The 122251-nt window shown below is 36.9% G+C and overlaps 1 protein-coding gene and 1 long non-coding RNA gene across 2 annotated transcripts; both read left to right on the top strand.

Moving 5' to 3' along the window:
- Positions 1 to 693: 693 nt before the first annotated feature.
- On the top strand, positions 694 to 60157 carry brinp2 (bone morphogenetic protein/retinoic acid inducible neural-specific 2). The gene is made up of 5 exons (XM_028473550.1): positions 694 to 811; positions 12608 to 12844; positions 49996 to 50218; positions 57178 to 57484; positions 58475 to 60157. The coding sequence occupies exons 2-5, from the start codon at positions 12778 to 12780 to the stop codon at positions 59294 to 59296; spliced, it is 1419 nt and encodes a 472-aa protein (XP_028329351.1). The 5' UTR covers positions 694 to 811; positions 12608 to 12777; the 3' UTR covers positions 59297 to 60157.
- A 31883-nt stretch (positions 60158 to 92040) lies between these two features.
- LOC114478776 (uncharacterized) lies at positions 92041 to 105444 on the top strand. Its single transcript, XR_003675911.1, has 3 exons — positions 92041 to 92051; positions 105142 to 105145; positions 105297 to 105444. It is a non-coding gene; the product is annotated as an uncharacterized LOC114478776 (long non-coding RNA).
- The last annotated feature ends 16807 nt before the right edge of the window (positions 105445 to 122251 follow it).

The raw sequence follows: 122251 nt of genomic DNA, 5'->3' as shown, positions 1-122251 counted from the left end.
TCTAAGCTCAGAAAAAAAAATAGTCCAAAAAAGTGAAAAAATAAGTAAATTTAAAAAATAAGTAAATTTAAAAAATTACCCCATTTTTTTTTTTGTTTTAGTAGGAAATGTTTTTCTGAGTTGATGAGAGAAAAATAAGTTTAAAAAAATAATAATAATTGGCCCTGTTTTTCTAGCAAATATTTTTCCTTTTTTTTTCTGAATCTCGTCATTTCAGAAAAAACGAAAAATATTTGCTATAAAAACTTATCTCATCATTTCAGAAAACGGAAAAATACTTGCTTTAAAAACAGGGCAATTTTTATCTATTTACTTATGTTTATCTCATCAATTCAGAAAAACGAAGAAAAAAAAATTCTGTGAATGCAATAAGTTTCAATAAAAAATAGTCTGAAAAACAAACCAAAAAAATAAATTATTCAGAAAAAAACAGATTTTTTTTTTTTCCCACGTGAATACAATACGCTTCCATACTTCCTTCTCATGATATGAGACAGGCCACACAGCTGTGGCTCCAGCTGGAAGATGGTGATGGTTTCCACTGCTGTCAGAGGCCTGAGCCACATCACACCTCTGGCCCTGCCTTCACACACTCCACCTGAGTCGTCTGCCAGAAACACGAGCGCACAAATACCACACTGATTGTTAATGGGGCATTACAAGCTTTAAGTATAAGTGAATAGATGTCTTTCCTCTGTTTCCTAGGTAACCGAAACAAGGACCGGCCCTCTCGGCTGCAGTAACTATGACAGCTTGGATTCAGTGAGCTCGGTATTGGTCCACAGCCCGGAGAATAGGATCCATTTACAGGGTAAGTCTGAGTAAAGAGAACACACACACACACACACACACACACACACACACACACACTCTCCATCATTTTTTCTACACACAGACAAAACAATTGGAAGTACATACAGTCACAGGCAAACACTACCTCCACCTTCATCTGCCACCCTGCCAAGCTTCTCACCTCCTGCGTGTAGTTGTTAGCTGGTATGACCCTTTACGCTGTAGCAGTTTATATATATATTTATATATATATGTGTGTGTGTGTGTGGCTTTCTGCTTCACTGGCTCTCAGTCTCATGGGGAATTCGTTATCTTACCTGCTGTAGGTAGACCGTGACGGGCCTCAATGACCTCACTCCAAACTGTCCGTCCACACTTGGTGTACGCACTTCAACAAGTTGAGCTGAAGTGACAACACGTACTGGACTGTTGAATATACCTAGTAGTAACCAGAGGTGAAAGTAATGGATTACAAGTACTCACGTTACTGTAACTGAGTTGCTTTTATCGGTACTTGTACTTTTTTGACTATGTTTCTAAATCAGTAACTGTACTTGTACTTACGCATGTACACTTCTACACTGTAAAAAGTCCTTCAGTGATGTAGTGAAGCAGATCTGTACCAATAAATCGATTTATCTTTTTTTTTGTTGTTTGTTAAAGTTCCAGATAAGTAATAAATGTGAATATTTAAGTAACTTATCATTGTAGTTCCTAAAAGTGATTTTACCGAACTTCTCATGAAATTGATTTCAATTTTTGAGCACTTAGCAAAACAAAAACTTTCTGACACGCTCATATGAACTTTTAAAATCAGCTCCCTACGGAAGAGTATTAGAGCCACAGAAAAAATAAATACATTTGGAGGAAAAAACCTCATGCGCTTTAGAAAAAAAAATGTTTTTTTCCACGGAGAAAAAAAAAGTCGAAAATCAATGTCGAGATTTTTTTTAGGGTCACAGAAGTAAAAAGTATTGGAGGGAATAAAAAAAAAAAAAAAATTGTCAAGGTTGAAATTCATGTCGCCATTTTTTTTTCCACAGAGAAAGCAGAGCAATGGGGAGCTGCACACTGTTCATGACGTTATGCAAATGAATGCTGAATTGATATGTGTTTCCAATCGGAATTGTTATTATTATATTATACTGAAGCTAATTATAAAGTATAGTTTAACCAGTTCCACCCATTTTGTACAAGTAGTCAGCATAATAAAAAAAAATTGATATCCATTTTTGACTTTTTCCTTGAAGTGCATAATTTTTTTTTTCTTCAGTGGCCCTAAAATATCTCGACATTGATTTTCGATTTTTGTTTTTTTTTCATTATTACATCCGGAAAAAAATCTAAATTGTATCTAAACAGTTAACTTTGAAGCTGCAAAAAATGCTTTTGTTGAATAAAACAAATACCTCTTTCTTAAAAGTAACAGATTTTATTAGGTTTTTCTTACTAATTTTATTAAGTAGTTTAGACTTTCAAAACATGCAAAATATTTTTTTTTTAATTTAAAACCAATAAAATTGATTGCATAAATTCGTTTTTTTTTTTTTTTTAAATTAGTCAAACTCAGTTTTTTTTGCTTTTTCTTCAAGGCGGTCCTAGAAAATTGAATACAGAAAATAATTTTTCTTTTGAGTTTTCCAAAATAAAAAAAAACCCAAGAAGTTCACTAAATTACTAAAAAGTGGTTAAGTTCATACACGAGATGTTTACTAACCGTGGCACGATTTATTACCAAAAATATACGTAGGGGGTTAAAGTAAAGTTTCCTTTGAGTACTATTTAATTCAGCTACTTTTTACTTGTACGTGAGTATTTTACGTATGACTTAATTGTACGTGTACTTGTATTACTTTTACTTGAGTAGGATTTATCAGTAGACTTTACACATCTGCTTGTAACTAACAAAAATATTGTAGATATTGCTAAAATATTCTTGTTGTAATACATGCTAATAGATTCAGCAAACTTAGCTATTTTAGTTCAACTACACATCTCGTATTAACGCTTTTTCTTTCACTAACACAAATAAAACCCCCTCAATCATAGTCACTGCCTCACTTGTGCTAACCTACTGAGACCAGTTTCTGCTACTGGCTTAGACTGTGGCACCTCATCCATAACGCTTTAATTTACATTGGGTTCTAATAAATCAATGTACGCATTTAGCAATTACAATTAGAGTTAATGCTTGGTATTTTTCCAGGGTTCTGTTAAGTTCACTTATAGGTCAAGGTTTTTTAAGGTAATTAAATTTCCTAAGTGCTGTAATCTCATTGATTATGTTCGGGATAAAGTATGTCACGAAAGGAAATTTTAATTTACTTCGCTCGTGGCGTGATGCACACACAAACACACGGACACAATGTGTTTCTCTTCTTATAATCCAACATCAAATTTGGCAGCAAACTTAGCAAACTGCCAGTCAGCGTTACGCTCTCTGATATTTCCTCACTGTCTATAAAGTCCAGCCTAAATATGATTTGGGCAACACAGTTCTCCTTTGTTTTGTACTGTCTGCAATAACTTCAAACCCAAGAATTTGTCAAATAAAATAATTTTCGGGATTGAATAAGAGGCAAAATATATAGAAATCAGTGCATCAGTTGTTTCATGTAATCTGCATAATTCCCACTAAAAGAAAACAATGTTAAACACATTGCTACGGTGGCTGTAAAAGCTCACAACACAACACAAAATGAAGAACCCCACAACACAGCACAAAATCCCCTGAGAGCTCACAACAAAACACAGAAGGATGAACGATACAACACAACACAACGCAATGCAACGCAACACAACACAACACAACACAACACAACACAACACAACACAACACGAAACCCCACAACACAAAATCCCCTTAGAGCTCACAACAAAACACAGAAGGATGAACGATACAACACAACACAACACAACGCAATGCAACACAACACAACACAACACAACACAACGCAACGCAACGCAACACAACACAACGCAACACAAAATCCCCTGAGAGCTCACAACAAAACACAGAAGGATGAACGATACAACACAACACAACACAACGCAATGCAACACAACACAACACAACTCTCATTTGAAAATCACTTTGGGTTTCACTTTTCTTTGTGGATTTTTTCCAGGCTGCTTTTGTGTTGTGTTGTGAGCTTTCGTGTTGTGAGCTTTTGTGTTGTGGGGTTTTGTGTTGTGTTTTGGGGTTTTGTGTTGTGTTTTGGGGTTTTGTATTGTGAGCTTTCGTATTTTGGGGTTTTGTGTTGTGAGCTTTTGTGTTGTGGGGTTTCGTGTTGTAGGGTTTTGTGTTGTGAGCTCTCATGTTGTGAGCTTTTGTGTTGTGGGGTTTCATGTTGTAGGGTTTTGTGTTGTAGGGTTTTGTGTTGTGAGCTTTTGTGTTGTGGGGTTTCATGTTGTAGGGTTTTGTGTTGTGGGGTTTTGTATTGTGAGCTTTCGTATTTTGGGGTTTTGTGTTGTGAGCTTTTGTGTTGTGGGGTTTTGTATTGTTTTGTGGGGTTTTGTGTTGTGAGCTTTCATATTTTGGGGTTTCGTGTTGTGCTGTAAGCTTTCGTGTTGTGTTGTAGGGTTTCGTGTTGTGAGCTTTCGTGTTGTGTTTTGGGGTTTCGGGTTTCGTGTTTTGGGGTTTAGTGTTGTGTTGTGAGCTTTCGTGTTGTGTTGTAGAGTTTTGTGGTGTGAGCTTTCGTGTTGTGTTGTGAGCTTTCGTGTTGTGTTGTAGAGTTTTGTGGTGTGAGCTTTCGTGTTGTGTTGTGAGCTTTCGTGTCATGTTGTGTTGTGGGGTTTTGTGTTGTGTTGTGGGTTTTTTCATTTGGTATTGTGTTGTGTTGTGGGGTTTGTATTTGTATGCGCTTTCATTTTTTGTTGCATTCATCATTCTCTGTGTTGTTTTGAGGTTTTCGAGCCAGTGTACACTGCTCACTAAAACCCAGTGAAAATAAATAGTATGTTGCTGAAATTTCCCCTTTAGCCAAGGACAGGACCAGAATTGAAACTTGGGTTTACAGAGAACACATTCCCATGCATGTGATTAATTCTTGAGGCAGATGAGCAGTTTGGCTACTCTTGAGAAAAAGTTGATCTTGGAAATGCTGTGAAGCCTTTTTTTTCTCTCAGTGCTAAGGAATAAAAACAAGTAGCTGCCGAAGTCCCCAAGGTCATTGTTCAAGGAGGATGAGTCCACTTCACACTAAGCTCACTGTACTGGTTTGACGAAAAATAGTGTATTCCTGTTGTCATTTCCAACAGATTCACACCCACGCTCTGTTGCTTCACCAATGACGTGTGTTTACCACTGGCCATCCAGAAATAACTGTCCAAGGTCTGCAGCATAAATATATTCTCCTGAGAGGATAATGACTTAACTTTTCATATATCAGCCATTTCTGTGCATTCTGATACAGACATCACAATGATCAGAGAACATGTTCACCACAGTATTTATCCCATCATCACACCATGCAGTCAAAAGTCAGAGTTTTTCACCTTTTGACTCACATTTGGTCAAAGGTGTAAAGAGTACTGATATATCCTACAAGTACAAGGACAAGTCAGTCATACACAACATACTCAAGTACAAGTAAGAAGTAGCTCAATTAAATAGCACTCAAAGTAAAAGTTACTAGTTACTTTCACCCCTCATTTTCCCTTGCATACAGTAAATATCTCGTTTATAAACTTATAAAAGAAGAGAAACAAATCTTGCACAAACGGAATTTCATTTATTTTCCAAAAAGCATCTGTATGAAATAAAAGATTTATGAAAATGTACAAATTCAAATTTATGTAGAGACCATGAAATGGAAATATAAAAATAATCATAAAAAAAACAAATACATTTCTTAGTAACAGTTGGGTTCAGAAATTTAACCAATTACTTATTTTAAAAAGTACTTAAAGGGCCCATGTTAGGCTAAATCAACTTTTCTGTGCTTTAAACATGATAAAAGTGCTATTCGGGCTCCATACACATGCCCAAAGTGTTTTTTTTCATTGATGCCCTCATTGAGCTGAAGAAGCCGCGCCTCCAGGAAGCTCTTTGCCGTGATTGACATGTAAACAGACACGCCTACGAAGGTGAGCATTTCAGCATCCTTTGCGCAGTGCTATGTGTGTATTTTATACAGTCTATGTATGTACCGGCAAACGCCCGCCCCCACGCTCTGTCTCGTGTAGCATGAGCTCGGCTACGGAGTGGGTGGGAGGAGGGTGGGCCGTCCTCTAGCTCTATGTCACCGTGTGGGGAGGAGGAAGTCAGTGTCCCGTCTATAGACACGCCCACTCATGAATATGAATAAGTAGGCCGCAAATCAGCCTGTTTGTGTAGAGTTGCTCAGAAAGTGACTTTTCAGAGGCTAAAACTCTGAAAAACAAATGAGTTTCGGAAAATAAACTTCAAATACTATGTTTTTGGGGTTCTTAGAACAAATGGAGATTGGTGAAAAATAGCATGACATGGGACCTTTAAGTACAAGTAAAATTACTGATTTAGAAATATACTCAAAAAAGTATAAGCACCCATAAATAATAATAATCCATTACTTTCACCTCTGCATTTTGTGGTTCAAAAAAGTCAGTACTGCATTTTTGATATATGCTTTTTAATGCCTGCAACTTCTTAAGTCACATATTTAAAGAAAATTGTAAAATTAAATTTTATTATTATTATTATTATTATTATTATTATTATTATTATTATTATTATTATTATTACAGCAGGTCCAAAATTGTATCTGCTGGAAACCAGAAATCTGCTTTTGTTTGAAAAAATCTGAATCTGAATGGAGTCAAGCTATAGAGATGAATGATGAAAAAATCCAACTCATGTCAGACAAAGAGTGGAGCTATTTATATCTTCTTTTAAAGACAAGGTAAATCTACCACCCACCTTCCCAAGAGTCTCTTCAATATTCATTGATATAGTACAAACTTCCATTTTCAGGCACTAGTGTTTGACATCACATATAGATCATTAGATTCAGAAACATCTATATACAGTAGGAGTAGTTCCTGAGGATCCTGAAGGCATCAATACTATTCACACCTTGGTACTAAAGAACAGAACCTCATTATGCCCCAGAAAGCAACTGTCCCCCTCTGTAGTGTTACAATTGACACTTAAGTCCTATTCTGGGATGTAGACAAAGTCTTTATGGTACTCAAACACATGAGAACTGAACAACATAATAAAGGTGGTCTATTCACAAAAAATACTTCCCTCTTAAGGTTTTTCAAAATAGCATTTTGATAAAAAAAAAATAAAAAAAAAACAATTTACAGATGGAGTGGATAGTATACACCCGGTCCCTTTGCTATATATCCTTCAATTGCCATTCCTACAAAGGTCACTGACGATGCAGAAAACCTCAAGTCTGGCCAAAGCCTCAAGAGTCCTCTTCCAGTTCATCCAGTGCCTACTTGGTGAAGAAAGTCCTTCATGAAACCAGTTCTTTTCAGGACAACATGCAGGGAGAAAAAGCTCAAAAATGTTTTATTTTATCTTACTATGCATCACTGCTGACTTTCTTGGTTACTTGGCTTCAGAGAATAAGTTAAGGTAAAATCTGGAGGTTCTAGGTCAGCACCACTCTTGCATCTTAAGATCTCTGCTGGAATTCTCTTGATGCTATGAAAGTTTGGCCAAGGGGATGCATAGCTTTTATGTTCCTGCATAGGGTGAGAGGTCAGTCTAGTGCTTCCGTCCAGCCGGGGCCAAGTCTGGGCAGTCACTGAAGCGAATCATCGCCACACCAGCTGTCAGCATATAACCCAGCGTTAGAAATCATTTGCCAACTTTCTCATTGGTGCCCACTCTTGGCATCACTGCTTTGAATAACACTCTCAAATGTAAAGCCCTGTTTAAAGCGAGGAAAAGATCGCAGGAGATAAAGAGAGAGAGTGAGGTGAAACTTATTTCTATTGAAAGAGTCTTTTTGTCCTTTGAACTGAAATGCCTGTGGGATTGATCTCATTCAAAACCTCATCCAAGGTCTTATCTAATCCATCCCAGAGTTATTATCCTGCATTTTGCATTTGTCTGGCTCTTTTTAAAAAGGGTACAGAGTATTTTTGTTGAACAGAAAATATTCAACCTTTTTGGAGTTTTTTGTTATTTGCAAAGACGAAAGATTCACATGGTGAGAACAAGGATCCTTTCAGGCTCAAATTGCCCAGAATGGACAAAAAGTTCTCTCTCCAGGAGATTGAGGCACAGAAAGGGAAGGGACACAGGCGTGCTATTTCTGGTCGGCAACTGTGTTTTTAAATATGGAGTTGGATAGACTAATTACCTTAGAATATCATCCAAAGAAGGTGCCACGGTACAATGACGACAAGGGAACCAGTGGAATGGAAGAGATCACACTGACAGGAAATATTTTAATTCTGTCAAAATGTATCTATTAAGGTCAAGTCAGCATGAGATGAATGTGTATTCATGATATCCAGGAAATAATCCCTGAAGGCAAAATGTCATTAGTTACATAATACCACTCAGTGTATAGAAGTACGGATGAATTATGAACCACGTAAACGTGTGTCCACGAAACAGTAGTTAATTGTTGTTGGCACTTAGATGAGTTTTAATTAATCTAATGTGATTTAGAGATAAAAGATGCAGGACTTATACAGTAGAAACATCATTTAAATCCAAAGGTGATAAATTGATACATGTCAAACTCAAGGCCCGAGGGCCAATTCCGGCCCTTCAGAATATCCTAATTAGTCCGCAGGAGAAAGTAAAAATGAGAGAAATCATTAATCATTGTGTAAATTACCAAATAATCGAGATGTAGAATTTCAGTCCCTTTAAATGTACAAATTCATTGAAACTCCAAAATTGGCGAAACAACACTGCAGTCTTTTAAAATTCTGCAATTTCTTACATGCAATCCCACACAATTACAAAGAAATTGGTCATTAAATTAAAAAACTTTGAATAAAAGATCCAGAAATGATTTATTGCTTGAATTTTGTCCGTGCCTTACATGTGATATATATCAGTTACAAATGAAAGTGCAAATTATGGTATGAAAATGGTAAAATTGCTGTTTTTTCACCCTAAAATCTGCACTCCCTGAACCAAAATGAGTTTGACACCCCTGGTTTACAGAAGTACTTGTTTATTATTCAAACTGAAGTGGATAATGAAAATAGCATTGTATTCCTAGGAGTAGTATTATTTTTGACTGTCAGGCAAGTACATGAAAGGACTCCTCCTGACGCTTTGCTTCTTCTCATCTTTAACATGGTTCCTTTCATTTCCATATAACATCAGCATCCGGAAAAAGCTTGTCATCTGATGTAGTAAAAAACATTTACATCTGTCACATACTATTTTTCAAGGTCAGATATTAGCATATGTCTGCAATTAGGCTGGATTTAGCATTTTTTGGAAGTGGTTCATTTTTAATAAGTGCAGCATTTAGTGTGACATTATCAGAATTTCCAGGGAAGGATTAGCTTTAAATAACTCATTGTGTGTTTAAAAGAATGCTGAAATTACTGCCTTTTCAGTGCCTGTCAATAAAGTCTTCACTGAGTGAACTATCTCTACATAACCCATTAAATAAGTCATTTTTGAAATACCTTCTTTATGCCTTCAGGATAGCATTTCAGCGAAGGACGCTGAAATGCTCACCTTTATGGGTGTGTCATTTTACATGTCAATCACAGCAGAGAGCTTCCTGGAGGCGCGGCTTCTCCAGCTCAGTGTCGCGTCAAATTCTTCATCAAAGTGGGAACGTGTCATCAAATTGGAGCGAGGCATTTGGGCTCACCCTGCAGTAAGAAAGGAGCAAATCACCCTCTAACTAACAATTGAGGGAATCAATAAAAAAACACTTTGAGCATGTGTATGAAGCCCTAATAGCACTTTATCATGTTTAAAGCACAGAAAGGTTGATTTAGCTTAACATGGGCCCTTTAAAGTTTCATGATTTACCAATAAAACATGGAATATCGTGACAGATATGTTCATGTAATGATAGTAAGACTTTAGCCCGTTGGTTTGAGAAATGGTTCATTTGAAAACCACCTACTGGCTAGGTGTGTAATTACAGGCAAATGTATCTTAACCATATAATGTGTAATTAATTGAATTTTGTATGTATGTATGTCATTTAGTATCCTTAGATTTGATAAACGTATGATTTTATTACAATTTAAAACATTATGGAGTACAAATGTAGAGAAATATGGAAAATCATGTACACATTGTAGACATTTTACACCAATTTTTGCTGCGTTACAACAATATTTTTTTTATGACAGATAAAACAAAAACCTTCAAATAATTCTGGCCAAAATAAATGAACAAAAAGCATTTGTTTACTAAAGAGGAACCTTCAGATATGCAAAAACACTGTAGGGCATGCAATTAGGCTGGACATCTATTATTACAGGGTTAATTTTCACTTCAAATAGAAACTGTTGTCTCAGAGTGGAAAGAAAAAAAGTAACTCATGATCTGATAATGGTTTAATGATCCTCATTACACAGCAGGGAGAAAGGATCAAATTAGCAGGAAAGAAATGAGCCTGATGGGCCAGAACAGCAGGTTGTTTGTAGTGACGGCACTGTTTTGGGACAATTTCCTCTTTAACCAGGTTTTTCAACACTGTGTCTTAGGTTTGGATGTGTAATATCACCATTTTATAAGATACACTTTGCTTGTACCACACTCAGAATTGTCTATATTGCAAAATATTCAACAAAATACTAGAAACTTTATTTTCAGAAAATGTTTACTACATAAAGAAAATCATGGAGAGATTAGTTACATATCAACATTCAAAAGATGTCTTCTTTGGGCTTGTTGACAAAGGGATATATTTTTGATTAACTGGTAATAAAGCTTTCATTTCTCATTGTTAGTTTTGTACTTTTTTTGTAAATGAAATCAACAAGCCTTTTGAAAGTTGTAGTTTTTAAGCCAGCGATCGGCCATTTTGTGTGTGTGACCTCACAGGTTAAAGAGAAATGGATCTGTGTCTGTAAACAGCCATAATAACACACACTTATCAACATGTGCAAATTAAAACTGGTCTTTAATGATTTAATGAGCTATTTTCAGTTTCACCTTACCGACCTTGCGTACTTAGCTTGATCTTTATGACAAATGAACCAGCTGCTATAGCTTAGCTTAGCCTATTATTTACTATTATTACTTAGCCGTTATTTAATTTATTATCATTCAAGCTGAAACTGTGTTGCTTGTGTGTTTAAAGCTCAGTATTTGAAAGGGGATGTTAGTTTAAAATATCTGTATTATACAGTATATTTAAAGAAATGTATTGTTTTTTTTAATTTTTATTGTTTAGCAAGTATGCCACGGTCAGCATATCACAATTGTTGATTTTTGTTTGCGCTAATACAGGAATTTGTAAAGGGTTTAAAAAAATGTTGAGGATTTTAACTAAATGCTGCAACAGACGTAATGTCTGGCAGACCATTTAACGTTTAAAAATTTGTGTGGAGCCTTAATTGCGTTCTTAGCTCTAAGGATCGACTGATATGGTACAAGTCTCAATTTTAAAAAATGAACATTTATTGAAATTAACAAAGGTGAGGTAGAACGACACCAGGTAAAACATATTTGACAAATAATAAAAACGGGATGTAGAGCAAGAATAAGTAAAAAATAGAGTGAGACATCTCATGAAATATTATGAAAGAGAACTGTTTGTCCTTGTCCTGAAAATAGCTTTGACAAAAGTTGGCCTCACTGAAGATATATTTTATTAACAGGATTATTGAGTATAAATAATATAATTATAGTATTAAACACAAAAAGAAACCATGAATAATAGTCCATTCCAACACAATCCCAGAACATAAATTAATAGAGGAAAATAACGTGATGTCAGATGTGCATTAAGCAACAAACTGTTCAAGTTTCTGTTCTAAATTGCATCAACATTTACGGGAATAAATATTCAAACAAGTAGTAAACTGCTTCTCAAAGTTAAAAACTTCTTCTCAGCGCAGCGCTGAGTGAGTAGCAGAGAGAGCGTGAGAAAGAGAAACACACACGCACACGCTAAACCTCCAGCCAGCTGCTTGTTAAGTACAAGTGTTATGACAAACCACGGAACAACGCTAAGTTAAACAGTTAAAAGATGCTTTGAAAGTTTAAAACTTGCTGTTGGGGTTGAAGAGCTTGATTCACGCTCTGCTAGTGGGGGGAGGGGCTCTGCACTCTGCAGCCTCTGTCTCCAGCAACACGGAGCAGCCGCTCTGTTAATAAAGTGGATCGGCGAACGCAGCAGCACGCATCGGCCTATGTCGATACATGTAAAACATCGAACAATTAAATCGGCCGGCCGATGAATCGGTCGATCACTACTTAGCTCATCGCTGGCTGTGTAAAGGGGCTTTATATTCCAAAACCAAATGGTTTTTCCGAAAAATAGTGTTTTTTGAATTTCTAGCTGTGTCATGAAAAAGCTTCACAAAACTGTAATGGCAGCTATGTAATTCCGCCAAAACCATGACAGCAGCTCACTCGTGCCTTTTTGTATGTGCGAGTGTTTGCCCTGGGGTCAAAGATAAGAAGTGAAAACAATGCCCTATATGTAGAAAGTTCTACTTTTTAGAGATGTGCCATAGTTATCTTTCTAATCTATTGTCTTTTAACTCCTTCTTTTATGATCTATTATTCTAATTTTACTTTATGTTTTTAAGTGCAATGCAACATTCTCTAGATTGTCCCTCTTCAGCAAGTGAAATGCACATGTAACTAAAAACTACTGTACATGCTAAAAATTTGTATGACTCCTTTTTTTTTTTTGGCGTATTCTTTCAGGTTTGCAAGATGTCCTGCCAGAGTTCCTGCGCGGGCGTTTTGTGGAGGCCGCCCTCAGCTACGTGGCTTGCAACTCCGAGGGTGAGCTGCTCTGCCAGAACAACGACTGCTGGTGCCAGTGCTCCCCTCGCTTCCCAGAATGCAACTGTCCCTTTGCTGACATCAAGGTTATGGAGGAAAACCTGGAGAAGAGTAAAGATGCATGGAATAACTTCAACCAAGATTTCATGGAGTCAGGTATGAATTAATGGATCTGTGCATGAGAAGTTTTTATAGATGCCACAGAAGTCATTCAAAGGCAAGTAAAGAACAAAGAAGTTGGCTGAACACAGACATGAACATTGAAGAACAGTCATGTGGAGACAGGACCATCTATAAAGGGGAGATATTTTTGGGGTCCATCTATAAAGTCAACGTCAATGGTCCATTGTTCTATGAATCTGTGATAACCACATTTATCTACTTATCTGAATAATATCCACTGTTATCTAGGAAGTTTATCATTATTTGGACCATAGTATATAGTCATCATAAAGATGTAAATCAATGTTTTAATCAGAAATAAAATGAGTTCAAAGTTACCAAAAATTGTGGAAAAGGTGGTGAAATAGGATTTTAAAAACCACGGAAATTGGTTATAAATTTGCAAATTAGAGTAGGCAAAAATAGACAGAAAAAGTGGTAAAAAGGGTTGAAAAGCATTGAAATTTGATAAAGAAGTGGCAGTTATGGGAGTAATGTAGCAAAAAGGCATTAAAAGGAGCAAAAAATATGGCAAGAAAAAGTGATAAAAATAGGTGAAAATATGGCAAATTTGGTGTAGTTGCAGAAAAATGGTAAAAATTAGCAAAAATGTGTTTAAAAACTAAGAAAAATATTCATAGTTTCTTTAAGGCATCTGGCGACCCCTCCCAGTGTTTTGCGACCCCAAGGTTGTGAACCCATGATTTAAACATACTGTAACAGTCATTCACCAACACCCAGTCAATGCATAGATTACAGTAGGAAAATGCATACAAATGGTAACAGTTGTTTATATCCAGAACTTTATTCCAGTTGATACAATATGTGGTTAATAAAAGCTGAGAGTGGCTCAGTGTTTATTCTGCCTGAGGAAGTCATGGGAGAATGTGAGAGATGAATAGCAGACAGCTGGACGTGTTGCACAAGTGTGTTCAGTTCAGATGTTGCAGGTGGGATGGTGATGAGTTATTGCTCCGAGCTGGATGCAGTTTAACATCTATAACGTGCGCGGTGTTTATCTCGCCTGTACCTGAGAAGTGCACACACACACACACACACACACACACACGGATGCACGCATACACACACTCTCTCCTCAGTGCATTTTTCTTTTTCTCCTATGTTTCTATTTCATTTATATATTTCTAAAAGGGCTTAAGTAGAGACTCGAGTATGCAATTTGGTTCTGTGAATGTTCATATGAGAGCCTTGAATCCTCGAGGTGCAGATTTTATCTAAAATTCTAAACTTTTGTAAAAAATGTTTTGTATTTGGATATCATTCTGTACCAGAGATGGGTAACTAAGTTTGTTTATTGTCTTTTTCAGTCATAGTGTGCGTATTTCCTCAATTTTTGTTGTCAAGTTGGACATTTTTGGAGTAATTTTTCTTTATCTTTCTTGTTGTTTAGTGTATTTTTCTCTCATTTTGTGTAATTTGTTAGCATTTTTGGAGTCTATTTGTGTAGATGTTGATGCTTTGTGTTTTTTTGTTGGCATTTTTTTTGTAATTTTGTTGAAATTTTTTGTCTTTGGAGTCATTTTGTGTAATTTTGTGTCTTTGGAGTATGTTTTGTCTGTCCTTGTAGGCATTTTGTGTAAGTTCATTAGCATTTTTTTGTCTATCTTTAGAGTCTATTTGTATGTGTTGATGCTTTGTGTGTCTTTATTGGCATTTTGCATATTTTTCTGTTGTTTTTTGACAAAATAGGTCTGAGGCCCGCATGTGGCCCCCGGGCCACCAGTTGCCTCATATCTGTTTTATACTGTTGGTATTATTGCAAACCTTATCTTGTAGCCTCTGTTGAACAAAAGACAAAACAAAGCCTTTACATATTCTTTTTTATTCATTATTCTTGTGCAGTCTTCTTGTAATCATTCCTCAGGTTTTGCTGAAGTCAGGAAACTATTCTGACATCCCATTAACATTATTTAATTCAAATTTTGATCTACTGCTCCTCTTTCTTGGCTTAAAGCCATACCGCTGTGTGTTGAGCTTCACTAAATTTCAACAAGAATTTGCCAATGCTTCACGTTACCATTCCTTAACCTTCTACCTCTAGAGTTCCTGCAACTCTGCAAATAACTCTTCTTTTATTTGTTAAAAGTGGTGGAAAGGGTTTATAAGTGGGGAAAATGTGCAGAATATGTTTTAAGTGGTAGAAATGCATTAAAAGGAGCAAAGATATAGCAAGAAAAAATGATGAAAATAGGTTAAATTATGGCAAGCTTAAATTGTTCAAAAAATATTCTTAGTTCCTTAAAGGCATCTAGCGACCCCCTCGCAGTGTCTCGTGACCCCAAATGGGGTCCTGACCAAAAGATTGAGAATCCCTGATTTAGAAGATAACAATATAATCGCAAAAGTACATCAATAAATAACAATATACAAAAGTGATTGTAAATTTATAATAATAAAGGTCTTTGTCATTTTTCATTTTAACACAATTAATTATTCATCCTCAATAACTATCCAGACCCATAAACTCCCCCATGCTCACAAACATTTAATCACAACTTTACATTATAATCAAATATTCTAATGTTCAAAGTAGTTAATTCCTCTAATATAAGTTTCTAGATGCGGTATTATCCACACGGGCATGTTTTAATGTTTATAGTACTTATTATTTATTAATGGTAACTAATGACTGCAACTCAAAGTTTGGGAGATTAAATATTCATTCCATGAAAAACTCAGCAGAATTCTGCACTGAAGTGATGGTTAGGCATGCTCAAAGAGTTGCTGTCTCTTTATGATCAGCATCTTTAAAATGCACAGAGCAGTGCTTTTTACTGTCCATCAAATAAACTGCTTTTCTTTTCTTCAGTTTTTATTAAACTGATTTTCCTGGAACTGAAAAGTCCAAATTAGTGAGAAACAGGCATGCAACTTTACAAAGAAGCCAGAATGCATTAGTGTTTTCATTTTTTAGGAATATATTAATGTGGAAATTCAATATTGTCATGAATTATTCAAACATGAATAAGTCGGTGAGCCATTTGTCTTAGATATAATCAGCAGAATTTTGCTGTTGGGGCTAAATGTGAGTCATATTTATATCTTATGTCAAAGTTTTTCCCAGTATAACCAAAGGCACTGAGGCCACATTAGGCGTAAATTGTAAATCCATGGCTAGATAGACAGATTTGTGCCAACCACAATCTGTGTAATGTATGCAATACTGCAAAAATGAGTAGTAACAATTGGTATTGACTACAAAAATTTGCGTTGATGCGTCTTTCAAAAACCTGACCGTCCACCGTCTCGAATACAGGTCAAAATGCATGTTCTCACTTATTCACGCATTTAAGTGACTAAATGCTTCTCAAATACAGCAGCATATCACAGGTATATACCGTTTGAAAGCTTTGCATCTTCCAATTTTAACCATATAAACAATTCTAAGACACAACCACCATGGCAAACACAGTCAATTATTTTGTCAAACTTGGGGAAAAAAATGTCGACATAAAAAAGCCTGCACTGCTCACCTTTAAAGTGATGCCATGTCTTACTGAATCCATATATTGGTCTCAAAATATTCCTAAGACATTCAAAAATCTAATGAACTTCAGCATTAGGCCAAAACACAATAAAGCTGCTGTGAAAAAATAAAATGTAACGTCCTATTTACAAAAAGAAAGCAACTTCGCCCTGCTTTCTTCTTACTTTTTTTTTTTTTTTTTAGCTCTGTGAGGCTAACCGTGTCATTAAAAACCCTCATTTTTAGATTAATGTTGTAAATTCATGATAAAATCAGGCCAGCAGCCACTTTCTGCTTCCTTTTTGCTGCAGTACCATACATGAACTGCTGGAGGCAGTGTCACTTCATCATTTACATTGTGAAGAAGAATTGCAGAACAGAAGAAGAACCAACCTAAAGTCTCAAAAGAGTGGGACCATTTCACTGAAAACATATACTAGTATTTTTTAAAAGAACAACACATGAATTCACATATATATGTATATATATATATATTTTGTACAGTCACTGTGTTTTATGGCACTTTCAATAAGTGACATAAAACTCTGCGTATGAACAAAGCTACCAGGGTCAGCAGAGCTTTATTACATAGAATTTCAATGGAGGACAGTTATTTCTTATCTTGCAAAATACATGGCAATAAAAAAGCTGAAAAAGCATACAAATGGACTTGATGTGTTGGGAGACACAAAAGAGTGGCATGAATGTGGATGAGAATATATTTTGTGTGTATTTGTGTGTTAAGGCGTGTGTAAAAGGCGAAAAACAAAAGGCAAAATGAACTGGTTCATCAGGGGTTTATGACAAAATGGCATAAAAACATAAAATATTTCAACATGTTTTCATGTCTTCATTGTCAAAATTGGTCAAACGCTGAAGGAGTTGAAACGCGGCAAATTTCTGTGATGAAAGAAAAAAACACATAACAGGCATCCTCACTCATTACTGATTTAGAAATATAGTCAAAAAAGTACAAGTACCCATAAAAGCAACTAAATTACATAAACACGAGTACTTGTAAACCATTACTTTCACCTCTGATTGCCAGTAAATCTTTGGAGAGTAAATGTAGTAAATAAGACAGAATTACAACCAGTTCCAATGATATGTCAGGAGCTTTTAATTTTTTTATTATGAAGAAGTTAGACCTTTGATTATTTAGGTTGTGTGCGTGTGTGTGTGTGTGTGTGTGTGTCGAGGAATGCTTTTCAGTATAAAGCCCAGACTCGCCCACATCCTTCCACACGCTCACAGAAATATATGCCCTCAAGGACGGCCAAGCATTTACTGTACAGCCGTAGGCTAAGCTTCAGTTCAGGTTATTATCAGTGTTTTATCAACACACTCACAATCCTCTCTCACCAATTCACACACTTTGAAAAAAAATCTTCACAAAGGGCACATTGGGAGTGAGAAATGAATGTCGAAAGATGTGGAAATTAGTAATCTACGTGGCAAATGTTGTTTGACTTTCGGAGCGTTGTGTTAGCAATCATCATTGTGTTAGCATTCAAACCCCCACCCCCAGTGTTTTGGTACCTTAGGCACGCACTGCACATTGTTGTAGCTTCTAGGGGTGCTTGAGAAGTTTGGCTGCATCTTGTCTGCTGGTATGGGCTGATAAATGTATTGTGGTGAGAGGATAGTTCATGTGTACGCCAGAGAGACAGAGGGAGGACAGGAAAAGAGACTAATCTATTGTACGCAAGTGAGAGGAAGAAAGAAAAAAACATCTCAAAAATGACCTGTAGCTAATTTGATCATTAGCCAAATCCTGCTCTCTCAGCTTCACATTTTTCTCTATGTGTTTTTTGCATAATGCATTGGTTGCAATGGTTATGAAATGCAAAATGTGGGAGAATAACTTTTACGCCTTGAACATCACACATTTGGTTTTGTAATAATTGAAAATACAGCCAAGCTTCAAGGTTTAACAGAAGATTTTTATATCTTTGGGTGTTTAACTCGCATTGAGAAGTAATGCCGTCCAAAGGAAACAAACTTATATATATATATATATGTATATATGAATATTCTACCATCCTTTTAGTTCATGTGTTATTGAATGACTAAAGAGGTAGAAACAAGTCTCTGCTTCTTAAGTCTCAAGTCATACCCCTAATGTCCCAAGACAAGACTAAGTCAAGTCTCGAGTCAACGCAATTCAAGTCCACGTCAAGTCAAAAGTCATAAGTCATGACTACGTAATGTACCACAGCTAGTGCCATTATACAGAACAAGTTTATTCAACTGATATAAACAATGAATTACTTGAACAGAGTACATACTAGTGATATAATCTGACATAATGCTTTCACAAACAAATCAATTCAGCATCTTATTAGATTTTAGAATTTTTCACAGTTCCTCTGTTCACCAAACAAAGAATAATCATACTGGGAAGAAGAACGAGGTATAACTTACACTCTTGGAATCATTTTCTCTGCTAGTGTGCGCAACGTCTCAGCCTAGCTCAATAGAGAGGAAGAGGAATAAAAACAAGACAACACTGACTACAGATGAGAATACACAAGAAAGGACTGTTCAACAACTCAAGAATGTTTGACCAGAGAGACATGTAAACCCATGTAAATTTGCGATGGTAAAACAGGGGACGGGACCCAGATAAGCAAACTGCTTCTCTCGTCTCCCTTTTCGGCATGTACGAAAAATGTAGAAAAAAAAAAAAAAAAAAAAAAAAAAAGTGAATGTAACCATGTCGGAAATAAACTGAATAAATAAATAAATAAAATAAATAAATGTTCTCAACTGCTTCCAGTTTGGCTTTCAGTTTGTTTAAAGGTGGACCTATCAATCAAAGTCCTGTTTGCCTTTTGGATGGCAGAGTGCCGTCCCATAGGGGTTTGAGCAGACTTATTGCTCATGAATAAAAATTGCATTTTATTAAATCTTTTGTTATGAATGGGGAGGAAGTCAAGTTTTCCAGAGTCAATATGCTCAAATACGCGTTAAATCACGAGTCATTTGTTTTCAAGTCTAAGTCGAGTTGCAAGTCCTTTTGTCAAGTCGAGTCTAAAGTGTTCAAATTTGTGACAATTCGAGTCCAAGGCTGTGTTTGAAATCGCATGCTAATGCACTACACACCCAATTAGCATAGTATATACTGTCTACTATATACTATTAGTATGATTAAGATGATGACCGTTCCCACTGAAATATACTTCCAAGTTTCCCAAGATGCGTTTTGAACCTACAACGACAAAAACCTGAAGCACACTGAGGCTAAATATCTTGGTTGATTCGCCACCTTTGAAAGTTCTGAAAGCATTTTAAGAGATAAAGTGACCAAGTACAATATCAACATGTGGTCATTTGATCCATAAAACTTGCAAAAATACATTCCATGCCGACATTTTGGAGATTTTCGGAGACCCGCTATTGTGCTACTGACAAAACTTCAAGAGCCCTATTTATAAAAGTGTTAAAAACCTAATGGAAGACAAGAAGATATGCTTTTGTTTTGAAAATATGTTTTCCTTTTAGCTTGAAGCCAGTCCCAGGACGATTTTACTTTCAACTCATGGGGCGCTGTTGAGTAAGACTAGTGTGCCCACCATGCATACATAAAAAATGTCCCAATATAATATACATCTGGGTATTTCTCGAGTACTCAATCTTTTCATACTATCAAAGCACTACATAATAATTTTGACATCAAACTTTAGTATGCAATTTCGAACACAGCACAAGTCATGTAAGTCAAGTCCACACCTCTGCTCAAGAATGAGTGAGATTGTTCTCAATAATGGAATTTGCTCTTGTATTGAGGAGATCGTCCAAAAAGACGATGTGGAAACACTCTTGGAAGTTTCTGTCAATATATCTAATTTGTGAAGCAAGTACAACTCGTTCCCTCGATGCGCTACTGGTTAGCATATCATGCACATGCAAAGCTAATTTTCTCTGTGCGACTGTCAGTTGAGTTTGTTGCACACGAATGAATAGAGATTCAGCTTTGTCATGCGATGATTTCCATTCTTAGAAGATATTGTTGAGTTTGGTTGAAATGCTGTAGTCTGTCACAAACTGAGTATTTCAAAAACCAAGACGTTGACTTCAAATAGCAAAGAATGTAATGTGAACCACAAGCAATCTACTTTAATAAAAAAAAATTTTTATGTATATTTAATTTAATTTTAGTCTTTTTGTAAAGCTTCAGTCAAACAAATGACCATTTTTTATGTATTCTTAGTTTTGTTTTTGTATGGCCAAAGATCTGTAAAAAATTATTAGCCAACAAAATTTGAAATAAGGTTTGAATAATAATACAACTATTTTTGTAATGTGGTGGCCTTGCATTGTACGTTCTGCAGATTTTGATGTGACTTCACAGCAGCTCAAGTTTAAGGGCCTGCCTTAAGTGACATGACAAGAAATTAGCATATTTGAAAGCATTATCACTAAATCACAGACCCATTAGGCTGGATTTCTACGGTTTGAACTTAGCCAGTGTGAGTTCTGTTCGCTCATGACAGCAGTGCATGACGGTGTGAGCGTGAAAAGGATTTAACCACCAAATTAGGTTCCACGTACAAGAAACATAAGCTGAGTTTTAGTAATGTAGAATCAATTCCCTTCTTGGAGGGGGGTTGAGAGGTCATGTTCACACCCCACAGAGAGGAAGGCAGTGTGAGAGAAGATAAAATGTCAGAAGTGTCTTCGACGGGAATCTTTGTAGGAGGAAATATAGATTATTAAAGTGAGACATTAGGACTATAAATTAAAATCTGTTTACGTATGTTTTAACTAAGTACAGAAAAAAATAACTGTTGTGGCGGTTTGGATGAATGAGATGGAGTCCAACTTTTGGGATGCTGGTCAGATGCGGACACAGGATTTAGGTCAAGGTTTTTTGGGGAGCAGGCCGGTCTGGGATTCGGGGGTAAACAAGCTTTCAGTGTTTCAGTGAATCTGCTGCTATTCAGTGCTCTCAGTGTTATGTATGTTGCTGATAGCGGTAGTCATAACATAGCGGAGACTCCTCAGAGACTTTGGTGAATGCCATCAAGTGTATGGCCACGGTTACATGATGTTTTTAATTCAGAATTAGTTATTCCGAATTAAATCATTTGGAATAAAGTGTTCTGCTTCGTGTTTACATAGAAATAGTAATTCCCAAACTGAGGTTTACATGGACAACAGGTTTATTCGGCTTTATTCTATTCCGCTTAAGGTCTGGGGGTTGGGAAGGCTCTGATTGGAAAGGGGGCGAACGTGACATATCACGTCTATCGGGAAAAACACGCAACAAACCTTTTATTGTCGGCTATAACACAGAAGACCACATGAGAACTGTTTTCACTTTTATTTTGATTGTAGTCGTGAAGCAGCAGCTCAACAATAACACACTTTGGTCCATGGAGCAGGAGGGAGATAGGAACTAATCACCGGTAAAAAGCCCAGTAAACCTCTGGAAAACAATCACCAGGAATAAATAGTTGTTCCCCGATAAAGACAGTAGCTCTAACAACTGGTAAAATGATAAACTGGTGATATTACAGCCTGCGAATGCCGTATGGGGACGCATTTACTCCGCCTCCAGGTCCTAGTGCCAGCCGTCTGGTGAATCCTGTTCCGTTTAACAATAATAAGTCTGTGTGTGTTTGTGTGTCATTATATCCATGTCTTTTATTAAGGCTCTTATTAAATAGTCTTGGCTAGAGTCCGGACAGCTGCCATCTTGGATTATGTCGTCACCAGCGCGTCGTTGCTGCAAGTCGCGCAAGCGCAAAACGACCCAAATTAACTTAAAGCGGAATTTACCAAGTTGTGTTTACAAGAAAGAGGAATTATCTGATTTGGAATTAAAATCAGAATAAACCAGCTACTTAATTTGGATTTAAGTTTAAAAAGTTTTATTCTGCTTTAAAGAGGAATTCAATCTCCCATGTAAACGTGGTCTATGATGGTATCTGGCGTGCTTAGGGCAGTCTGACCAGGAGAGATTTCTATAATTAAATTTTTTTCCATCTTAAGACCAAATAAAAGTTGCAAGCATCCCTGACATGCCAGGATTACAGTTAATTCTGTATAGGTGTATATACAGTACTTTATTGTAACAAGTGAACCTTTTTTGACCTTTATGTCCTTGTAAAAGGCGTGTAAACCTTCAGCTTTTATTTATTTATTTCACAATAACAGCTTTATTCAGACTGAAACTGCAGTTGGCTCATCTCTTTCCAACAACAAGACAAACTCACTATTATCCATATATACCTTGGTCCTGTTTATTCAATCAGGAAATACTTAATGTCAATTATGCGATGAACGATGCGGACGGCAGACAGTAATGGTGTTAAATAATATTTACACTGTTGATTGGATGGGTTGAGCCAATGTAAAATAGATACCAAGATAATGATGTTACATGTGGTCAACAACAGAGCTGCTCGACAGACCATAAAATAAGGTACAACATTGTATGGATTAAATGGAAAAGGACAAACATGTACATGTGTTAGTACCGTACTCACACATGTACAGACGGCTCACACTTACTGCTTCAATGTCTTCACTGACATCTACAAGTGTAAAAAAAAAAGAAAATCTGCAACCTCAGCATGAGCACAAGAGCTTCTTAGTTACAAACGCAGAAGCAAATAAATAATGTTTTTTTTAAATCATTTAAAGCACCTTATACTCACTGTATATTATTTGATTATTGTCAACAACAAAATAAATTATCACAAAGTAGGGGGTGACAAACTCATTTTAGTTCAAGGGCCAAATACGGACCAGTTCGATCACAAGTGGGGGTTTTAGGCAGGAAAACGGGTAATTTTACCATTATTGTGCCCTAGTTTACACTTCTTTGTATACATAAAATACAAAATACGTAAGAAACTGAAAATATACAAGCAATAAGTGACAGATATCAGTCCCGACAGAATCTTTACTTTACATTTCTGAGATTTTGTGACCAATTTCTATTTAATTAAGCAAAATATTACGTAAAATTGAGGTTTTTTTTTTTTTTTATCAGTTCAACATTAAAAATGACTGGAATCATGTGATATAAGCAACGGGAAAACTGTGAGCCCTTGCAAATATTGTTGAGTTTCATTCACACAGTGATTCATGTTTTCTCTGTCATTTTTTGACTTTTCTCCTGTGGGCCAAATCAGATGCTCCAAAGGTCCGGATTTGGTCCCTGGGCCTTGAGTTTGACATGTGTGTAATAAAGCACCTTAATTATACTATTTAATATGAATAAAGAAAAACTGAATGTAACACTGGTAAATCTGGCAAATCATGAGGTGTTTGAGGTTTTTAAAATAAATGCGATCATTTAAAGAACTGATTCTACAGACAAAACTAAGGCAATCAAGGTCAGAAGGTCTTCTAAAAAAAAGTTGATTCAAAGGTTTGTTCTGTACTAAACTACAAGTCACACTGTTCGCAACATTGAAACATACTGACTTCAGCTCTGTTGGCAGTTTTTTTCCACGTATTTGCAGCATAACAACTAAAAGCAGCGTCACCCTCTTTGCGGTGAACTCTGGGCTCCACTATCTGACCTGTGTCCAAATAATAATCAAATAAAAAATCTGGTAATATTCTGTTTTAAGATTTGTTTGAACAACATTAATGATTCATTAAATCCATAATATTTTAGCCAATAAACCAACCGTACTCGGTGTTTGCCAACATTCTCTTTGCTTTGTTTGTATTGGATTTAGGAGCTGTAATTCCTGTTCAGCTGTTATGTCTTGTTAGATCAAAAAGCTTTATGCTGAGTACCTCATAAACCTAAATTTAGATTTTCTTTTACTCGCTCTGAGCTTGTGTTCAGTACAGGTTTCTCTTATTATTCCCGCTCTGCATCATTTCCCTCTAGTTTTTGTATAACAGCACAGCTCTTTATGAGCCAAAACGGTACAACTGCCTTTAGCATTTGCCTATTTCCATAAATACTATAGTAGAGATTCCTGTTGATTTATATGATTTTGCACAACAACCTAACAATGAAGTTTTTTTTTTACTTTTTCAGTTATACTTGGAAAGGAACACGAGCTATTTTGGAGAAAAAAGCACCAATCCAAAACCTTCTTGCATTTTACATAATTAATAAATGAGCTTTCTATCTCTATACAGTCTGTGCTATTGTGAAGCCCATTCACCACAACACAAAAAGTGAGGTTGCTAGTATTAACTGTAGAACTAGGCTTTTCACCTTTGTTTTTGTATTAATGACTTTAGCTTACAGATCATTTTTAGCAAATGAGCTGCGCAAATCAGCTGTTTTTAAAACCACGTTGGACATAGTGAGCAATCGTCTGCAGTTAGTTTTTTTTTTATTACATTTAAAGTGAGCAGGTGAGTTTCAGCATGTCTTTGCGAGGCCCGTCCTTGCACTGTAGATATGTTGTCCGGTGAGGATTGAAAAGAAAATACAATAAAAATAGAAAAGAAAAGGTTTATTGTTGTCAGTTAGTCTCCACAGCCTGTAGAAAAAAAAAAGAAAAAAAAAAGATTGTGCAACAACAGGAAATACTGTTCCATCAATTCACCGCTGGGACTTTCACAGACCAAAAATCTGAGATTTGACATGAACCTTAAAAAGGGATGTTTTTGTGAGCTTCAAGGATGATAGGCAGCTACTGGTCTAATATTGCACCCACGGGCCCTATTCTATCCTTAGGAACAAGTTGATCCAAAGTAAATAATATCAGTATCCTGCCCTTTTTTAAAGCTACAATAGAGAAATTCCCAAGTTGTACCCTAATGTTTGGCTCATTATCTGCATGCAATGTGCTCCAACTCCAACTGTGTGTGCCTGCGTGGAGAAACAGTGAAACTGGTGGAGCACGACGTTAAAAAAAATAATAAAAGCATTTTGTCAACTGAGTGTGAGTTTAAATATTCACAGAAAACTACTTTTTACTTAAAGTGCAATCATATTATAAAGCTGTGCAATTTATTTGTGTTAATGAGCTGAAACATAGATTCATTTAGAGTAGAATTTCCTTCTCTTAAAACTTGTGTAATTTAAGGATTGGGGGCATAACTCTACATCTCCATTTATTGATGTTTAGGTTAATGTTACAGGAATTTTATTACAAATACTAATAACTTTCAATATTCCTAATCCTGCCAAATGAATTTAATCATGGCTAATAAACCTTGCACATACACTGAAAAATGTGTAAAGTATAAGGGTGTAACGATTCGATTCCAATCACGATTTGTGGCTGATATTGGTTCATTCACATATGAGGGTCTTCTGCTTGTTTTCCAATATAAAAATAACACAATATTGATATAAAAAAATGAAGACAGAGTCAGCCTTAACATCTTTACCCCTAAAAGCGATTTTAAAACACATCCATACAAAGTCTGCTGTGCTTAACTTCAATGTGTTATTTCCATGTATCGATAACCTTTTAAAAGAATTTTAGATAGATTTGTGTCATTTGGAAGGCCAACTTGCTGAGCACAGATCAATGTAGTTGTTTCGTAGGAATATAAATCGATTCATTGTACCTTTAAAGGGCCCATGTTTTGCTAAGTTGACTTTTCTGTGCTTTAAACATGACAAAAGTGCTATATGGGCTTCATACACATGCCCAAAGTGTTTTTTTTCATTGATTCTCTCAATCGTTGGAGGGTGATTTGCTCATTTCTTACTACAGGGTGAGCCCAAACACCTCGCTCCAATCTGATGACGCGTTCCCACTTTGATGGTGAATTTGACGCGGCACTGAGCTGGAGAAGCCGCGCCTCCAGGAATCTCTCTGCCGTGATTGACATGTAAACAGACACGCCCACGAAGGTGAGCATGTCAAAATCCTTCACGCAGTGCTTCCACAGTCTATCACCGCTGCACATCGAAGGCTGTTGTTGTTTCTACTTCTGCCGCTCTTGATAAATTGGGTTGGAGGAGGGCGGGCCGTCCTCTGGCCCTACGTCACCGCGTGGGGAGGGGAGATGGCATGTTTTACTGTAAAGTGCATTTTTTTGGCAGAAAACAATCGCAACTGTGTGTGGATAGCAAAAATAAATTTGCTTTGGTGATTACTGATCCCCCTCGTAACAGAGCGAGGCATGCAGGGAAGTCAGTGTCCCGTCTATAGACACACCCACTCATGAATATGCATAATTAAGACGCAAATCAGCCTATTTATAGAGTTGCTCAGAAAGTGACTTTTTCAGAGGCTAAAATTCTGGAAAAAAAATATATATATATATATGTTTTTGGGGTTCTTAGAACAAATGGAAATGGGTGAAAAATAGCATGATGTGGGACCTTTAATAAAGTACGACACCAGTAACAACTTTACCAACCTTTGCTGTTTTCTTCACAATACTTAAGTCTTAAGGTGATTTCTTGAGGTTTCAGCTTACTACCTACAGTATAAAACCTCCACACACACGCTAGTTGGAGTAAAATGTAAATGTAGAAATGCCTGAAGACGAAGCAGAAGAAGAAGAGGAGGAGGATGCGAGTGGGTGGGCCTCTTTCTTTTTGTCATTGCATGAAAAGAATCCAATCCTTGGAGACATGACCGCTGGCATCGATAAACCAGTGCATATGTCTGTGGAGGAGGTCTACTGGGAGCAAATTGGGATTGTTAGATTGAAGGATAACAGAGGAATAGATGGAGGCATGAAAGATACTTTTGAGTGGCAGGTTGACAATGTTAAGTATGTTTGATATTTGTGAACAGAAACAAAAGAGCCGGAGGCTAAACCGAAAGGGGTGTAAAAGCCTCCCATACGTCTACACGCAGTCACACCTATAAATAGCCCATAGCCACGAGCTCCAAATAGACAAACAGGCAAGCATCCAATGTTTATCTCACCGTGTCATTCTGAGTGAAATGAGGATGTTAGGGCTTTGTAGGGCATGAACTGAAACCATCAAACCGTCAACGTGTGGTGAGCATTAAAAGAAAACATGATAGATTAAATTAAAGGAGAGCACTAATTGAAAGAGAAGGGGAAAAAAGGATTCGAAAGGATGGAGGAGAGAACAGACTTAGGGAGGATTTCCATTAAGTTTAAATCACCAAAAAATTGAGTCAGACTGTAAAAGATGGTCAAACCGAAGACAAAAAGAAAAGCAACCCCCAAGTGTGTAACATTTCTCTTGTTTAAGATTTGCGATAAGCCGTACTTATCTCCGATATATCCTGGAGAGTTTTTCACAGCAGGTGTTTAGAAGAGAATCTACACACACACACACACACACAGACGAAACACACTTTCCCTCTTTCATCTCAACTCCTTCCTTCAGTCCTGAGGACAAACTAACCCTTCTGTTAAAGATAGAGATAAGAGGCCAAAGAGTAGGTGCCATGCTTCTCTCCAGGGGGGTAAGGGGGAGTGAAGGAGTTGTGTAATGAACCAATCTTATCACTCCCCCTACCTCACTTTCATGGAGACAACCCCTGTGAAGCATAACTAAGACGGTGCATGGTGCAAAGAGGCTGTGAGGACACATTATTCACCAGGCGACTGCTGCAGCTAGGGATGTAATATAATGAGACTTTGCTGAAATACAGTATCTCTCCAACACCATAACTGAACATGAAACAGTGTAACCAAGCAGCTAGACTAAGACCTCCTCAGCCATGATTAGATATTAAAGGGTAAATATGTACTCGATAGGACAGTGTGTTTTGTCTCAGTTAGCTTTCTATTAGCGTCAACAAGGTAGATGCTAGCACTATTGATTTATTTTCCAGCAAAAGGTGGAAACGACTGTGTTGGAGCATCAACCACAACAGCTCAAAGGATTTAGTTTTAATATAGAACTCTGTGCCTCCGACTTACAGAGAGAAGGAGGACTAGTCGGTAGAAGAGGCTGAAGGCAAAGCTAAAGGTCTTTAGCCACAGGTCTTACATCACATCCACTTTTACTGTGGGTCACTTTGGCTGTCATTAAAGAAGAACTAGAATACGTATCTGCCCTACTACAGCTGTAATAATATGACAATTATTCTACAGGCCTGCTGCAAAAACATATACAATGTTTTTTTCAAAGTAAAAGGACTTACTATTTCACACATTCAGACACCGAAAGTGACAGAATATCATGCAAGGCACAAGTGTACCATTTGTGAGCAACTTGGAGTTCAGTTCTCAGCTGTGTTTGCATTACTGTTTTTTGAAAAAATAAAAGCAATATTTTTAAAATTTTGAAAAAAAAATCGTTGCTCTTTCAACGTGTTTCCATTGAAGGTTGTTTTGAGCAGGAGCCTCGTACATCTCGTGAAATATCGTCCTGCGAGACTTTGCTGCAGGAAGATGGATGTTGAAAACCTAATTAAAACATTCTGCATTCCTTTGTTTTTGTTGTCTAATGTGGCATTAATGATTATAATGCTAAGAAATGTCTCAGTCTCCACTTCTGTCCACACTTACCGTGCCTTGTTTTCTTAGAAAGAAGTCGTCATGTGACCAGGTACGTCACGTCATGGGACCAAGTACCTCATATTCTGTGACTTGTAATTGTGGAAAAAGTCTGAAGACGTCTGAAAAACCTCATGAAAGCGCAAAAACTTTTTAATGATATTATAGTGTTTTTTTTAAATTCATGTGTTTCCATTACCAGTTTTTATTGCACTATTTGGTTTTTAAGTGTTTCCAAGGGTAATGGAAACACAGCTACTGTCAGTGGAGTTTTGTACTCAAAAACACAGGCGTTTTGATCAAAAGACGAACTTTCTCGTGAGCGACGGTCGGCCAAAACTTCTTAATCTAGAGTTCTACGGCCATATTCATTTTTGGCTTTTTCTCTTCAAAACGGTTTGGGTGAATTATAAATAGATTTCTAAATATTAGAAATGCATGGCATTTACATGACACTGTTTTTCCCAGTAAAAATACAACAGTGTGCAGAATTAAACAGTTTGGATTCTGGGTTGCCCTGCGATGGACTGGTTCCCTGCCACGGGTGTAACCCCGCCTAACGCCCAGTGTGAGCCGGGGAAAGGCACCGGCAGACACACGTGACCTAAAATAGGACAAAGAGGGTGTTAAAATGGATGGATGGATGGATTCTGGGTAAACTCAACTATCTCTTCCATTGATATCAAAAAATTATAAACACAGGAAAAGGTTTTTTAATGCTTTCTTTTCCTATCCAGTTTATATTAAGTTGTCTTTCTAAAAATATCATGGTTTGTATTGAGAGAATTGGGCTTCTTATGGTTGCAGTGATGTGTGTTTTGCAGCTGCTGACCTGACTGGCTAAAGTTAGACCCTCCTGACACCAAGTCCCTGTATGTGTCCCTGGAGACTCAATTAGGGATACAGCTTAACAAATGTCATCACCGTGTGTGTGTGTGTGTGTGTGTGTTTTCTCTCCTGTGACTCAAAGCTGCAAACCTGAATGCACAGAGACTTTTATTTAATGAGGTCCTCATTAAAGAACCTTGGATGCTTTATAAAGTTCATCCTCCGTAATGAACTTGTTCGAGGTGAACGGTGAACAGATTTACACACAAATAGTGGACACACAAAAAACAGGAAGTCTGAAAGTAATTTCCTGCACAAACCTTGTGATTTGTAAAATAAAAACTTCAAAATGAAAAAAAAAAAAAAAACCCCTCTATCACCTGAACCACGGTCGCCCTAAGTACCCCTATTCTCTCATTTCTGAATTAAAGTACCCCATTTGTCCAGCTGCATCATTTTGCACAGACTACTATTTAAAAAACAACTAAAGAGCATAATGATGGCATGAATGAGCGTTAACACACATTTTAAATCATCTAACTTTATAAACACAAATCTCCTTATTTTTTATGCTTTTATTTGTTTATTCTCCTCTCTTTTAATCTTATGTAACCCTTGTAGTGCCGTTGCGTATCCCTTGGGGTACACTTACCCCTATTTATACTGCCTAAAAAAAAAGTGGATGTGCAAAACTGCACACTTTCAATCTGTTATTCATTTGTTTCATTATGTTTTAGGGACACAATCACGTGTATTTATTAAAATGTTTAAATTAAAAAAATAAGAAATACATAAAGAAAAAAAATTGCTTTTAGAGAGGGGGCGTGGATCTACTCGCTAACTGCTACCTGAACTATTATGTAATACATCATTATGGAGTGTCTAATGACACCAGAAATGCACAAATCTATGCAAAATCTTATGTTTTATTGACATTATTGGTTTTGTATTTTTATTTATTTATTATCTGTACAGCACTTTGGTCAACGTCTGATGTTTTTAAATGTGCTCTATAAATAAAATTGCCTAGACTTGGCTGTTTTTTTTTTTTTTTTACTGCCATCTGATCTAATGTAGACTAGACAACGTAAATGACTCAACTCAGACAAAGAGTGCCGTTCTTCTTGCCTCTCACTTTATTTATGAACAGTAAATTAATTTAACTCTTAAAAATAAAAATAAAAAACAGTAACTCCGCCCTGGTACTCCATCAGGTTCTGTCAGCAGATTCAAGCCACTCCAATTAGATGATCACCTTTCATTTAATACAAAATTATATGAGATATTAATAGTGTTCATAATTCACCTCTGCACTGACATTTTATTGGTGAGGGATAATTGGGACCAAATTTGCTGCTCATAAATTTGCAGAGGACTCTCTTTTTCAAATTACACCTCCCTGCGCAAAAGGTTGAATGTGGGAGGAGGAACAGAACGTCTCTTAAGGTTTTTCTCCGACTTTTCCTCGTGATTTCTATCTACCTCATTCTCTCAGCAAATCTCTTTTAATCTTTCTGGCCTTCGTTCGACCCTCTGACCTCCCCGGGGAAAGAACAAAAACAAAATAACTAAAACTTAATTCCAATAGTTTCTGTAAAGATAGTTCAGTGCAAACAGCACCTATCTGTACGCTTCCCTGGGGCTGCTAACAACTCTGAAACACTTCTTTACTTCTTCCTACTGAGAAAACGAAGGACAAAAAGCAGCACAGCACAAGCTCCCAGACTGTGGAGCTCCCACCTGTAATTGTTAACACACACACCACGGGACACCATCTGCAGGAAATACATTGGTTTTGATCAATAAGTATAGAAGCTACATTGGGCATTTCACACAGAACAGTTGAAACTCTTTTTTGAAGGTATTTGACAGTGTTCTTCAAGTATCTATCTTGGATTAAAGCAGGTGAAATCTTTTTTTTTTCTTTGCCTCATTGTTAAAGCAGCCATTTTGTCACCTCTTCATCGTCTGTTGTATGAATATTCCTGAAAGCACATCTCACCAATGATCATTCGTTGAACACTCACGAGTATTGAATCCCAAATGTCTGGTTTTCATTTGAATAAGAAAGAAAACGACGCCCTTCAGGTTATGTTTTAATGGTTTGCACTTGAACTGTATTTAAAAAAGCCCATCTGAAAATGAACAGGGGTATGTTAATGCCAAACAGTTTGCTCTTATTTCAGTAGCGCCACCTTCAATCAGTGTGAAGGCTTTGTCCTGATTCTTGAAAACTGTTTTCCAAATATGCTATTTTATACTAGTCTTAATGGTGGAAACCGCCTAATTTTGTTGACTAAAAATGTAGTGATAGTTTTCGTCAAACTATATTTTTTTAAAGTGACAATAACTAGACTATGACTAATTAAAAAACATCACATGTGAACAAATCTATATCAAAATATATTGATCGTTTTTTTTTTAAAATAAAAATCAAAGTGAGGTACGGGTACCCTCAGGGGTAAACAAATTAGCATAGGGGGGCACATGAATAAAAATTGAAAACAGAAGTACAGGTCGATTTCTGTTTCCAAAAACAGAGGTTTGTTTCTCACGAAAAATGCCAGTCGGCTAATTAATTAAATATTATTCTTCAACAGGATAGGTAAAATTCAGAGTTTGGGAACCAGATTTGGTTGACTACAACTGAAATAGTCCTGATACAACATTTTGATAAAAACTAACTTGAATATTAAGTCAAGAGACTAAAAGTAAAGAAAAATGTGCTGTCAAAATCAACACTGCTCAACATTAGCTCTGAACAGCTGGAGCTACACCGACAGCTATTGGTAAAGCTGGGAATCAAACTATCATCACTGAAAATTATTTCATTTCAGAACAGAAAAATAATTCTTCTCTTACTTTAGAATGACTGTTCCCAGAGTAAAATGGCCATCAAAAATGATTTGCTTACTGTTAAAATAGCCTCTTTTTGATTTTTAGCAACTAGCATCTTTCTTTTTTTTTGGATGACGTGTCCTCGGCTAAAGCTGACCCCGAAAATGTCCCAGATTTGAGCGTTTTATGAATGTCATAAAAAGTTATGCACAGACGAGAACAACAGTTATTACAGTAGCAAAGCGAGATACAAGAAGACGACGAAATGCTAGCCACAATGCTATTAGCTTAATTCTTGCTGTTACACTTAATTATTATTGCCTGTTAGCATGTATGCTAGTACTACAACAGTTACTCAAATCCCCCCAAATAGTTCTTAATGAGTGGGCGGCTTAAAATTAGGCATTCTTTAAAGCTGAATGATGACAATTTAAGGCTTGTGTGTTAAAATGTTTTTTTTTTTTTGTTTTTTTTTAATTATTATTTAATTTTGGGCAGTGTTTTTTTATATATATATATATGTAAACCAATCAGGCGCAAATATTACATACTGTATTGCAATGTTTAACATGAACAGACAAGAATACAAACATATTTTACCATAAAAAAAACATGGAAATTAAAATAAAACATCTCAATAACACTAAGAAAAATACATAGGCCTACACACACACAAAAATATATACATTTAGGCAGTTGACTTAATAGCTGTTAAGTTTCATTAATTGTATTATTTTTTAATAAAGATTAGAAGTCTTTGGCAAGGTTTGATTACATACATTTTAGGGATTTAATATAAAGTTGAAATTTGTTTAAGAAGCAGATGAAGATGGGTGGGGTCTTGAGAAATTTAACCGAAGGTTATACTATTGTTGTCTAAAGCAGGAGTTTCAGCGGTTTTCTTTTTTTAACCAATCTGAAAACAAGTTCCAGAATTGCTGCATTTGAGAGCGTGTCATAAAGAGGTGTTCTGTTATTTTTGTCATTTTGTTCAAATTAAAAATATGATGAATAGCATTCCTGATCGACTTTTTGCTGCACACTATCGCACAATGTCCACTATGATATAGCTTTTTACTGCTACCTGCTTCAACCAGTATTTAAGTACCTTACATACTATTATGTTACAAAGAAGTTACAATTAAAAAGTTCAATACTGTAACACACGAGACAGCTCTTGCAGCCCACTACTATACAGCAATGTTGTTAGAAGTAAATTCACTTTTAGCTTCTGATAAGCCATATTCAAAGTAAAGAAAACCAAGGCCCACTTGAAAATACGAGCCCAACTCACCACAAACTGGTTGAATGAAGGTTTAGATAAATGATGAATTCAGTAACCTTGTGTATTAAAATCTAAAAGCACTTTTTGTGCTTATAATGGACAACCACGGTCAATCTGAAGTACCTTTAGGGGCCACTGCCCACACATACAGTATTTATACAGAAAGTTTAGACAACTCTCCGCAACACCTGAAGTTTTATGAGAAAACAGTGTTTAATATTCATGTTTGTAGAAATACAAACTCACAAATGTGTAATACATTTGTATTTGTATTTTCTAAAGAGAAAAGAAGAAAACAAAACCCTGAACATGTGATAAAGCAGAACGAAGTATCTTTTTCACCTTAATAAATCCTTCTCATAGTCCCTGTGAGGGTAATACGAGTGTTTATGAGGTGATTGGGGGGTCTTTCATCTCCCTGCTGTCTCTGGCCAGAAAACCGCACTGGCAACATTCCTGCCTCCGACCCGGTGGCAAGACGTACTGCTTTACGGCAGCCCAATACAAACTAATGCTAGATTATGACCAGCACACGGTTGTCTACAAATTCACTGTTCTCAAACATAAATAATGGCCAAGCCAGCAAAAAAAAGGCAGAGAAGACCTTTGTCTCAAGAACAGAAAAACTCTATGCAGTGATAGCTCAGCAGCAACACACAGCAATCACAAACACTGTTGTCGCAACAACAGGAACGACCTCACTCTCGCAAACCCAGGGCTCCATCAGGCAGCACACACACAAATATCCATCCATCCATTTTCAGAGCTGCTTTGTCAGCACACAAACAAACACATCACACACATTTCCACACTCCATTCCGTATTACTCCCACATCATTCATTTATTTTACTTGTCTCTCTTCCTCATACTGTTCTCATGGTCACATGGGACTATACGTGTGAAAGCACCCTTAGAGTCACTGTTGTATTAGGATTTTTCAATGATCGGTTGCTACCATCTTGGGAGAACAAAGGTGTACATGTAGCTGTGGGGTGGGGCAGGCGGCGGGGGGTGCAGTGTTTACGACAGTGACATAACCAAAAGGGACCTTTAGGGGGAGCGCTAAGCGCAAGTTACTTACTTCTGCTTTAAAGCACATGAACTTCTACCATCTCAATCTCTTGACCTTTATTGCTCACACGTTTGGCTTCATGACCTTCACACCTTAAAGAAAACCTGTGATAATGCTGGAGGTGTAACAGCATAAATACTATCCTGCCATGCTTTAGGGTTACCTGCAGCTCCAGTGGTTAAAACTATTCAGTGTCCAGAAAATTGCAGTACAAGACATTCTTGAGTTATCAAGGTTAAATCCGCCTTATTAGGCACAGCCATTTAAAACCACAATGGCTTCCACTTAACATAAAGGTAGTTATTTCTACCACTGGTGCAGACGACCATCATATATCTGACCTCTATTTTCCCTTATATTAGATTTATTTTTATTTTATTTTATTTATTCAGTTTATTTCCGACATGGTTACATTCACTTTTTTTTTTTTTTTTTTTTACATTTTTTGTACATGCCGAAAAAGGAGACGAGAGAAGCAGTTTGCTTATCCGGGTCCCGTCCCCTGTTTTACCATCGCAGATTTACATGGGTTTACATGTCTCTCTGGTCAAAACATTCTTGATTTCTTCTTTTTTGTGTATTCTCATCTCAGACATAATTTCTTTCATAAAACATCAGGTTGTTTTTGCAATTTAGTCAAAAAAGACATTAATTAAGAGATTAAACAAGCAAAACAAGTCAATTGTAGTTGGTTTCTTCACTGATATGTGGAGATGCTTGTCACATAATTCTTTTAATTTTTTTTTTTTTTTTTGCATTTTGTGAAAAATGAAATTCACATCTTTCACAAAGCTGGGCCTTTATTTCAAGAGTCAAGAAGTTAATTGTATTGTGCAAAACAGTGCAAAGCAATGAACTGTAACAGCAGCAAACATGTTAAACTGAAATAGGATGAAATGAAATGGAATAAAATGGAGATTGTGCAAATATCAGTCAGTTAATCAGAGGTGCAAATTTTTCTTTATGTGCAATAATTGTAGTTTGTGTATAGTAATATGTAGTGACAGTCAGTAATTACATTTCAGAAAATAAGTTATTTGGATTGAAGGTTATGTTGTGTAATTGCCTACAAATTTTAAACATACTACATATTGAAAGACTGTTTATTTTTAGAAATTCAAATTGATTTTTAGTTGCTTAGTAGCAACATTCATATTTTCATAGATAAGTGGAAATGCATTTAAAATATTGTATCTTCTAGTTCTTCTAGCTTTTGAAACATCACCAATGACTTCCAACCAATAATTTCCTGACATTAAAGCTGCAGTATGTAGAATCATGAGACTTATATCAACCACACTCTCCCCCCTCTCCTTGATTTGAATCTACCGGCATCTTTGTGAATGCGCACGACTATGGAGCTGTTTGAAGTGACTTTGTCGCTAAATCTGGAGACTTTCCAACTCCGCTTACAGACATGAACATGCATCAACCTTTTTTCGAGCAGCCAATAGTAAGGACCCAAAAAAATCACGCTCCTGGATGCCTAAAGCTTGAATACAGAGCCAAGTAGCAGAGTCCAGTGTCCTCTCAGAGCACTTTGGATTACAATATGCTCAATGGATTTTTGACCAAATGGTGCAACATAAAATGAAAGAAAAACTTACATACTGCAGCTTTAAGCAGTCACTCTGCAGTATCAGATGATTTACCATCTCTCATTCTGAACCAAAAGGTCATTCTTTTTTATTGGCTACTGTTAAGCGAATTGTCGACTGTATAGAAAACATAACTAGAAGATCTCAGCAGCCGACAATACAAGGTTGCCGTTATCCAAACATCTCTGAAACATGTGAAATATGAAGGAAAGCACTGATGAAATGAGCATATATGTGCTGTCATTCCTCTGTTGATAAATAGATATGAGAAGAAAAAAAAAATAATGATTGAGTATTTTTCCCCCTGAGGGGAGAGAGAGCTTGAAAATAGCTTACTGGTTATAAATGAATAAAACCCCCACTTCTCCCATTCCAATGTTTCCAATGTTGAGTCTATTATCTATTTCTGATCTCTTTGCTGGAATCCTGAAGGTAGTTCTTCAAAAATATGTGCTATAGGCACGGCAGCCTTATTTCATCAGGGAGCTGCTGCTAAATTTGACCTCATAAATAATGGAATACCAAAGATTCTAGTCACTCACACACAAACAGCTTATCATTTCCTTACTGATCAAAAAAATAACAACTGTATCAAAGCGTGAAAATGACCCAACAATGTTTATTCAATAGATAAGTCACACTTGAAATGTCAGTGTTTGTACTACAGATCTCTGCGTATTTCTGCAATGTTGTATTTCTTCTCATTGCTCTCTTATCTCATGATGAGGCGCGCGCTGCTCCTGGCAAAACCAAGGCAAGAGAAAACTGAGGTGTTTACAACATCTCATCAAACTGAATCAATCACAATGTTCCTAGTTTCTACACAGTCACAGAGATTGAATGTGAACATTAGCTGCACACAAAGGCAAAAAAAAAAACCCCTCCATGTTATTGCACATATGCAATACACCTCGCAAACACTAACTTTGATGAATTATTGACTCGTATTTACTTTGCGGAATATTGGATGAATAATTTAACGACTTACTCAATTTGGCTTTAGCGCATTTATAACTTTTGTATTCATACTCTAATCCATTCTCTTGACAGTTTTCTTCACAAGGTGTTAAAAGTAGTTAACAATTGTTGCTTGAGTCAAGTCTGTCCTTTATTATAGTATTAATAATACTAGTTTGGGGCCAGAAATCTATTGTTATCCTGCATTTTCTCTTTTTTTTTTCTTCTTCTTCTTCTTCTTTTGAGGAAATTCTACTTCCAGTGCACAAACAATGCCTGCTTACAACAAAATGTAGCCCCAACACTGAAGAAACTTGTGTACATTTAAACCAATTGCAAATTATTAAGTCTAGCACTGATTTTTGTTTGTTTTAGGTTTTGTTTTATTAAAAACTGTAAAACTTAATGGACCACAAACAATTCACACAGATTTTTGATTCCTTAAAAAAAAAAAAAAAAAAAAAAATGCCTACAGTGCATCAAAAATGTTTGATAAATGGTAATGTAAACATACTTGCATCCATCATGAATTTCCCTGTCATGCAATTTGGTCAAAAATCTGCTGCTGTCTTTGTTTGCCTAAAATGTCCTGGCCCCCGACCATTGCTGTGCAGCCACTATAAATGGTACTGTATCTATTGTATTGTTAGAGAGCATACAAATTCCTTCTTTATCAAATCAGGGTCATTAAAATTTAAAAAGCAAAAGCAAAACACTGCCAGAGTGGGATCAAAGATTATTTGTAGTTGATGATCAAAAGAGGAGATTATATTTTAAACACCAAATAGCTCGTACTACTTCAAGACAAATGTGCTTGTTTGTGGTCGATTTGTACAAATATGCTAATATGCTTTGGAATTTTTTAAATTTTTTTATGCTGTGGAAATTTGACTCGTGGGCGGAGAAATAGTTAAATATATAGACCTACTCGAGATTCGTGCCAACAACATTGTGTGTCACATATACAATAATGCAAAAATGATTAATAACATATATGATAATGTCGACTACAACAATCTGCAACTACGTGTTGCTTTATGTTGTAAATTCATGATAAAATCAGGCTGGAAGCCGCTTTCTGCTTCATTGTCGCTGCAGTACCATACATGAACTGCTGGGTGCAGTGTCACTTCATTATTTACATTGTCAAGAAGAATTAGGCAACAGAAGAACCAACCTAAAGGCTCAAAAGTTTGGGACCATTTCACTGAAAATTTATACTACCTTGGTAGTAGTATATCTGTGTCATGAAACTAAAAGTAATATGTTAGAATCAAAGCAACAGAAAGCTATTTTTATATATATTTTTAAATCTCAATAACATTTCAACATGGTTTCACAGCTTGAAATTAAGACGATGGTTACATGACTTGAGCGCCAAAAAATAACTTGTATTTTTTAAAAGACAACAAATTAAATCATATATTATGTACAGTCACTGTGCTTCATGGCACTCAAAGTATCAAATGTGCGTTGTTTAAGTTAGTCTATTCATACGGTTGCTGTACGGACAACCCCCAGTGCTATTGGTACATTTACCAAAGTACACGTACGTAGCGCGTTAGGGTTAGGTTTATGGTTAGGTTTAGTCTTAGTCATGTGACCTAAACTGGCCAACGACTGACCTATCATGTGACCTAAACTGGCCAACGACTGACCTATCACGTGACCTAATCTGGCCAATGACTGACCTATCATGTGATAGGCCAATGAGGGGCGCTGCGTACGGATAGAATGTCGTTATATTGATACGGCAACCCAACGGATAGACACTGCCTTTAAGTTAAGGGGCAGAAATATAAGAATTTAATTATTTTTACTGCTCCTTTCCACTCGTAAAAATGTATCATTGGAATAGTGACAATGTTTGATGTACATGTGATATCTGTGTTGGATTGAATTTTCATGAATGGAAACATTGAGTAAATAAAGCCAAAAAAGTTATTGCGGTATATATTAAGTGGCATTCCAAGAGTTCTTATGTGCAATCTATCATGTATAATACATTTAAAGCATTTAATTTTTATTCACGACGAACTCGTTTTTTTGCAACTTTTGCTGTTGATATGTGTCCTTGACAACACCTCATTGGTATTTCTAGCAACGTTTGCACATGGCTGAAAGTATGATTTAAACTCACAATGACACCAGCATCAGGCCGGTTCACTCATTTCTCAAAAATATAAAGACTTTTTTGCTTATTCACCAACATTGGAAACCAAGGAAAATGAAGCTTCACTTTATATTCATCTTCTTTATGACCTAATCGAGGCCAAAGGTACAACACTGAGACTTTTTTCCTTGATACAATCACCCACAGGAGTGCAATAAGCTCCCACCCTGATGGCTTTCAGGTCCCTGATGTGCTGTGGCTTCGCACATATTGGTTTCACAAAGAGAAATGATTCCCTTTCCTCACTTAGTCAAAGGGTTCGAGAGGGAACAGCAGTAGGTGTGTTTAATATATTGTTCGGTATAAATCTGTCACGTATGTTTGGACGTGTCAGTGTCATAACATTGCAGGCCTTAGTGGGACATGTATTGCTCTTTTTTTCAGCCACTGCAAAGTCCGGTTCTTTTAAAGAAGCACAAAGTTTCAATTTCTCTAAACTTTCCCTGCAGCCATTCATGTCATGGAGAGAATTAGCCTGTCATTTTGTCCATTTGTATTCAGCAGAAAGCTGCGGCTCCCAGACTTTGAAAAGGAATTTGAATGAAATCTGGTCGTACATGTCAATTTGTACTTAAAGAAGGGTAGTGGTATACCTGGAAAGCAACTAGGTAATACTTTGTATCTCTTTAAATAGTGAAAAACCTATTATTTGAAGTGTTTATCTGTTGATGACTTATGGCTATAATTACATACATCCCATTGTGTATTAGAACAATATGTATCGCCACTATACAGTCGTTTTCAGTCATGTTGTTTTGCTTTGTATTGGTTTATGTTTGAGTTCAAAAGCCTTTATAGTGAAACACATTAACAACATTTAAAATATGTTTTATTTAGATTAGCCAAGAGGGTTTCAACTCCAAAATCAGTGCTTTTCAAAGCTTTTCAACTCGAAAACCAAAATAGAAATCTGACAACTCCCAAGGACTCTGAATATTTATCAACTACCAGTCAAAATCTAATCGGTAATGAGTTTTTGTTAATTACATTTTTTCGTTTACCATCTGAGCCAAAAAAATTTATACTTTCACCTCATCCCAAGATGGAACTTTTGACTCGTGGTTTGTCTTCTGGGGTAAACTACAAACTTTTCCAAGTGGTACCAGTCCATTGAACATTTGGCAAAGGGCCACAAAGAAAAAATAGAAGTTTAGAAAACTACGTTTTTATTTTAATGAATATTCCGGAAATGTTTTTGAAAAATTGCTTCAGCGCTCACAACTCCTTCACTCAATGGCACATGATTAGAGTTTGTGCGTATGCATCGTTGGTCTGGTATGATATTGGTCCACGGTACATAAAAGGTTAAAGGGGTCACTGCTGTACAGCGTGTACCCTGCCCTGCACCAAATGTACATTTCGGATTGGTATCGGCCGAATGCTACAACCTTTAGCAAGCATTCACAGACAATGATTGAATAGAAATCCAATACAATCAATAGTCAACAAGTTTACTTTACCAACTACTGGCAGTAGAGCCCCATATATTCCAACCTGATTTTTTTCTTAATAAATAAATAAAGATATCAGCTGCCTTAACATTACAATAGGGCGACCGTGGCTCAGGTGGTAGTGGGTCGTCTTCTGATCGAGAGGTTGGGGGTTCGATCCCAGTACCTGACTATGTGTCGAAGTGTCCTTGGGCAAGACACTGAAACCTAAGTTGCTCCCAGTGGTCGACTAGCGCCTTGCATGGCAGTCCTGTCCCACTGGTGTGTGAATGTGAGAGTGATTGGGTGAATGAGCTGATATGTAAAGCGCTTTGAGACTGCTTCAGTGTGGTGATAAAGCGCTACATAAAATCAAGTCCATTTACCATTTTTACACCTTTAGGACTTACCACAACTTTAATTCTAAACTATACATATCTACAGCCTTCTATATAAACACTCACACAAACTTGTATGTCTTTCTATTTATCTACCTTGATTAGATTCCACCAAAAGTACAAAGTTAAAGGTCCCATGTCATGCTATTTTTCATCCATCTCCATTTGTTCTAAGAACCCCAAAAACATAGTATTTTAAGGTTTATTTTCCCAAACTCGCCTGTTTTTCAGAGTTTTAGCCTCTGAAAAGTCACTTTCTGAGCAACTCTACACAAACAGGCTGATTTGCGGACCACTTTTGCATATTCATGGGTGGGCGTGTCTATAGACGGGACACTGACTTCCTCCTCCCCGCACGGTGACGTAGGGCCAGAGGACGGCCCGCCCTCCTCCCACCCACTCCGTAGCCGAGCTCATGCTGCTTTATAAACACGAGACAGAGCGTGGGGGCGGGGCATTCACTGATACATACATAGACTGTAGAAAATACATAGCACTGCGCGAAGGACGCTAAAATGCTCACCTTCGTGGGCGTGTCTGTTTACATGTCAATCATGGCAGAAAGCTTCCTGGAGGCGCGGCTTCTCCAGCTCATCATCAAAGTGGGAACACGTCATGAAATTGGAGCGAGGTGTTTGGGCTCACCCTACAGTAAGAAAGGAGCAAATCACCCTCTAACTAACGATTGAGGTAATCAATGAAAAAAACACTTTGGGCATGTGTATGAAGCCCATATAGCACTTTTATCATGTTTAAAGCACAGAAAAGTTGATTTAGTGTAACATGGGCCCTTTAAACTACAAACTTGAACCTTTCTCCGACCACTTTGCTCTATCAGATCCAGCCAGTGACGTGCGGTGAGACACTGAATTTTAGAGTCAGATTTACTAACATAAATGAACCCAAAAGTGTATCTTATTCATCATTTGATTGATAACAGACAACGGATTATGTTTTATATCTTATATCAGCAGTCTTTACACAAACATCCATCCATCCATCCATCCATTTTCTGACCCGCTTGTTCCTGTTTTCAGGGTCGCGGGGTCTTTACACCAACATGTGATGCATATTTCATTTGAGGTCAAAATTAATTATAATTGAGCCTTTTTCAAACTAGTGTTAACTGTAGCTTTTCCTCCGGGGCTATCTTGGAAAAATTGTTTATAATACATACCAGCTGACAAATATCAACATTTATTATATTTTATAATTAACTTTTTTTCATGTTCATGTACCGACCACAGTTATTGGTACATTTTGTTCTAGAACTCTGATTCTCTAACTTAAGTCAAAAGGCTTCTCCGTCTGTGCCTGGAAATTGATACTGTATAGTGGGTCAGTTGATGAGATGATGTTCATGGTTAAGCCCCAACCTTCCTCCACTGCAGTTTTGAAAAATATAATGTAAGCTTATTGTAATTTACTGGAGTTTCTTCATTTAAGAGAGAAAAAGTGTGTCAAGGAGAATTATACAGTCAGAGATATTGACAAAAGACAAAAAGCATGTGTTACTCTTTTTGTTAATTTCTGCAGAGATGAATGAAATTTTAATTATGTTAATAAATAGTGCAGTGTATATAGCTGCTCTTGCATTTATGAGATCAGCGTCAGTAAGTAAAACACAGGAAGCTCAGGTCGTCCTGAGGGATATTCGAGTAATTATGAGTGTTTTCCTGAAAATAAAAAGACTTTGTGGTGTAATGAGCTCAGTCTAAAAACAAAGGGTTTACATTACTATAAAACAAATGTAATTAGAGTGTATCATGATTAAGAGTCAGAGACAGAGAACACTATTTTGAACATGTATTAGTCATCTTTTGTTATTTAAGATAGTGATGGATTTGTTGCTATGGATTTGTCTATACCTGGAGATAAATCTGGAGATTTTCTTGGCCTTAAACCTTTCCCTTCACATTAAACAAGTGTTTTATTTAACGCTTGCCAACACTGAACGCATGTAGGAAATCTAAAAGTGAACTCTCAGCTTTTGTGCTCTTTGTAGTGAAGTGATTTTCTATAAAACTCAGACGGTCTTCCATCACATCCGTCAATTCTGTTAAGCACTGACCAAACTTCGAAATATATATTTGAAGTCTGGTTTTAAGCAGTGGGAAAAAAAGCATTGAAAAAGCCAAACATAAAACGCCTTGCCTGCTGACTGTAGTGCTAGCCGCAGTGCCAGCCCTCATGTGATGGATGGAGGCTTTAATGTGTTACAGACATTTTGAAGTGATTGAGATAGCAGCTTTCTCGACAGCTCTGGACTCTCCGTTTCATGCTCCGTCTCTCCCCAGCTGGCAGCATCTGTGTAAAAAGAGAAGGAACCTGATTACATTTGCCTGAAGACACAGCAGCCTTATCCTCTATCATGTTTGCACTTGAATTAAAGCACTAAAGGAGAATACTATTGCCAGACAATACGCACAGTTTAATAAGAGGCTTCTCATTATGATTTGAGTGTCAGGCCATGGTGTGGCACAGACAAATGGTGCATTAAGAACATAATGCACCTTCTCTACACTTGTGAATCAATGCCACACACACAACACTTAGAAACATTTCAGTTCTAATTCCAGCTATCAGGCAGACACCATGACAGTAAGTATATGCACATTAATTATTTATTAATTAATTATGCTTAATTACAATGTGGAAAGAAAAGGAAAAACCTTAAATGTTTCCAATGCATGATGGACAAATTAAGGTGCTTCAGATATTGCATTATATAACCAGCATATGCAGAGTTTTCATTACAGTTTTCCCAAATTCATTCTAAAAAAAAAATAATAATAATAATATAATGTACATAATAATCAAATATTTTGTTGTTCCTATAAAAATACTAGTACACGTTTTCAGTGAAATGGTCCCAAACTTTTCAGACTTTAGGTTGGTTCTTCTTCTGTTGCACAATTCTTCTTCACAATGTAAATATTGAAGTGACACTGCACCCAGTGGTTCGTGAATGGTACTGCAGCAAAAATGAAGCAGAAAGCTGATTTTATCATTAATTTACAACATTAAATGACGCGTCGACGCACATTTTTGCAATCAATATCAATTATTTAGCTGACTAACTATTTATACTAACCCCATGTATAGTTTAAGACTTCACCAGCCATTCTCAATAGATGTATTTTTAATCTTAAAATTGTTGCATTAAAGAACTGTCGGGTATAATTTGCATGAACTTTCCAGTATGTTATTTCACTTTCTGTTTGTCAGACTATGTCAACGTTAATAAAGATTTTATATAAGAAACCTAAATATCTAGGCAGTGATGCTTGAGAGAAACATGTTCCCTTGTAGGTTATATTAAAAAAGCAGACTTGATGAAAATCTGATTTAAAGTGCTATTTATAATTATGTAGTTTGAGATCACAAATATTGTTGCAGCTTGTAATTGATTTTTTAGATGCCAGTAATTTTGCTTCATCTTATTCAAGAGACAATAATTACCAAGACACTCAAAGACTCAGCCAGAAGGAAGTGGGTTTAAAAAATGTTATTACATCAACAAGTTGGAATGACATTAATGATATCACTGCATATCTGTCTCATGATCTTTATCACTGGAGAACACCAGCAATGAAAGATTTGTGAGTTTTGCTCCGTTTGCAGCTTATTTTTGACACTTGGAAGGAAAAAAAAAACACCAAAACAGAAGGATTGGTATGAAGAAGCATATAGTACAAGTCCAGTCCATGGCATATAGTTTTCTGATACACAAAGCCTTTTCCTCTGCAGAGAAGTCAGAAGATTCCCTTTTTTTAACCATAGAAATTTGATATGGCATTGAACTACACTTTCAATCTGTTGAGGGCAAAGTGTTTGCTGTAGCAATACATCAGCCTTTCAAGCTTGGCCTCTGGAAATGGAAGCTTGATATTTTTAACCTGCTTGAAATTCTGCTTTCATAACTATAATATTAGTGAAAATCTAAAAGTATATGATACCGATGGATATAGGGAGAAGAGAAAACTGGTTTTAAATGAGAGGAATATTAATGGTTTAGGATACTGATACATTAGCAACATGCCAGTTAATACATATAGATTATTATTATTATTATTATTATTATTATTATTATTATTATAGGGGTGTGAGGCTCATTTTAGTTCAAGCGCCACATACGACCCAGTTTGACCTCAAGTGGGCCACAGCAGAAAAATCCATGTTTTTGTGAAGGAAAAAAGCAAGTTAAGCAATTGGTGAAAATTCTTTAACTTTGCAAATCATTTTCTCAAAATTGGCAATGTAATTTGGCAGAATTCTTTAATTTGCCATTTCATTTCACTGTAAATAATGTAGTATTGCAATGCCCATTGTATTTTAGCTAAGAATTAAATGGCAATATATAAAAAGTCATGTTTTTGCAGTAATTTCTACTTTTTGAAAACAATCTTCCTGCGTGCCTTCATGATCTGGCGGGCCAAACGTGGCCCGCGGGCCTTGAGTTTGACATATTAGATATAAACTGTGTATAATTGTAGTAGAAGTAAAAAAAGAAAATATTAATAGGTAATAATTTGCAGGACTCGGGTGCAGTCAATGGTATTTGCCATAATTCTGTTTACAATTTGACAGTTTTATATTTAGATAAAGGGAAAACATTTAAAACAACTGGAAGTGTGGTATAATTATGTTTAATTTGTTAGTGTATAATTGGCAGTACAGTAATTTATTTATTTATTTATTTTTGGACAGTATATATCACATTACAACCAATAAATCAAGCATTTCACAAATTCAAAAGGGAATATTAAGAAGTAGATGCTTATGGAGTTCTTAGCAAACTTACTCTCCTTTTAAAAATAAACACAGTATGTTTCTTTAAAGCAATAGATTAAAATATAAGTTTACTGAATTACTGTTGCTTTAAAATGTTAGATTCATGCATTTCTTCATATTAAAATGTGTAGTGTTACTGCTTTTGATTTGATTTGTTTATTTATTTCATCATGTGAATGACAACTTAAAAACTGTTTAAAATAAAATTCTAATAATAATCTATATTTTCACTTTGTGAATCTAGTTCAAATAAAATGCAGTAAAAAAAAAAAAAAAAGAAAAGAAATCTGATCAAATACTAATTCTAGAAAAAAAAATGTCTGTGGTCACCAGAATTTATTGATATTAAAATGGGGTGACGATCTAAATGAGGTAAGTAACCACTGCACTAAATACTGTTTCTTTCCACTTATTTACAAAATGAGATTCTTTAAAATGTGCGTTCATTCAATCATTATGCTCTATAGTTGTTTTTAAATAGTTTTCTAAGCAAAATGTTGTAGTTGCACAAAGAAGGGTACTTGAAATTAGAACCACTGCTTTATATAACACCTGTTTTATACTCCACCAAGTCAAAAAATGCCATCTTGGATTTAAAAAAACAAGTCATTTGTGTGAACCCCACATTTTCTCTTTTAGTAATAATTACCAATAATTACCAAAAAAAAGAAGAAGCTTGCATTAGAAGTTATAGAAAACGAGGACAACCCATTTATGATATTTGAAAATTTTTGATTGATGGCTTCAATCACACGACTTGCTCGGCTTTCCCTTCCAAACTGTAAATACCGAAGCCGCCTGATGTCACTTATCCACAACCTGGCTCTGGGAGGCTGTCTGAGCTCTTAATAATAATCCACTGCTGACTTTTCACCACCATCTGTCCTTGTAGAAGGAGTTCGATGAACAGGCCGCAGCCAGCCAGCCAGTCACTTAGCTGTCATCTCCGCTATAGATGACATGAATCACTAACTCGGCACAGAGATTGAGATTTTGGGGGTGTGCGGTCAGCCATTATAGAAAATAACCCCCCCTGGCCTCTTTATCTGATGGATTTTGAGTGAGCCAAATTGTCCATAAATTCAAGACATAAAGTCATAAATGTCAAGAAAAGGAAGAAAAACAGACAGACAAATTCAAGCGGCATTAGTGATTACTGCTGAGAATGTGTGGAGAGAATGATGAAGAGATAGAGAGAGAGATGAGGGTAGAGTAATGCTAATGAAGTAGACGAAGAAAGGAAGATGTGTCAGGGTGAATGAGGAGAAAAGGTGAATGTTTATGCTCTAGTATTTGAAAAAAAAAAAAGAAAAAAGATGGGACAGAATAGTTTCTAAATCATTGGGAATTCAGTGAAGACACAAAAAACGCCTTTGAAAATTAGATTTGACATTTTCTCGCACCGCTAGCGATAGAGAATGACAATATGATGGCTTGTGCCATCTGGGTTGCCAAATCTGACGCATTCATACAAATGAAGCAGTAATAAACAGCTTGAGCTACAGTATTTACACAGATTGGATTACATCCCATTTTACAAGCTAAACTAAATCAAATTCTAGTGATATTTTTGTTTTGTTTTTATTTTTGTAATTAGTCACTAGCTGTGTTTCCATTGCAGCAAAATAAAAATGATATTTCTAGTTTTGACAAAGTAAACGTGTTTCCATCGAACATAGTTTTGGGGAGGAGCCTTGTCATAAAAATTTCGCTGTAGGAAGACGGAACCTTATAACACTGCATTCCTGCTGTTTGCTGTCTAATGTGGCAGTAATAATTTTATATTATATTAAGTATAATGCTAATAAACATCTTGGTCGCCTCTTCTGTTCACACGTACCGCGCCATGTTTTCTCAGAGAGAAGTTGTCATGTGACCAAGTACGTCACATTCTGTGACATGTAATTGCGGAAAAAAGTGTTTCCATTTGCGAATTTACGATACATTTCAAATTATGATCTCTTGTTAAATACAGTTTGATTTGCTAATTTAAAGCATTTGTAAATTTTGTCTTTAAGGGAACTGGTTTTAGCAAGTTTCTAAATTATGAAGTTAATGAGGATTATACCAAAAGGGTTTTTGTAATGCAATCCTTCGATTGAACAATAACAAGAATATTGTTCCTTCCAAAAAAGAAAAGAAAAAGAAACGTCTACAAAAAGTGAAGTGAAAGCTTGGTGAAATGACACATTACATGGGATGGGAACGCAACCGAGAAAGAAAATGTCATGGAACGGGGAGACAAATTCAGCTCGCTGGTCCAGAAAAAAAAAAAGAGATGTCACAGCGGGTAAGAAGCAGGATGTACACAAGAAGAAGACGAGGGATGGAGACGGAGCATTGTGTCATCTGGGATCACTGAACGCTGTAATAGGCTTGAATCTCGTCAGCACAGGTCGACTTGGCAACAGATATCAACGCCGTTTCCCTGCCAAGATCAGCACATGGGAATACGAGTTCTCCACCAAGAGCGAAATGATCCGAGAAGCTTGCTTTAGGAGGATAGAGAAGTGATAGGCTCAGATTTCCCACAGGGTTCCTACTGGCTCACTGTTTGCCCAGCGGCTGGTAATGAGATGTAAAATATCTCAACACTGAAACACTCTTGGAAAACAGATCATAGGGTATGAAATGTGTCCTCTGTTGGAGTAAATCACAGTACGATTACGAGCAACCCTGAGTTTTCTATCTTAAAGGAGATGGACACACACACACACACACACATGCACAACGATAACTCATTTTTCAGAACGATTTAAACACCAAACATGGTTTTTTATGTTTTTTTTAAAATGATGGCATACGTTTGAGGCATGTAACAAATGACACTAAAAATGGTGAATGATGTGTTTCACTTTTCCTGTCTGCTACGCTTTTAGCAACACTTTTATAAATGAATATATGTTGGAAAATCATGTGTATTGGGGTGCACGTGTGTGCAAGTATGCTGCATTGATGTTCAGCTGGGCATTAAAGACAGTTTTTTTTTCCAGCTTTTCAACCTCTGGGTTATAGCAGCTGTATTACTTTAAAATAATACAGATGTGCATCACAAACCTTGTATAATCAATGATTCTGTTTTTTTTTCCACTTAGGGCTTGAGATTTATGATACATCGAGATTACTATTTTGGCGATTTTGAGAAAATTACAATATCGCCTATAACACTATATTTATTATTTTATAGCTTATTTTGTATTAAAATACTTGGTTTATCGCCGCTTCTTTCGCTTCTTCTCTGAACAGCATGAAAATCACAATTAGATGAATTTATGAGTGCGTCCTAACCCAGACCTTCTCCTAAACAAGCCACACTATAGAACTCACTCACACGTGCTGTCCCTTATGAGAAAAAGACAAAAGTGGCACATATTGTGCAGCGGTTTGTCAATAAATGGGCCTGTGTGGCTTGCTGCATCAGCAAATTTAACCCAGAATTGTCTTTCTGGTCAGATTTTATTGAGTTAAAAAATAAAGATTGATATTTTATATCGCTATTTTAAGAAAAAATGAGTTTTGGTCCATATCGCCCAGCCCTATTCCCACCTACCTTTTCCTAACTAGTTTGGGCTTATTGGGAGAAATTCTTCCAATTCTTTTTTTTTTTTTTTTTTTTAATAAAGCTATTGTGAATTAAATGGTTTGGTAATAGTAAAAAAAATGATCTTGGCTGGAGACTAAAACACAGGTGTTTACATCGTAATTGTAATTGAATTAAAAAAACTGTGTTTTTGTCTTCAAATGACACGTAAAATCCTCCCTCCAGCCTTTTTAGTCATTATCCTCAGATTATAGCAGAGATTAATCACAGTGTGGTGAATTGGTCTCTGATGCCTAAAGAGGGCATTGTGGTTAATTACCTGTTGAAAGGCCTAATTTTTCTGTTCCGTCTTTCTCCATTCCCTGCAGATGAATTCAAAGCTTTTTTAAAGCGTTTGCCTACTGATCGCTTCCTGAATGTATCCACCATCGCCAAGATCTGGTCCGCTGACCTGACCCTCCAGAAGCGCTACACCCAGTTGGAGTCCAGCACAGCTATGGTTCTCGGAAAGGCCCAGAAGATCATCAGGAAGATGTTCACCCTGAGCAAACGTTGCCCCAAGCAGCCCACCTTCAGTCTGCCTCGAGAGAGGTAATCTGCCAGCAAACACCGGCTCAAAACTCACTCCAGAAATTTCACATCCCATTCACACATGAAGGCGCGTCACACATTATAGAGAGATATAATCACATGACGCTGTCTTCAAAAGCCAACAAAAATATTGGCAGTGATGCAACTTTTGGTATCACTTTACTTAAGGTTTTATACACCAAGGCTGACATTACGCTGTCATTATTATGACATGACACCTGTCATTAAGTGTCGTTCGTTACCCTAACCTGTCGTTACCCTAACCAACCCCACTAGATCCCCCCACTTAACCCTAAAAATGCCAACATAGCTCCAAAGGTGTCAAATTAGCAAATACTTAATGAGAGCCTTCATGACACCCTATTCATGCTAATGTCAGTGTGTACCCAGCTTTTCTTTTTTTTTTTTGGCCAAGTGTTATATTTCAATGCTGGATGTGCTGTAAAGATGTATATATATATGATTTCTTGCTTATTAGGCTAAACCAAATAGAAACAAGATGCAAGGGTTTATTTTGTACAAAGCAAAAACTCAACATTCAAAGTGAAATAAAATTTAATATGTTCCCAAAGGCAAGGCAAATTTATTTGTATAGCGCATTTCATACAAAAGGCAACTCAATGTGCTTTACATGATAAAACATTCAATTGTTTAAAATCAATAAGAACATTTAAAATCATCAGTAAAATCAATTCAAATCATCAACAAACATTACATACTGTGCAGTCACAATGAAGAAAGTGCTCTTACTTTCTATTCTCCATTTTTCACAATAAAATTAAGATGGAGTTACAAGGAATCCATCTTGGATGTTTTTGCAAGGGCCGTGAAAATTCTGGTCATATGACTGTCAAAATATTTATTGAACATGTAGAACCAATGACTTCTCAAATTAATAACCATATTTAATGTAACTCTTTCAACATTTCTGTGGATTGAGATCCTTATTCCAGTTTTGATGCGTACAATGCACAGCAGTACCAGTAACATGCAAGTTGGGTTGCCAGGTTGGGGGCCCTCTAGTGGCCAGGGGGCCCTCAGCAGCCACTTAGTCTGCATATAGGCTGGGCCGGCCATAGATCCCCCATAGCATATTCACTACAGGTGTTGCTACTCGCTACGCTAACTGCTACTGTGCTGCTTACTCTTTTCTGCGATTTTCACAGAAACTCTTTAAATCCATTTGCCTTTTTTTTAGCCATTTTCTACAGTCTTCTAAGCTGACAAGACACAATTTTTGCGGAAAGTCACACTTTAGACGTAGCGTGGGCGTGGCTTGACTTTCCCCTCTCTTCCTCACTGGCGCTCAGCTTTTACATTCAATTTTGCGTGTGCAATGACATTTCCAGTGATTTCAACTAAATAAAAGACACAGCCGTCCAAATATTTTAAAATGTAATCAAAACATCTAAAAGTAAATGAGGAGCTGTGATCCTGGATCCAATCAAATAAGTGCCGGTCAAAATCTGGGAGATGCCGTTTCTGCCCCTAACCATAACCCTACCTAACCCCGCGAGATTTCTCCACCTAACTCAAAAAAATATGAACACTCCAAAGGTGTCATAATTTAGCGAACGACACTTAATGGCAGCCTTTATGACACCTTAATCATGTTAATGATAAATAATGACAGCATAATGTCAGCCATATGTACTGTATAAAACTTCAAGTGTTACCATCTATTCTACACGTACGTACATGTTCAATAAATATTTTGATAGTCATATGACCAGAGTTTTCACGGTCCTTGCAAAAACATCCAAGATGGATTCCTTGTAACTCCATCTTAATTTTATTGTGAAAAATGGAGTATAGAAAGTAAGAGCACTTTCTTCATTGTGACTGCACAGCCAAGCTTGACTTCAAATAGGATGGAAAAGAAAAGACGTAAAAGGTACATACGAACCATCAAAGAAACTTACAAGAAGATGGAAAATGAAAATCGAGGTCCCAAGATGTTTCAGTGTCTGATTGAAACATTTTCATCACAATAGATAGTGGCGTGCACGGATAAAGAGCCGTATCTTGCACAATCACCACCTTTTTGCTGGAAAATTCTGAAAGACGGTGGTTTGCTGAGAAGAAAGGTGACAAACTGCAATACCACTGAGAAACTCTTTTTAGACAAATAAGTAAGATATTCAACATTGTTCTGTGTTAATGGATCATTTAAAAAAGGAAAGAACCAAAACTGAAATTATATATGAACGATGTGGTTGGAAAACTTGGGAATAATATTTCATAGTAAATTAACTAAAGCAAAGACATTAAAAATGAAAAGTACTGTAATGTACAGGGCCATGGTGACATGGAATGCTCTTCCAGAACACATTATTCAAGAAAATAACAAATTTAGATTAAAAAAAACTACTGAAAGAAAATATATTAACAAAACAGCTCTAGGTGTCTATTAATGAAATATAATCAAAGCTAGTGAATACAATTACAGTAACTAGGGTAAGTTTGATTAGTTTTATGTGATCTATAGATGTATATTGATAAATAACTGTAAATGTGTATTAATATATTGTGAATGTATATTATTATATAAGCATTTATCTGATGTTAAAAGCTACATGTTGGAGGAATTCTTAATTGGAACTCGGTCCGACTGTATGAATGTTGTTTTAGTTGTCTGTGTAGCTTTGCTGTGTGACGTGTTATATGTAATTGTACAGTGCACGATTGGGTGTGGACTCCAGGAAGAGTAGCAATGGCTCTAGCTAAAGCTAATCCAAATAAAACTAAAGGTTTCTAAAATAACAAAACTCTTTACCTAAAATCAAAGTAAAGAAATCTCAAGGCTGATTAAAGACCAACTTTTCTTGGTCATTTATGGATATAGTTTTTAGTTCTGGGACCCGATAATACCAATGTATTAAAACTAGAGAAGGAGATGATATTTGCCGTTGTTGTTACCCCGAATGGGCATAATAGATATAGAGTAGGTTTGTTTTTTGCGAATAGCTGCTTTACGCTCATTGTCGGCGTCATTGGGGGGCATTCGCAGGCAGTGCCCCCCCCCCCCCCCCAAGTTGACCTACTGTGCCCCCCACACACACATACACACTCTTCCCACTACAGGGGGAGCATTTTATTAATCAAAGATATTTGATTGTCTATCGTATCTGCGTCCATTCACTGACGGTGGACGGGAGTCTGCTCTACAGATATAATATACTGTGGTGTAATTGTTTTACATTTGTGCTATTGAACGTACCCTAGAGCTGCTGTTAGGATCAGCCAATAGAAGGTGTATATGTCTATGGCCTGCTCTGTTGATTCACGTGACGTCACTCACATTGCTGCATCGCCACAAAGCGAGAGTGAAAAATTCAGACGGAGGGCAGGAAGTGAAGCTTGAGAATCCGCCGTCTGAAATCATCAAAATGTTCGTGTTTGGTGGAGTTTACGGCTGCTCCACTCGTTCTAACCGAGAAAAGGAAAAGAGATTTTATAGAGTACCAAAGATTGTCGTTCACAAAGGTGAGAAATGGCTCACAGAACAACGCCTGTGCACATGAAGCTGAACACCCAAATGCTCTTTAACTACATGCCATAAAGTACTATTCAGTAGTAGTATACAATACTGTATGTGTATGTGACGAACAAACCTCATGTATCCTTGACTGTCAGGCTAACGTCTTCATTAAGATGTTTTGCAAGTATGTTTACATTACAGCCGTTACTGCTGTGGTTGTGGACCCACCCGCTCACAAAAAAGTTATATGCCTACATGCTATATGCTGTTTGGTGTAGTCGGATCATGTTTAAATGTTGAATGGTGTTTTATTTATGTGTTGGTATGCAGATTTTGTTGCAGGGGGGAGGAGGCGGAGGGTTTTTGTGCCCCCTGCAGTTTTCCTAATGCCCCCTATTTGCTCTACTGCAATCCAAAGCCATCAGTGAAACCTCAGTTTATTAAAGTGCAGGTTTTTATTCCCTACTACAGAAATAAATTAAGTGTAGAGCTACAGAAACTTTAAAATCATAAACGAGGTCAACTCAGTCGTCTGCATGAATACATCAGATACCTGCGGAAGGGTTATTTCCATACAAGTAACCTTTCTGAAGTTCAGATGTCTGTTAATGCTTGGCCACGTCTACTCTTTCTATGTCTGTGCCAAAAGAAGAATTGAAGTCAGGCTTGTGGAAAAATGAGTCAGGAAAAAAAATGTACAACCAGACCAGAAAAGAAACGTAGAGGGGAAGAGGGGCAAAAGATGAAGGGTCTAGTTACAGTTTGTGTGGGCTTTGTGGAGTAAAGTGTGCACCGCTGTGGCACGCTGTAATCAAGTTCTCCCCTCAACTGACAGTTTGGCACTTGTTTACAGGGAACTTTAATTTCCCCGACAGCCCATTCTCTCAACCAATCACTCCATCTCTCCTCACTCCAAGCTGCATTCTATCTGTTTTTTTCTTTGCCTTCCGTGCTGTCTTTGTGTGGCCTCTGACCCCCTCCCTATCACACCCGTCACTCAGTGGCTTAACCCACTCAGTGCAGGTGCATCTGGCAAGTCACATTTCGTCATTACACGTTTGTTGTGTATGTTTACAGAAGCCTGCATGGGAAAAAGCCTGGTGGAGGATTCTGGCAATGGTGTGTGGAATTTCTGAATCGTAGCTGGCGGATAAAATCTCTTCAGGGCCAATTTTCAGTCAGAACTTTTTGCTGTTGCGAGGATGGAAATTTAGATTTACTTTTTTTTTTTTCATTCTCAACTGGAGTCGAAGCTCAACACCCACAGCAATGTCAAAAACAAGTTAAAAATAGACTTTCATTGAATGATGATAGATCTTCAGTCGACTCTAAAATACTATAAACAAATAACTTGGATTTTTTTTTTTTAATAATGCAGATAAAATAAAGGACTGCACTGCTGCTAAAGCAGTACTTTTTTAATGCACAATGTCAAAAAAAAAATGGTGTAGAAAGGCAAATAATTAAAATAGTATCCATATTTTAACACAATGTACAATGTGGCATATTTTGCAGTCACTTTGCAACACACAGCCATCTTTGACACCTGGCTACAGTCGTTGCACAAACCTAATTAAGCTAACATACCATTTTTAACTGTGCTAAAAAGCTGTCGGATCCAAAGAAAAAAAATAATATACAAACGTGATTTTGAAGTGTAAAAAGGAAATGGCACTAATCTATGCCATATCCATATTCTCACACACACTCAGTTCTTCTTGTTCATTCTTGGTTATTGGCGTGTTGCAACCAACTTCAATATCTGCATATCTCCAGCTCCTGTACTGTACATGTTTCATTTCATTATTTTAAAGCTCACAGTCAGTTCTGATTGTGTTTGCTTACCTTGAGGTAAGAGTGATTAGCAAAGTCAATAACATAAGCATCAAAGTTTAGATAGTTTGCTGAAAAGTTGTTGCTTCTAGTTTAGTCTAGTCCCAAAACATGTCCTATATTAGACATAGGAGTAAACGTGTGGGGTTGAATTCACCACGAGTGGATTGAATTGGACTGGTTTAATCCCAGGTCGCATAGAAAAGAGATTGAATAGATCTGAATAAAATGGTTCATAGGGAATAAATAATGTAGTTTGAATTGAGACCTTTGAGAGTGACATTTGATTACTCTAGTATTGTAGGGTAAAGGATGCTTAAGTCTTAATACACCTGGAAAAATAACTAAATCTTCAAGTTCAAGGAAAAAGTAGTTGAATTAAATATGACTCAAAATAAAAGTTACTGGTTACTTTAACCCCCCACGTTTGTTGTTGGTAATAAATCTTGCCACGGTTCCCTTGCATACAGTAAATATCTCATGGTTACACCTAAAAAGGAAGAGACCAAATCGGGCGCAGTTGGAACCTAATTTATTTTCCATAAAGGCATCTGTATAAAATTTAAAAAAAATTGTCAAATTGGACAGTTCTTTTTTTAAAAAGAAAAGAACGTCAATGAATTCCATTCATAATAATAAAAAAAAAAATCTCAGGCAAAATAATAGGTAGAAACCCCAACCTGAATCCAAGTAAGTGACTGGGCGTTGATCTGAAATAGTACGAATAAAAACATATTGATTATGTTCAATGTGCCATGAAACGAAAATAAAAAAATACTCACAAAAAATTATAACGGTTGGGCGTAGAAATGTAATGAATTACTTTACTTAATTTAAAACATAAGGAAGTACAGGTACAATTATTGATTTGGAAATATACCTAAAAAAGTACATTTTCCCATAAAAGCAACTCAATTACAGTAACGTGAATAATAATCTGTTACTTTCACCTCTACATATTACTTACAGTTATTGTTTATCTAACTTCAGCTATAGAGTTAGATAATATTTCTTGTATTAGATGTCAAGCAAAGATACACAGTGCACCTATTCTGGTCAGTCTTAAAGATGATATTCGGAGTTTCTGAGAAATCTATGTTTATGTATCATTTTTTTGAAATGTGAAATATTACCTAACTCGTCTTTTATTATGGTCTACTGCCTGTGGTCATTCATATACGTAAATGTATATAAGTCCCTCCTTTGTCCTATAGACCCCTATACAATGAGAAAATTGCGCAGTGATCGCCCAGCCAATAGGCTTCAACTTCCTGTAGTGGAGACTGTCAATCAAAGTGAATGCGCGTGCATAAACTGTGCACGGAAGCAAGGCCGCGCGTCACTACAGCAAACAGGTAAATATGATTTTGGCTCAATACCTCAGAAATGTCCATCGCCAAAAGAATAACGACGACCCACATACTTACTGTATATCAATACGACCTTGTTTTGTTCCGCTATGCGCGTGTACAAAAGTAGAGGCGTGGCTACTGGTAGATTGGCAGAGGCAGGGAAAGGAAGTGAAGCAGTTTAGGGAGGGACATCAAGATGTTCGTTTTTTAATTCTCTCTCTCTCTTTTCAGCCACCCGATATCAGCTTTAATGGATTTTAGTGAAATAATTTTTTGTTCCTCTGCTTTTGCAGGCCTGTTGGGTTCTGGCTGAACAGAGCGCAGTCTTTGCTTTACTGCAATGAGCATGGAATCCTCGGTTCTTTCACTGAAGCGGTGAGGAGTTGCAGCTGCCCCACGGAGCAGCCCACATGCCAAGGTGCCATTCCCTGCATCGTGGGGACGTCTTCCACGTCATGCTCCCTCTGTGCCGCTGACAACGCCACTCGCTGTGGGGCCTGTCACCATGGCAACCTTCTCCATCTTGGTTCCTGTCGACCTAGCATCGCTGCATCACTGGACCATTATCTGAACTTTGACTTGGACATGCCGGATGCTGAGGTTTTCTCTTTTTCCTCTATGATATACTGTACATCTTTGGTTCTCAAACCTTGTAGTACCCTGTAGCAGTGTTGGGGTCAATTACATTATTCAGTTACAATTACATTTTCAATTATTCATGTTCAATTACAATTCAGTTACGATCACAGTGACCAACATTTTTTCCCAAATACAATTACATTACTGTTATTTTTTTATCTCTTGAAAGTCAATTACAATGACGTTATTAATCACTAAAGTTTAACATTGACAATTAATCACAATTACTGAGTCTAAAATAAATGACCCCATAAGACTTCCTCTTTTGTTAGCATCTTTTATGATAACAAGTCAGTTTTGATGCGTGTCTTAAAACAAAATTAAAATACACTAAAAAAAATGTCATCTAACTTGTTTTTCATCCCAAGTTTTGCACTAAATTAAATTATAATTGTCACATTTTTATAGCATTTTCATGCAATTACAATTAGTCAATTATCTAAATTCAATTACAGTTCAATTACAACAGCAACATATTTCTTTAATTACTATCATGCCATAATTGTAATTAATTGTCAATTATGCAATTACAGTTATAACTGACCCCAACCATGTCATGTCGTGTAGTTTACAAATTGAATCATTGGGCATCCTGATACATCTGATCCACTATTTACAGTGGAAACATTAGAGACTTGTGTAGCAAGAAAAACCATGCATTTTCTCGAATTCAACACAATTAATAGTCCAATTAATAATTAGATATTTAGACAAATTTGTTCCTGCATACATTTTCTGTTAGAAAGGTACATTTCTCCTTAATATAACTCTACACTATGTGAACAAAAGTAATCAAAATGTCTTTCCCGAAGCATCCAAAGTCAAAGAGATCAGAGTCTGAAAGTTTTAGAGGAGAGGCTTTGAGAACCACTGAATATCTGATATCCCTGTTAATAATTGAGCCCCCTGTAAAGTTCAATACAGGTTTACAGTTTTCTAATCTTTCCTTAGGTGAAGTACCTCCTTCAGCGCCTGGACAGCCGAATTGAGGTCCATGCCATCTATATCAGCAATGACGTGCGACTGGGAAGTTGGTTCAACCCAGCATGGAGAAAGAGAATGCTGCTCACACTTAAGAGTAACAAAAATAAATCCAACCTCATCCACATGCTTATGGGTATATCCTTCCAGATCTGCTTAACTAAGAATTCAACCTTGGAACCTGTGCCTGCCATTTATGTGAATCCTTTTGGGGGAAGTCATTCGGAGAGCTGGTTCATGCCAGTGAACCAGCCCGACTTCCCCGACTGGCAGAGAACTCGACTGGATGCCGTCACCACAGCAGTGTGTTACAACTGGACTCTGCCTCTGGGCAACAAGTGGAAGTCCTTCTTTGAAACAGTGCACATCTACCTACGAAGTCGGATAGTCACAGACGACCCAACAGTGAATGAGACTCTCTTCTACGAACCTTTAGACTTGGATGACCAGACGTCAAACATGGGTTATATGAAGATCAACACTATGAAAGTCTTTGGATACAGCATGCACTTTGACCCGGAGGGCATCAAGGACCTGATTCTCCAGCTGGACTACCCCTACACACAGGGTACTCAGGATGCTGCCTTTCTGATGCTGCTGGAGATGAGGGATCGCATTAATCGTCTGTCTCCACCCGCGCCACAACCTCTAGACCTGTTTACATGTTTGCTTCGTCATCGCCTCAAGTTATCAGCCGGAGAGGTGGCACGCATCAACGACTCTCTGCAGATCTTCAACTCTAAACTTCCCAATGCATCTCCTGAGCCTGAGCTTGCTCAGCTGTGTAGCTAGCAAGTTTAGCTAGACTGACATCGCTTGAAGAATTTCAATCAGTAAGAAGGACAGCAGGAGACGCAGAAGATTAACAAGCTTCACAAACAAGTCAAAACTTAAGCAGTTGCCATTCTGGCACAACATATTTACATTTGTCAGAAAGCATTATGTCCCGGAGAAAAACAGCTGGCACTTAAACGTTCTTAGAGATGCTGTGCCAACGTAACCAGGAGAGTGTTACTGCCCAACTCTTGACAAACTGAAGGACTGACTGGGTTTGACAGAAGTTTAAATTCCAAGAAACTTTGCTCTAAAGGAAACCCGGGACCTTTGCTTTGCAAAGATGAAGGTAGTTTTGATATGTAAAGAGAAAAACTCTTGAGGTCTTCAAAAACAAGGAGAGAAAAAAAAAAAAAAGTATTTCCCCTTTTTTTACTGTATTTTCTTTGGCTGCAGAATTACCGTGGGGGAGGGATGATATTAATGTGGTGAATGAGTTGTTATGCTTAAGAGTTTAAAATCTGTTAATCTTGTTAAATATTTTTTAAGTATTTTCCAACCGTTCATTCGATCTGGCATTTGAAAACCTGTAAGTATCTCCTCCTAACATCTGACTGAGGTGCTTGTTAGTAATGTTCTGTCTTAGGTGGTGTGTTTGTACCAAAAAAAGGTAAACACAATGGCAAATTAAAAAGCAGATTGTAGTAAATGGTTATTTTTGTTTTCTTTTGGGCAAGAAATTATTGAGAAACCTTCAGACATGTCAATGAAAAGGTTTGCAGATACAGCGCTGTAAATAATGCTCCATCTAACCCCGGGTTGTGGACAAGTGCACATTGCTTTTTAGAGAACTGAGTGCAAAAGACCAAAAAAAAAAAATGTTTATAACAAGACAAACTCATGCCTTATGTGGAGAGTAATTGTTAAGATAAGAAGCACATTTAGTTCTTGCATTTGGTTTCCTGGGAAAAGGTTGTATTGCTTTTCTATTTCACTATTTCTACAAAGACAGAACACCAGACGTTCTTGGTAATGTGGCTTTCCATGTAAATGCAAGTCACACTTTCTGTGGATACTTGTTTTTAGTGTTGTGAAACTTTTGCGTCACTATTGACAGTGCCCACCAGTACTTGCATACTGTCATTGTTCAACTAAACCCTGCTCTTAATAACTAGAGGAACTTTACCCTTTTTTTTTTTTTTTTTTTCTAACTTGTAGATTTGGTTTAGTCTCAGGTTGATTTTTCTGTTTTCGCTTTTTTACCCTTGTACGTGGACCTAGTGTTAGCCTCTGTTACCATGGTGACAGGGGTTTTTGCAAGGCTGTTATAAGCTGCCAACTCATCAAGAGGATGGTTGATTTGATTTTTTATTTGAATTTTTTTTTGCTTCACTAATTTCTCACTGAAAAACTCTGTAAACCATGTATGTCTTTTTGAACGGCTCTCCTGTGCTCCGCTTGCTTAAGTAAATTTAAAGTGTTTATCTATTTGAGAGCCGTTTTCTTGTTTTAAATAAATGCTTTCAAGCTTCTAACTTTACAGATATTTTGTAGTAAGATTGTCTTCCCTGTTTTTTTCCCACTTTGTTTATTTGTACTCTTTTATGGTGTTTTATATCAAACTATCCACTTCTTTAAAAAAAAAAAAAAAAAATGAGATTAAGCGTCTCGGTTTCTCATTTCTACTTAATATTAATCACAAAGTATTGTTACTGAATGAAAAAAATACATTTTATCTATGTGGCCCATCATCTTGCAATAACTCTCGGCGCACCACAAACTTTAAAAATATTGAAAGGAAGTGGTTTTAAAAAATATAGTGTAGAAATGCAATCAATTGACATTTATGTTAAGCCGTTGAAATGTGCCTATTCAGAGATAACATGCAGATATACAGTATAAAGCAGGGTTTCTCAATCTTGGGTCAGGCCCCATTTGGGGTTGCGAGACAATGGAAGGGGGGTCACCACATGCCTTCACGAAACTAATACAATTTTTTTGGAACAATTTGAGCCCAGTTTTTGCTTAATTTTACTCTTTTTCTGCAACTACACCAAGCTTGTCATATTTGAACCTATTTTCACCACTTTTTCTTGCCACATGTTTGCTCCTTTTAATGCATTTTTGCAACATTACTTCCTTTTCTGCAACTTCTCCATCAAATTTTAAAGCCTTTTCTGCACACTTTTTCCACTTTCAAGACATTTTTGACACATATAAAACCTTTCCACCACTTTTCCCCATCTAATGTTGCATATGTTCACACATTAATGTCACTTTTAACCTCTTTTCACCATATTTCATGATTATTTTTGGTGATGTAACCACATTCAAGATTTGTAATGCTCATTATTTGCCAGTTTAAACTAATTCCCTACATTTTTAAATTCCATTACCCACAATTTTCCACATTTTAACCAATTTATGTGGTTTTTAATATTCTATTTTACCACCTTTTTTAGTCACTTTTAACCTATTAAAACAAGGATTTACATCGTTGAGATGACTATACTGTGGAGCAAATAATAAACGTCCTTGATGTTATTCAGATAAATAAATAAATGTGTTTATCACAGATTCATAGAACAATGGACCATCATTTTGCTGACTTTATGAATGGACCCCAAAAATCTCTCCCCTTTATTCCTCCTTATAGATGGCCCTGTCTCCACATGACTGTTCTTCAATGTTCATGTCTGTGTTCAACCACCTTCAGGTACAGTGGGGGTCCCCGGTTTCTGACACCTTTATTTTGGGGGTCACGGGCTGAAAAGATCGAGAACCACTGGTCTGGAGTAAAACTCACTTTTTCCCAATGTGAAGGGGGTACATCTTTTTAACCTTCTCAAAAAGCAATGTTGGATATCTTAAAATAACCACTTAAATATATTTAATTGAGGGGAGCTGAAGACATCTTGAGCAGGAATGCAGGCATAATGACGTTTCAGAAATATCCAATGTTTATTTAGAATTTTCAGATATCTAACAATATTCAGAATAGCTATTGACCGATAAAATGGTTTACCATAGGCAATAACCTAAGTCAAGTTGTCAGGTAGTGTTTTGTAACAAGACACTGAGCCCTAAAAAAAAGCTTTAAAGCTGCCAACAGTCGGTAGGAAATGCTTTTCTTTGTCCACAAACTGCCCATTTGCATGAGACTTGATAGCACGGTTTGTGAAACTGACACACAAAATAACAGGCTGCCCATCACTGAAGCCATAATTCTGGTGAAAGCAACGGAAACTTTTGCTAGATATACCCACTATTACATTCAAAGTGACCTTGGTTGGTGAATGATGAAGACTTTAGAGACTGTGCGTACACTCAGAGAAGCTGCTGACTTTAGAATTAGAGTCAATTGATGTAATTTAGCAAAAAAGCCAGTAGGCACATGATGTAACACGGACGGTTTTTATACCAGCTTTTTGAGTTCAGTAGTATTTAAAAAGCAGTTTTTAGAAATGCAGAGCTGCTTTTTTTTTTTAAGTCATATGCACAATTTCTTTAATGGTGACCATGTATGGGGCGCCGATTGTAAAGTTGTGCATGCTAAAATAAACAGCAACTTTTCACAACATTTAGCAACAAACCACATTTAAAAAACTTGATTTACAGATTTACAGCAATGATTGAAATTTGTGATATTTACTTTTCTCGTAAAAGCACAATATCAATGTTAAATCTAAATCTAAACATTAAATATTACATATAAATCAAAATGTTAAATATTTAATCTAAATCTCTTTGCCTATGTTTCATTTCCCTTTTTGCTAGACACAATTTCAGAATACTAAAACCATTACTGTGTGCTAAACAAAAACAATAAAAAAAATAACTAGGGGCATTGTAGATTGAACTTGGAAATGTTATCAGCAAATGCTTGAAACGTTTGAAAAAAAAAAAAAAAAAAAAAACATGACTTGAAAATGTGTTGTTGGCTGAGTTTGAGTGCGAAATGATGCAAGACAGCAAAAAAATATTCAAATATAAAAATGTAGTGAAATGTTCTAAGCCAGTGGTGTACACTGGGCCATCCCAGTTCCTTTCCTTATGTTTATGATGTTGAGGGCTTCATTTTGTTGTTTAAAAAAGTAATAATAAGGATTGGATTTATATAGTGCTTTTTTCAAGCAGACTCAAAGAGCCTTACAGAAAGATATTATTCATTCACACCAGTCATACTAGAGGTGGTAAGCTATGTTGTAGCTACATACTGCCATTTGGCCCCTTTGACCACCACCAACATTCATTCACAATTCATACCCATTCGTACGAGGCAATGAAGGTAAAGTGCCTTGCCCAAGGACACAACGACAATGACTTGGATAGAGCAGGATTCGAACCCCCAACTCTGCGGTTATTGGATGACCCAGTCTACCACTGATCCACAGTCATCTTAAAGTCTTCATTGAGCTTAATGGAGAAGATATTTTCAAAATAAAAAAAATATTTTTTGAAGAAAAGCCACCTTGCCCTCTAATGGCCTCATAAGTAAATAAAAAATAAAAAATAACAGCTCACATTGTTTGTGAATCGCCAAAATGACATTCAGACAATGACTTTCTCGGTACAATCCACAAAAGTGCGAGCCCTACCAAAAGTCTTCTGATTTGATGCAATGGATGCACAACTTCCAATTACACTCAACGCCTCATAATAAGATAAATGTCCTTTAATATATGGACTGCTGTGTTTTTTGCAAGATGAAAAGTTAATTTCCTGCGATGTCAGGGCGCAAACAAGGACCAAACGCACACTGTCACTTTGCATCAGGCTGCCAGTTTATCTGCTGGAGGAAGCGAGAGAGAGAGAAAGACAGAAGGAGTGACGGCGAGTCCTTACATTGGCCTTCTCAAGCTGTCTGCGATTTTTTCCCCCCCCCCTCAGCAGTCCATAATGAGGTGGGGAAGGAGTCATTCTGCATTGGGTTAATAAACAGTTATTCATCTTCAACATGGCACCCAGGAAACAGGAGTGGGTTTGCCCTTGGGCTAATCTTCAGGCCTGTCGGAGACAGCCAATCCATCAGAGCACCATTTAGACTGAATTATTCAAACTTTCTGGACCTCCCAAAGAAACGAGTTCACAGAGGGAAAATGAAAGGGTGACTGAGGAGGAAATGTGACATAGTAAGAGAGATACAGGCAAGATACGGCTGAAAGAAAGTAGGTGGGAGGGGGAAAGGTGAGAGGGTTGGGCTAATGCTCCCGCTGTGATTTATTACGGTGAGGAAAATCAGACGGTTTGAATTAATGAGGAGGAATTGGTGAAATATTTTAGGCATGTCTGTATGTATATGACATGGTCATCAATAACGTTTCACTTTTCAGGGAAAGAAATTACCCTCAGACTATGTTATTACAAATGTATCCGAATGTATGCGAATATGATTCATGTTTCAAGGTGAGGGAAAGATGGGAAAGCAAACTTGACAGTATTTGACCTTGAGTGAAACCCGTAAAGCTGAACGCTACTGAGTTTAACAGCATCAGCAGCTGTCAGACGCTGAAGTCGTTAGTTTAACACGACTACCACAAAAATATGATTATCATAACTCACACAGCCAACATATTAGACAAGGTTATACATATAATAAATATATATATATATACATATTTGAAACAAATCACAAAAAAGCATTTCACCATGCATGTTTCACCTTTTCTTATTACAAAGTAGTATTAAATGCAAAATTAATGTTAAAAATGACATCCCTATGGCAGAGAGTTGGCTAGTGGCTCTAGAACTTTTCAGCCTGTGAGCCCCACAATAAAGGTGCAAGATACCAGGGACCCCCACTGTAGCTGAAGATGGTTGAACACAGACATGAACATGGAACAGTCATGTGGAGACAGGGCCATCTATAAGGGGGAATAAAGGGGAGAGATTTTTGGGGGTCCATCCATAAAGTCAGCAAAATGATGGTCCATTGTTCTATGAATCTGTGATAACCACATGTATTTGTGTATGTATATTACATAGTCATCCTAAAGATGTAAATCCTTGTTTTAATCAGAAATAAAATGGGTTAAAAGGGACCATAAACGATGGGAAAGGTGCTTAAATGGGATTTTAAAAACCACAGAAATTGGTTAGAGTGGCCAAAAACAGACAGAAAAAGTGGTCATGTAATTTAAAAAGTAGGAATAATTAGTTCAAACCGTGAATGTGGTTACATTTGCAAAAATAAGCATTAATTATAGTGAAAAGAGGTTAAAAATGACAGTGGGTTAACATATGCGACATTAGGTGGGAAAAGTGGTGGAAAGGGTTCATAAGTGCCAAAAATGTCTTGAAAGTGGAAAAAATGTGCAGAAAAGGCATTGAAATTTGATGAAGTGGCAAAAATGGGAGTAATGTAGCAAAAACGCATGAAAAAGAGCAAAAATATGGCAAGAAAAAGTGACAAAAATAGGTTAATATATGGCAAGTTTGGTGTTGCTGCAGAAAAAAGAAAAATAAGCAAAAATGGGCTGAAATTGTTAAAAAAAATATTTTTAGTTTCTTGAACGCATCTGGCAACCCCCTTGCAGTGAGTTGCGACCCCAAAGGTCCTGACCCCAAGGTTGAGAAGCCTTGCCTTGTATAACTTGGACTTTGGTATTTTATCATTTTTGAACAAGAAAGCATTAAAACTGGTTATTTTAAATCACAACCAATAGCAATCCTCAAATATTTTCCTGAAAGAAAAGGTAAAACATTTTTTACTTGTTTTTCCACTTTCGCTTTTCCCAGTTTCTAAAGATTTGGAAAAAGCATTGGTGCATGCAAGTCATTTGAATAGTTTAGCAGCAAGAGCACTGGACTGGAAAATGACTGTCGCTTTAAAACATGCTTTTTAACCAGTTTATTGAGCTATTTTGTTATATATTGCGCATTGTGTTTTTTTTTATGTGTTGAAGTGCCATGCGGTGGTGAAATTATGTTCTTTATTTTAATTAAATAATAATATTGCAGGGAAGGATGGATAGTTGGATGATTGGACGGATGGATGGTCCGCTAACCTGCATCAGTGAACTCAGTAAGTCAGAGCTCCAGTGTTTCTAATGAGTCAGCAGATTCCAGACTGCTGTCTGTTTGTGTCCATTAACTCATTTATTGTACTTAGCAGCAAGCCAGAAAACCCAAGTACATCCAGCTTAATGGTGACATCCGACTTGTTATTACTGTTCCGTTTTGGCTCAGTACGGCACGCACCACTCAATGGCCAAATAAGGAACATTCAGTCTTTGAAGGGACGGGTGGTAACCCTACTAGTAACCCAAATTGCCATATGCCTATCGGTTCAAATCCCACCCTGGGAACTTTGATCATTTGAGTGTTTTTTTTAACCACCTTGCACCTGCTAAGGCCTTCAGTAAAAACAGTTTTAGGAGCGTCGGTGTTTTCATTTGAGTCTTGCCACCCCCCCCCCCGTGACACCCAGAGTTCTTTTCCAACAAAACGATGCAGCACTGAGTGACAGAATGAGCATGTTGGGTAACACAAAACAGCGAGAAAACAGGAGAATAAGACAGTGGCAGTGGGATGATGACAAATTGAGACGAGGGAAGAAGCCGACTGGCTGACATGTAAATATTCCCCAGCGGATAGAGCCGTCCCTGGTGATAGCGATCCTGTCATTTACCGTAAGAGCCTGAACAGAAGAAGATGGCTTACAACGGAGGAGGGTAGTTTATCCCGTTGGGCAAAGCCAAACCAAGGGAGAATGTACAAAATGATAAATTATTTTAGTTTTTATTATACGCATTGGGTGCAGGGAATGATCTCAGGCTTTTTTAAATACCTGATATATTTGTTTGTTCATTAGGATCCCCATTAGCTTAAGAATAAGCTATTCTTCCTGGGGTTCACACATTACACAGTGAAAATAAATAAAATTTATACAATGAAAATAATGACATTACACCAACAAAACAGACATTTCAACAACTACACCTCAAACAACAATTTAGCGAACGACACCTAATGACAGCCTTCATGACACCTTATTCTGCGTATTGTCAGCCTTATGTATAAAACTCAAAGTGTTACCTTAAAATTTCTCCACAAAATAAACACGTTAAAAACTAATTAAAACAAGACAAAACCCACCCCACCCCAAAAAAACAAAAAAAGAACAATTAACATTACATATAAACATAAATGTCTTCCTTGACTGTATACGATGTAACATTGAGTTTATTATGCATCTGAAAAATTAGTGATAAATAACATCAATATCTTTTCAGGCAATTCATTTGTTGTCTTGATAAGCGAGAGAATATTATCATGTGCATTATCATCATTAACATTATTATCAAAGTGCCACACGACACCAGTCTGAGCTGTGGAGGCACTGGTACAGTTTGTTGTATTGGTGTTTTTGTTTGTTTTGTTTCTTGTTTTTCCTTTTTAATTTCGACCACGAGTCTGTAATAAAAGTGACAATGAATATCAATCCATATCCCTAAAGAATCAACATCTTAAAAGTAGCTCAGATTGTGGTTATTGTTATTCATGGGTAAGCAATGCATCCATGACCCTGGACTAACCCTCAGCTCCGTTTCCTTTCCCCAGAACGCTTTGATTTCTGCGACTGTTCCGGTGTCCTGCACATGGATTGAAGTGACTCCCTGTCAGATGTATCAAAGCTGCTTTATATGAAGACTCTCCTATTTTTCACAGTTGATGGAACTTGAAAACTTCATTTTTTCCTACACTTGCCATTGTAAAGGCAAAAGGCTTTAGTTTTGACTGAGCTGTCTAAAACATATTCTCCTAGAGGTACTACAGCTTGTCAGTATGCATCGCACTAAACTCCAGTCCAACTTTTTTTCTTTTTTTTTTAACCGTTTCTTGCTTTCAGCAGTGGATTCCCAAGTTTTTTAGCCATGAAGCCAACTATCACTCAAAAAGTAGGAGATGCTGCTCTGAGACAGATGTGTTTTTGACCTTCAGGCTCAGGTTGTGCATATATTTTTACACCTTGTTTTTGTTCTCAAATATTTCTGCTGTTGTAGTCAATACTGCAGCGCTCACTGTACCATGATATCTCACACCATTAAGACTTTAAAACTTGAGTTTCAGCAATAAACTAGTTTCCTAACAAACAAAAAGTGATTGGAAAATCCATGAATCTGTAGAGCAATGGAAGAGATATAAATAAATACATCCTAGTGCTATGCTACGTTTTCACAAGTGTGTACCTAAAGCTTTCAAATTATCTCTAAATCAAAATGTTTATGCTCTTGACTGATATGTTCTAATGTTCTTAATTATTGATTAAACTGAACTCAATATGTATCCGACGGATTGCACTCAATTAAGAAGTATTAGCACACTCAAACCTTTATGAAATATCCCAAGCAGTAATGAAGTTTGTAAATAGCATACAAAATTTACAGATTTTACTAATTATACTTACACATAAATATAAAGTAATTGATATCTACATTGCAAATGTCAGTACATTGGTAGGTTACCAACAGGACTGGCCTGTGGCAGAGGCAATATTGTTTGTTTGGTTTCTAATGCTTTCATTCTTACATTGAAAGTAGATGGAACCACACATTCATTTAACTTGTTGTGGATTTCCCTGTATCTAAATGCTGATGTGAAGAGGTTGAAGAATTATTTGCTGACATCTTCACGATATAAATGCAACATTTATTGTTACATGAAGAAAAAGTCAGATACAGACACCATGGCTTGTCTGGAGAGTGCGTGGTCGAAAGCAGCTCTAAAGCTCCTCCGAGCAGCAGGTGCCTTTATACTTCAGTGAGACGTCACCCGACATCTGCTTTTCTTCTTTAACATTAGCTCATACATCGGAGAATAAAGGTTCTGCCGTCTATGCAGTAGATTGGAGAAAAACAACCTATCAATAATTCGATAACAGGGGCCCTCTGTGCCTGGTGCCCCTCAGGCTTAAATGTAAACCAGCTTAAATGTAAAACAGATAGTACAGAAGACGTGTTCTAGAAATGTAAGGATATTACTACAGCCATTATTGATAGCACACTGGGCCTCATTCTCTGAAAATTTAATAATACACTTACTCAAAAATGAAGGCCTACATGTGTTGAAACTGTTAACCTTAGTTCAAAAGAGTATAAACCTTTTAATATCAAAATGTTAAGCACATCAATACACTACACTACATTGCAATCCTAACAAATAATATGAAACAATAAACTTCCCTTGTCTCCAACTTTAAATTTTTGGTTGTGACCCGAATGCACCACTAGAAGTCTCCTAAAAAAAATGAAATTGTAATGGTGATTTTGTGCAACCATCCTAATTTGTTGTGGTAAAACTGGTTTCTATAGGGAAGTCCCGTGTGACATCACTCCAACTAGAGCAGCCATTTTGACGGTCTAGAAAATGCTACACTGCCTGTGATACTACAGCTCATCGCGAAACAATCCCTTTCATGGCCGGTTCTCCAGGAAACGGGCGCGGTGGCTCAACCTCGCTAATCTTTCCGACGGGGAAAGAAATGACATGCTGGACATGCCCATAAAGTCAAAATGTCAAGATTAAAGTTGAAATTTCAAAAATAAACTCAAAATACAATATCGTGATAAAAGTCAAAGGTTTGCTATTAAAATCAAATCTACAGAAGCCGACTAGGGTCAATTCACCGTATACGACAACAGCCTCCATCAAAACTGGCCCTAATCTGTTACCATAGCTCCTCAATAGCCACAGGTGGGACTGAATGCTCCACCCCTTCCAAACTTGACTGGTTTTTCCTTCTGAACAGATTCAGTTTTTGACAATGTTTCTTCAAAGTCCTTAAAGAGATTTCAAATCCATATTTATTTGCTGAAAAATGAAAAAAAAAATCTTTATTAAACCCAAATTTCAACTATAGTTTAACACATTCATCGATACACTGCATTTTGTTGACGACCACGTTCAGCTTCCATAAATATGACTTCATTAGCAAACCATTGACTTTTCACAATATTGCATTTGAGTTCATTTCTGAAATTTTGACTTTATTCTTGATTTGCCCAAAATTATTTTGTCCATTAAAATTGCCCCTAATCCGCTTCCTGAACTCTTGTGTAAGATTATCTAAATTGCTTAGGGTGCTAAATTGCCTAGGGCCGACACTGTTACAATTGAGATATGATATAAAAATATTGGTGCAACAAGCCTTTCTATAAACACACCGATGGCCGACAGCAGTTTTTAACCTCGTCGAAAGAGCAAATTTTCATGTCACAGCTTATATCTTAGTACCAATAACACTTCAAGCTAAACAAAAAAACCAGGGGGTGAGAATGACGCAGGAAAATAAAGAGAAATTGGCATGCAACCATTAGGCCTGTGGTTGGGCAAAGATGGAGGAATCAATACACTGATGGAAAGAATATTGATTCTTCATACCAAGCACTGCGGGATATCTATGAGTGGTGAGTGATGAGGTAAAAAAAATAATAAAAGAATGAAAAAGACAAGCCTACAGACAAAACTAATGAGTTGATAATTCAACAAACACAGACTGTGGAAGATAACTCCTTCGCTCAAACATTTATTATAGCCTTTAAGACTAGAGTCACACGCAACTGCCAGGAAACACACATTTGGAAAAACGCAAGTATTGTAGTGTGGATGAGGAGTGCAGAAGCTTTGTCACTTTTAATGGCAGGGTTTCAAAGCAGCAGGACCATCACACACTGTGCTGTCACCAGTATCCACGCCGTTCAGAACATGAACTCAGGTTCTACTCCCACCAACCACGAACTAACAGCTTATAAACACTACAGTCACATCCACTAGTTCAGGGTGGCAAAAACACAATGGAACATCCAACATGGCAACACAGAGCAAACACGCCCGTTAGATCCACCGGCATCCCAGTATTGACAGACAAATTCAAATAATCATTGTTCAGCCAACTCGATACTGTTTATGAAAGCAAAGTCTTCTGTGGGCACTTCCAGATGGATGGTAGATTAAGGAGGGAAAACACATTCTCCAAGTTATCAGCAGCAGGTGCTGCAGTCAGGGACAGGTTGAGGGGCATGAAGAGGAACAGAAAATTAACTCCTGCAGAAGGAACAGATCAGTGGTTTGGAGACAGATAATCAGGACGTGACATTGACGGAACGATTCTTCACCTCGCGGCAACAAACAGGACACCAGAGCAAATATTTCAGTAGGTGGAGGCAAATAGAACGAGCAGACCTACATCAGGCAAAAGATAAAGACAGACATCTTGCGTAGGCATTTTTAAAACAATGAATCACAGTTCATTTTCAATTTCAGTGTTTATCATATTAAACTATACTGGAAACCTGTAAGCCAGGGTTGTTAGTGTTACCTTCTTTCTTGCAGCAAACTGCTTTGCTTCGATTGTGTGCTTTAACAGCTCCCTGAAACACTTTAATAATTTGACTCATCTGTAGCCTACATCGCTAATATACATGATATGTATTAAATACTGTAGATCAGGAGTTCTCAACCTTGGGGTCGCCAGATGCCTTAAGTAAACTAAATCAGATTGGAACAATTGGAGCCCATTTCTGCTCATTATGGCCACATTTAGCTGGCCGCTTTAATTCTTCTTTAATTCAGAATAAAAGTTAAATCCTCATTAAATTGAGTTTGTAAACACTTAAATCCTAATGCATTTTTATTCCGAATTAAACTTATATCTGAATTAGGTGGCTGGTTTACTCCTCTTTTCGGTTGTTTTGCGCATGCGTGACTTGCCGCAATGACGCGCTGGAGACGACATAGTCCAAGACGACCGCTCAGACTAGACCTGAGACTAGTAAGACACTTATTAAGAGACATGGATATAATGAAAAGAGTGGATGGACGTAAGCATAAACATGCAGACATTCACACAAATTTATTAAACACATGGACCTCTGCAAATGGAACAGCTTCATTGAGACATGAAGCACCAGAGCTTTACTAATGATACGTAATTTTTTTATTTAACATCCTGTATAGTGGAGGTAGAACAGTGGTTGCATTAACCGCTGGCTTTGATTGACCAAAGTACGGCGTTGTATCTCCTTTCTTTGCTGCTCTCGCTCCTTCTCCTGCTTCGCCCCCTGTCCAATCAGAAGCCTTCCCAGACCTAAAGCGGAATTGAATAAAGCCGAATAATCCGGTTTTTCATGTAATCCTCAATTCGGAATTACTATTTCCATGTAAACACAAAGCAGAACACTTTAATTCTGAATCATAAAATTTGGAATAACTAATTCCGAATTAAAAAATATCATGTAACCGTGGCCATTGTTACCCTTTTTCTGCAACTACACCAAACTTGCCATATTTTAACCCATTTCTGCCACTTCGTCAAAACATTTTCTGCACTTATAAACCCTTTCCACCACTTTTCCCACCTAATGTTGCATGTGTTGATCCATTGTGACTTTTCACTATATTTTATCCTTGTATTTGCCAACTCATCCAAATTACCAATTTGTCATGCCCATTATTTGCCAGTTTAAACTAATTGTTCATATTACCGTAATTGTTCCAATATTGACACTTTGAACCCTAAATACCAATTTTTCTGTCCATTTTTGGCCATTTTACAACTTGTTTTTTTTTTTTAAATCCCATTTTACCACCTTTTACACCATTTATGGTCACTTTTAACTCATTTTATTTCTGATTAAAACAAAAATGTACATATATATACTATGACATATATTATCCAGATAAATAAATAAAGAAATGTGGTTATCAACAATTCATATAACAATGAACTATCATTTTGCTGACTTTATGGTTGGGCCCGTAAAGTAGCATTGCATGTGATTATTAAAAAAAAAAAACCTGCAAAATGTGGGTCCTCCCATCTAATCAGATGACAATCACTTTCCTTTATTCAGAAGTTTTATATACAGTAACTATGATAGGATTTTTCTTGAGAGAAAACATTGAAACCCGACTCGGTAACAAATTCCCTTTTCCAATTCAAATTTTTCTAATTTTTGTTTTTTTTTCGGTTATTTGTAACTGAAGGAGCTGTGTCTCTATTTAAAGAAGATTCTATTTGGATTTAAGTGTTCCGTTTTCAAAACCAGGCTGCGTTTGTGACCAAACAACAAATACAAGGTTCAGACAAAATTGTGAAGACATATGTGACAGAAGGAAAAGAGACAAATAGATTTGGATGAGCAGCAAGAAAGGTGGAGCTTACACTGAAGATGAACCAGTACAGCTTCAAAAAGGGCTGTACTTAGGGATGTAAAGAGTTCTGAGGAAATATGATTCAAAATGCATAACAGATGATCCAAAGAATTATCTGAAAGTAACTTGAAAATCTGATTTAAAAAGAATTTTTTTTCAAGTGAGGTCACGTAACACTTTTTTTTTTTTTTTTTTTTTACACAAGCAGTTTGTGTTGGAGTACTAAACAAAACCATGAGATGCGTCTTCATTTTAAACTGTTTTAAAAAGCTGTGATAACAATAGAATGCGTTTAGCCTGAGGTGAAAGTAACAGATTACAAGTACTCACGTTACACGGTACTTGTACTTTTTTGAGTATATATTTCTAAATCAGTAATTTTAGTTGTACTTAAGTATGTTTCAGAAGAAGTAAAGTAATCGTTTCATTTCTCCATCCAACCGCTACTGAATACTCAATATATATTGATGTTTTCTCTGTGATGTAATTGGGGTTTCCCTTAACTATCATAGCATAACGTACCTTTGTACCAGTGTAGAGAACAATATAATTTATAAAACAAATTATATGCATTTGTGCACATTTTTATAACAACTTCAGCTGACCAAAGTGCTGTACAGTTTTTTTTTATATTACTATCATTAACTATCAATTATTGATTTATTATTACTGACAATTGTGAATTCATCAGATACTATTATCAGAAGAAGTATTATGATATAACACTTACCACTACTAACACACACACGCGCTGTAATGATGACCTTCTGAGGACTGTCCCTTTAAGGGAGCCATGGTGACGTGAGGTCAGAGTTGAGTCAGACCTGTCTACTTCCTGATCAATACTGAGCACATGGACAGAGTTTGATGTTACTTTTCTGTTACCGTCCTGTCTGAAACGACATAAGCATTGTTTGAGTTTCCCCTGCAAACAATAAACGTACAGTGTGATGGTAACGAGTTGTTTTGAGTCCTGTTTATAACGTTATCGACCCGCGGAGACCTCTGGGTCTCTACAGCGCACACACACACTCACACACAGTGACACCTCTGAAGCCAAACCATTTCCAAATTGAACCCTTATTCTTTTTTAATTTTCTGTTTACTAACTAACTCTTCATTCGACTCTGTCTTAATATTATCGCTGTGGCTGCTGAAGTGAGTGAGTGGAGGTTTGGTAAGTGTGCGTGTGTGCATCCAGTGTCTTCTTGTTCTTCTGCTGCAGCTGCCCGAACGTTAAACCACGAATCGTAAATCTTTTTAGCATTTTCTGCCTCCTTTTTTGTACTTTGTACTTTTCGTTTTACCTCTCTCCGTTTCTGGCAACCAAATTTTAATCTATTTACCGACGTGTTGGCAAGTCACGGTCTGAATCTCAAGCGTTGACTCAAGTCTCTCTTGTGCATGCGGCATGGGCAATACTAACTTAAGGTGGAGGGAGGGGCGTGACGACACATTTTGACACATTTTTGAAAATAACTCGTTATGGGGGAAAAAACGTAAGAGCAACATAAAGGGCCTCTTGTACTGAGTGACAAAAAAATAAATACTAATAAAAGATTGTATTTTTTGGGAGGATTGGGGAGGAGGGCCCCCCGCAGGCCTGGGCCCGGTGCATTCTAATACCGGTGCATACTAATATCAGTATTAAGTTTTTTGACTACAACTTAAAGAAAAAAAATCAACTATCAGGATAATTAACAGCTGTAATGTTTAGTTGAAGTAAAATAAATGACTGAGTTAAATAAAACTAAAGAAACCGTCTTAGTCTGACATATTCCAATAGCCACGGCCACCCACCATGCTGCACTGATTGACAGCAGCCTCCGAAGCTGAGCGCAGAGAGGTTGCCTGGCGCTAACACCTTTAACAAGCTGAAAGGTGTTAGCGGCTGCTTGTGGACAGTCACACCGTCATCATTCTGTCGGTTTCAAACACCGTGCACCATCTGCCATCGTTGTCACGAATTTACTTCATGCTGCTGGAAAAAAATGTGATGCGTGTAGGAACAAAAATGCACCTGTTTATTTACATTTCAATTGAGATAATCCAAAGCAAACTGAGATGCTAAAGCTAGGCTGAGTGAAGAGACAAGTATTACTGATACCGTTACTCATTGAGTGTCTTTTATCGGTTGTGCAAATATGAAACTAGCGTTTGATTCTACTTGTTTTTAAGGATGAGCACTTAGATTTTCGCACTTTAGTGAAATTAATTAAAAAAAAAAAAAAAAATGTGTCACAATGAATAAGAATTCATATTATGGAGAAAATAACCCTAGAGTGTTTGAAAGGTAAAGACTTCACAAACAAAAGGATAAAATGGACAATACATAAGAGAATGGACATTTAGAACCCATTCTGTTAACTTAACCAAGTATCCTGTATCAAGGCGGAGCACAAGATTATTGCCAGGGGGTGGAGGCAAAAGAAAAAAAATAGAATTAAATAGAAAGAACATCTCATGATTCACACCAAACACATTGTGTGTAACATATACAATAATGTAAACATGATATGATGCTAAAGATGAATTGGCAGAAAAAACTGGAGACATGAACAAAGCTACACCGCATGCCAAATTATTCTGCAAGTTGTATTTAGGATTACTATTGCAACAACACATCATCAGTAGCGTAAAACTAACCTGTATTTTACATTTAGACTCATGAATGGTATTGTGTCTCTGAGCTCTTTGGATCACTGAAATCAATCTCAGATACCTGTGATATTACACATTATTAAGCAATATGGGAAAGAAAAAGGATCTCTCTGTTGCTGAAAAGCGTGAAATAGTTGAATGACTTGGACAAGGTATGAAAACCCTGGATATTTACGAAAGGTTAAGGGGTGATCATCGCACTGTTAAAAGATTTGTGGCAAATTCAGATCACACACGGGTTTGTGCAGATAAAGGCACAATGAGGAAAGTTTCTGCCAGACAAATACATCGGATTAAGAGAACAACTGCAAAAGTGCCATTACAAAGCAGCAAACAGGTATTTGAAGCTGCTGGTGCCTCTGGAGTCCCACGAACATCAAGGTGTAGGATCCTCCAGAAGCTTGCAGTTGTCCATAAACCTTCTATTCGGTCACCCCTAAACAACGCTCACAAGCAGAAATGGCTGCAGTGTAGAGAGCTGCCTTTGGACGTAACCGCGCTATGCTAAATGCTATACGTAAGTTCACAGTGCATTAGTGAATTGATATCACGTGACCGCTGCTGCTACGTTCTCTAGCTAGTGTGCGGGATAACGCTACAGTCAGGATGACAGCACTAGAGACGATAAAGAAACTTTTTTTGAGGAAAAACGACAGCTTTTAAAAGATAGAAGACCAACACCTGAGCTACCAGAGCTTCAGCAAAGGTAAGGTCAGAAAATTATTTGTATTTTCTACAGTGAATGGAACAAAAGGAAGGATTGGCTTTGTGGATGAGCCTCACTGAGGCTGTTCTGATTTGTTGTCATTTTCTCTGTGTTTCTATGTTTCCAACACAAACAACAGATGTGCTGTCGTGTCATGAGATATATCTTGTTGGAGAGTATGGAGGCTATATTAAATAATTGTTTATGTTTCTTTAATGGTGTTTATGATGTTGATTTTGTTAGATGGCTAAACACTTGTTCATGTGGATCTTGTTGGTTTGTTTTCTTATTATGATTTTTATATTTTGATAAGCGCATTGAGATGACTGTTGTACATTGCGCTTTACAAATAAAGTTGAATTGAATGTAATTAACACTTGCCAGCAGAAACATATGAAATTGTCATTGGTGTTGACATTGGTGGTCTCGATTTGGAACGCCCTGCCTACCCTACCCTAGTGCTCACAGCACGTCACTGCTATTTAAAAAAATCCAAGAAATTCATCATTTGCACAATAATCTGGAACACAGGGTAAATAAATAAATTACCCACAATGATGCTTCTTGTACATAGTCAAATCTATGGGAGAACCCTGTATCATTTCCTGTAAAAATAAAGAAAAAATAAATAACACTTGCAGGTTGAAAAAAATGAACACTAAATCAAATTCTGCCAGAAGTCACAATAACTTTTAACAAAATCCACTTCACTAAATCTATTCATAACACACAAAAAACAAAAAAACAAAAAAAAACAAAAAATCAACACAAGATAAAAAGGGAATAAACCCAAGATACAGCAATAACGCCCCACAAACAAAATGACAGAGAGCCAACTGAAGGTGTTGACTTTCTGGTGGCATCAACCAAACAGAGCAGGAGCTCAATGCCTTCCTTATATAGCCTCAGTTATGAATTACTACCAGGGGGAGGTGATGAGCCCAGGTGTAGGCAATGGATCCTGGTTACTGAGCATGTCGTGACTATCCCTTGGACAGGGACCACTTTAAAGAAGAACTAAACCCTGTTGCCTTTAAACTCCTACTCAAATATTAAAAACCAAATTATGTGGTAAAAATGGATTATTTTGATTGACATTGTTGCAATTGTATGGAGCAGTGCTTCCCAAATGTTTCACAGTCACTGTTCCCCTTCAGCCTTGTACCCTTATTCCTGCACACTTAAAAACAAACAACCATGATAATAAAATATGTATAATGTCAATACAAGGTAGCCTTACAGTTAAATTTGTCCCTGAATTTGATCTTACCTGATGAGGAATAATATAAGAATAATAATAATATGTAAGCACACAAGAAAACATATTATTCCAAATTATCTACTGGCATTTTCAGTGAGAAACCAATGTCTTTTTTTTATAAAATGAATCTACCAAACATTTGTTGATTTAACATATATTAGTACTACAACACATGTAACACCCTGAAACTGTGAAATACAACTCGCTACAACTTTAGTGCACATAACTCTGTAATGTTTGGCTGAATTTCATATTTTTGCTTTTTTTTAATGAGATTGTTTCTCTGTCTGAGGTGTCTGTGTTGTGAAGTGTGAGCATGGTCCTGGGTGAGGCTTCTTTGTGCCTCTGTTGCCTTCTGACCCTCCATTCGTGTGCTTGACACAGTTGACTGCTCTTTCCACAGTTCTCGAGGTCTCACATTTTACTGTTTCATGTCACACTGCTGCTTGTCAAAACCCTGTATATTGCCACCTTGCTAGGCTGTCTGGCCCTACCTAACCTGCTTCTATTTATAGTTTTTGTTTATGGGTCTTTTGCAAACTCATCTCTCTTGTGTTTATTCCTTTTAAATCAAATATTTCTGATTTATTTGAAAGGAATGCACAACATTCTGTTCTTTTATTTTATTTTTTTCCAACCAAGGAGTTGTCAATACAGAGCTTAAAGCAGGAGTGATGATGATGATGATGATGATGATGATGATGATGATGATGATGATGATGATGATGATGTTTTTTTTATTTGAACACGTAAAATGATAAAAGAACAACGGTTTAGTAAACAAAAAATTATGAATTACAACAGCATAAAAAGAACCATTGATATGATCCATGTGCGAAAATAAGTAAAACTTATTTAATCCTCTTTAATCACTACCTTTTTAAGTACAACTAATAATACAATTATTTATCCATATATCATTCAACAAACAATCTACATATTCACAAATAATCCATAGTTAATCATCAAAACAGAAAAAAAACAACTACAAAAAACACTGGTGATTAGGGATCAGAGTCATTCCTGTTTGAACATTGTTTTAGCTCCAAGCTTATTCTGTTCCATAATTTTATTCCACAAAGTCGTTTGGACACTTAAACCTTTGAATTTAACTTTTATTTTTAACCCCCTCTCTTTCAAAGAATGTTTTGGATGTTTTCTGGCAGTAGATTAATTCTTGGTCTGCATAAAATCTTTGCAGTTTTGAATTCCACAATGTCACCGAATTTCAAATTCAAAGGGATTTGTGTGTTCTCGAAAACCAACATCATGAATTATTCTCATGGCTCTTTTTTGTTGTATTACTAGTGGCTGTGTTGAACTTTTCAAAGTATTTCCCCAAACCTCTGGGTATCAAACTCATTTTAGTTCAGGGGCCAAGCACAGACCAGTTTAATCTCAAGAGGGCCACAGATTTTAGACATTAAAATGAGGAATTTTATCATTTGTGTGCCCTTGTTTGCATTTGTCTTTAAAGTACGTAAGATATTGACAATATCCAAGCAATAAGTGACAGATATCAGTCCCTGTAGGCTAGAATTTCCTGGAATTTGTGACCAATTTTTATTTCATTTGGGGACAGTTTGAGGAACAATTTGAGGAAGATTGTAGGATTTTGGAAAAATTGAGAGTATTTGTAAAAGTTAAAAATGACTGCCATCATGTGATACAATAATGGGAAAATTATGAGCCCTGAAAAAATAATTACATTTTCATTGAAATTGTGTATTTGGAGGTACTTTGATAACTACAACTGGAGTAGTTGGTGATTTACGAGATTTATGAGTCATGTTTTGGCTCATTTTTATCCACTCGTCTTGTGTGATTGTAGTTTTTCAGGCCTCTTCTGAGTTGTTAGCTATCAGAGTCTGTGACTGCCCCTTTATTTCTTGTCCTCAGTTCCTTTAACTCCATTTTCTCACACTTTTTGAGCCCGTGTACCACTGGAGCCCTGCTGTGTCAGGGACCTGGCAGTTGAATGCTTAGCCCTCCCTCGTCCGTCTCCTTTACCATAATATAATTTCCACCACACTCCTGACACAAGAAATGTAAGTGGTAAAAGCCAAACTCAGACATGCAGTTGGGGTAAAGCAGCTGTGAGATAAGGGATAAAGACAGGCTGACTTTAATAGAAGGTGGTTGAACATAGACAGGGCCATCTATAAGGGAGATCTTTTTGGGGTCCATCCATAAAGTCAGCAAAATGATGGTCCATTGTTCTATGAATCTGCGATAACCACATTTATTTATTTATTTATCTGAATAAAATCCACCGTTATCCAGACAGTTTATTATTATTTGTGCCATAGTATATAGTCAATATAAAGATGTAAATCTTTGTTTAAATTAGGAATAAAATGGCGTTAAAGTTACCAAAACTGGTGGAAAAGCTGGTGAAATGCTCTCTAATGTAACTTAAAAAGTAGGAACAAATTTAAACTGGCAAATAACTGGCATGACAAATGGTGAATTTGGTTAATTTGACAAAAATAAGCATGAAATATGTTGAAAAGATGTTAAAAGTGACACTAATGGGTCAACATATGCAACATTAGGTGGGAAAAGTAGTGGAAATGGTTTCTAAATGCAAAAACTGTCTTGAAAGTGAAACAAATGTGCAGAAAAGGTACTGAAATTTGATGGAGAAGTAGTAGAAATGGGAGTAATGTAGCAAAAATGCATTAAAAGGAGCAAAAATATTGCAAGAAAAAGTGATGAAAATAGGTTCAAATATGTTCAAAAAATATTCCTAGTTTCTTGAAAGCCCACCCAGTGTCTCGCAACCCCAAATGGGGTTCTGATTCTGACCCAAAGGTTGAGAACCTCTGGTTTAGAGGACCACAAACAGTAACATCTTTATGGCTAATTTGTCATTTTTGTCACCTTTTCATTCTTGTCCTCCAGTGTACACACATGTTTTGCCCATTTTATATTATGAATATCGTTCAATCTAACTTTATTGATAAGGTACCTTAAATAAGTGCTAACCAATGCTGTGGTGTCCCCAAAGAAATTTGAACAACCTAAAATCAAAGTAAATTTCCTCCATTGCGAGTGTTGTTACTTTACCTAGAAAATCAAAGAGCTGTTTTGTTATTGCCATCAGTGAAGGAAAAACCTTGTGCCAATGCTGGTGAGACCTAAACAATGTTTTCAAAGTAACGCAATGTTTCACATGGCTTTTTGATGAGCCACCTCTGTTTCACCCTCAGCTTAGAATCTTCCTGAGGGTTGTACAGAAAAATGTTAATCATTTTGTTTACTACATGTAGGGTCTTTGATAGTGCGAATGATCGTTTCTGAATCTCAAAACACTGCTAATCTTGACACTGTCACCTTTGTGTCTGACAGTGTGCCGACAAAAACATTGTTTGGAATCTGTCATCATTAAAAACCTTCTTTTTACAGAAAAGAGGATAAGGAAATGTTATGGATCTCAGACAAAAAGGATCCAGAAAGAGAGAAAAAGTGAGTGGGAGTAAAATTGGCACAACTACTTTATACAAACTACGTATTAAAAATGTGTGTGCCTATTTCTAAATAAAATGTAGTTTTAATACTAAAGCTAGAGACAGCTAGAAAACCAAACCAATCTTAACCTAAACAGCACAGAACTGAAATAAAAATAAAAGGACGACTATAAACTTTGGGGGAATGAATGCAGGCATTTGATCGAAACACGTTCTCTGTAGGTCACCAATGTCGTTGGCTGTACTGGAATCTGATGAGTGCCATAAAACACAGTGACTGTACAACATATTTATGAATTAGTTTGTTGTAGATTGTGTGATGTGTTTATTGTAGTACAACTTTTCAGTGAAATGGTCCCAAACATTTGAAACTTTAGGTTGGTTCTTCTTCTGTTGCACAATTCTTCTTCACAATGTAAATGGTGAAGCAACACTGCACTCAGCAGTTCATGTATGGTACTACAGCAAAAATGAAACAGAAAGCGGTCACCGGCCTGGTTTTATCTTTGAAGTTTTATCTCTTCTCTGTCGGCTGTTGCTAAAAAATGTGGCTATGACAAATCCAGAGAGTCCAACCTTCTTGTACTTCTTGTACACTGACCTGTTTATCTGTTTATTGTTGCGTTTATAACACATTCGCGTTCTTGCACGATTATATAAATAAAGTGAGAACTGCTCTGTCTCGTGATGTCACAGTCGTCAAACCGGAGAGCACCGCGGTGCACTCTAAACGCAACCGGTGGGGATTACCAAACGGCGGACAGCGAGGAAAAACCGGATCGGTGCTGTGGCGCAGCGGAGACGTTTTCAGTGGAAACCTCCAGAAAAGCTGTGTTTGAAATCGCATAGTAACGTACGACTCATACTAAGTCTGACGTTAAAATGAGTATGTAGTGCGTTCACATTATGGAATGATTGAGTATGAGAGAAATACCCAGATGTATACTATATCAGCACATTTCTAATGTATGCACGGTGGGCAAGCTACTCATACTCAACCACCCAGTGAAGCGGAATGTAAACTTGTCCTGGAATGAAAATCAAACATCCCCTTTTCAAAACAAAAGCATATCTTCTTGTCTTCAATTACATTTTTTTTTAATCCTTTTGTAAATAAGGATTTTGTTTTGAAGTTTTGTCAATGGCGTGTGTCTGAATATCTCTAAAATGTCGTAATGAAATGTGTTTTCTGCGCGTTTTATGGATCAAATAACCACATGTTGATATTCTACTCGGTCACTTTCTCTCTTAAAATGTTTTCAGAACTTTCAAATGTGGTGAATCAACAGAGATATTTAGCCTCAGTGTGCATCAGGTTTTTGTCATTGTAGGTTCGAAATACATCTTGGAAAACTTGGATGTGTACTTCAGTGGGAGCGGTCATTATCCTAATCATCCTATAGTAGACAGTTGAGTTTGAGGTGTGTAGTACAAAGTGTTCCATTTCGAACACAGCCTAAATGTATCTTAAACCAGTCACTCATGCTCATAACATTGCAACATTGTCATAATCAATATTGTTGTATGTTGAAAATTTGAGCAGCTGTTTTTTGTGTGTATGAAAGAACATATCCACGTTTTTAGATTTCACAAAACATTTCACATTAAAATAGTCACACAATGTAATAAAAAAAAAAAATAAATGACTACAACTTAGACACGTTAGACATTTCCATTTCATGCATATTACTTACTAACATAACCAAGGATGCTGTGCTAAGGCTAAGACTGTATGGCTGATCTTAATTGGGCTGAGATGAATAGAAAACACTCGTTTGGTTAAAAATAGAATAATTGTTACATTCTAATTATCTTTTTTTTTTTAGTACACTGTTCAGATGAGGCTCAATAGCAACCTATTTCTATTCCAATTATGAAATTACGAGAGCCCCAGCTCGGCTGATGGATGTAAATACAAAAGCAGAGGATACAGATACGTAGTTTTTATTCAGTGTTGCCTTAAAAGACTACTGTCTCGCACACCATCCACACCCGCCTGTATTGGAAATGGATGGTAATCCCCCATATTGCAGAGCCTGATATGATTTTCCTATTAATCATGAATTGAGTGAATTTAGTGTGTAACATGAATGGAACCAATCAAAGGCCTTGCTCTTGTACTGATGTGTCTGCTGCTTCTCCTTCAATGACCAAACTGTTTTAAACACAAGCTCATTAAACGTTCCCGTCCTCCATCGATTTGCCAACAGTCGAAGCTGTAAACACCAACTGATGCTAGATTTACGATTTCCTCTGATCTCTTGCTTTATAAAAATATTTGTTTTTTTTTTATTTTTTTTTAAAGGGTATTACCTTAAATCTTGTTTGTCATAGAGTAGTGATATGAAAAAATTAGCTGTCAGTCTTGCTTTAAAAATATATATGATATATAAACAATACAAAGACAAGAAAAATGGGGAGATAACTTGCATTCAACTGCTGAAATTGTGTTGTGGTCTTATTTTATGGCCTTACTGGGCTTGCTTTTAATACTGACTTGTGATTTATTTTGTTATGCTGACCATGGAGAGAAGTTTTACAGCTGTGACTTAAAATAGTGCAAACACTAAAGCCTGTGGCCACGAGTTACCAGCTTCAAGTGTGCCATTAAGTGTAACATAGAAACAAAATGGTTTCTACATCCGGCAGGTCGGTTTTTAAAAACAGCTGCATAACTCCGAAATAATTTTGGCAAAGGATGTAGCTTTTTTTTTTTTCACTATAATTATATGCCAGTATAAATGTCAGGCGTTAATGTGCTACGGAAAAAAAAGGATCTGCACAAAACTGTGAAACATGTTGCTGATGGGTGTGCTTGACATTTTCACGGATGTGTGTGTGTGTTCCTCAAATACGTGTTGGATGCAAGACGTACGTATCTATAAAAGCAAGGAATCTCTGTCTGTGTGTGTGGTGTGTGTGTGTGTGTGTGTGGTGTGTGTGTGTGTGTGTGTGTGTGTGTGTGTGTGTGTTCCTCAAATATCTCTGCGGATCAGGATCAGACTGACCTGAGAGTTTCAACATGGCTGCTGCTTAGTACAAGGGTGTGCAACGTCAGATTTGTTTGGACTGCAATGATACCGTTACGTTACATTATTTCATAAATAAATACTTTGCAAATTCAGTTGGTCTTGCCTCTACAGTGATGAGATAGAGATACTTACGATCAAATAGTGTGATGTACACGTGTTTTTCCTCATTGTAACGCATTTATTGAGTGATGTGACAGAAAATCAGGAGGAAAATGTGTCCAAAAATGTAGCTTAAAATGTGCACATTACAGAGTTTAAAGAAGGTGAAGGGACAATTGCAAAATGTGTATTAATAGAAATAGACGGTTGATATGTGAAAAGATATGTATTGAATAGATAAAAATGAGTTTTAAAAAAAGAAACAAAGAACAAGTGTAGAAACTAAGCAGTTTTAGTTGTCTGGCTTGCTGATGGGGTCTGTTCCCGGGTCATCTTGTGGTGTTCCAGCTGAGAGAAAATACAACTTTCAAGTGGGCGCCATTGAGTCATTTTCCCATTCTCATGTCCAATTCCCCCAAAATAGGGGGTAAAGAAACTCTGAGCTTTAAAACACACGTTGTTTTAGGTAATATATTATTTCGATTGAAATTAACTATGTGCACTCTCACACATTTAAATGCTGGACAATTCCTTTTGCACGTCAAATCTTAACTGGAAATGAAATTATTTGAAAAAAAAAAAAAAAAAATTTTGAAGACAAAATTTTGCTGCCTTATGATTCTAATCATTATGTATCTTTTAGTTATACCACCTCCACCCCAAAAAAATTGTAGCAAAAGTATGTCGCAAACACAATAATCAATAAACCAAACCTAAAATATAGGCAAGGCAAATTTATTTGTATAGCGCATTTCATACTCAAGACAACTCAATGTGCTTTACATGATAAAACATTCAATTGTTTAAAATCAATAATAACATTTAAAATCATCAGTAAAATCAATTAAAATCATCAGTAAAATCAATTAAAATCATCAGTAAAATCATCATGACATCAACAACATGACAAAAAATCTCTCTCTCAATCATATGCAGTAGAGAAAAAAAGTGCTTTTAACTTTGATTTAAAAATGTTCACATTGGATGCTGACTTCAGCTCTGCTGGCAGTTTGTTCCACTTCTTTGCAGCATAACAACTAAAAGCAGCATCACCATGTTTACTGTGAACTCTGGGCTCCACTATCTGACCTGTGTCCATAGATCTGAGAGACCTGCTGGGTTCATATCTGACTAACACCTCACTGATATAGTAGAACAGATTTATAAAATACAAGCAATGGATATGGAGTCATTATGTTATTGCATACCTTGGGGTTGGGACCCCATGTGGGGTTGCCTGGAATTAATATGGGGTCGCCTAAAATGTCTAGTAATTGGTTTCATGAATAAATAATGAAACAAAAAATTTGGATAAAAACAGATTTAGATTTTTTCGGAATTGTTATTTTTCAAATACACATCACACACAATAGATACAAATAACTATAACACACCAATAAACATGATAAAAAACTAAAAAAAAAAACTAAAAATGTCTCTGGGTTATTGTGAAGAAAAAGCTTATATAATAATGCAAGAAGACTATAGTATTGTTTACGGGAACATAACTTTCTGTAGGGGCCCAACAAAATGTGGTGCTATGCCTGTACTGGTGTCATGGAATGAGTTTACCTTGACTTTACCTCCGTACTGAGATTGTCTTACAATCTCAGTTGACTGAGATTGTCACTCACTTAGCATGGTGGAAGTAGCAAAAATTCATTATCCGGGAGTGTGCATGCTCATAATAATCAATCTCAGTACGAGGTAAACTCAGTCCGTGATACTGGCCTTGAGTGCTACAACAGTAGTTGTTAATGACAACCTGTTATGACCATCTTACTGGACTACTAACCTGCCTTAGATCACATCAGATTATTACATTTCAACAGTGTTTGGAATGAATGCGTTTAAAATAACGGCTTTAGGTAACAGCGTTTTTTTTTTTTTTTTTTTTTAGTAACAAGGTAATCTAATCCGTGTATCATTCGTTCGTTCGTTTTTCGTTATGTAACAAAAACACGAAAAACAAAAAATAACACTCATTATTTGATATTTGTTTCTAAAATCAAAATGAAAAAATGAAAAACGCCCTGTTTTTCAAATTCAAGCTCTTTTGCTTCAGTACAGAAAGTGAGGAGGTGGGTTAAGGTGGCGTCATGTTTCATGGTAGCCAATCAGAGCCAGTTTTTTTACACATGTGCCAGCACACGCGCCACACACACAACCACTTCAGATTTGATGAAGCAGCAGAGATGGTGAGCGTTGAGCAGTCCGATGAAATGTTGGCATTTTTAAGGTGGCGATACAAACACTACTTTAAATTAATAGTGGTCAAAGGCAAGAACGTGCATGTGATTATATCATTATATCCAGGAACGAAGACTTTGTCGACATCCTTTGTAAGGAACTCAAATTTAATGAAGCGCCTCACAACAACACGCGTATCTAAAAAATGTGAATTTTTCGACTTATAGCAACTTTTTTTTTTTTTTTTTAACAGTAACGCAAATAGTTACTTTCCTTGGTAATGAGTTACTTTTATTATGGAGTAATTAAATTACTAACTCAGTTACTTTTTGGAACAAGTAGTGAGTAACTACAACTAATTTCTTTTTTAAAGTAACGTTTCCAACACTGCATTTCAAAAGTCCCAAATACTTTTCCTTTCCTTTCCTTTCCTTTCCTTTCCTCGGGGTGTTTACTTAAAAACATCTTTTTCCAGCAGAAATTTAAACAGATGGCATTCAGACCTCATTACACTAATGAATGGTCTCAAAAGTGAACATTTATGCAGATTAAACCCACGATGAACAAACGACACTGCATTACATTGAATTAGACAATGCTGCGCTCTCCATTGTCTCACTATTATTTTACATGTTAAAACCTAGACATTTAAGCACATTCTCATGTACACACTGCCATTATTATTGAGACTTTGGAAAAAGTGGGAAAACAAAGTTAATATCTCTGTCAATTAAACAAGAACAAAGATAGGAGCATTTTTTTGAAGAGATGAAGATAACACAGGTGATAAAATTAACAAGGAGAGGACAAACGGAGCAAAAGCATATGCTTCCCCTCAGGTGCACAACGTGACACTTTTAAAGTCATTAGCATCCAGTGGGTTTGTCCAATTAATTCTGTACCGATAAATACATAGTGAATACTTACACTTGTATTGTAGCATTTCATTTTCCACCCTAATTTATGCTCAGATAATCTTTCCCCATTCGATGTGACATTAATTTGAAAGAACTGAACTTGAATGAAAAAGGACCCATCTGTGGAAATTGTAATGAAAGGCTCATTTCTAAGTGGAGTATTTTATGCCAAAGTAATGTTTTATTTGCTTTTCAGTGAAAATATCATTTATGTGATAACTTACCGTTGAAGGACAAGCCTTGTATTCAATACAAACGAGAACAAAAAGTATCGTTTTAATGAAATGCCTGAAACTGAAGGCTTTCGATGTTTGTTTCATTTAATGTTCAATGTGAAGAAAGAAATAAAGAGAGAACAAAAAAAAAAAGAAAGTAACGGAGAAAGAAAGACATACAGAAACAATCAAAGAAAGGTATTGTCTGTGCATGTATGCACTACAGTCAATAGATATGACAGGTAAACCTGTTTTGCATTTAAATTGCATTCAAACTAGAAAATTATAAATTATCTCCTTAAATTCAGACTTTTTTTTTTTAAATCAAGGTGTTTAGTTAGTAAAGAGAGAGAATCAGTGGATAAAGGAATTTCAGGGAGGGACTCGATCTTGATTAATCAAAGGTGTAGGTCATTGTGATTAATCACAGCTGTTTTTCTATCTTCCATGGAGAGAGTGTAAAGGAAGAATTTCATGCTCCTATATAGGAGCGCAACACAAAAGTTCTGCTAGAAATCTGTCGTTAAAAGTAGAGATGAGTGATGTTGTCGGCCGACATTAGCCATGCAATAGATTATTGGTTTTCATCCATATCAGTTTTTTATTGCAGATATTGAAAAAACTATTTGTGCGGTTGCTTAAGAAAACAAATAAGCCACTTTTTCCATCACTGAACTCTCATTTTGCACAGATGATGTTAATTTGTCGTATACATCCAGGGGGGCATAAACAGAGTTTAAGATTATTGCCACAGGGGGCAAAAAAAAACCCTGACTCCCCCCAAAAACTCTACATATGCAGTGGGGCGTTGCATTAAAACTAGCATTAACCTTTTAAATTAGGTGTGGGGGGGAAGGGTATGTATTAGGGGTTGAACGACTACATCATTTTAAAGGTCTACTCTATGTGCATACTAGTCGAGTCAACGTTGACTGGTCGGTGACGTCACCAAGAGCCGAAGCCGAGCCGAGTGGCAGCCGAGTGCCGGTGTTGTGCCAAAATCTGTGACCCGAAAAAATCTGTGACCGCAAGTGGCGACAGTTCCAACCTCTGCGGCTTCTCGGCAGACATTTACTCCTCTTCTCCAGTCGGCATTTACGTCACCCACCGGAGCGTCATATGTTTAAGGGGGAGTAAATACATCCCTAATAGCTACGAAGAGGTTGAGCACTCTCCTTCTCTATCGTCGAGAAGCCGCAGCGTTCACAGATTTTTTTGGGTCACAGACTGTGTTGCGTCGCCATCTTGGGCAAAAGTCAGGTACTGCGACGAGTGGACAGAGTCCTGAGACAACATTAAAGTCGACTAGTCTGTTCAACCCCGAGTATGTATACATCGTCATCAGTTCATTTCAGAAAGACAATATTGGCAAAAGCTAATACCAAACATCCCTAAATAAATAAAAGCCATTAAAATGAGAAGTTTTTATTCATTTCATTGAGTAAATGATTTGATAAGCATTTAAATCATGTGTCAAACTCCAGACCCGGGGGCCAAATCCCTCCCTTTGGAGCATTCAATTCAAGGAGAAAAGTAAAAACGACAGAGAAAACATTAATTATTGTGTAAATGAAACTAAACAATATTTGCAAGGATCACAGTTTTCCCTGTGCTTTTATTGCATGATTGCAGCCATTTTTTATGTTAAACTGTTGAAAAAACTCAAAATTCTTACAAAATCCTTACATTTTCCTCTAATTATTACACAATATTTCACTTAATTACATTGAAATTGGTCAACAAATTTAGTACATTTAAAGGCACACTGCAGACTTTTTGACCCATATGAGTTATTTTAAAAAATACCTCAGGCCAATATACAGCGCTTGACAGTATCAATGCTCCGAGCAGGGCTGCTCTCTTCAAATAGCGCCCATGTAAGTTTGGAGAAGACGCACCGTCTTTGGCCAGATCATGTGACCTGGAGAATGCCTGGAGAACGTATCACTTTACGGCAGTCACGTGACCACTGACTAGAATATACTCATTGGACTAAAGGCTTTTGCAAGTATTTTTCTGCCTTTTCGACTCCTGGTCATGGCTGAGGCAAACAAAAAGTTTAAAACTGCTTCTGCGGAGAAAGAGACGCCATCGAGACCCGGCTCCCTCTGCCAACCCGCCTTCCGCCTGGTGCCGGACATAGTCCCGCGCACGCCGGGTTGCTCGTTCCCCGTTCGCCCCGACCCCGGCCGACGCGAAGAGGAGAGCGACGGCGATGGCTGTTCCTCCAGCCGTGGCACGAGTCTAGCCCCGCTTCGCACCCCAGCCCGACCGACCCAGCCCTTAGAGCTAATCCGTATCACGAAGTTACAGGTCAACGACTGTCTGCATACACAATCAAAAGACAAGGGAGGCTGGCCCGACTGACTGTTTGTTGATTTTTTTCGACAGTGCTGCAGCGCTTGTGACCACTAGGGGGCGCTTGTTGTAAAAGTCACAGGTCTAGCGCCCCTAGGGGCCAAAAGTTACACAGTGTGCCTTTAAAGTGAAGATCTTGTTGGACTGATCGATCACTTATTGCTTGGATATGGTTGTTTCTTACATATTTTGTCATTTATGTATACGTAGAAGTACAAACTCGGGCACAATAAAATCTGTGGCCCACTTGAGATCAAACTGCTTTGTATTTGGCCTATGAATTAAAACAAGCTTGACACCCCTCACTTAAATCATGTTATAATATTTTTAGGCAGGCACAAAACATTTCATAGACTTTCTGTGTTATAAAAACTCCAATAAAGACACAAACAAAAAGGCAATGACTTTGTATCAAACTGTCTCCATATTGTGAAAAGGAGTGATTAACCACACAAAAACATTAACACAGTTTATCACATGTTGCAAAACCTTCACACAGTCCTCCTTGCCTTCTTTGCCATTCTCTCTGCCACACCCTTTTAATTAGATACCACCCCCTAACCTGGTAGCCATGACAACTTCTTCAACGTAAGCAGAAGTTCTCAATAATGGACTGTAATCAACACTGAGGTTGACTTTCTCTGTGCACGTTTAATTGTATTCATTTATGTGACAAAGAGAGTTTCCAACATTATGTGTAAATCTGAACGTGAGGTCAACGGCTCATGTTTGATTGAGTCAGAACTACCGTACTTTCATTTATTACATGACAACACTACTGTCTACACTATGTTCCTTGATTTCATACAGTAATCATACTTTCCCATCTGTGATTGACACTGCAGGCCACCAGCAATTTGGCAGCTCCCTCGCCAACAGCCTTTTGTGTCATTTGCAAAAGCACAAAAACGCATGCATACAAGCACAATTTGACAGATAACCTTCACCCACTCTATTGTCACAATGCACACAGCAGTGCATTACTTGTGTGAAGTGAGGAAGTCAAGTGTTTACTGTTCAGACTGGGGAGTGAAAGGAAACATATGAGCATTGAAAAATAGAAACGCTGTTGTGCCACTTTTGTACTCTCGCAGTATTTTCTCACTATTTTATGTATGAAATACAATAGAACTGATACTATTAAAAAAAAAAAAAAAGTTACTATATATATTGTAACTTTGAATCTGTACGACATTGTTAAACTCCATATTTACGCCAAGGATGTAATATTTTCACCGGCCTCTATTTATTTTGTCAAAAGTATGAACTTTAACAACATTTTAACCAAAGATAGACCTTACACCAGAGGTGGGCAACTTCTATCACAGCGGGGGCCACAAAAATGTGTTTGTTTGATTGAAGGGCCACATTATCAACATTCATGTCAGCTTATAGAATCATGACCAATCTGAGCATTAAAATGAAAAAAAAGAGTTTTTATAATAATTTTGCGTTATTTTTGTTATTCTGCGTATGTTTGTTGTTGTCTTGCTCTTTGCGAGGCATTTTGTGCATTTCTGTAGACTTTTAGTGTATTTTCCCTGTAAAATGTATGTTTTTTGGAGTCATACTGTGCATTTGTGTTGTCATTTTGCATTTGATGGGATAATTTTTTGCATGTTTGTTAGTAACGAGGGTAAGCAGAGTCTTTTTGTGTTTTTTGTCTTTTTGTGTATTTTGTCTTTTTGTGTATTTTTATTGTCATTTTCCGTGATTTTGTGTATTTTTGTTGTTGTTTTGTGTTATTTGGAGTAATTATGTGTATTACTGTTCATTTTTGTAGTAGTTTTAAATGTTTTTGGAGTATTCTCTGAGTTATTCTTGTCTTTTACTCTATTTTCCTGCAATGTTGTATTTTTTTTAATGTATTTTTGCTTTTGTAATGTGCATTTTTCTGGCATTTTGGACGTTTACTTTGGGGGCCGCAAAAATGAGACTTGAGGGCTGCATGGGGCCCCTGTCATATGCCATGGAAGATTCCATTACATTTTAGAGGGAATCTGGTTCAAAATATTGATTCTGATCAGTTTCAAAAATCTAAAAATACTCACAATATCATTGACACAATTTCTAAAATTCATCTCTCGTTTCATAATGGACCAATCTTTATCAAATTTGACTCATTTATGTCAGGTTAGGTCCTCAATTACCGCACCAAGTTTCATCTGGATCGGATCTGGACTGCGCAGTTCTCTTGTTTTATAAAGTTTCTACCTTTTGGTTCTTTGGTTTTTTTTTATTTTCCTTCTCTTTATTGACACCAATGATAGTTTTATGTGAGATTGTGTTTTTTAATAAACATTTTTCAAAACAAAACAGAATACTCAAGCATGCTGTTTGACATTTCAACTCTATTTTACAATATGGATCCAATGTTTTACTTTGACGTTATTAATAGTATCCATTGCTAGTGGATTGACAGCAACATAAGATGATTTAATAACAATACTTTTAAAAGTTGACTTTGTTCACAAAAAAGAACCTCCTGACAGGAAACATTCTACTTTCTGAAGTTCAAGTTGAATAAACATTAATAATGCCAAAGGTCACAATAAAAAATTGAAATAGGATTTTTTTAAATGTATCCTACAGACAGGGAAACCAGATGCTATCTGACAGCATTCAAACTAATCCAGCTATATGAAAGTATAATAAAGCACAGTTACAAAATGGTCTCTTCTTCTTCTTTTGACCCAGATTCTTGTGTTTTCAACTGCGTTTAAAATGCAAGCTGTCAGTTTGATGTTTTCATCCAATGGTCTTTTTCTTCAATTCCAATTTTCAGTTTTACAACATGTGTCATTTATGGTCGGGTTCAGCATTGCATGTAATACACTGCAGTGTCTCTAATGGCGCAGATAAAAAGCCAAATGAAAGAGTCGTCTGTTGGATTACTGCCATCCCAGAACAGAAAACAGATATTGTTCCACCCCCGCACGCTGCGAACACTATATTGTCATTTTTATGACTTCTCTCCGTGTCTCTCTACAATAAACAAAAGAAATATGAACTTCATTTCCAGAGAATCTGAGTCTCAATTTCCCCTGAAAGAAATTATGTTTTGACGGGAAAAGTGCATGAATATTTCCTGCTGCAGTGCCTTGTTAAACTGACTGTGAAATAGGCTTCTGATCAAGGCAGTGGATTCAGAGTGAGTAGCAAGACCTGACGGTGGCTTATCTAACTCCAGCTACAATCTTAACTCTCACCCTAGAGTCAAGAGTCCTCTGCTTTGTAACAAACCAGTGATCAACTCAGCGGCAGTGATTATTACATATCTGCAGCCTGATAACTGGGATGTTTACTAGGAAGAACCAGTTTGAAGATGGTGTTGCTTTTCTAGTTGCCAAACCATCAGGTAATCAGAATATTGGTTTTGCAGGGTACACACAAAAACAGGCTGGTTTTGTCCTGATTTTCCTCAATTTCCGACCAAGGATGGAAACACCAGATTCTGTTATGTTTTATATGATTATTTAGTAACACTTTACCTGAAGTTTTATATATAAGACTGACATAAGGTTTTCATGAAGGCTGTCATTAAGTGTTGTTTGTTACCCTAACCCTTCGTTACCCTAGCTACTTCTGGTTTGTAGTTATTTCCAGAAATCCCCTTTGTCAAATTAAACAAGTCTTTAAACTCACTCAGTAACTCATCATTTCAAATCCAAACGCTCAGTGCCATTGACGAGACACTCGTCATTTGCATTTTTCACGGGGATTACTAGAAAACACCCTGTCGGAGGTCCCTCATCAATATCTAAGCTGTGGGGTGTTGTAGTGACCAACTGTGTCCTGAATATGGCAGCAGTGCACCTTTAGATGAGAGATTAGCCACTGATGCTACCCAGCAAAGCAGGAAGAAGCAGGAAAAATGGAGATTATGGCGCTACAGAGTGATATTGTGACGTATCCAGCAGCTCACAGCTCCACATATTAACACAGAACGTTTGGACCTGAGTGGATTATTGATAATGTTGTGATCGTGAGATAAAACCATCAACTAACCGGGCTAAACGGGTCATCATTGCGTGTCGGGAGGAGGGGGGTGTGGAGGGGGATGTGAGCCAGACAGCAAAATAATAGGTAGGAGGTAGCAGCGCACCTTTGGATGAGAGATCATCCATGCTCAGCGGAGCTCAGAGGGAGAAAGGAAAGGCGTTTACGAGACAGAAAATGAAGCCACGTACAGGGTTGACGTTCCCAGCAGCTCCCAGCAGCGCACACTTGACCAGAGCAAGTGTGGAACTCATGGATAGTGTGGCGATGGTGAGATAAAACCATAAAAAAAATGGGGCAAGCAGTGACACTCTGCATGTCGGGGAGGAAGAGCAATTTACATGTGTGCAGACTGACGGGAGAGAAAGTTGGAGGAACCCAAAAATACAGTAAGAAATCCATTCAACTCTGACTCAGATAGCAAAATAATAATAAATTTGCCATCAAAAGCCCGGTCTGTGTGTGTGTGTGTGTGTTTTTTATATATATATATATATATATATATATATATATATATATATATATATATATATATAAGGAAACGATGTTCAGATGTCAGAGTGGTCACTAAAGCAAAAAAAATAGCTTTAAAGTCACTGACAGGGTTTTTTTTTTTAGAAAAAGGCTGTTTTCTAAGCTTTTTGCTCTGAAACTGAAGATTTGTGTAAAACTTGCTCTATTCAACGGCTGATTACAAAAGAACGAAACGAGCCAGAAACAAATGTTTTTTTTTTTTTGATGAAAGTAGAGGCTTCAATATTTCAGATTCTGGTGTCAGATTTCAGATATTCATAGTAGAAAATAGTTTGTGGGTCTTTAAAATCAGTCAAAATGCTCAAAAACGGCTGGCACTGAGGGGGGTAGAAAATCTGAAAATGGCTGGCACTGAATGAGTTAACATATTGAATGACATGAAATTATCATCTCTGTACAAATGTTTTCTTAATCAATTTTTCCAACTATTTATTCCATGAAAATAGAGCTTTACCTATACGTATTGCTGGGTTGTTCCAAATCGAAGAGTATTTTTGTTTAACGGGGACACATTATGAAAAATCCACTTTTGCAGTTTTTTTAACACATGAGGTAACTTGACTGTCCACCGGCACACAAAATGTGAAATAAATCCATCCAGTCCATTGATTGTGTTCTGTGTAAGTCTTACAACACAGAGAAAATTGCTCTGTTTCAAATGTTCTACATTTGTGATGTCACAAGTGAAATTGTGAAAGAAAATACCCTCCCCTCCGCTGGTATCTCCACCCATGGACTCCACCCCCAACCTGTTGAAAACTTTTGTGAAACTCCGCCACTGTTTTTCTCGCGAGCGAAGGAGTGATGGCTACCGGTAAAACTAAATACAGAACTTGCCTGCTGCTGGTGCCGCACCTCCACATAGAACGTACGCTGTTGTGTAGGCACTATTTGTTCATGCGGAGGTGTACTCTGCTCTTGTGGTTCGATGCATTGGCAAACCTGTTATATTGGCTTGTATCGCTGATCTGACGTGTTTAAGACACAATGCGGTTAGAGAAAACAAATGATTATCACATTGAATGCACTATTTCTGTAGTTAGAAGAGCAGAGGAGGAGGAGAAAGTGACTTAGCCGCTTAACACTCCGGTGAGAGTTTGAATGACTGCTGCTGCCGCTGATCAGGTTTTGAAGCAGTGGTTCCATATTAATTAAGCAACCCTTTGATACTGGTATAGCTTCAGAATTTTCTCAATTAATTGTATAGCCTGATCATTTTGAAAATGCTTCAATTGTAGAGGAAGGGTCACTGACAAGCAGCAGTGTATCATCGGCATACAAAAACATCTCATCTCAACTACTCTAATAGCGCTGAGTCCGCACTGCACAGTGTAGAGAGAAGTGGGCTGAGAGCGTCACCTTGTTTCGTACCACGCTTCAATTAAAAAAAGGATGAGATCAAAACTGCAGCTTTAGGATCAGAATAAATCACCCTAATCCACTTAGTTAAACCTTCTCCAAATCAGAATGCTTTGAGTGTATTGCAGGAAACTCCACTCCACCCTATCAGAAGCCTTTTGGGCATCCAGTGACAGAGCAGCTACAGGCACACTTTTATTACGATTCTGCCACATAAGATGTAGGAGTCTCCTGACATTATCTGATGATGTTCTTCCCTTCACAAACCCCACTTGATCTGGGTGAATCAGATCAGGCAGGTGATACTTTTTCCGTTCTGCGAGCAATAACTTTAGTAAGGATTTTACAGTCTACATTAAATAGGCTTATTGGTCTGTAACTACCTGGATCTATAGGATCCTTGTCATCCTTTTATATTACAAAAATTGAAGCTTCATTAAAGGTTTCTGGTAACTTTCCCAGACAAATGATTTGTTATTAACTTCAACCAATACATGGGCCAATCTGTCTGCCTTCCTCGGTTTCATTAGGGATGTAGCCTTTTTGTAACTCTTGTATTGTTATTGGACTGTCTAAATCAAACTGCTGAGTCACTGTTAAATGGGGTAAGTATAATTTGTAAAAGAAATGATCACATTCATGTACATCATGTTTTACTTGTGAGTCAAAAAGTTTGCTATAAAATGTTAAGAAGACATTGTCAAATTTCTCGTGTGTATAACATGCATTACATGGCCAATAAAGTTGATTCTGATTCTGAGATCCCATGTACTGCTTCTACGTATTCCCGACTCATCTTTAACTGCAGGTATTGAATAGTTAGACTCCTTCCTTTTAAGCTGTTGGGCCAGAAGCTTTCTAGACGTTTCCCCACTCTCATAAAAAATTGTATTCATCCTGAATAAAGCATACTTCACTTTCTTATTGTATATTTCATTAATCTGCATTTCAAGGTCACAAATATACCTTAATGTTGCCTCTTCAAAATGTTCAGATAGCTTCCTCTCCCATTCCTTGAGCTCCGCCTCCATTTTTTTTAAACTTTTTGAGATTTCTTCTTTTTCCTAGCGTATGCAATTACCATTCCCCTCACATAAGCTTTAGAAGCCTCCCAAACTGTACTAATCTTTTCTGTTGAACCAATGTTAAGCTCAAAGAAAATTTGAATTTAATACATTGAATCTCCATCTCCTTGTTTTGACCAGGTCTAGTGCTTAGGATTCTTCAGAATCCTACCATTTTGATTTTGCTATACTTCTTTTTTCGCTTTATGCTTCATACTGAGTGCTGTCGGCCTAAGAAATTAACAACAACTTCTGTGGTATATTTTGCCTCGCCACCTATTCGATCACCTTCATCTGAAAAGACGCATGGATTCCACTTTCTGGAAGAAGAAATTTGCTGTGAAGCGAGCCGAGAAAGCAATGCATCGACCACCACCCAGGAGATAGATTAACTATGGGGGTCGCGCTTCACACTGTATGAGGTCATGCGAAGCCAAAGGTAGGAAACACGCCAAAGGGAGCAGCAGCGAGGAAATTACAAGAGAGTATGAAAAGGCAGAGGTAAAGATAGAGAGACGTAGAGGAAGAAAATGGGAGCGTGGCGGTAGTGGGATCAATACAGTAATCTTTACTCATAGGCAGAGCACAGGGCCAGTGTTGAGGATTACTCAGTATGGGGCCATTACATGGAGAGGCCAGGAAAGCAATTATGAGTCTTGGGAGAAATTGACAATGAGATCCCCATGGGGAGGGATGATCGCAGCTAAAACGATGGAAAAAAGGAGACCTTGTGTGCTAGAATGATGGAGAGAACAAGTGAAGGTATATCAAATAATCATTACATTAGCCTCCAATCATATATCTCCTGCTGCAACAGAACCCGCCCCCACCCTCCTCCACTGCATCCAACCCTGGCTTCAATCATGCTGTTTTCCTCATATGGTGAAATATATAACGCCCATAGAAAGCCTTCCACCTAGTGTTCACGCTGAGAGGAAAGACCCCACATCTGCCATCATCACACCAACAGGAAGGCTCTCATTAATAAATGAAAGCTAATGGTTAACCACAGAATAGTCAGGATATTTACTATTCAGCAAAGCAAACAGCTACTGCAGCACATAGTAGATAATGCAACTAAATAAACAAAAGGTTTATTCCCTTTGTTTTATTATTTTTAATTGCTCGTTTTTGTTAATACTAAAGCACCTCCTGCTTCTGTTTTAATACTGATCGGCTCGCAGAGAGCATATTAAAATGTGAACCTTAGTGTTTTTTAGACACAAATATTAATTTGGGTTTTCAGCTTATAGTCTGACCTGAATATAACCACCGCTTTGTTTTCTTATTTATTGAAAGCACACCAAAACAGTCTAAATCCAAATGTTAAATTTAAAAGTTAATGATAAATCCAAATATTAGATAATAAATATAAATCTAAATGTTAAACATTAAATCTAAATGTTAAAGATAATTGTTAAATGTGAACTTTAAGTTGGTACTAAATATTTAGTTTCACCCATGACATTTAGATTTAACATTTAGATTGAACATTTGAGATTTAAGATTTACATTTGACATTTAGATTCAACATTTTCTCATAAAAATATGTCAAAATAAATAATAATAATACATCAAAATCTAGATGTAAATCTTAAATGTTAAATAATAAATCTAAACGTTAAATCTAGATGTACATTTTAAATTTTAAATATAGATGTAAATCTTAAATGTTTAATCTAGATGTCACGGGTAAAACAAAACATTTAGTACAAAAATCAAAGCTCACACTGAACAATTACATTAAACATTTTGATTTAGATGTAACATTTAGATTTAACATTTAGATTAAGATTTAATATCTAACATTTACATTTAGATTTAGAATTAACTTTTACATTTAACTTTTACATTTAACATTTACATTAGATTTATTATTTAACATTTAGATTTAGAATTGTATTTTTATGAGAAAAGAAATATAACAAATTTCACAAACATTGCTGTAATCCTGATCACTTGTTCATTCACGTTTACAGCCATCTTTAGCAAAGTTATATGAGTCTATATTCCAATACAGTTAAATACTTGCAACTTCATCCTTTGCCTTTGTCTCAATGTCTGGACTAATATAATAATAATCAAGAAGCCAGATCTAACAACCAGTGTCTAGTTCAAACAAAGAACAGTAGTCTATATATAAATAATGCAGATTACAGGAGGACAAGCTAGCAGGGCTCATGTCAACAGTGAAATAAAATACACTAAATATAGTAAACAGTTAAAATGAGTTTTAGGGCTTTGATATCATTTTCTAATAAATAATTAAATGATAAAAGTTTGGTTAAAAACGTTAATAATAACTAAGTAGTAAAAAAAAAAAAAAAGCGTCTCTTACATTCACAAGCTATCTTTAGCAAAAACACACATGATCAAACACCTTTATGGGTATACGTCTGTCTTTTTAAAGATTCTCATGTAAAATCAACCATGAGCGAGGATTCATAAATCCTTTTTTTCTCTTCGCTAACAATCTATCATCAATTGCTTGATAGAAAGAATAATTAGGAGAAAAACGAGTTTCATACGTACAACTCTAAAGTTTAGTTTTCAAAAGATAACTTACTTGATTTCAGTCATTGTCAAATGATTTGTCTGCTAAGACTATTTATTTGATCACTTTCAATAAACTGACATATCCTTTTGTTTTTTGTCTGACAGGCAAACTGTCATTTCCTTTTATTTTCTCGTGTTGAAGTCTAAAAGATGAATCGTCTCGTCTGTTTCTGTGTGTGTGTTGTTTGTGTATTGGCAGATTTTGGCAAAATACTGCATGCTTGTCTTTTTTTGGGGGTATATGTTTATGACAGTGACACTTTGCTGTGGACCTTAGGGTTTTCAAACATTATTTTATTTGTTTTCATTTACTCAGTTGTTTGCTTTCCTTGACATTTTTGTCATTTAACACATATTGGTCATCTAATATGATGTGCATTATGACAGTCTTTCATCTCAGTTAGATTAATCCAAGTTTTAATGAATCACTTTTTCTTTTTAAAGGAATTCTTTACAACGTGGCTGACTAACACAATTAATGGCAGATATCCTCTAATGGCACGATGAATGGGTTGGTCTTTTCATTCCATAAATAATTGATTGTTGTTTTAGCTTTATTTTATTTTATTTTATTTTTTTACAAACACTGTATGTGCCTGAGGGGGTCTTGATTTTATAGAGTTGTTTTTGACAAGTACATAAACAAACCGGCCCATGTGAGCTACAGAATCAATGGTCTGAGTGAAACAACAGTAAAACATAAACTTGGACAATTATATTTAAATCCAACTCTTTAAATTTAATTGTTTAAAGAGTTTTGTTTGTTTTTGTTATATTTATTTATTTATTGCGCAGCATAAAAAAAAAAAAAAAAAAAACACATTTTATGTACAATACATAACATCTATTTAAAGGAGAAAAGGGCTCAAAAGTACAAAATGTACCAAGTGCTCAAAATAACATTTTAGACTTTACATTTGGTTTTTCATTGTTTAAGAAAACTATACAAACATATACAGTGCATTGACATACATGTTTTTTTTTAATCATTTATGTTCATTTGTATCAAAAGTAATAAAAAAAAATAAAAAAATAATATTTTCTTTTTTATCGTTTATGGTTGTTCGAAACAAAAAATAAATGGATAAAGAATAAACCAAAATATTTTCTTTTTTTTTTATCATTTATGTTTGTTCGAAACAAAATGTAATGGAAAGAATAAACCAGAATATTGACTTTTTTAGAGTAACCAAACCCTGAGGTTTTAGCTGACATGTGTCGAGGCTGGAAATTCAAAGAATGCCTTGACTATGGGCGTGGCTCCTGGAGCAGTTAAAATACACCTAGTCTATTACTATAACATCTCCAAAGCAAAATGAATGCTATGTTACCTACATACTCTATAAACTTCTTTCTTTATTCACAATTCTCTCAATCTAAACTAATTAACACAGATTGCTGACTCCACTTGTGCTTGTTTCAATAGAAGTGGCGGCGCCAACAGTGAGGTAAGAAGCTAACAAAACAAAATCAGCTTCCATTTTAGCAAATAGCAAAATAAAATTTTAATAGCCAGATTTCAACCAATAGAGGGCAGTCACCATACGCAGAGTTTGCGGGGGCAGGAGAAGCAATACCCCGCCCCCTACAGTTTTTCCTAATTCATTAAAGAAAATAAAACATTGACTGTACACAATATATATATATATACCTCAGGTGTATAATATAGTATGCATTTTCAGTCTAATGGTCCCATACTTTTGAGACTTTAGGTTGGTTCATCTTCTATTGCGCAATCCTTCTTCACAATGTAAATGGTGAAGCGACACTGCACCCAGCAGTTCATGTATGGTACTGCAGCAAAAACTGAAACAGAAAGCAGCCTGATTTTATCATGAATTTACAACATTAAACAATGTGTCGACACAAATTTTTGTAGTTAACAAAATCAATTATGTTAGTAATATTTTTTTGCATTATTGTGTATATTACCCACATTGTTGTTGGCACAAATCTCGAGACAGTCTATGTATTTAATTCTATTTTTTTCTTTTGCCCCCCCGGCAAGAATCTCAAACGCCACCTTCCGCAGTCACTCTTACATTTTTACCACAAAATACGTCAAACTGTCAATATTTGGACAAGGATCAATCAACAACACTACTTCATACCCGAATACATTGGGTTTCAGCAGAAAAAAAAAAGTAATTTTGGGTTACTCTTTAATTAAATGCCCCTATACTTTTGGCAGGATAGTAAACGTCAGATTCTAGCAAACTATACATATACTATATCCAGATATATCTAATGGGCCATGAACTGATCTGTGGAACGGCACAGCACATGTCATTTGGAGGTCATGTTATGATTTCACAATGAGAGACAGAGCACTGGAGCACTACTGATGTACTCATTTACTTATCGAGACACACACACACACACACACACACACAAAGGGGGAGAGAGAGTGAAAAGGGAGCGCTGCATGTTGGGAATTCAGCAACAGAATATCAATCGTAGACTTCTATATCTCAAGGGTCCGACATCATGCATGCAGCTCACACTTTGCTGCATTTTATGTAGCATATAGAATATTCTAGTGTGGTTATGTAGCTGCACGGGGTGTACACATTTGTCTCCTTTCAATCTTTTTTCTGATACAATTACCCTGTAAAGAAGATAAGTGGTCGCATTATTAAAAAATATGCATTGTAAAGCAATCCCTATGTGATACTTTAGTTGTAGGAAAGTGCTTCATTATGAGTAGTCAAAGCATTGGTGTTAGGATGCACTGGATTTATAAATGTGTGTTGTGGTAGTGAAATAAAGCTTGTTCGATAAATAACTAACTTACTTAAATGATTAGGTTTAGTGTATTATATTTGGCAGGGTTGGCCAATTAACATAGGCAAAATATTTCATTGCCATGCCACAAATTAATGGAAGCAAAATTCTATTTTTAACCTAATCAATTGCAAACAATATCAGTAAATCATATCACTTGTTCAAAACTACCCCTTCTCCCCTCCCTCTGGTTGCTCCTCGTATCGAAAGCTAGCTGCTAACAAGGAAAGGATGAAAAAACAGGAAAAATGTCAAAGGAACAGTAAAAATATATAAAAAAATGTATGAATATAAGAATACTGTTGTCCTTTAAATGACATATTAAGGCCTCAAAAGCCTGTGCTTTAACTACCAGTGCTAACTGTGAGGTTTGCATAGGTACAGTACTAGTCACTGGGTACTCGTCACTTAAAGGGGAATTCTGCAATCCTATTTAGAAACACTTTTTGTTTACTTGGTGAAATGTTCCTTCCATGCTTAGAATAGTCAATACATTATGTATTCAGAAAAATAAATAAAAAGAATCGGACCTCTGTAGCAGTTGGCATTCTGTAAAAAACTCTAACCAATCCCTGTCATTCAGTCTGAATGGAAATATCCAATCAGATGCCTTCTTTTTTGGAAAGGGAAATATTTGTTATGTTCAAGCACGTGGGCAGTGTTGGGAACGTTACTTTAAAAAAGTAATTAGTTATAGTTACTCACTACTTGTTCAAAAAAGTAACTGCATTAGTAACTGAATTACTCTATAATAAAAGTAACTCATTACCAAGGAAAGTAACTATTTGCGTCACTATTAAAAAAAAAAAAAGTTGCTCTATGTCAGAAAATTCACATTTTTAGATGCGTGTGTCGTGAGGCGCTTCATTAAATTTGAGTTGCTTACAACGGATGTGGACAAAGTCTTCACTCCTGGATATAATGAACACTTCACATACACGTTCTTGCCTTTGACCACAATTAATTTAAAGTAGTGTTTGTATCGCCACCTTAAAAATGACAACTTTTCATCAGACTGGTCCACGCTCACCATCTCTGCTGCTTCATCAAATCTGCTCTGTGTGTGTGTGTGTGTGTGTGTCGCTGTGTGCTGGCACGTCGCCTTAGCCAATCATAATCGCTCACCTTGTTTTTAACCCACCTCCTCACAACAGCTGAGTCAGACGCCGGGGATGCTTTCGGATAACATTTTATTCAATCAATGCATGTAACGCACCGCATTTAACGTTCAGTAACGATAACGCCATTGTAACGGCGTAAAAAGTAATTAGTTAGATTACCCCGTTACTGAAAAACAAATGCCGTTATTTTAAACGCCGTTATTCCAAACACTGCACGTGGGGGCGTGGCTTTGGACGGAGCCCCGATGGGGAGTCATACAGGAGGGGGAGGAGCTTAGAGCAGGTGTTATTAGGTCAAATCTTGCTCAGTGTCAACTAAAATCTTCTGTCTATTTGGTTTGAATCGCTGCTGTTAATAGGATGTGTTTTACAATTTGGATCAGATATGCTAATAAAAGATAAAGCAGAATAATTGAAGCCAAAAACAAAGCTGATGTTCCATAATTCATCATTCATTTCAGTTGTGACATTGATATAAACCAGTCCAGACGACAAAGGTTTAGGAAGTTTTAAAGTGGAAAAATAAAAGTCTGCACTAAAAACCATCGAACGTGTTGGCCAACTGGTTTATTCTCCATGTGTGTAAAGTCAGAAACAAACAGGCATCAGAATAGAAGTTAAAATGCAAACAAGAGCAAATCTGCTTTCACATCTTCCATTGGTCGTAGTATAATAATATTTTCACTCTGGGATTCACTCCAAATGAAACAATTTGTAAATCCTCAATTACGGTGACATCTATCCCATGGTGGGCAGACATAATGCCAGAGAAACCCACAAACACTGCAATTACACACTCAGCTTGACTTAGCAGGGGGCTAAGGGTCACAACAAGGCCCCGGGCTCAATAATATGCATGTGTGCTGCCGTTTTAAACGAAGAGGTCAACGCCAAATAGTGGTGGTTAGGGGGCATGAGAAGATTAAACTGGGGCACATTAGATAAGCTGAGAGAGGTGCTACTAAGATTTAGTATATATCTGGGAAACAGACCAGTAATACTATCTCAGAAACAAGAAAACCAAGATAAGAGTAAATAAACAACAATGTACAGGATAGTGTTTAAAGCGATTCATAGCAAGTTGCCAGCTCAGCAAGTAGCAACTTTATATACTGTACTTAAAGGTCTGCCCAAGTTTAGCCAAACCGAGTTTGAGCATTACTACACAGACATATTGTACATTAATGTTTGATGTGATATATTTGATAAAAATAAGAAAAAAAATTAAGAATTTGGGTTATGGTGGATCATATTTTTATTTTAACAATGGGGCCAAATAGGATTTAGAGCTTGTTTCTGTTATATTTTAGTATTTCATCTACTTAGTTCTTAGGTCTGTCTTGTGTGGTATTGGAATTCATCCTGTGTGTATTTCACTGCCAGACTTGTCAGTGTGCCTGTGCTGTGAGTGATTAGGCTCCCTCCTGTTTTGCACTCCGGTGTGCTTCATTTCCTAATCAGCCTCCCTCACTCTTCAGTTAAAGCGGGCATACACTGTGCGATTTTTGGCCCATTTTGAGCCAATGTTTTACATGTAGGTCTATTTTTGGGATCGGGCCGTGTCTCGGCTAAATTGTGTGTTGTGCATCGTGTAGTATACATGGGGTCACGAGAAGCAATTAACACCTCACGACCAGCTCCCGATCAGCAGTCGTATGGTCGCAAGAAAATCAAACCAGTTTGAACTCCTGGTTGTCCCTAGTGTGGGTATCACAATGCCACGAACTGGCTTAACCTCAAACTCTCACACTGCGTATACACGAACACCGTAAGACCGCTGTAGAATTGACGGACCATACCACCCACGTCTGCCCAAACTATTTTTGGTCCATCACATTGCCGCCTTTTCTTTTTTGAAGCTCTTTTTGCTGAGATTGTGTCAGAAGTGTCTATCAACTTCTTCTGTTTTAATGGCGACACTTCAGAGTTCTTCTTTTATTTTTTACGTTATATTTCCAGAAACAAGACCCCGACGTGGTATGTATGGATGTCTAGTGTGAGCAGTGAGGTAAGAGTGTCGGTTCGTATAGTGTGAGAACATTAATGGCGTGCAGCAAACATTCGGACTCTGCAATTGAGTCGCACAATTTGAGCTGGAGGACAACGATTGGAAGAATTGCAGGGTAGACACAAAATTATAGCTGCTGCGATTAGTCGACGTTACCGATGTTATCGACAATTAAAATTTGTTGACCTCAATTTTTTAGTCGAAGAATCATTTTACAATGAATCTATTTTCTGCCTCTCAAATGGCACATTGTAATTCCTCTCCACACCAGTGGGTGCGCCCTGCTGGTTAGTCTGCAATCATCCTCGTTCCATCTTCATCTTGGGGGCAGAACCACTATAAGCAAGCCCCTTAAAAGTAAACATGATTATTAATAAAACGGCGAGTGTTTTAAACCTCAACATGGATGCAAGTGTAAACATGAGCCGCATATATGCGTACCTGCCTGTTTTCACCACAATTCATAAATAGTAAGCGATAACATATAGCGTAGCTCTGGGCCCACAGAAAAGAGAAAGTCATTGTAAGTAAATGATTATAAATCAAGCGGCGAGTGTTTTAATAAACCTTGTCATGCTTGCAGGCGTAAACACGAGCAGCCCTTGCCTGCCTTCTTTCACCGCAATTCATAGTGAGGCAGAGCTGAGCTCTTTGATTTAGGTTGGAGACTAATATGTCACAGCCTAATGGAAATGCAGATCTATACTGATGCTTTGATAGTTCATACATTAAGTTTTTGTACATTTACTTCATGAGCGTCTAACAAATTTAGGCTGATTCTGATGTGAAGGTTAAGGTGAAATCCAACAGAGGAGATTAGAAGGCTTTTGATGTCTCCATCACTCGTAAATAATTGTGTGCAATTATTTTTCAAAATGCAAAAAACATCCAACTCTGTCATTTTTATTTTCTTAAGTTAATTTTAATGTATTGTTTACATATTTCATGGTACATAAGTGACATTTTGGGCCAATACTGCAAAACTAGAAAATGACATCCTGGTGCTTGTTCAGATCCTACACAGAACAAAACCTGGTCCCGACCAGGTTTTTGTTTAGCCTAAGTTACCATGGTGATTTAGCCAAGTAAGATGTTAGCCAGCTTCTTAGTACAGCGCACACCGAATAAATCCCGTAAGTTAGCGTGATAAGAGGAAATCCAGCTTCTAGTAGAGGCCGCAGGCATAACTGTCGATGGTGCAACCGATGCAGTGCACTGGGGCCCACTTCCTTCTTATATCGTTATAAGAAGGAAGTTTCTATCGTGTGTGTCCTACAACTAAAGTATCACATAGGGATTGCTATACAATGCATATTTTTTTAATAATGCGACCACTTATCTTCTTTACAGGGTAATTGCATCAGAAAAAGATTGAAAGGAGACAAACGTGTACACCCCGTGCAGCTACATAACCACACTAGAATATTCTATATTCTACATAAAATGCAGCAAAGTGTGAGTTGCATGCATCATGTCGGACCCTTGAGATCTAGAAGTCTACTATTCATATTCTGTTGCTGAATCCCCAACATGCAGCCCTTTTCACGTGTGTGTGTGTGTGTGTGTGTGTGTGTGTGTGTGTGTGTGTGTGTGTGTGTGTGTGGGCACAAAAAATGTTTGCCCTGGGGCCTATCACCATGACGTTACTGATATAGGCTCTTTATGTTTCAGTTCTTGAGTTGTATTTAAAATTAAATGAACCCAACAAAATAAACCTCTGATTTTTTAAATTATTTTATTAGTCATTTAGATGACTCGACTATTAGTCGAAAGAGTAGTGGAAAATAAGTCGTTCGAAAATTTCTCGTTAGTGGCAGCACAACACGGAATGTTTGCTGGTTCATTGTTGTTGTTGTCCCTGTTAATGTGCTGTGGTTAAGAAAAGTCAGGTTTCATATTCTCTTTGTTCTTTGAGTTTTTGTGAAATAAACAATCCTCTCTCAGCATCTTAGGCCTCTAACTCATCACCTCATGACAGTTGGGATTTCGCCAATTCATATGCCAAGATGCTCTTGTTTCCTGTTGACCTTATTTTGGTGTTTTATGGATTGAATGATTAAAGTCTGAAGAAACAAGATGTTGGCATATTGGCATTTTTAGAATGGACATATTTAACCAACAGGTGGTTAGAATAATATTTTTACTATTTGCACTAAACCTGGGAACATATTTCTGCTTCTGGAAAAGCCTTAATTGAAAATGCTTATGTGAACAGAAGACATTGAACCTGCACCTGGATAAGCATTTTTTTCAGACCCAATGCTACCTAAGCTTTTAACCACTGTCCACTTCACACTTCATACTTTACAAAGAAAGCACGTAACCCGAACCTTCAATACATTTTAAAATAGTAGGATTTTAGTGAAGGCCAGTCACCTTCATGAAATGCAGTCGGTAAAATTGCGGGAGATTTTTTTAACAGCATTTATATGATAGTAACAAAAGTGTGGGGTTGTTTACTTTATTATATTTCTTAATACACTACAGCTCTTTTTAAACTGACCCTTCAATTTCTTTTCATGTTGTGCTCAAATCCTGGCCCTTTAAAGCATCCAGTTTTCCCTAAAGCAGAAAGCAAAAAAGTCAAAGAAACCATTCATCATTGTATGAATTACCAACTAAATCAGTTGTAAATATCCCCAAAATAATACACAAATTCAATGGAACTCCACAATATTAGCAGGGCTCAAATTTTCCTCATTGTTATATCACATGAAGTCATTTTTTAATCTCAAATTGTTAAAATAACTCAAAAATGTTCCCAAATCCTGCAAATTTCTTCAAATTATTCCACAAAATGTACCAAAACTGCATGAAAATTTATCACAAAATCAAATAAATTGTAAGTAAAGATCCTGCAAGATCCTATAATGATTAAATTACCAAGTTTCTTGCTTAAAATCTGTGGCCAATTTAAGATAAGCTGCTCAGTATTTGGTCCCTGAACTAAAGTTTGACATCCCTGTTGGACTTGGACCCAAACCAATAAATTTGCACATTTGTATTTGAAGAATAACTGTGTCTTTGATTTCCTGTCTTCAGTTTGGTCGATTGACAAAATACCTTTCAACATTATTGGCTACTTTATTAGAATCAGCCGATTAATAAAGGCAGATGATAAATGCATTGAACCTATTAGTCCGAGAAATAGCAAATGCAGCAGAAATAAGTCAAAAACAGTCATTCTGTCTTTAAATACTTAAATTGCCTGCAGGAAAAAAGTAAAATATAAAGCAAGACAATGAGATAGCAAAGCAAAAAAAAAAAGAAAACTAGCAGGAAACTGTAAGGAATGGAATACTTTTCAAACTCCTTTGCAGTACAAAGGAGTTTTCAGATTACACCGCTTGAAGAAGAAAACACAGGCTGACTGACTTCACGGCAAAAGGAGAACAATCCTCTGATGTACAGGCACTCTTTGAAAAATATTCCTTTTAAAAATTGTTACCTCAGGTGGAGGATTTTTAGTTGTGCACTGTCAAAAAAAAATTAAACCTGTGCTTCTGCAGAATTCTGTTGGAAGCGTGACATGAAATCTAGAGCCTGAACAGATCTCTAGATGAATAACTGTAGGTTATATACATAACTCCGGTTCTATGATGTAATATGAGTGAGATGTCTCACTATGGGATATATACGCCCCCTGCGTCATATCTATATTCTCATTCTGCCAATCTGATTGGATGATGAAAGATGTATTTATCCGCCGTGCTAGTCCCACCTACTAGAAGTAGGGGAGGCGGAGGATACATCGGTATTCCGTAACACTTCGCTCTACCAGCAAGATGGCTTGTCTTTGTGAGACATCTCACAAAGACAACGCAACGGTGGGGGCCCCGCCGACCTCTGCACAGGGAGGGCACAGACCACCCGGCACGAGAAGACAGCGGGCGTCAGTACTGCGCTGCTTATGCTGAATTATTCTGTTTTTTGTTGGTTTTTTATTTGCTGCGCCCACGGTCTTTGGCCTGGCATTTTTTCATTTTTAATAAAAACAATTTGCATATGGGTGTGTGCTTCTTGCAACTCTTTTCACATCTCAGGGGTTCAACAGCCGGATTCTCCACGGAAAACAGTTTCCCCATCCTGGCAGCCATCGGGATGGGTCGTAGTGGCCTGGAGGCGGCGATGCAGGGGACCCCGGGGGGCGCAAACTGGAACAAACTGGCAAACGGGGAACGACCAGCCGCATCATTGGAGCAGAGAGAGGGTCAGGTCGTCCTCTTTTTTTTCATTGGACTGGGTGGGGTCGACCGGGAGCAACAGAACATAAAGCGCCCTGGCGGCAAGTGCAGAGGCCTTGAGGAGTGATCCAATAGGCCCGACTGAAGGCGGTCTGACTTCCAGGCAGACTCGGCCTCCAAGGAGCGATAAGGAAAGGATACACAACAGTGTCCAGCGGTGGAATCCAAACATGAGGGTCCAACTGTGGACGTTTGAGCTACTGCATAAAAATCTTCCAGAGCGAGAAGAGGTGTAAGAATGCTGATGTATCCACCGCCTCCCCTACTTATAGTAGGTGGGACTAGCACGGCGGATTAATACATCTTTCATCAGCCAATCAGATTGGCGGAATGAGAAAGGTCTTCTGGATATGACGCAGGTGGCATATATCCCGTAGTGAGACATCGAAACAAATATTATGAAATAGAACCACTGCTCTATGATACAATCTAAAAAGGTAGACTTTGTTCACAGTGAGTACATTTACTTTTGAATGCACTTTTTAATTATTCCAGTTTTGGGTAATAATTGGGATAACAAAGAGTTTAGGGCGGGTTTTTGATCGAGACTCAATTCAGACTGCAATGTGGACACTCCTACTCTTTCAAATTTGCTATAGCAAGCGGTTCAGGGAGTTAAATGTTTTTTTTTTTTTTTATGGAATAGAAACTAACAACCAACCAGGCTAAGGGTGAGGTGCAATTTCTGATTTAAGACAAAATATGAGCACATTTGCACTTTAGCACTAAAACACTTTATCATCTGCCATAGGCACTTTAGCTGAATAGGTCACTTTATCTCTAGTCTATCCTCAGCTAAATGTCGCTATATTTAAGTCTTGTACTGTCCATGCTGTCTGATTTTGGATTTGTCTGAGTTTTTTGAGGTTTTTTTTTTTTTTCTTCTGTTGTTTTCAGATGTAATTACTGTTGCACACAGCATCAACCTGCTGGGGACTACAGTTGGGAACTAGCCTGTGGATACAATCTGGCACATTTACATGTTCATGTCCATTAATGTGCAATGTCCCTCGTCACAAATAAATAAATAAAACAAAATATTGTGTTACAACTGATGGTGACACATCATAAATAAGGGTGGAGTGAGGGACATATTCAACATATCTATTAATATGATTTATGTATCAAAATATATTACATAAATGTCAGAGCTATAAGTTAGAAGTTATCACATAAATCCAAACTTTTACATTTTACCATTACCAATAAATCATCTTAGAGGAACACAAACTTGTCTCCTAAAATTAAGTTGTCTGTCCCTTTTAAATGACATTTTGACAGGATTGAGATAGCTGAGTCGCTGTGTTTATATACCTGTGTGGTGAGGGCTCAGCAGCAGCAACTTACTTAAAGACAGCAGTGGATTTGACATAATCCGTCCTTGCCCTGCAACTACTTTTGGTCTTAGTAGACGCAGTAGTGTGTCTACTAGGGCAGATAAGTTATACACTGCAGGAGTTAATATTATTTTAAGGAAAATCAATGCTATTATTATTATTATTATTATTATTATTATTATTATTATTATTATTATTATTATTATTATTATTATTATTATTATTATTTATTTTCGCCTGAGTTGCCCTTTGGTGGTGTTAGAGGTTCACAAAAGGAGTGTGAGAGAAATTTGTAGGTAAATATAAACATTATTTGTAAAAAAAAAAAAACTACTTAATATAACTTTGTATGGCATGATATGCTATTTTTTTTTTAAAGTACTGCCCATCTGGACACCCCCTAATTTCAAATTAATTACTTTTAATTTATTTTGTGTGATGTTATTTAATATTTCTGTAAATTTGATTCATGCACAAAGGCAGTTGTTATGATGGAGCAAAACACCTGCGGACTTTGGGATGCCGATTGTAATGTTGCGCATGCTAAAATGAACAGCAACTTTTTGGAGCATTTAGCAACAAACCACGTAAAACAAAAGAAAAAAAACTTTTGTGATTTTTTTTTAATTTTTACATTACTTTTGACCAGATTTACAGCAATATAATGTACATGTTAAATGTAAATGTGAAATCTAAATGTTGAATCTAAATCAAATTGTTTAATGTTAAATGTTAAAATTAAATGTTTAATCTAAATATTAAATCTAAATGTTAAATTCTAAATCTAAATGTTAAATTCTAAATCTAAATGTTAAATTCTAAATCTAAATGTTAAATTCTAAATCTAAATGTTAAATTCTAAATCTAAATGTTAAATTTAAATGTGAAATGTTAAATCTAAATCTCATGGGTGAAACTAAATAATTACCTAATAAGCAAATTCACCGGAAGTACCAAAATAAAAGCTGATCAACTCTTGGTTTACAAACTAAGGATTAAATAGTTAAGGAACAACATCCTGCAAGCCTAAAACTTCTCTTTTTAGTGTCAAAGTGTGCAACAATAATGATAAATATGCAGACTAGTGATGCACATATATGCCTTTTGTTGAGTTTTTCCAAGTTTCCTCCATTATTTCAAAAACAAACTCCTAATCAGATATGCACTGTGTTCAAAGTTCAAGCTTGAACTTTGGTATTCCCCCCCATCCCTCATCTGCACCACACTGTATATTTACACTAACCGGAGCTGAACAAATAGCATCTAAACTATGGAGAATATCCAATGAAATGCCTTAAAGTTCATCTCTTGTCATCTGGCAGTGAAACATGAAACAGTTAATGCACTTCAGTTTAATTTTAGAACGCACTCCAATGGTTAAAAGTCTCATCCAACCAAAGGAAGATGGATAATATTTACTAACTTTTGCCTGGGGTTATTGTTTTAACGCTGGTGTGTGTGTGTGTGTGTGTGTGCGTGCGTGCGTGTGCGCGTGTGTGCGTGTGTATGTGTGAGAGACCGTATATGCAGCATGAAATAAAGCTACATAATGCATTATTTACAGTCAACAAGGGCAGAACAACTGTAAAGATAATAATACAGAAATTATGCTCTTTACACACTGCGTAGTGTGTAGCTTATGGACATTGTCAGAATGTATATCACATGGATACATATACAGTAATTTACAAAAACTCACTTTCCTAACAAGTAAAATCAATCAATGTAAAAATGTCAACTTTTATTCTTTGTAAATAATGGTGAACATGATTAATGGTGGCTGGGATTGTTTGGCTAAAAGTATGATAAATAAATATGACAAAACTACTATGACATCTAAGATTGGTGATCTTTTTTAAATATGCATAATTAAAAACTTGAAAACAGGTTTATTTTCAATGAAAATGGGGCCATTATGACAGCACACATCGGTTTACGTGACGCAAAAAACTGCATTTGATGAAATAAAGTATTTATAATTGTATTTTGATTAAACAATTGATGTTTATTGTACAGCAAATATGTACAACAACAAAAAAAGCTTATGTGAATTATTTTACATTGATCAGATTTACAGCATTATTTGTGAAAATTGTGATATGTTTTTTTCATAAAAATACAATGTCAATGTAAAATCTAAATGTTAAATCTCAATCTTAAAAATAAATATAAATATAAATGTTAAATCTCAATCTTAAAAATAAATATAAATATAAATGTTAAATCTAAATATTACATTTACATCTAAATTTTAAATGTTAAATCTAAATCTAAATGTTTAATCTAAAGCTTAAATATTCAGGTTATTTTCAATTAAAGTGGTGTAAGTATGATAGTAGATATACCTGTTTATGTGACGCAAAACATGCATTTGATAAAATAAAGTATTTATAAATGTGTATCGATTCAACAATTGATACTTATAGTCAAGCAAAAAGAACGCTCTCCCTCCTGCAATTGTTTGAATAATAATAACTTTTGTATTTCAAGCAGCTCATTCATTCCTTATTCAGTTTCAAGCATTTTTATTAAAACTTTATAATTACATTTCTCAAACAGTGCAACACAGTTACTCACTTCCTCTGCTGTTATGCTGCCATCAAGGAAAGAACATTACCGCGTTGACATTTAATGAAATCTGTCTGATTTCAGAAGATAAAACACATTTTGCTTGCATGTCGTTGAAGAAATAAACACTTGATCCAAATCTCTTAAAGGTCCCAATGTGCAAAAAGATTAGTTTATTATCCCCAAAACAAAGCAGGTCATTATTCAGTGTATAGCATAGGTTTAGCATCTATCAGATAACTGATACTTATTTGGCTTTTTGTGAATCTTTGTTATGTGAATTGTTGTATTGAATCAGTATAGTTATTAGGATACTGTGATATACTGTTTGTAGAGTGGAGTGAATATAATCATTTTTGATTTGCTTAACGGCAAAATAACTTTCCTGACAATTACCATTAGTGAAGCTTTGTCAGGCTTAATTTGTTGAGCCACTTGTTTTGTCCATCTCTGTAATTCTACTGATTGTTGTTGTCTGTTCTCACACTAAAAATAAATGTGTTGATCCAAAAGAACAATAATTTATTCATCGCATATCAGGAAAAAAGAAAAAACAAGTCTTCACAGGAAGTAATAAGCCAAAGGTTGTATATATTTATATTCTTTGGATAAAGCACCTACAGTATCTCCCTTTACAACCGTCTCCTTTAGCAAAAGAGTCAAAGATGTGACAGATCACAGAAAACACTTCCGTTGTGGCCATTTTGCATTCGTGTTGTGACCTTTTTGCATTTGTGGTCATTTCTTTAAATGCATTCACCTGACACTTCCTGGCCACCGGGTTTCCGCAACGGAAGTGTTTCGGACGGACCGGTATTACAGACGGACACGTTTCTGGCAGATGTTTTTAACCCACCAGAACAGTTAAGAACAAGAAGAAGACATCGAAACGCGTATGAAAGTCAGTGAAAGTTGATTAGGATACTCTTATATTTTTCACATCAGGCTATCCTATCATAATACCCGTCCATCTGTAATACCGGTCCGTCGGAAACACTTCCGTTGTGGCCGGTTTGCATTTGTGTTGTGACCTGTTTGCATTTGTGTTCGTTTCTGTAAATGCATTCACCTGACACTTCCCAGCCACCGTACACAGTGGCTGAAGGAGGAGAAGAGATTGATCTGGTCGCTGATATACATGCAACGCCATTTTCAAGACGGACCTTTCACAAAAACTTGATATTGTGAGGATAGGTCGTCCAACCCCCGCGCTAGCTAACCTGTCCCAGCCGGAAAAAGGGTTTGTGCACCACTTTCAAAGCAGCAACTACGAGCGGTATCCCTGGCTGAGCCATTGAAGTCTTCTTGAGGAAAGAAAGGAGGATGGATTTTATGTTCAAATAAGCGGAGGTAGCCGTTTTGGTGAGGACAAAGCTTTTTTTCTTTTCTTTTTTTTTCTATATTTTTGTGATTTTATTTTGTTAGTATTAAATCAATGTCAACGAAAAAAAATGACAAACATATTAAAAAATAAATGCTTGATGGTTCTTCAAGCCCTGTCTTGACGGTCTCGCGGGGCGGTCTGCGCCGTGCCGCGCCGGGCGCAGCCTGCGCTTTCCCGTCAACACAGAGCCCATGATGTGCCGGTACCTGGTGCAACTGTGACTTCAGTGAAGGGACTGAATTGTTTTGCTTTAATCTATATCAAAGTGGACGTTCAAGGAGTAGCAACACCATTTCACCACTGTCGGAAATGTATTCTCAAGAACAAATTTGTTTCTTTAACTCAGGTTTCTTTAATGAAACTGCTTTACGGGTGCCACGATGTGCTGTTTAGTGGACTTTTGTAGACTAATTGCCTTTTATTTTTAAGTTGTGACAGTATCCAAGCGATCATATAACTTTTACTTTACTACTCTTAATTGTTAATACGAATGTATTGATTTTAAATGCTCCGGAAATAAAGTAGTTGTACTTGACTATGTTTGTTTCTGCATAAATGTATGGTTTCGAGAGACATGGCGTCATAATGATGGTATTAAGAGGTGGATTCATTCAGTGTAGGACATCACTAAAGGCCTAGGTGTGAAATGCACGGCACGCCACTGGCACAACCAACCATGTCACTTCAAAACATGACAGAAAGGGTGGAAGAAAAGTTGAGGAGACGAGTCCCACCAAACACACAACATCATTGAGATGTTTTTTTTTTTTTTTATGTTAAATCTGGTAGGTCTGTCTTAGCCCTCCATTTAGCCCAAAAGTAGTGGTTGAAATTGGGGGGTTTTCTGGACTGTCAAAATTGGTCCAAATTTAGCCCATTTGGTCCAAGTGGAGCCCAAAAATAGTCATTGGAAATAGGACTTCTCATTTGGGGTAATTAGCTGAAGACTTTTCACTTTTCTACCAAATTTTGAAGTTATTTATTTTTATTTTTTTAATTCATTTGAGAAGCATATCAATCAAACAAAGATTACAGAAGGAAAATAATACAAAGTTACCACTCAAAAGGAGTAGTTGAAAGTTCAAAGAAAAATCCAACGCCTCTTTCTTCATTTTATAGGGCTGTGTTTACACAGTCTATGTTTAGACATATGGCAAACACGTCTTTTCAATGGCTTTTCAACCATATTTGGCTTGGTGGGGTAACATTCAATATGGCGACGCGACAGAACACTTTCACTGTTGTTAGGAACAACATCAACGTATTCATTAGAAATGTGATGAATAAATTACAGTATGTGTGTCCACAACACAGTGTACACAAATGTTTTTCTCATTTCACAAACAAATGTACATTAAATGCAGACATGTTTTTCTTTTCTTCCTGTTCTCACTCCTTTCCTTCAATCCACACTTCCCACGTACACACTTACACCCTCAGTTTCTTTTCCAGTTCTCTATAGCTTTGCTTTCACTCTTTCCAGTTAATTTTTTTCATCTGCAGGCTGTCTCTCCAGTCAATAGACGAAGACAAAAGGACCAGAATGCTCTGCTCTACTGAGTGCCAAATGCTGATTGATTGAGGAGTGAAGTGCTGGCGGCAGGTGTGCAGGTGACAAATGTATCTGGCCTAGGAGAAGGGAGTTTAACCTTGTGCTAACAATATAGCCACATAGCACAGCTGAACGAACACAAGTGCTGCCTGCGGGCTCACTTACAGGATAATTATCTCAAATCAGAGCTTCCAAACTGATCTGGCTTTTGGGACACACCAGATCAAGCAGTTGGATAATTACAACATCTGTAAGAATTCCACAAAAAACAAGGTGTCTTTGGAAAAAGTGACCTTTCAATTCTGTGCGACAAACATTACACCTATCCCACCCACCAAAATATGGTTAAAAAGACGTTTTTGCCACATGTCTTAACATGTAAAAAATATATAATATATAATTGACCAGATTTACAGCACTAGGGTTTTATTTATTAGATTTAGATTTAATATTTAACATTCAGTTATATATTTAAATAAACATAAAGATTTATATTTACGTATATTCAATATTTAACATTCAGTTATATATTTAAATAAACAAAGATTTATATTTACGTATATTCAATATTTAACATTTAGATGAAAATTTATATTTAATATTTATATTCAGATTAAATATTTAACAATAAGGTTTTGATTTAACATTAACATTTAGATTTGCATTTAACATTTAGATTTGCATTTAACATTTAGATTTGCATTTAACATTTAGATTTAATATTTATCATTTAGCATTTAGATTTAATATTTAGATTTAACTTGATATTGTAATTTTTATGAGAAAAAAGCATCACAAATTTCACAAATATTGCCGTAAAACTGGTCAAAAGTAACGTGGTTTGTTGATAAATGCTGCAAAAAATAAAAAGCCGTCTTTTTTTTGGTCATTGAAAAAACTTTTTCATTAAGACGTCTCATTATAGTTTAAATATGGTTGAAAAGTGAAAGGTGAAAAGCTGTCTTTTTCTGGTTGTTGGAAAAAATGCCTTTCAGTCTGAATATGGTTAAAAAGTGAACAAAGGAACGTCTTCTTTGAGCCGTGTCCCTCCGCTATGTGACCTTGGCTGTAAGTTACATCATTTATTAATTATAAGTCCATGATCATACAACGGCAGTCAAATTATGCACTAGATGTTGAACTTCACGCTGAAAATGACACAATTCCCACTTGATGTCACGTCCAGACGGTTATGTTAAGTTATGTTGACACTTGATGCAAGAGATCAAGCAGTTCGATAATTACAACAACTGTAAGAACAAAAAAAGCAGCCTTTCAATACTGTCCAACAAACATTAAATATATTGTAGCGTTTGCGGCCCGACACTACGGGGCTAACTAGCCGAATGACGAGGACACAGAGTGGCTGCCGTTTACAATATATATTTTTATATAGTATGTATATGTGGTGCGGATTGATCTTGTGCTAGCAAGTAGTGTTAACGGTTAGTCCTTGAGCTAGGTAAATAATTATGAAACAGGGAACAATGATCTACAGCAGGGGTTCTTAACTGGTCTCACCCTGGGACCCACATTTTGCCACTGTCATTAAATCGTGATATGCTTTTTTTTTTTTTTTTTTTTTTTTTTTATTCATTCGAATTCAACCAACCAAATTTAGTTTTTCAAAAATAGCTGTTGAAAACAGACATACTGTATATCATCTTTTTTAATACATAAATCTATATATTTTCCTGTGCAACATGCATTTCACAGCATGCCTCTCAAAAAAAAAAAGACAAGTCCAACATGGGAGACATTAAGTATTTATGTATTTTTGACCAGCTGTTCATGACCCACCCAGTACAGGTCCCTGACCCACTTTTGGGTCCCGACCCACCAGTTGTGAATCCCTGATCTACAGTATATTACCGTGTAAAATGACTGAAACACTTGATAAACACTGTCTACCAACTGAAAACCCTTAAACATTGCTTTAGCAATATGGAATGGAGGGAAACAAACCATGTGCAATAGTCCCAGACGAGTCGCACGTGTATGTTCCGGCACTTTTGGTTTTGAGATTTAAGACAGACATATGGGTTTTTCAATATTTGTCAACCCATGCTTTATTTTATTAATATCGGCTGACAATATCAGTGGGCCGATTGTATATCCCACTCTACTTAATACCAAGCTACTACTGAATTTGGGGTAAATGTTTCACTTCTTTTATAATTGAAAACATAGTGAGGTTGGTACAACCTTTAATTCAGCAATCACAGTAATGAACATTGAAATAAGATGTTTACTGGGAATGTTGAGTAATTCATGAAGTGGTTCCAGATATTCACGAGTACAAAATGTTCTCTGGTTTTCTCTCACATAATCAAATATTTACACTACTCTTATTCTTGGCTTTTTATTTTTACTTTGTTCTTTTTTTGTATTGATCTTGATCTAATTTGATTTTGAGGAAGGAAAAATGTGATAAAGTAAAACTAATATCTGTCTCTTTATGTGATAACCCTGTACCAGGGAAGCCGTGTGCTTCATCTATTGTGCGTAATGCAAGCAGAGATAGAAAACAGCAGAACCCTGTGACCTGTACAACTAAAGGTGTTCCAGAAAAATGATTGAATGCATGATTAGCTTTATGATTTTCTTGGAGGTTTGGAGCCATCAGTGACAAATCAATAGTAAATGTAGTGACTGCAAACAATGTGGTTCTGAGAATATTTTTCAATCTCCACCCTCAGGCTGCAAGAATTACATTTCAATAGATTAGATACGCCATGTAAATGTGTAATACTTTAACGTAATACAATGAGCAAAAAAGAATCACAACAAATACTTGACAACAGAAGTTCAGTTTCAGCGCCACCCTGAACTCCTAAAATCAATTTCACCAACATATCTGTGAAATGTTTCATTTACTACAACTAAAGCAGCTACTATAGGTCACATCGCAGGTCATTATCATCACAGAAACTCAATGGTAGTGCTTAAACCTGCAGGATCTTTAACCCTTGCTGCAGCTCAAACGGAGCTTGTCGAGGGTCATTCTAACTATCGATCTAACATTGACTTCCCATATTCTTTCTGCAGGATGAACATCTTGCACCTGAACACATGTCAGATACTTTCATCCCTCAAGGGTGTCGGGCAGGTTCATTTATCTGATTCAGTGACACCTACTCCCATGTACAGACAACAAAACCAAACATGTGCGCCACCATTTTCCTGGAAGATTGTGCAAAACTTTTAAGAAAAGTGCAGCGATTCTAACAAGGCATTACTGATTGCACGCATCGTATTCTATCACAAAAACAAGTCAACAAATATGAGATGTTTTTCTTTTTAAGAAATCGTGACAAAAGCAACATCGTCCTCCTATAATCCTCGTTTAGAGTCCAAGCGAATGGCATAACAGAGTTTTTAAGATTCAACATGAGGAAAGTATCACAAAAGACTTTGATCAACTTAATGAGCCGACAAGAAAAAGCTCGGCTTCACACACACAAAACAATCAAATGGCATACTAACATACTACTCGTACTCGTAAGTCAGACGTCAAAATGAGTATGTAGTGCGTTCACATTAGAGGTTAGATCGGGCCCAAAAAATCCAGCCCAAACTGATCCGGGCCTGCGGGCATAAAGCCCGACCCAACCCAAGCCCGACCCATTAAGTTAAATTGTAGGCCCAAGCCCGAAGCAAAGCCGACGTAGCACACGCACCGCAGCTCAGCGCAAAAGGTTTTGTAATGACGTGACTCGAGCCGTTATCACAGTTTTACAGGCTTTAATGGAGGTTGTAGTCACACGCCATAAATAGACAATCAACCGTTTTACACCGTCATACACTCACACTACTGTGGGAACAGAATTGTTCACTAGTCCTACGCTTACGCCCACCCTTTCCCCAGCTTTCCAGCCAATCAACACATGTAAACAAAGACACACATTGGCAGAGAAAGCTGCACGTAACCATGATGCCTTCTCAGCCATGGGTGTCAAGTCTATTTTTTACAATGCTTGCCCAACTTGAAAGGACATGGATGGAGCACAAGTAAGACGTGAGGCCAACTCAGCTTTTAACCATTTATTCAGTTTTGTTTTAGGTTTGTAGCAGCAGCAGCAGGTTGAAAACCAACAACATCCCTGAGCTCCTCCACTGCATTGTCTGTGTGTCTCAACAAAGGTGTGACTGATTACCCCCAGGTTGGAGCATGAGGAGCTTAGAGCCAACACTCATGCTGGTGCTCCCCTAGTGTTTAGATGCAGAACTACCCCTACATCTGACCTAAAGTGGAGTGGACAGAACAGGTTGGAAAGGAGGAAAGGTTGAAATTGTTGTGCAAGGTGTTTTCTCCTGGAGTATTGGATGCCTTTGTTTGTCTCTTCATTTTTGGCAAACCACCTCCCACTTGAGCTCCTGGAGAAGGAGGTCACACCATCTCTGGGGTCTGAGCAGTTTGTTCCTCGACTGGCAGCAGAACAATAAGGCGTCTCACATCTCTTTGTAGGACGGTAGTTGGAATTTTTGCTGTTTGATGTTTCGCAGGGATTATTGGGACCGGATAACTTGGAACCACCCTTATGCTGGCATCTCTGACATTTCCTTTTCCATCTTGATTGACTTCGACCACCCTTCCAAGTCTGTATTGGTTTCTAAGAGCATTTTGGTCAGCCACCCAAACTATGTCATCGACAGCGACATTTCGCTCTTTTGTGTGCCACTTACTCCTGATGAATAGATTTGGCCCTGCAAGTTGGCACCACTTTTTCCAGAATTTATTGACTTCTGCTTGTATGCATTGCAGTCTTTTGTGGGGGTAGCCTTTGAAGTCGAAGTTTGCAAAGTCCCCTTTGGGGTTGGCTCGTCCAAGCAGGAGACTGTTTGGGCTGACATAGCAAATGCAATCTTCTCTGCTTTGGACTTTAGCATCTATTGGTCTCTCGTTCACGAGGTTGGATGCTGTGAATAAGATTGTCTGGAATTCACTCCGGGTATAAACTCCATCACCTGCCAGATTGTTAAGGGCCCTCTTCACCAGACGGACTGCTGCTTCAGCTGCGCCATTTCGGTGGGGTGAGTCTGCTGGGTGGATCTTCCAAGACCACTCTGTTCCATGTTTTGATGCATTGTTTTCCAGTTGTGTCATGTCCAAACTGTCGAGGTACTTGTACAGCTCTGCCAGCGCTGGTTTGGCTCCGACAAAGTTTGAACCTGGGTCAGACCATACCTTCTTCGGATGTCCTCTCAGGGCTGTGAATCGCTGGTAGGCGAGAAGGAATCCTTCAGAAGATTGATCACTGACAATGTCTGTGTGTATTGCTCTTGAAGCCATGCAGCAGAACACAGTGCCCCACACTTTGAGTTTAACTCTCTTCTTCACTTCGTCCTTTACCATGTATGGCCCAAACAGGTCGACAGTGGTGTATTCAAAGGGATTGG

The sequence above is a fragment of the Gouania willdenowi genome, chromosome 17 (genome assembly GCF_900634775.1).
Source record: "Gouania willdenowi chromosome 17, fGouWil2.1, whole genome shotgun sequence".
Classification (NCBI taxonomy): Eukaryota; Metazoa; Chordata; class Actinopteri; order Blenniiformes; family Gobiesocidae; genus Gouania; species Gouania willdenowi.
This window is presented reverse-complemented; position numbering and strand designations above follow the sequence as displayed.

Excerpts from the sequence above, each read along its gene's own strand:
- brinp2 (XM_028473550.1), top strand. The coding sequence starts at position 12,778 with ATGGAGGAAAACCTGGAGAAGAGTAAAGATGCATGGAATAACTTCAAC. Across the intron at positions 50,219-57,177 it reads TTCAGTCTGCCTCGAGAGAG|GCCTGTTGGGTTCTGGCTGA; the intron begins GTAATCTGCCAG and ends CTGCTTTTGCAG. Across the intron at positions 57,485-58,474 it reads TGGACATGCCGGATGCTGAG|GTGAAGTACCTCCTTCAGCG; the intron begins GTTTTCTCTTTT and ends ATCTTTCCTTAG.